Source organism: Lytechinus variegatus, chromosome 13, assembly GCF_018143015.1.
Source record: "Lytechinus variegatus isolate NC3 chromosome 13, Lvar_3.0, whole genome shotgun sequence".
Taxonomy (NCBI): Eukaryota; Metazoa; Echinodermata; class Echinoidea; order Temnopleuroida; family Toxopneustidae; genus Lytechinus; species Lytechinus variegatus.
The window spans coordinates 3,041,084-3,185,262 of record NC_054752.1 but is presented as its reverse complement, the minus strand read 5'-3'; the positions used below and the strand labels follow the sequence as shown (position 1 = coordinate 3,185,262).

General features: G+C 37.4%; 4 protein-coding genes across 5 annotated transcripts; all 4 read left to right on the top strand.

The window, feature by feature from the left end:
• Positions 1–40,418: 40,418 nt before the first annotated feature.
• On the top strand, positions 40,419–56,943 carry LOC121426505 (sulfotransferase 1C2-like). The gene is made up of 8 exons (XM_041622837.1): positions 40,419–40,555; positions 45,054–45,230; positions 46,566–46,693; positions 47,357–47,473; positions 49,907–50,033; positions 51,634–51,728; positions 54,856–55,054; positions 56,696–56,943. Exons 2-8 carry the CDS (start codon positions 45,065–45,067, stop codon positions 56,800–56,802), a joined length of 939 nt encoding a protein of 312 aa, XP_041478771.1. The 5' UTR covers positions 40,419–40,555; positions 45,054–45,064; the 3' UTR covers positions 56,803–56,943.
• An 18,799-nt stretch (positions 56,944–75,742) lies between these two features.
• On the top strand, positions 75,743–93,253 carry LOC121426459 (sulfotransferase 1C2-like). Of its 2 annotated transcripts, none has more exons than XM_041622770.1 (8): positions 75,743–75,888; positions 83,448–83,624; positions 85,338–85,465; positions 86,557–86,673; positions 87,931–88,057; positions 90,088–90,182; positions 91,502–91,700; positions 92,416–93,253. In XM_041622770.1, the coding sequence occupies exons 2-8, from the start codon at positions 83,459–83,461 to the stop codon at positions 92,520–92,522; spliced, it is 939 nt and encodes a 312-aa protein (XP_041478704.1). In that variant the 5' UTR covers positions 75,743–75,888; positions 83,448–83,458; the 3' UTR covers positions 92,523–93,253. The 2 variants fall into 2 exon arrangements, with proteins under 2 accessions (XP_041478704.1, XP_041478705.1); XM_041622771.1 differs by lacking the exon at positions 75,743–75,888 and adding an exon at positions 82,173–82,207.
• Positions 93,254–101,498: 8,245 nt separating this feature from the next.
• Positions 101,499–119,725, top strand: LOC121426712 (sulfotransferase 1C2-like). Its single transcript, XM_041623087.1, has 7 exons — positions 101,499–101,691; positions 106,751–106,878; positions 108,149–108,265; positions 109,521–109,647; positions 113,832–113,926; positions 114,859–115,057; positions 118,739–119,725. Exons 1-7 carry the CDS (start codon positions 101,526–101,528, stop codon positions 118,843–118,845), a joined length of 939 nt encoding a protein of 312 aa, XP_041479021.1. The 5' UTR covers positions 101,499–101,525; the 3' UTR covers positions 118,846–119,725.
• A 7,477-nt stretch (positions 119,726–127,202) lies between these two features.
• LOC121426958 (sulfotransferase 1C2-like) lies at positions 127,203–142,121 on the top strand. Its single transcript, XM_041623375.1, has 7 exons — positions 127,203–127,368; positions 129,078–129,205; positions 130,476–130,592; positions 131,844–131,970; positions 133,602–133,696; positions 140,239–140,437; positions 141,148–142,121. Exons 1-7 carry the CDS (start codon positions 127,203–127,205, stop codon positions 141,252–141,254), a joined length of 939 nt encoding a protein of 312 aa, XP_041479309.1. The 3' UTR covers positions 141,255–142,121.
• The last annotated feature ends 2,058 nt before the right edge of the window (positions 142,122–144,179 follow it).

The window sequence follows — 144,179 nt, the reverse complement described above, 5'->3', positions numbered from 1 at the left end:
CAAGATGTTAAGTGATACTTGGTTACTCTTATTTCCACGTTTTATGAACTAGACCAATACACTTACAGAGATAGGATGGTAGTTCAACAAATACCCCCAATGTGGCCAAAATTCATTGACCTCACATGACCTTTGACCTTGATCATGTGACCTGAAACTTGCACAGGATATTCAGTGATACTTTATTACTCTTATGTCCAAGTTTCAAAAGTCAGATCAATAAACTTGCAAAGTTATGATGGTAATTCAACAGATACCCCATTATGGCCAAAGATCATTGACCTTTGACCTTGGTCATGTGACCTAAAATGCACACAGGATGTTCAGTGATACTTGATTACTCTTATGTCCAAGTTTTATGAACTAGACCAACATACTTTAAAAGTTATGATGGTAATTCAACAACAAAAAATCCCAATTCGGCCAAAGTTCATTGACTCTAAATGACCTTTGACCTTGACCATGTGACCTGAAACTTGCCCAGGATGTTCAGTGATACATGATTACTATTATGTCCAAGTTTCATGAATCAGATGAAAAAACCTTTTTAAGTTTTGATTGTAATTCATCAGATACCCCGAAATCGGCCAAAGTTCATTGACCCTAAATGACCTTTGACCTTGGTCATGTGACGTAAAACTCATGCAGGATATTTGGTGATACTTGATTAACCTTATGTCCAGGTTTAATGAACTAGGTCTATATATATATATATTTTTTAAGTTATGATATTTCAAAATCTTAACCTCAGGTTAAGATTTTGATGTTGATTCCCCCAACATGGTCTAGGTTCATTGACCCTAAATGACTTTTGACCTTGGTCATGTGACGTGAAACTTTAAAAGGATGTTAAGTAATACTTGATTAACCTTATGGCCAAGTTTCATGAACTAGGTTCTTATACTTTCTAAGTTATGATGTCATTTCAAAAACTTAACCTTAGGTTAAGATTTGATGTTGACGCCGCCGCCGCCGTCGCCGTCGGAAAAGCAGCGCCTATAGTCTCACTCTGCTATGCAGGTGAGACAAAAAGAAGTAATAAAAATAATACTAAATAAAATTGTTACCCTACTTCTCATACAGTGGGTGGCAAAAATAGCCAATCATGACTTATTACCAAATAAAAACATGGAATGGAATGGTTATCCCCTCTTGTTAGAATGTTTTTCTTTTATATAATATATCATAGATCGTCAATCAACAACTTTATCGTTTTCGGGAAGTAATCCCCCTATTGTTTACTGATATCGTATTTCTTAGTTTTTTTCATATGTATTTTAATGTTTTGTTATTTAGGTGTTTTCATAGAAAAAAGGAAGGAATATACAAGAAATTATTTTTTTAGAGGACAAGTCCACCCCAACAAAAACTTGATATGAATAAAAAGAGAAAAATTCAACAAGCATAACACTGAAAATTTCATCAAAATCGGATGTAAAATAAGAAAGTTATGGCATTTTAATGTTTCGCTTCATTTCACAAAACAGTTATATGCACATCTCGGTCGGTATGCAAATAAGGAACTGATGACATCACTCACTCACTATTTCTTTTGTATTTTCTTAAATGAAATATGAAATATTTTTATTTTCTCGTCATTGTCATGTGAAATGAAGTTTCATTCCTCCCTGCAACACGTGGAAATTTATCATTTTAACATTTTGTGCTTTAGGCAAGGAGGTCCTAATCGTCAAATTCGTAAAAATTGAAATAATGTATAATTCAAACAATGAAAACCAAAAGAAAGAGTAAGTGAGTGACATCATCGACTCTCTAATTTGGATGTAGCTGGCTCGTTCATATAACTATTTTGTTAAAAATAAACAAAACTTTGAAATGTCATAACATTCTTATTTTACATCCGATTTTGATGAAATCTTCAGCATTGTGCTTGTCTGATTTTTCTCTATTGATTCAAATCAACATTTTTCTGAACAGGTCTTTGTTTTGTTGTTGTTGTTGTGTTTTTAATGACTTTTATAACTGGGTCTGACAGAAAGACTACGCTACAGTTCCATGTTTTTCAACATAAATAGGATCGTGGGTCTTTGTTTTTTTATAATTGTTATAATTTTTGAAATAAATGGGTCTGGAAAAAAGACTTTGGACTTATATTATACTTTTTTAATTAACCGGGTCTGGAAAAAAGATTTCGCATTTTTGTGCCAAAAAACACATTACTATAAAGTTTCAGCTTTTAGTAACCGGGTCTGGAGCAAAGACTATGCTTGATTTTCAATTTACCATTAGCGTCTGGAGAAAAGACTAAGCTCGATTCTCATTTTTATTTCACTGGAATATCATTAATGTATCTCATTTGGGACTAAAATTATAATTTTTGAAATAACCGGGTCTGGAAAAAAGACTTTGGATTTATATCATGATTTTTGAAACAATCGGGTCTGGAATAAAGACTTTGGACTTATATAATCATTTTTGAAACAATCGGGTTGGAATAAAGACTTTTGGCTCATATGATTTTTTTTTAAACAACCGGGTCTGGAATAAAGACTTTTGATTTATATTATAATTTTTGAAACAACAAGGTTTGTAAAAAGACTTTGGATTTATATTATAATTTTTGAAACAACCGGGTTTGGAGAAAAGACTTTGGACTTATATAATCATTTTTGAAACAATCGGGTCTAGAATAAAGACTTTTGGATCATTTGATTATTTTTTAAACAACCGGGTCTGGAATAAAGACTTTGGGCTCATATTATTATTTTTGAAACAACCGGGTCTGGAATAAAGACTTTGGATTTATATTATAATTTTTTAAACAACCGGGTCTGGAATAAAGACTTTTGGCTCATATTATTATTTTTGAAACAACGGGGTCTGGAATAAAGACTTTGGATTTATATTATAATTTTGAAACAACCGGGTCTGGAATAAAGACTTTGGGCTCATATTATTATTTTTGAAACAACCGGGTCTGGAATAAAGACTTTGGATTTATATTATGATTTTTGAAAAAACCGGGTTTGGAATAAAGACTTTGGACTTATATTATTATTTTCTAAACAACCGGGTCTGGAATAAAGACTATTGATTTATATTATAATTTTTGAAACAACAGGGTCTGGAAAAAGACTTTGGATTTATATTATAATTTTTTTAACAACCGGGTCTGGAATAAAGACTTTGGGCTCATAGTATTATTTTTGAAACAACTGAGTCTGGAATAAAGACTTTGGGCTCATATTATTATTTTTGAAACAACCGGGTCTGGAATAAAGACTTTGGATTTATATTATAATTTTTTAAACAACCGGGTCTGGAATAAAGACTTTTGACTTATATTATTATTTTCTAAACAACCGGGTCTGGAATAAAGACTTTTGATTTATATTACAATTTTTGAAACAACAGGGTCTGGAAAAAGACTTTGGATTTATATTATAATTTTTGTAACAACCGGGTCTGGAATAAAGACTTTGGGCTTATATTGTTATTTTTTAAACAACCGGGTCTGGAATAAAGACTTTGGGCTCATATTATTATTTTCGAAACAACCGGGTCTGGAATAAAGACTTTGGGCTCATATTATTAATTTTGAAACAACTGGGTCTGGAATAAAGACTTTGGGCTCATATTATTTTCGAAACAACCGGGTCTGGAATAAAGACTTTGGATTCATATTATAATTTTGAAACAACCGGGTCTGGAATAAAGACTTTGGGCTCATATTATTTTTGAAACAACCGGGTCTGGAATAAAGACTTTGGATTTATATTATAATTTTGAAAAAACCGGGTTTGGAATAAAGACTTTGGACTTATATTATAATTTGTTAATTAACCGGGTCAGGAAATGAGACTTTGCACGTTTGTGCTAAATGAACGCATTACTTTACGATTTTAGCTTACAACGGATTTGCCAAAAATCCCTTCAAATTTATTACATTTGTGGGTAAAGTCATTATTACATTTGTGGGCGATCAAAAATTATTACATTTGTGGGTAAAGTGCATTATTACATTTGTGGGTGAAATTATTACATTTGTGGGTAAAGTGTTATTACAATTGTGGGCGTTATTACATTTGTGGGTAAAGTGTTATTACATTTGTGGGCGTTATTACATTTGTGGGCGATTATTACATTTGTGGGTGTAACAAGGTCCCGAAGAACTTTCTTAACATCCTCGTTGGGCTTCTCTTCAATCCCGCTGTATATCAGATTTTCTCTTGCCACGTAGGTACTAAGCCTGTCTATCTCATCCTGAAGCATTTTTTCCCTTGACTTAACATCCTCTTCAATTACTTCCATCTTTGCCTTCATATCCTGAGCTTCATGACTCTGAAATTCAATGCTCTCCTTGAGAGAAATAGAACAGGCAAAATTAGAGGACCGCCCTCTTGAGTTCAGTGGGATTAAGTTGAAGGTAGGAAAGTTTGATGAATCAACTGACAGTTTTGATTCTTACATAACAAAATTTGAATTGTTAATGGATAGTCAGAACATACCAAAAAAAGTTAGGTGCTTGCATTTAATTTCAAATCTGACTGGAAAATCACTGGATGTAGTGAATAGAATGAATAGCACTGATCGCACTGATTATGATAGGCTAGGGTAAAGCGTGAGCTAATGGAATACTTCCATCTTACTGAAGATGGTTATAGGAAGAAATTCAGGTCTGTAAGACCAAATAGGGATGAGCGCCCAAAACAGTTAGCTGTTAGGATGAAAGGATACTTTGATAAGTGGTTGGATTTGTCTGGTGTTAGTGATTACGATTCCCTGGTCGATTTGGTTGTTAGGGAGCAATTTTTGGATTGTTGTCCCAGAGAGATAGTTGGATTCTTGAAGGAGAGGAATTGTGGGAAGTTGCATGAGATGGTAGAATATGACGAGATATATGTGCATGCGCATGGATTGCATACTTTCATTGGTCATAGAAATGATAGGTTCAATCCTAAGAATCAGAACCAAAGACAGAATCAAAATCCGAAACAGAAATTAAGTCAGATCCATAACACTAAATCAGTATTAGGTCCACAGGCAGATAGGAAGCCTAAGTATGCTAGTTCAACAAAAAATAGCATAAAACCTAGCTATGGTAATAGCGGTACAAAGAATGGGTGTTATATGTGTGGTAGTCCGAGTCATTTGAAATGGAATCGTTCAATGAAGCCCATAGTTCATTCAACTCAGGCTATGACTGTGGAGGACACTCCCCTGGATAGTGTTAGGTCAAAAAATTCGAGTTTACGTTCGAATAAAAATGAGGATTTTATGTCAATAGGAACTTTGCGTTCGGACGATAGGGCAAGTAGTCTGTCGAAATCCACTGGATTTGTTGAAAGTTCAGCTGGGTGTGTTCTCATAGGCAATCCAATGATTACAGTTCTGTCAGAAAGTGCGAGTGTTGAAACGCTTGGTATGGCATACGATGAGGTTGGTGCAATGATTGATGATATGCCAGTTGTATCGGGTAGGTTGTTACCCATGAACAAGCCTGTTTCTGTGCTGAAGGATTCTGGGAGTAGTACGAGTGTTGTGAGGACGGTCTGGTGTCAGACGATCAGTTCACGGGAGTGATTTAGTTAGTTAGGCTGATAGATGGTACTCTGAGGCGTTTTCCTAGGGCAAATATCATGCTGGATAGTCCATTTTTTATTGGAAAAATAAATGCCTTGTGTATGCCCAATTGTTTGTGTGACGTCATTATTGGTAATGATGTGAAGCGGGCACGTGAGCCCAAGGATCCTGACCTGCAATGGGTGCCTAGTATAGTTCAAAAGGCGAATAGTTCCGATGTTGATGATCGGGTATCCGAAGTTGATATGCAAAGTTCGGAAGTTGTGTCGAGTTCGGAAGATAATGTTCGGGTTTCCGAAGTGAGTGAGTCCGTTCCGAAAGTTGAGGCTTTGGATGATGCGTCTTCATGTGTGGATGAAGCGATGGCTGTTGAAACTAGAGCACAAAAGAAAAGTCAATCTAAACCTAAACAAGATTTGAGAGTGAAAGACTCGGGAGTAAAATTGAAGTCGGAGGACTTTTTGCGAGAGCAAAAGGTTGATTTGTCACTTAAGCCGTTGTGGAACAAGGTGAATGATAACGAGTCAAAATCGAGATTCTTGTTCATGTCAGAGAAGAATTGTCTTTATCGACAAGAAAGGGATATGAGAAATCCAAGTGTTGGTGTTGGTCCCAAGTTAGTGGTAGTTCCAAAGTCACACAGGTCTGAGATAATGCGAATTGCCCATGATTCATTGTTTGGTGGACATCTCGGCATTAACAATACTCTGTCGAAAGTCAAATCCCAGTTTTATTGGCCAAGCATGTATGAGGATGTTGCCAACTTCTGCCGATCATGTGACGTGTGTCAGAAGACTATTAGTAAGGGGAGAGTCCCCAAAACGACTCTCGGTAAGTTGCCGATAGTTGGCGTCCCATTTCAGCGTATTGCGATAGATTTAATGGGTCCATTCATTCCATCTGCAAGAGGACATACTCACATCTTAACGATAGTTGACTATGCGACTAGATATGTAGAAGCTATACCATTGAAATCAATATCGACTGTAGATGTAGCTGAGGCATTAGTCACTGTGTATAGTAGGGTAGGTGTTCCTTGTGAAGTGATGTCAGACTTAGGTACACAATTTGTATCTGATTTGATGATGAAGGTGTCACAATTGTTATCAGTCAAACAAATAACAAGCTCTAGATACCATCCGATGTGTAATGGCCTTGTAGAAAGGTACAATGGAGTAATTAAGACAGCTTTGAGGCGTCTTTGTTCTGAGGAGCCACGTCAGTGGGACAGGTACTTACCTGCTTTGTTGTTTGCTCTGCGAGAATCGCCCAGTTCGAGCCTGGAGTTTTCTCCATTTGAATTACTCTATGGTAGACATGTGAGAGGTCCAATGGATATTTTGAGAGAATTATGGACGAATAAGAATATTGACGCAGAGTTAGGTAACGAGTATGAATACGTAATTGACTTGAGGAAGCGGTTAGTCGAGTCTTGGCAATTGGCGCAAGACACTTTGAAATCCTCCGCAAAGAGATACAAAGGTTATTATGATCGAAATGCGAAGAAAAGGAAGTTGAATGTTGGTGATGAGGTCTTGATACTTTTACCCACTGTTCATAACAAGTTACTAGTGGAATGGCAAGGACCATTTAAGGTTGTTGGTACCAAGTTTGACTATGATTGTTGTCGACGTCAATGGTGTGAAGAAGACATATCATATCAATCTTCTCAGGCGATATGTTCGGAGGGAAGAAGAGGTGGCTGCTAGCTGTTTTGATGTTGGTACTTTCAATGATAAGGATGAAGAGGAGGGAGAGATGATAGATGAGTGTATTGGAGATGCGCCTGATATGCCATGCTCATTACAAAAGGAGTTTGTGAGTCATGTTCATGTTAATGAAAGACTAGATAAGGATTGTAGGGATGAGGTTCGAGGTTTGTTGTGTGAATACCAGGATGTATTCACGGACGTTCCTAAGAAAACTTCAGTCGCTGAATGTAAAATTAATTTGACAAGTAATGAACCTGTTCGTTCTCCCCCTTATAGGGTACCCCAGGCTGTGGAGGGTGAAATAAGGAAGGAGGTTGAGTCGATGTTGACGTTAGGGGTTATTGAGCCGTCGGATTCGCCTTATGCGCATCCGATTGTGATGGTGAGGAAACCGGATGGTTCAAATCGGTTTTGCATAGATTTCCGGCGTCTTAATAAGATAACCGTGTTCGATCCCGAACCGATGCCTAATCAGCAAGGTCTATTCGCTTCTCTTGCGAAGAGAAAATATTTCAGTAAAATTGATCTTACTAAGGGGTATTGGCAGATTCCCATGAAAGAGTCGGATAAGGCTAAAACTGCATTTCTCACCCCCATAGGTCAATATCAGTTTAAATACATGCCTTTCGGGTTAGTCACTGCTGGAGCTCAGTTCACTAGAATGATGAGGATAGTTCTGAAAGACATTCCCAATGTAGTTAACTACATAGATGACATATGAGTGTACACAGAGACCTGGGAAGAGCATGTCCAGATAGTAGAGAACGTCTTGTGTAGGCTAAGAGAAGCCAATCTGGCTGCACGTCCCTCTAAGTGTTTTATAGGGTTTAGTTCGATAGACTTCCTAGGACACGAGTTAGGAGATGGGGCGATTCATACTAGTAGTAGGCTTACACAGAAAGTGATTGAAACCCCAAGACCAGAAACTAAGAAACAAGTCCGTTCGTTTCTTGGTCTGACCGGATACTATAGGGATTATATTGCCGGGTATGCCGATTTAGCATTGCCTCTTACTAACCAAACACGTAAGGGTAGCCCAGGGAAGGTTAAGTGGGGTATGGAAGAGGAAGAAGCTTTCCATAAGCTTGAGGATTGTCTAACTAAACCTCCTGTATTGAAAATCCCGGACTTTGACAAGATGTTTATCTTAAAGGTAGACGCGTCAGACACAGGGTTAGGGGCGGTGCTCATGCATGAAAGTGACGGAAAAGAATTCCCCATTGCTTATGGTAGTAAGAAATTATTGCCAAGGGAAACAAGGTACTCCACGATAGAAAAAGAGTGCTTGGCTATTGTGTCGGCCATTCGTAAATTCGAATATTTCTTGTATGGTAGGGAATTCGAAGTTCATACAGATCACAAACCTTTGCTCTACATCCAAAGTAATAAAATGGCAAATAAACGCATAATGAGATGGAGCTTATTACTCCAAGAGCACAGGTTTCGGCTGGTCTCTGTTAAGGGAAAGGAAAACCAAGCAGCTGATCTTATGAGCAGACTTGTGTAAACAAAGTCATTGATTATGGCTTATGTTTGATATTAATTCTAGAAATATGGTCCAGAATTTACTTAATCATATATACTTACATAAATATATTTACTTACACTGTATGTTTGCAGATATTCATGATCTTTTTATCATTTATTCCAGGTATCCTTGGATCTTCGAAGCTAATCACAATCGCAACTCGATTACACTTCGCGATTAGAAATTAGAATAGGGATTTACGTTAGTAGGGCTTACCTGTAAATTTAGTTAGAATAGGGAAAACTTATAGGTCATTTAGTTTAGGAAATAAGATTGTAAATTTTTTTTGGTACTTTATATGAAATCTGTATGCAATGAAGACAAAACGGAAAGAATCGTCTTGTTCGTGAGAAGTCTCAGATTTATCGGTATTTCATAAAAGGCACTGTCATCATACAAAATATGTGTTAGAAAATGCTATATTTGTACAAGCGCTATTTAAGGCGTTTGATGAATATTACAATTTAGTAACTGTTTAGGATGTAAAACATGTTACTATTAAAAAAAAAACATTTCAAGCAAGAACATAACGTTGAATTTAAATATAATATACATGAAACGGTTAAAGCTTCGTTATTATTAAAGTTTCTCCTTAAACATTTTTTTTGGGTGGAATTTATGTATACAAAAAAAAATACGATCTTTAAAAAAAAAGAAAATGAATGGCATGTAATTTTAATTTACTTGAATGTAAAGGCTGATTTTGAGAAGAATACTGATTTTACATACATGAAGCAATGTTCAAGGATTATGAAGTACTTTCATTTATTGAAATATAGAATACTATTAAAACTATGTAAGTGGTAACAAACACTGCACTTTGTTTTGAAAGAAAATGTATTCAGAAAGATTACTGAACTTAAGTTATTTGACAAAACAAGGAAGGATTGTAAATTTTAATGTGCTTTACAGAAACTTAAATTGAAAAAAAAAATGATATTTTGAAACTGAAAAGTGAACTTGATCTTTTACAAAACCAAAGAAAAGCTTAGATGATTTGATATGAAATGGTTTTGTATAATGCATTTGGCATATATGTTATATAGGTATAGAAATCGATATTACTTTTGTTTCTGGAAAGGGCGTTATAATAGTTTGGTCAATACTTTGATAAATAAATTTCTTTAATAGATATAATTAAGGTTTCCTTAATTTCATCTTAAGATGGGGGATATTGTCAGGAAAGAAATTTAATACAATTGTAATGTTTCAATTGATGTTTAAATACGTTTTGAATGTTTCAAAGGCAAGCGTTGGAAACGTTTGATACCCCCCTATAGTACAAAATCAGGTGGATGCCATATTTTGTTCAAGTGTTAAAAATATTTCGTACTGCAAAGCATCTTCATACAGGTGTCGTAAATAGTTAATACTGTGCTTTAGCATGGATGAATATAGGTATACAAATGCACAGGAAGTCCCTTGTTATTAAAAATGTGTTGCTTTATGTACTCATCTGTCATTGAAATTCTTTGAATTACTTAATAGAAATTTCACAGTTAGTCCTAGTAACGGTAGGGTATATTAGGAGGTTAATTTTAGTAATTCGAGGAGAACCACCTAAGCCAGAATAGACTACAGATGTTCGTGTAGGCAGTTTTAAGTTATAACTGAGGGACTAGAGATAACGACCCCAGCTGCCGCCGGTTCTCCACCGACATGATTGGTCAAAATTCATGTCATCATTGGGGGCTCGATCTCGTCCACTAATTCGTTGAAGCCACATCTCTCTTATCTGGGGGCTACTCATCGAGGGGTAACACAGTCTGCGGAGGCCGAGTGGAAGAGACATCGCAACCTGCGGAGGCCAGGAACTGGACCGACCACCAGGGCCGAGTGGGGCATGTCAGACCAGATAGGATGATGGGGGCTCACATTAACGATTACCGTTTAAGTTAAGTTATATTTTGTTATCCATTATCCATATCCATGTATATTTTCATGTAAATCATTGTAAAAGAAATCAAAGGAGACCACAGAATGATTTAAGAGCTTTGATTAAAATTTTCATGACTGTAGTCCTCAGTTTTTACGTATTCCTTATTTGGTGTCAAGCAGCAGTAGTTAAATAATAAAAAAAAGTCACTTCCCACGTGACACTTGTACACCTCAGACAATTTAAAAATATGATTGGCGAAGAAAAGTGAGAAATAAGGTTGAAAACAATGGATTATCCTATTGGGCTTTGTACAGACCAATATGGCGCCAAAAAGGACCTCCCACAAAATGAAGGGGGGGGGGGGGTCTGAAAATTTGAACCCCATCGTTTTTGGTCTAAGGGGACCCTATTGAAGCCAAAACAACAAAAAAATCAATTTTTGGCACGCTAGTCCTACGGGTGCTGTGTCAGTGACATACCACACTATTGGTTCATTATTTCATCCTTCACGAATGAAGTATTCTGTCCATTGCACGAATGAAAAATCGTTTATCAATTGGTTTTTATGACACCTAAAAAATGATTTTGTTTTCCATATGAAATTCAGGAATTTTGATGGAAAACATACTCACGCAGTGCGAGCTCGGTCTGTTGATTGTTACGTCATTACAACATGCGCACTGCTGGTGCATGAGCTGCAGTCTCAGTGCAAGAGTGCAATATAAATTGGTTCCTGTTTCGTTTGTCTTTATCTAGTAGATGCTAAATCAGCAATGTTCACAGCTGTGGAAAGAACAGAACGGTAGAAGTAGGTTCAGAATCCTCTATCTCCCCCAAGCCTTTGGCACGACGAGAAGCAATGAAAAATGAGTCAGTGGCAAAGATGAAAATCCTGTCCAAAGAGCAATGTTCATTTCAAAAAGCTCCTCCAAAAAGTTGAAGAAAAACAAAATGTAACGTCCAAACAACCGGAAACACGAACACCAGCAGGAACAAAAACGCATAAAACAGGAACTCCAAGAACACAAAAAGGATGTCATAGCATTTTAGACATCTCGTAGTCCGAGTGCCATGCAGGTCTACCGACGGAGAGATCGCTTGGGCGACGGAGCTGGCGTGGCAGCTGTAGGAGTGATGGAGTAGGGGGAGGCGGTCGAGCAGCCACTGAAGGGGAAGCTTCGCGAGAAACCGCAGCTGGGGCAGCACGGCCGGCAGGGGATGACAAGACATCAACAGGGTCTGGTCGCAAGGAGCCATCAGGTTGATCCGTTACCAGTGATGGGCCCAGGCTGCTGTCCAGGGGACGGAATGGGTGCAACCGGACACGGTGATAGTGATTGTAGTCCGCTAGACATATCAGTAGGTGGCAAGATCAACGGGGCAGATGGGGTGTTCGGGTAACTGCGGGTACGAAGGTCTTCTTCCACCGTCCTCCGCGGCAAGGGTGCAAGAGTGTAATGCCATAGAAACTTGCGATTCCGTAGGGTGATCCGGCCGGATCCATCAACACGGACTAGGTATTGGTCGTGCTGCCATACTTCAATTACCACGCCGGTCTTGTCCCATTTCAGAGGATGCGGCCCTGTTTGGTTTTTGTGGTTGCCAACAACAAGTGGAAGAAGCCGCTTGGTGTGTTCCTTCTAGCATTCTGCTCCCTTCACGGTTGCAAAGGGCCTCCTCCCTTGCCTGTAGGGTCTCACACCAGGCATTGTGTGGCTTGTATTTGCCAGGGGCAATAGGAATAAAGTCCTGGATTGGGTGGCCAAAGACACACTCAGCCGGGGAGAGCTTCGTGTCCCTGTCCGGGGTGTTACGATACTAAAGTATTGCCCATTGAAAGTGATCTGTATCAAGGGAACCAGTAGTGCCCGTGTTGCTCTTGATGTGGCGCTTGATGGTCTTCACAGCAACCTCAGCTCGACAGTTGCTGTGGGGAAATGCAAAAGAGGCAAGACGATGATGGATGCCCCAATCCGAAAGGAAACGACGCAAAGCTACCGCTGTGAACTCAAGGCCACCTCGTCAGGGATGCCAAAGGTGGCGAAGACACAATGGAGACATGTGATGAGTCCATTTGCCCTCTGTGCAGACCCTCGACGATTGGCCAGTTCGAGTACCTGTCCACTGTAACCAAATAGTTGCATCCTTTGTAATGAAAATAGTCTGCACCGACACACTGAAGGGGGAAGGCCGACGAGATCAGGGGGAGCCGGCGCGGCACTGGGATTGGATGGGGCTATCCGGTTACACTGAGTGCATCCTGTACGTAGGTCCTCTGATCGCGGGGTTGATGCCAGGCCAAAAGACAGAAGCTTCAGCACGAGCAGTCATCGAGTCATAATCTCTTGGTGAGCAGCATGCAGGTGGGTCAAGATTTCATCACGGAGGGAAGGAGGAATGAGTACACGATCATTGAAGAGGATAACCCCATCAACCGAAGAAAGTCCATCGCGAAACTGGGTGGGGGAAATGCATGGCGATGCTCAGGCAAACCAGACTCGATGAGTTCAAGGAGGGTCTGCATGTTGTCATCTCTTGCTGTCGGCACACACCATGGACATGGAACATTCTGAACTTGTACCGCAGTGTCTTCTCCTTTAGATTCTGCAGGCGGGGATTAGGGATCCCTTCCAAGGCCCTGTCACCGAAAATCTTGAGTAGTGGCTTGTGGTCCATGGCAATGATGAGATCCTCGTATCCCAAGACAAAGTATCATGCCTTGTCAAGGGCGTCCACTACTGCTAGTGCCTCGCCTCCCACTGGGGCGTAGCGGGATTCAGCAGCATGAGTAAACCGACTCCCTACAAGTGTTACCTTCCAACCTGTGACACAGCAGAAGGGGATAGTACCATCGCAGGTGTAGTGTTTCTGCAGAAGCCAAAAGCCAATGCCATCCTTAGACCAGTCCGTTGCCAGGCAGGTCGGCTTGCTGGGGTCGAATATCCTCACGCCATCTTCGATCTCGCCACCAATAACAGCCTTGGAATCGTCAAAGGCACGCTGGAGGGCAGTAGTCCACATGAATGGCGTACTTGGCTTCAGGAGCTGACGAAATGGTAACATCTTCTCTGCCATGCTGAAGGCATGTGATACTAGGTTGACAAGCCCAAACCTTGACCGCACATCAATGATATTAGACGGTGCTGGGAAATCAAGGATCGCCTGCAGGTATTTCTGGCATGGCCGCACACTCTCGGTGGTGATTTCAAATTCTGCGAATTCGACAACATCTGCGCCAAGTGTGAATTTGGTAGGGTTGAGGGCGATTCCTTTCCTATCACAGATGTCTAGCCACCCTACTGCTTGGAAAAAGCTGTCAGCTAACGTGTCCCTGATTTGGTATACATTATCCATGTGGTGAAACCTATCACAGTGCCTGCATCTGTGTCCATAGGCATCACATTGTGTCTTACGGACGCGAGCAGGGGCACCCCGTCCATGTCTCTTCTTGCCACAGTAGTAACACAAGTCTTGGCCTTCCTTGAGGTGCATTTGCTTGGTTTTCCGATGTGAGCTGCTAGCGGAGTTCACGACGTGAGAGTTCAGGAGGGATGAAGCAAAAAAGCTTGCCGGCCTCATTTGCCTCGATGAACTGTAAGATGTGCTCTAAGTCCATGGTCTGGTTCTTGTCCCTCGAGAGGTCGAGCTGAATCTCGGGGTCAGCGATTCCTCTGGTCGGGGCATCCCGCAGTATCTCATCAGTGTTGTTCATAGAGTCCATAGAGCAACCAGGACACTTAATGATGAACTTGCAGATCCCTACTTGACCACGTAAGCGCGCCCCGAAGTTGCGGACTGTCTCATCCCAGTCCTGACGCATGTTATGTACCGCCACTCGAGCCACCATGATGTTTTCCTCACGCACAGCGAGCCTCTTGATGGCCACCAGCACCTCTGCTTCAGACTTGGTGGTGAGGCTGACGCCAGAGGATCTTGTAAGGTCCTTGCAAAGAGGCTCATTGTAGCATTCGAGGAGTTGCACGATCTTGTCTTTGCCAGAAATCTTTGTAGCCTCCACATAATCGGACCATCGGGAGGTGAAGTAAGCCCAGTCCTCGCTAGTACCAGGGCAGCAATAATACAGTGCGTATCAAAAAAAAGTTTAAACTTTGAAAAAGCCCTGCAAATTAAAAAATATACAACATGTGGGTATTTTTTTCACATATAATCTTGGGTTTGGTCTCATCTATCCAATGAAAGTAAAAGTTTTGACAGAATGTTACACTTGAGTGAGCACTGTCCATTTTTGTAAAGCTCGCACAAATCTGTTTGCGCAGAAATGCTCGTTTTCATGTTCTGTCAAGGGGAAAGGGCGAAATCAAACAAACCCTGCGAAACATTTCTCATACATTTCCCTTGCAGTTTTAGTCAATTGAAATAAAATGGATACATTCAAGCATTTTGCAACAATTTTGCCACCCAAATTAAAATTTCAGCACTTAGAAATCACAACTTTTACCCTTTTTTGTGCCAGCTGGATCTGGGGTCAAAACTGAATCTGAACAAAAGTTTATATGTGACATCTCCAGCATTTTTTCACTGAGTTTTTATTATTTAAAGTGGGTTTACATTTAATTTTTCATTTAATACTTGTTTCTCCACACATATCCCAAGCTTGACAAAGATTAACAAAATGAAAGTCAAGCCTAAGCCATTTCATGTAAAGCACAGCTCATTGTACAGCAAAAATCGTCAAGATGGTCTCAGTGTGTGGGGGAGTGGGGTGGGGCGCAATGCACTCTTCGAAGTGTTTTGGGTAAGGAAAGAAGTTAAAAAAGGTAAAATATATCTTCAAATCAATTTTACTAGCTGAATTCCACGTGTTCGTCATGATTAAGGTTTACTTTCATTCGCATAACTTTTTCAAAGTTCTGCGCATATCAATTTTTCACTAACTTTTCAAAAGTAAGTGGTGCTTACTCAAGCGGAAATATTTTTCAACAGTTATATCGTCATTTGCTAAAATGGATCTGTACCAAAGTTAAAATGTGGAAAAATCTTCAGGTTATTACAAATATATGATTTTACAGGATTTTTTCCAAGTGTAAACTTTTTTTTTGATACGCAGTGTAGAGGCATCCAGATGCGGCGTTGCGTAGTTGCAGCCTGGAAATGGGCAGGATACGGTAGGCATGGTGGTAGCTAGGCAGGTTTGAAATGACACAAAAGCTGTGAACATAAATGGGTTCCTGTACCCTTTGTCTTTATCCAGTAGATGCTGAATCAGCAATGTTCACAGCTGTGGAAAGAGCAAAACAGTAGAAGTCGGTTTTAGAATCCTCTATCAAAAATTGCACGATGAATGGATCCAAAATTGCACGGTTAATGACGTCTTGCAAAATGGGCTGAATGAACGATATCTAACAACCAATCAAATCACAAGGATTTACCAAGGTGTCATATAATTCACAATGATAACCAAACCAATGATACTTGAAAGATATGAACAAATACGACATCATTTCATTCCCTCGAAAATAGGCTTATTGTGCTTTTAACTGGCCTGTCCTGGCCGGCATCGCATGTGAACTGAAGTGGTGATTGCATTCATTTGTATGGCATATGTATTTTTGTCTCTTTGGGACTACTAACATGACCAATTCAACATCGTAAAAAAAACTATTTGCACAACAAATTACGTCAAAACTACATGGTGCTAAAAACTGATGAAACTTACAGCTGCATAATATTTTGTGGTTATTTTACTTGCTGGTTATTAATCGAATATTGTATCCGGTGGTATAACTGAATTCAACTGGACGGGTATGTAAGATTTATTTATTTATTTAAAACGGTTTAATTCAACATGGGTGTCTATAGCGGCTGAAAAGCCGAATTGTATTACACTTTACAATCATTTACATAAAAGTATAATCAATATCAAACAAAAGACAACTCAATTTGCACAAATTCTACATCAGAAATACACTTATATCACGATATAAATTAAATAATAAATTGGTACTGATAGTACATGCATTTGTTGTAAAATGTAAAAAAATTCTAACACATTAATTAAAAATTCACATCTGAATGGCAAGACTCGTTTTTTCTTTCCCGTATTAACCTGATTAAAAATGTTATAATGAAATAATGAGTTCATCATCTTAAGTTAAAAAAGATCTTATGGTAAAAAAGAAACATAAAAAATCGCAAGTATGATCAAAAGCTATAGATCTCCTTCAATATTTAAGCCCGCAATTCTATACATATTATATCATTTGAAGTAATTTATCTTTTATCTGGAAAATCGAAATTAACAGACTTGCAACAAAAGCATTTGATCACAACTTCTTACACTTAAGATGATGTCGTAGATTCCTGGCGGTAAGTTGAGCAAAAAAAAATCGATTTCCGAGGTTCGCTAATTTGAGCACCAGTATTCTATTACAATATCAAGCAGTCAAATGTGAATTTATGAAAGTTTCTTCTTTGCATTCCGTGGATTAATAACCTACCACTTCTGTTTCATTTATCACTCTAATTTCCCGACTCCTATAATGTGTTGAAACAAGGCCATTTAAATGTGATTAGTACGTTTGAGCACCTTTTTAATTTTCTGTTCGTTGAAAATTATACATTTATTTTCAGCAGAATCTTGCACGAAATCTTTTTAAAATGTTTCATTTGGTTTTCATGATTTTGTTCAACAAATCATCGATAATCTGTGCAAGTAAGTGAGCAAAAAATAAAAAAGAGAAAAGAAAGAAAAAATAAACAAGCAGCATGCATATTATTAGTTTACATTGGAAAATGTACATTATATAAAAAACAGGTAATTAATGCAGTTAATTTAGCTCTTATACGTATTCATCATTCCCTGTATAAAGGCGAGAATGTAATGGCAGAGGGATAAAAGTCTGTTATTTTACATAAATATTAATAAGGATTAACAAAGTACCATCCTCAGAAAGCATATTAAGATATTCTTCAGTTACAATAAGAAATAGTGATAGAATAACTTACAAACTTAAATCTCCACTGTTCTGAGCCCTTTTAACGGTTGGTACACATCTTTAGTAAAGAGTTATAACATCCTTTGCTTCGTGATTTGTTAGAAAGGGCAACAACACACTGATTTTATTTCAAATATACACAACAAAAGATTGAGCGATTGAGTCATGCATGAGTAATTAATGATTGAATTAAACATGACAATTTTTGAAAATCACAAGAGTCGTTTCTCAGATTGTGCAAATACAAAGTTGGGCAAAAGTTGTTTTAGGTGAATTTTATGGTGTTATGCTGTTTTACTATCCATCATTTAGCCACTCCACACACAATTTTGATATCGTATGTTCATGGTTGAGTGACCACAATGTATTGCAGCTAGGGCGCGGAAGCGGGGGGGGGGGCTTCAGCCCCCACTTTTTTCCAAAAGCGTGTACAAAAATGTAAAAAAATGACCATACGATTATGATTTTTTTGGCATGGTCAGCCCCAACCCCCTTCCCACTTTTGGCTCAGCCCCCCCCCTACTTTGATAACCGTTCCGCGGCCCCTGTATTGTGACGTATCCTCATAGGGGTTTATGATAGTATCCTCTACAACTTGATAGATCATGTTAAAATTTGAAAATGTTGGTGGCTCCCCCGATTATATGCCCCTCCCCCATATTAAAATTCTGGATCCACCACTGATTTATCCATAATTTAAACTGATCATGAGAAATTGTTAGGAAAAGAATACATATACGCAGGATAAAGAGTATTCATTCCTGAGGTTTGGAATGTGCTCGCTCAACCATGCAAATGTTTAAAGTTCGGAAAATGTGTGGTGATAGAAATGATGGATGATAAAAACAACAGCAATTAAAGTCACATTTTAAACCGAATTTGCCCCCAATATTCACTTTATTACCCTTTAAAATGAGTCTGTGACATTGAAAATACCAATTTTCCCACTTTGATTCGTGCTCACTCATCCATGAATACACAAATCGATTTCATTTTTGCACAGAATTCTGCCCATAGGTTGATAAACATAATTGCCAAATGACATTGCGAAAGACAGCCTTGACAAAAAATTCCACCATATTTAATAAGGGGTTACTTATTCTTAAACATATGCACCCATAGTGTACACAAGTCTATGAGAGAGGAAGTCAAAATTTTAACAAATATGAAATGAGGGTTTGTTTCATGGGCGGTTTTTGTTACTTCTACCAACAGTTATTTCATGAAACTTCGCATATGGCTTCAGAGTAACACTATCTAAAAGGCGCGCACACCAAAATAACAATTTGATACGGCACAGAGTGGGGCCAAGGCCTTGAACTTCTTATTTGCATAATTTTCGAATATTGTGTGCTTACTGATGCATTAAACATCGGGATTTTCATAAAAATCAAATCAAATGAACTAAGCAAGGGAGGTTTGTGACAGATATCCATACTTACAAATTTCATTTTTTCCAATAACGTAAAAAAGAGCTAATCACATTCCACATGTTCATTCAAGCGTGGATGTTTATTTAAACGCCTTTGAATCATTGAAGCATGTTAATTGGTCATGAACATAACGAAAAAGTTGAGAAAAAATCATTTTCAGTTACCAAAATGAAACAATACTTGCCTATGATATTTGAAAATCGTATTTTTTGTTTTCAATAAATGTTCATTGAAACGTGAAACGATGAATATTGTTGAAGATACTCTTCCCAAAAATAACTGTCATCATATTCTATCATTTTTATTGATAGGAATGTGTCAAAAATCCAATTATAGGAAATATGAACTTGTGTTTATTCAACCGTGAAATTAAGCCAAAAAAGTTGTATAAAGTACCTTTTACAAGCCCTCTGACTATTTTTCATGATGAGAATGTGGGATTAGTTCCAATAAAATGGAATCAAAGTCATGATATTTGGCTTGTGACTTTTGAAAAGTGACATTTTTGCCTTCTGACGGTGCTCACTGAAGCATGACGTAAAATACGTCAATGACATTTCCTCAGAGGGTAGCTTATAAAATTTTCTACAGGCTCATGTAAAAATATATTAACAACTCGCAATGGTTCGGAAATTAATGATGTTTGTTTAAGGGGAACTTACTTTTTTGTTGTGTATATATTACAGATTCTACAGAGTTCACAGCGATTCATTCTTCCAGCACGAGTAGCCCAAGATGTGTTGTGAGAGATCGCGATCTAGATATCTGCATCAACCACTTCTCACTGTACTGGATTGTTGCTAAATTAAAACAGTCCTTTATCGGCAAACATGTTATCTGTACACCGTGTGTTCCTGTGCCAGCACCAAGAAATGAAGAGCACGTTTTGTTGGTTAACGTTAGGGATCAACACCTTGCTGAATGGAGGGTGGGTAGAATTAAAGGAGAAATATATTGATTATGAATATGGCCTAATTATATATCAGTGGAAAGGTCATGATGTGGGGATTATCATTGATTTTTGGTCATTAAAAAATTACGAAAGTAATACATAAGGTGGAAATCGCCAATTAAAAAGCGCTAGAATGCCTCTCCGAAATACGCCTCCCATCGGTCTCTGAATTTAGTCCATGATAGGCCCCATAGAAACTTGACCAAACCTTGTTTTTTTTTTTTTTATATATATACAGTATTTTTTATGGTTTCTTGTCAATTCAAGGGTGCTGATTACGAATCTGGATGATGCCACTCGTGTAACCTTGAGCATTTTCCGCAAATTGGCAAAATCCAATATGGCCGCCAAAATATGCAAATTACCTATGAAAATCCTAAAATTGTCCACACATTAACTATGAAATGCATGAAATTGTGTGGCAGGAATAAAACACTCCCTGATTTTTTTTTTGACAAAATATTTATTTTCCTGATATTCAAAATGGCCGCCATAGGCCCTTGTATATTCTATTATGTACAATATGAATAGGGAAAATAATTTTCACAAAAAATGAGCACTTACCTGCAAAAATCGCGATGAATGAATGAAGAAACATGCAAATTATTATTGCTAACGAGATTTTATTATGTCATATTTGGGAACATTTCTGTATTTTGATATCTAAAATAGCCGCCACTAGCCCAAACAGTATTGCGTACAATGGCAATGGGGGCCAAAAAATCATCACAAAAAGATTAAACGAGTGGAATACTGACTAAAAACATTATTGTTAACGAAATATATTATTAATATGCCATGTATGTGATGAATGTTTCATTTTGATATTCAAAATGGCTGCCAAAGGCCCTAAAAGTATAATGCACAATGAGAAAAAGGAGCAAAGAATCACAAGAGAGACCACTATAATGCATATATATGTGATAAATTAATGGGATACTGTCTAAAAACATATTTTCTAACGAAATATATCATTCAGGTTTCAAGTTTGTATTAAATACTGTATTTTGACTTTCAAAATGGCCGCCATAGACATTAACAGTATTATGTACAATGCAAAGTGGGAAACCAATATTCACAGGAGTGAGCACCACAATTGCACAATTAAACTATCAATTAAGTAAGTTTCATCGGTCTCCATGATTAATAATGTACATCATCGTGTTCTTCTTATTTTCCCCTTTAATTTGATGTATGATTCTTATGATTTTCAGTATATTTCTACTTTAAGTACTTCTATCATTTGCAGTTTCATTACTCGTTTGTTTGCTTGTATTTATTTCCATATAAAACAAATTATATACATAATCCAATTACAAGAAGAAAAAATGAAAATCGTCAAATAAAATATGGAGGATTGCCCATTTCAGCGGTATTAACATAATGCCGCTGTTCTTCCATGGGGTCCTATAAACGTTAACATGGTAAATACGTATTGTAAAAAAAACATATACACTGTAAATACACAATACTTAATCAAATACATTACAAGAAAAAAATGCAAAACTAAAGAGTCATTTTCAGAAAAATGAACCAATTGATGGGGGAAAAAATCGTAAAAATGAAGTCTACAGAATGGGTTGAAAGATGCATATTGTGAAGGTACCATGTATTAGAAAGTGGCAACAGAAAAGGGGCAAGTCGCTGTTGCGTCAATTTGAAGTACTGACCGGATTAAGTCGAGCACTGTATATCATCGTTACGGTGGTTAATCGTTAGCATGGCCAACTTATGTTACTCGATTAAATCACTTTTGAAATTATTGAAATTGAAATGCACACAATTTAGTCTTAGCGTGGTATCAACAATTTCATTTTCTGAATAAAAAATGTTTGCAAGATGGAAAAACTATTCAATATTGTTTTCAGAAGCAGGACTTTACCAAATAACATATAATAAAAAGTACCATAAAAATCATTGCACATCTTTCGTTCAGTTTAATGTTCATAATTTGAATGAGGCAACCATAAAATAAGTTTCATCCATAACGTGAGATCCTAAGCAATGCATGACCAATGTTGGGAATCCAAAGATTGTCTACCGTTAAATCCTCTCGATAGCATTTAACCTTGTCAATCTTCGTTACGGAAGTTAAAATCAAGTTACAAATTGCAATACTTATTTTGTTAGCTTGGAAACATCCATATCAAGGTATTTGTACTTTTTTTTATTTATTAAGGATTAATGTGGAACGCATTGCTTAATCCCCCCCCCCAAAAAAAAATGTTAAAAACAGAACAGGAAGCGGACAACTGTCATTTTTGTTGTCGTTCTTGTTCAAAGTTGAAATGAGAAAACCGAATAACCAGGCCACATAATTGCAGTTGATCTTATAGGTTTCTGGCAGTAAACAAAATATAACAATCGCAGTCCCGTAACCAGGATGAGTTCTCTGGGTTACGAGGAATCCCGCCGCTTGCCAATAGCAAAAAAAGATAGAAAGAAAGAAAAGAAGAAGAGAATTAAAAAAGGACATGAGGAAATGAATAATAATAAAGTGAGGTGAACGAAACCAGGGGCGGATCCAGCTTTCGCCAATAGGGGGGGGGGGGCCGAAAAATATTTTCAACATTTTTCTCGCTTGGCCGCTGTAATTTTTTTTATTGGTTTTTCACGGGGTAGTCCTAACTAAAGACTGAACTTTTAAGTATATGTTAGTTTTAACACGATAAGGCATGTCATGTGGTCTTAATATATAATGTGAGCGCGAAGCGCGAGCTAAATTCTTTGATATTTTATGTCCTTAGAACTGAAGATTCTGAGCAGATTTTATAATCATGAACAAAAATAAGTATCCAACTAAACAATGCGAGCGCGAAGCGCGAGCCAAAAATTCATTATAGAAACGTGAAAATGGACTCAATTAGGACTGTTTTTAGTGATTAATAAAGAGGATACAAGTATCACCAATTAATTAGTGAGAGTGCGAAGCGCGAGCTAAAGAAACTGATATTCCGACCTGAAAACTGGACAGTACAAGCGCGTTTTTATTTAAATAAAGAACAAGCTGTGCGTCTCAATCAATTAAATGCGAGCGCGAAGCATGAGCTTATTTTTTTATATACTGACATGATAAAGGAGCATTTTGACAAATTTTGGAAAGAATTTGCAAAGAAGATAGATATCTCACAAATCAAATAATGCGAGCGCGCAGAGCGAGCTGAAAATTTTGATATAACAGTTTGTAGATCAAACAAAATAATGAAAGCTTGATGTGCCAGCTAAAATATTGTTTGCAAATTGATTTTAGAAATGGATATGAAGTATCATTTAATCCTCTTGAATTGGATTCATTACACAGGCAATGCGAGCGCGAAGCGCGAGGGAATTTTTTTATCTAAAGTCTATTTTCCAATTCTTCCCCTCACCTTTTTCTTGTTTCCTTTCGGGGTCGGGCCGGCCGTTAAGAGGCTGTAAATTACACATCATGGGTATAATACCTCCTTTTTACTTTTCTTTCTGTTTTTCGTAGTTTCTATCAAGATAAAGAGTACACTGTTCCTGCAGGATATCAAATAATAGGGGGGGGGGGGCGGCTCGGCCCCCTCTTGGATCCGCGCCTGGAAACAAGAGGCTAAAAATTCACAAATACATAAATTATTAATTAAATCTATATGATCTTTTTTGCGATTTGTTTTCATTATTTTGTTTCATTGAGATACGCAATTACGCATCCTGTTCGTGATTTTTAAAAAAATACGAATAGCCAAAATGTTTGATTATCGAAATACGTACATGAATAATAAATTCCAACCAACCGTGAGTGTTTGAAATACCCCTTTCCATGTTTTCATTTCAGTAGGCCTATATCAATTATTTCAGCGCTTTTTCATGCGCATTAAAGGGGTCATCCAGGCTGAAAAATCTGATCTGAACAGATAATAGTCAGACGAACACAATACTGCAAATATCAAAATCGAACAAGGAATAACGGCGTTATGCCATATAAAAGATATGCATTATTTTAGTGAAACAATTTGGTCTATGCATATCTTCATGAATATTAAGAGTTGATTGATGGTGTCCATACATATAATCCCTACTTGTTCTTTTGCATTCTCTTGCATGAAATTATTTTTCATTCAATTTATATCCTCTTTTTTTGAAAGTGTGCTTAAAATGTCTGGTTTTCATATTGGAATGACTTGTTTTCAGCTCACGCTTCGCACTCGCTGCTTATCATTTCCTTAGCAAGACACCAATCCTTTTTATGATTACAGAAAGTTAATAGAATGTCCCATTTTGGGTTCTAAACCTAAATAAGCGCGCGTTTTACCCTTGCAATAATTGTTTATTGGATGTATATCTTGTTCGCAAATTAAAACGTCCAAAAAAATATTGTTCTCAGATCAAAATATAACATATTTACAGTCGCATCAATTAAGATACCCATCCTTGTAATTAGTACAAACAGTGTTTAGAATGTCAAGGTTTCAGTCAGAATACGAAAAACAATCAACTAGCACTTTGTACTTGCATTAATACTTTATTCAGATAACATCCTGATCATTTCTACAAAAAAAAATTCTTAGAACGTCAAGTTTTGAGATTAGACTATTCACAAGTTTTAGCTCACGCTTTGCGCTCACATTTTTTATTGGTGAAATAACCCTCATGACTTATTGCAAATAGTTTTCCTTCCTCTTTCCTTGTCCATGAAAGCTTAATTGTTTCTCCTTCCCTTTTTCTCCACCGTTTCTACCGACTTCAGCATTAAACAAAGCCATGTCACCTGTTTTGGAACTAGAATCGTACTATCAATCTCAGCAAAGTACAGCAGAGAAGTTTATTAACTTCCGTAACAGTATTGTTACGGAAGTTAATGCACTTTCTATAGCAAAGAAATTTAGAAATTTTAAGTTCTAAAGAAGATTTCAATATTCAAAATTTGTAGTATGAATTATTTAAAATTCCAAAAGCATTATATCGTATATAATTCTCGGGAAATTGTTTTCTCTGGCAATTTTACCTCTTTACTAAGTGATGTTGAAAATAAGATGTGCAATAATAATTTTACAAGGATGAATAGATATTATTTCTATGGGTACGTAGGTGGAGGGTACCTTATATAATTTATATCTGTATGATCCGGAGTGATGCAGTATAGCACAAATTTGTAGCATATTCAAGAAAAAATGTTACGGAAGTTAATGCGTTACGGAAGTTAATGTCTTTGTGCTTTGTGGTCCAACGTGGACCTTATTTAGCATCCCTACCTTTGAAAACTGAATTTATTATGAAAGGTGTCTGTTATCCTATATAATACTGAATCCTTAACAGAACTGCCGAAGTGCATATTTTCTTAAGGTGCGTTATGGATGGTAAACCTGTTTAGTCATACATTTCATTTTTTAAGAATAGTCCTTTATTATACAGGAATCACATATGATACTTCCCTATCAATTATTTATTAATGAATATCACTCTACTTGCAGACACATTATCATGTAATATCATTCAGTTTAAAAGGGAGAAAAAACTTGTGGCAGTATTCGTTACGGAGGTTAAAATGAATTGAGGACAAAGTTAAAAGTGAAATTAATCACAAAGTGATCATCAAATACTAGGATAAGCCCAGTTTGTCAGACGTATACACCATGCTGCCCTCACCAGACATTGATGTAGGTAAGAAATACAGAGTACATATAAAAGAGAATGATAATAAAATAAAAAAAACTGACCCGAGACAGTGTATATTCCAACAAAAAGTTAAAAAAAAGGCCTGTGTAATGAATTTAGAGCTTTACTAGTCACTGGTCGCATATGGTTTGAGGAACTAGTCTATTATTGTCATTTTGTTGATAGTATTTTTGTAGAAAATGTTCAGGGTTGTGAAGCTAGCGGGCATAAGATAGTCGAGACACGTTTTTTGTGAATTGTAACATTTTTTGAAAATGACCCTAAAACTAAATTACGGTTAAAATGTCCCCCTCCCTTTAACCCGCCCTATATAACTATTGATTATCTACTCGTAGATATATTTATTTTTTGGCTGTTGTACGATGTTATTGTCCTACTTCATAAAAATTCGAATAAATTCATATATACCATTTTAGTTTAGGTAACTCATATCAATCAAGGAAGGGGGGGGGATCCGATAGGACATTTTATAAAAAAATGGGAAATATGGCATAACTTTTTTGCTATGATATTTTTTCGTTATTTTTATGAGCGAAAAAGACTGAAAGATGCTGGATCACCAACAGTTTTTTAGGGGGTGCGCAGCATCCATGCAGCCCCCCTTGAAAAAAATAGGTTGGTACGACATAATGTAGAGATTTGACCCAAATGAATTTCATTTGGGAGCGACCCCCCCCCCTTTTTGGCTTGTCAATTTTTTTCATACCAAATTCTCCTCGAGTCCATTTGGATGGGAGTAAAGATATATTGACTTGCCCCAAAAAAGTGGTTTCCGTGCCCTTCTTAACTCGGCTGCATACATTTTTGCTCCTAACATATTTGCACTTCTTACAAAATTGCAAATACATGTAAAGGGCTAGAAAAACTATAATGAGAAAATGTAATGATTAGAAACAACCACACCCAGTACACAACTTACACACCTTTACTTGCACTGAAAATACACCCACATGCACACACTTTTTTTCTTGCTTTTTTAGCCTATTTTATTCAGATACTATTACATTTTTTCATAAATACAAGGGTAATAAATTAAATACATGCATACAAATTAAAGTGAAGTACACGTATACAGCAATATAACAAATGAAATAATATACATTTTGATATAAATTTTTCGAACAAATATCATAACCCATAATACCAATAACAAAACGTCGTAATTTCACATGTGTTTACTGTATAATAATACTGTATTGTATGATGATAAATCAAAAGAAAGGACCTTTTTTTAAGTGAAGAGGTTATCCCATAATAAAAAAAGTATATATACGTGTATATTCATTCCTCCAACTTTTGTAAGACAATTAAAAAAATAATAATTTGAATAAAGATTTTATATATAAAGCACACACGAAAACAAAACACAACAAACAAAACCTTTTCCACACCCCAAACAAAATATTCTTTCTTTTTGATCTACTCTAACATATCTTTTGTTATTAACCATGGAGGTAGGAATACCCCCCATCCCTGGCAGAAAACACTCACATTCACACGCCGACATACCATTGAACACTCGCATTCACACGCGGACATACCATTACACACTCACAGCACCATCAGACACATCACACCTGTTTGCATTCACTGCCTGATTCACCTTCAGTTCTTCCATTTCTTTACATGCAAACTCAATTTGCCCGATTTTATAGCTAAGCATTTTTCTTCCTCCCTACGTTCCGCAATATATTTTTGTATTTTATGGCAGGAAGGAACCTGACCATTAGTTCTGGATTTGAAAATGGCCCAAAATGGCATATTTGATGAAAAAGATTATAGAGTTTACACAAATATGTCTATTCCTACTTCCAGATAGTCCCAAATGTATATCTCTCCATTCTAAATCTCTTTATTCAGACATACAGACATATTTAATAAAAAATTCCCATAAAGGTTTTACCTTGGAACAATCTAGAAAATATGAATGTATGATTCGATTTCTCTGCCACAAAAAGAGCATAAACTGTCTTTAACATACCCAAATCTCAGTAATTGTTCTTTGGTATAAATCGCCCCGTGTAAAAGTAAGAACTGGAATTCTCTTTGTTTCCTAATCGAAGTTATGCTCCTGGTTTGGGCAAGCCTATTACACATTTCAACATCTGTAAAATTCAAATTGTTTTTATCTTTGAAAGTTAAATTATACGTTCCCGTAAATTTTCAACAAAACAATTATTAATCGTTTTTTATTTAATCAGCTAAAGAGTAGTTTCCAGCTTATACTGATATTCAAATTAACATTGAAGTTCTCATCGTCAATCTTTATAAATTTAATAGAGCTATAGGCATTTTTCCAAGTAGTTGGAATAGCATGTACTATATCAATAATGTGGAGCAGTTCATCTGCGGTTACCCCAAGATTTTGAAAATAAGCGACAGGTCTCACAACCCCGTTATCAAAATATGATCTACAGTCATGACAGTGTGTATTCCCTTATTATAAAGATCAATATAAATAAACACCTATTCTTATTATCAAATATAATCGGGTTTACTTCCTCTTTTGTATGTCTATATTTTCTCATATCTTGCCAAGCCTTCAGCATTTGAGAATAAAATTATGGCGTTGTTGTGTTAATTTGCAAATATCAAAATCGCATAGAAATAACAGTCTCCCTCCGAGTGATCTATATAAAAGAGCAATCAAAATATAATTTTCACCCAGCATTGCGTTCCCCGTATAGACGTTTCAACCACATTAGACGTTGGGCCTTTATGAATTATGAACAACTTAAAATTCATCATTTTTAACCCACCCAGGGAGTAGAGTAATCCTGATACATATTGTTTCTCTTTATACACACTTACACACACCAAACGCACACACACGAGCGTGCAATTTTGGTACAATACATATATGAGGGTTTTCTTATTAGGCATCACAGAGAAAAACATACAGATACTTGAAGAGACCAACTGTTTTTCAGGGAAAAATTTAGTGATTAAAAGTGTCAACTCTTCAGAATATTTAAATTTTATTATTATTGTGATTGGCAAATCATACATCGAACTAGGACGATTGTCGGTACCTAGTGCATGTATATAATATGAAGCCCCGTCTCTGATTTTGTTAATATCATTTTATAATTGCATCCAATGTAGTTGTCATTAGTTCATCTGGGGTTTTTTCTGTCAGTGTTTATAATATTTAGTTAAAGGTCACGTCCACCCCAGATATTGTTGATTTGAATAAATAAAGAAAAATCACACTAGCAAAACGCAGAAAATTTCATCAAAATCGGATGTAAAATAAGAAAGTTATGACGATTTGAAATTTTGCATATTTAAAAAAAAGTGATATGCACAACTCAAATGTGACAGTCGATGAAGTCCCTCACTCACTATTTATTTTATTTTTTATTGTTTGAATAATAAACAATATTTCATTTTTTACACTGACAATAAGGACCAACTTGACTGAATCATATAGTATTAAACAATGCCCATTCCATATGTTCAGTGAGGAATTAATCGTTGTTTCATTTGACAATGAGGAGAAAAATAGAATATTCCCTAGTTCATGTACAGTGTAATACAAAAGAAATGGTGAGTGGATGACGTCATCAGTCTCCTCATTTGCATACCCACCAGGATGTGCATATAACTGTTTAGTGAAAATAAGCAAAGCTTTAAAATGTCATTTAAACTTCCTCATTTCACACCCGATTTTGATGGAAATTTAAATGTTATGTTCGTTTGATTTTTCTATCTTTATTCAAATCAACTTTTCGTTGGGATGGACTTGTCCTTAAACAAGGGAATGTCGCTACGTGTTGGTAACATTTACTTGAAAAGCTTCGTTGAATAGACAAAATATCATCGCAATCATGTTACCGCCACTTTGTCTCTACACTCATATTGTTGAATTGTACTCTCCTACAATTGCTCTTTAAAAGGTCCACGATGGATACAAAGTCCCGACACCAGGCGTGCAGTTCTTCGTGAAGTGGCATTCAGGGGAATTAAAGATATCCTGCAAAGCAAAGAACATCATAAACGAAACCGAGGTAACGTACTTTTAAAAAGAAAATATGCCTCTAAAATATACACATTTTGGTAATACACATTTCTCTTTCCTTTCCTTCTCCTTATAAAAAAAACAACATAGGTAACAAAAATTGTTTCTTTTCAACCAAAGAAGGGACTAACGATGCTATGAAAAATATTAATACACAAACCATTTCTTTTTACCCTTAAGCTGTTGTAGCTATGTTTGTAATGTATATTATATTTAGCTGTGCCAAGTGCGCGCGTAGTAAAATGTTCATTCAAGCGTACTGAGTACATCTGTAATCATAGTAATATACGTTGCACAGGGGACATGAAATATAATGCATGTTTATGGAGATAATATTCAGCATGATCTCAAAGTCCAAACTGACGGTAAGAATACAGTAAACGTGGTAGATAAAATGTAATTGAATATTTTTGTACATTGTACACATATCAATTTACCTTGTTACTCATTTGACGGATTTTTTTATCGAATACATTTTGGGACTGGTCTCTAACATTGCTGGAGCTCCTGTAAACTGGGCTTGTCCCATAAATTATTGGTGAACGGATCAGCAAGTAGGAGGGAGGGCAATTATAGACCCCCATTGGGAGGTGGAAGTCATGTATCGTTTTTTATATGGGCAGATTCAAGTAAATGTTTATTACTATGCTATTGTGTAATTTTTAGGATATTAGGTTAATTCGTGTATTTGTTTCTATTTATAGCATGTTCTTATTCAAGAGAGGTGTTGCTGAGCCAGCGCCATTATCGTCTTTGAACGTGTGTGGTGGTACCCTCGCAAATCCACACTGTTAGTATTGTTATATTTTGAATTGATTTAAAAATTGACGTTTTGAATGGGAAGCAAATTGTCATAGTGTGTCATGTTTGGCACAATATCTGAGAGATGTGTTATGACCTGTGACAGGGATTTTCCCTCTAATATTATGATTTCTATTATTACAGTTCCAGACTATCAAAGAAAGTGATTTTCGCAACCTTACTGAGCACCACAAAACATTTGTGGTGGACACGAGAAGTGTTACCATGAATAAAGTCATTCTAGAATTCACCTTTCAACAGAGTACAACACAGAATCTCCACGTTGAAATGCGGTTGGGAGGTAATGCAATTTATTCGAATCGCAAGTTCATTGTGAACAAAAATCTATGGCAAATTTCCCTCTGGTTATACAAGGATGGGAGGTTGGATTATCACCATGGTTTAGGAGTTATTAAAAAAATATTCTAGTAATCCATATTGTTTTTTTCCAATGCACATAATTTAGGGGGAAGAGAATTCGGGGTAGAAGTGGTGGGGGGTGTCTCCCCCCTCGTTTATAGTCATGTATTTAAATCCTAAGCAAAAAAAATATGCCATTTCCTTAATATCCCTAAAATATAAACTAAAATATCCTATATTCAAATTGTTAAAGTTTTTATTTTGAGAAATGCAATTTTAATATCTGTTCTAATGTTCGGAAAGGGCTAAAAATAGATTCTGGATACTTTGCAACCAAATTTTTGAATAGATGCTAATAAGATAGTCATGATAAACAAAACGTTGGGATTTTATTACGACCAATTACATAACAAATTTTATGCTAATGCATTTAATAAAGTTGGGGAAATTCACGGAAGCAGAAAATGCCTAATTACACCAAAAATGTAAAAGATTATCCATTTAATGAATAAAAACAGTGTTGCTAATTCATCGGAATAAAATGATGATTTTTGTAGTTAATATTCAATCAGAAATGATTATGTTTGTCTGGGACCGAACTATCACGTTACCATCCGAAAGACGTGACCAGTACTCGAACCTCGAACCCCTCTATCAGTTTGTTACTTTCCTACATGACGTCGCTTGGACAATAGGCACACTGCACAGCGCCCAGTTACTTGCGAAGTCATACTTTGTAAAAGTTGTTGATTATGTGTCATTCTTTTAATCAGAAACAGTTACTGTGATATCAGAGGGAGGAGCGAGTTCACCATTACTGATACCGATAGAATCCCCATCGACTGGCATTCCTCCTGCAGAAACCACGGGTTCTGATCCTTCTCCTGAAACAAGGTGATTAGTAATTAAGAAAGATTAATGCCTAACGAGTATTAAAATATAAACACAAGAAAGGCCTAACGAAGGAGAATATTGTGATATATTGTTTTCATTCAAGCATGTACAGAAAATAATTGAGACGTTGCGGGGCACACTCAAATTACAAGTGAGGTAACATATGTAATTTTAACTCAAATTTGAATATCACCATCTTTCATCTTTCAGGCTCTTTTTATATCAAAGAACGAAATCTTATACAACCCCCCAAACTCAGTATCGCATGAGGAAAGTAAATATCAAAATATTTAACTCCAAATATATCTTCACTCCATTTCATTTTTAGCTAATGATAATAATAATATTAATAATAGCCACATTTCATAAAGCGCTTTTCCCAGAATGGCCCAAAGCGCGTTGCAGCATATTATTACCCCGGTCATTGGATTCAATTTCAATCAAGCACGAAAAGTGCACAATTTCCACTCCCTTGGGAGCATTCCTTGCATTCGTCGCAGCCACATTATGGCGCTGGCATAATCAAACATACAATATCTTTCGCATCCTACCGGATACCCATTAAGCACCTGGGTCGAGAGTGGTAAAGTGTGGATTAATGCCTTGCCAAAGGACGGTAGGCCGCGGTGAAATTCGAACATTAGACCCTCTGTTTACAAGGCGGGAGTCAGAACCACTACACCACGGCTCTTTCTCATAATACGAATGGATATGTCCTATAACAGTGATGATATGGAGAATATGAAATCAAAATAAACGTCCTTTGCAGGATAATTATTTTTTTTATGTATATGCAAATCTATTTATGTTAATTTTCTTCATTATGTAAACACTTTTCCAAAACATGCAATGGGCTGACAATTTCAGTATTTAATCTTTGACTATAACTTTCTGACATACATTATACAAGCACTGACGAGAGTGACAGCTAGATATCTAACGTTTGAATATTTCAATTCTAATTTTAATTCGACGGCTCGGTAAGATTAGGTGATACTCGATTATATTTTACATTATTGATCTTTTAGGCTTTAGCAGCTCTTTAACCTACCTCCTTTTAAACGATGTTTTAAGTCATCTAATGCTTTGTATTATTGTATAAAATAGTTGGACCTTGGTAGAGGAATAAAATTCATTTAGGTGATCTTCATTCATTTCTTTCACGACACATTTAATTTAAAAGATGAAAGTTGTTGATATAATCATCGTTGAAGATCATTAGCATACCATCTGCATAAAATTATTGAAGTTTATTTCAAACACTTCCTGTAGAGTGCCAATGAGGAGAGGGGAGAATGATTTCGATGATATTCTGAGGGAAATTGCCAAGCAGGTCAACAAAAGGCAGGACGTCGACGCTCTGGGAGTTAAACTAGGATTTCATCCGTCAGAAATAGAATCATACTTTGATAATAACAGGAATGCATCACACATGGGCACGCTACAAATGCTTCGTGATTGGAGGAAAAGAACAAAGAAGTCAAAAGAACATGAACTGTTGAGGCAAGCTCTTGTTGGCATCAAGTACATTCGTTTGGCTGACGAGCTCCTGGGTGTTGACAAGCTAACGTGTTCCTTACCAAAATGAAAATAATAACAAAAAATGGAGTTCTTTGGCCTAAATGTATCGATTTATTGAAACCATCAGGAAATAGTACCAAATTTAGAAGCCGAACATTATGAGTCATCATTCCACAAAAAAATCAAACTGTAGATTCAGCCTGGAATTTCTGCTGGATTCCTTCATATGTTATGGCCTGCATGTGGACCAGCACAAACCAGAGACCAGGGGCCCGTAACATGAAGCTTAGCAATGATTGTAGAACATTTGTCTACGATTGATTCCATTGGCTACAACGTACAATCAATCGTAGGAATCAATCGTACGATTAATTGCTTACATTTGTGTTACTGGACCCTGGTGATCTTTGAAGACTTGTGTGGTAGTGAAGAGATGGCACAAGAGGCTTTCGCCTTGCGGATTGATTAGTCTTGAAAATGACAGTTTGGATGGTGGAATGAAAAAATTTTTATGTCGAGTGAAAATGGAAGAAATCAGGCACTGAAGAAATAAAAATAGATGGTTAAAGAATTTATATAACCGATGATACAACATTATGAATATATTCTGTTGCATTCGTTTAACGTTAAGAACACATATATAATAATTTCACTGCATTACTGTTTTTAATTTCAAATATTTAACGCAATCTATGTGAAATTCCATTATTGCATTTTATATTCAGACAATTGTGTATGTATGCATGCTTATGCTGCAAATACATGTATACGAAATGAAGATTTCCGTATTCATCGCAACTGAACACTTTATTGTATTCAATATCATGTACGTTGAGTAATATGTCGCCATTGAAAATGTAATTAACAAAATTATGATATTCAGATCAACTTTATATCGCGCAATTATCGATGATGCAGAAATATGTTCTGTCATAAATGTTTCAGGTTTACAGCACGTAGTAACTCCACTTCTAACGTTGTCATATACGCATGTTCTGGCAGAAATGGTTTCCGGTTTAGAGCACATAATAACCAAACTTCTAATATTTCCCGAGTTGCATTTTTATACGCGAGGTGTGTTGTGTTTGATTAGGTTAGAAATCTGAATAATGATAATAATACATGTAAAAATATTCCGCATTTATGTATCGGAACGACGCGTCATTCCGTCGCGACGTAACAGATGACGTCTCTAAGCGTTTTACAGATTATCCCGGTAATCGGATCCTTGCATGCCCGCATACAATGGGTGACTTCAAGTTCAGTGTTGACCTTTTTGTGTTGGTATAAGATCAATTTTTACACGATTATAGCACCAAAGTGTTCAAGTTCTGCCATGTTGTAGAAGTTTAATTGTGAAGTCAGGTGATAAAATATTACATTCGATAAAGATTGTTTCTATAGGCTCGACAAACATATAGTTTTGTTGCTGTCTACATACGAAACTCAGCGTGAACTCGTGCATTTTATGGTGGGGGTTATCTACGCTGAGTACGAGGTTCAAATATTGATATCCAAATATTTACTCATATTCTTATTTCGCAAGGTTACTTGGTTTTCATTTATTGTTTCAATGTACAGAAGTGAACAGATTTAACAACTTTTTTTTTCTTTCTCCATTGTATATTTACATATTGATATATCATGTAAATCATATCGTATAAGATGATATCTCACGGTATGTTGGGAGCGAGGTTTCGATGGAGGTGCCGTGGCCGAGTGGTCTAATCTCTAATGCGTCCGACTAGACATATAAAATCCGGGATTCGATCCTTGGTCACGGCACCTATGCCATTTAAAAAGGCATTAAATCGACAGAGCCCTTTTATCTTACGTTCAAATTAATGGAAATGCTATGTATTCTGAATAAGTTTGTGTGCATTTTTTAAAATACTGACATCCCTTCATCAGCTTTCTTCAACTTTTATACGGCGATTTATACTAATAGCATGAATATATTTTTTGTGTAACTAATAGTTCACCAGATGAAGTGTCATTGTGAATATAGGCTGCGTTTATGCGACCTCGACCCAGAATCATGATTTGAATCACCATTTGAATCATGATTCAAAACAGCAGCATGAATCACGATCCGACAGAATCAGCGTTTATACGACCATCTTTCTAACGCTGTTTCTCCCTGCCGATCCAGTGCGCATCACAGTGCGCAGTTTGACCCAGGAAGTATAGGTCAACATTTTCGCACGTGTTTCTAACTTCACGTCGGCTGCTAGATTTTTGCTGCCGCCGGAGCTAACGCGCGATCGTTTGTGCAAGTGCAACGCTTACTCGGCTTCCGAAAAATAAATCTTTTACTTCCAGAATTCCGTGTATTGTACCTCGTATTGTTTTTGATCGGGAACCAGAAGGGGTCATCATCCTCCCTCCAACCTCCCGAACGATTTTTCTTGTCTATGATGGTCCTGTACTGGGCACGAATTCTGTTAATTTTGTCTCGACAGGCGGTGCCACATCTCCGTTGAAATCCCTCCCTCGCAAGCGCCGCTGAAAGGGATCGTCTTATTTCTGTGAATCCCGGTAAGGGATGCTTGTGCTTCAGGCTGAGCCCAAAGCACAAGCAGAGCCCTGAGTTCATCGTCAGTCCAATTTGTGCCTTTGGAACTTGAAGAAATGATGGATGAAAACAATGAAATATACAAATGACGCTACAGTACAACCCGGGGGTACAATACACAGAATGATAATTCCTAAATGCTGGCAATACTGCTACACGAAAGTTTACCTGCACGAAACACAGCGGGCGCCTTTGAGTCGAACCCGGAAGAAGCAAGACACAATGACGTCATAGAATCATGATTCAAATCACGATATCGTTCATACGACCTTCTACAGAAACGTCTTTCCAAACGCCCCTTTTTTCGTGTTTCATGTTTGTGATTCTAATCATGATTATATTCAATTTCGACTAAACGCAATCGTGATTCTGCAGAATCGTGATTTGAATCATGATTCTAATCATGATTCTAGGGTAAAAAAGTGTCGAATAAACGCACCCATAGTCTTTGTAATTAATGCTTCAGTTTCGTTCAGACGTGGGTTCGTATAAACTCGAAGTAGATTTTTCTTATGCATGGATTAACATTCCAAAGATATTTATCGTTTTGAACTCCGACCATCCTCTAGCTGATAAAGGGCCTTTTCACGCGTAAATCTTAAATCATCATTAAAATGATGATTGCTATTTTAATCATGACTGTAATTAGCGTTCGTGATTCTAATCATGTTCTAGTTTGGTTTCTCACGTACTAAATATTCGTCATTAGCCTTATTTTTCAGTGGAATCATCATTCAAATTACGATTTTTTACAGTGTGAAAGGGCGGGAAGACATATCCCTTTTCAGGAGTATCTTAGGGCCTTTTCACACGTGAATCTTGAATCATCATTGTAATGATGATTGCTATTTTAATCGTGACTGTGATTAGCGTTCGTGATTCTAATCATGCTCTTGTTTGGTTTCACACGTGCTAAATATTCATCATTAGCCTTGTTTTTCACTGGAATTATTATTTAAATTACGATTTTTTTTTACAGTGTGAAAGGGCGGTTTGTCATGTTGGTTGATGGAAGGTCGGGGTAACTCTGTCAAGATGGGCACTTCTCCGACCGTTCCCCGACTGAGATTCCTCTGACTAAAACAAAAAAGAAATATCTTTGAATTTTTGATCCTCGCAATCATAAATTATACTCCAATTAGGAATCAAGACCTGAACAAGGCTAATGTTTCATAGTGGAGGATGTTATACATAATTCAGTTTTTATCATGATTCCGTTGAAATAAGATATTACTTGACACAGATAAGAACGATTGCAATTTGAACAAAATTGTATGAAGTTGATATTTAGGATATGTCTTGAGTTGTCGAAATTGACCATTAAGGAAATTTTCAGAATATTGCAGGTATAATTGACTTAGATCATATTATGCGAGATCAATATGCCTCAATTGAGAATGAATAAATACCATAAGTGGAGGTGCCGTGGCCGAGTGGTCTAAGGAAAAAGTGAAAAGTCCGGGATTCCATCCCCAGCCGCGGCACGTATGCCTGTGAGCACGGCATTTGATATACAATGCTCTTTTATCCAGCTTTCCAATAAATGGAAATGCTATATGTATTATTGGTAAACATAGGTGTGCACTTGTTTTTTTTATAATAAATACCATAATAGAGACAGATTTTTTTTTTAATTTTTCTTTAATGGATGGGTAGGATTGGATGATTTTTCTTTCTTGTCATGCATTCAATTAAGTTTTGTGTTTACTTTTGTATATTTGTTTTATATGCATGTATTTATGTTTTAAAGGACCCCATGGAAGAACAGTGGTATTTTATTAATACCGCTGAAATGGGCCATCCTCCATCTGTATGTTATGTTAAACTTAGCATGTATATATTTCATATTTTTATATGGAAATAAATACAAACAAACAACCAAATATATATCCGAACACTGTAGTTTACCATGTGTCCCATATTAACTCTTTCTCTCTTTTTTTCATTGGTTCTTTCAATATAAAGAATCATGGGACCCTAGCATATACATATATGGTATAAAGGCTCATGTATTGATTACTAATGTTTCATAAGGATTGAAAAAGGCACTATCATACTAGCTTTCTGGAATTTCAGTATTTCCCACAATTCTTTTGAGAAAATGTCTTCATATATTACATTTACAGTGTATAATAGTGTATTGATATTGCTTCGAAAAATATCCGACATTTTATAGAATTCCGTGCTTATTTTCATGGCCCTGTTGGAAGCGGGGGTGCTTGAGGTGATGAAGCACCCCCAAAGTTTTCCTGTGCTGCGTGTGTTATTTTTCCATAGGCAGCATGCCTTGGAAATCTGGTAGGTATAATGATAAATGACAGAAATGTAATGAACACCCCCCCAATTTCAAAATGTTAAGACACAGTGCTTGAAACAGTGCTTAGAGTCACCCCTTTTCAGTTTGGGATATCAAATATTTTCTGCTTGCGCTTCGCGATCGCATTATTGATTTTCATAATTAAAAATATGTATTTAGAATGCCCAGATTCTAAATCTAAGCACGCACACGCTTGCTTACTGAGATACGCAGCTTGTTTTTTTTTTTTTATTCAAAGTGGTACTTTGGGCTGAAAATATTTATATCTAAATAAATAGAGTAAAATTCACAAAGCAAAATGCTAATTATTTTTTTTAAATCTGATAACAAATAGTGAAGATATTTCATATTAAATTTAGCATTTTTTAAATGAAAACAGTGATATGCACGTCGTCATGAATATTCAATAGGTGGGTTAATGATGTCACATCCACACTCTCCTTTTTATTATGTTATTACATGGAATTAAGATTCCCTTTTCCTGTTTCCTTTTTTCTTCATTCTAGTGTGAATGATTATGTCCCCCTTGTAATGAAATAAGTTGCAGCAATGAATATCTAATGCACGAAATCAGTTGTCAATATAATTGTGTTGGTTCTTGAAGGGAAAACTTCAATAAACCTAATTTCATATAATAAAGTGCAAGAACAAGAGGGGAATATGACATCATCAGTTTACTCATTGAATATTCATGAAAACATGCCTAGAACTGTTTAGCCGGAATAATGCAATAACTGATATTCCTTGTCCGATTTTGATCAAATCTTCATTGTTACGTTCGACTAATTTTTCTTTATCTGTTGAACCATATTATGCCCATCCTGGATTACCCCTTCAAAACAGGATTATATCATAGACTTTCAAATCAGTATATAAGAAAAAATTCTGCTCGCGCTTCACGCTCACATTATTAATGAAGGAAGATATCCTATTACCCATCATTTTCCTGATGTACAAAACATGAATAAAAATGTCCCGCTCGCATCAATAGTATAGTTAGTACCTCTCCTGTTCATAATTAGAAAAGTGCTACGAGAGCCTTATTTTTAGGTCTGAAATCTCAGTTTTGTTTTCACTCACGCTTCGCGCTCGCATCAATTGATTAGACCAATCCTGTTCATGATTAGAAAAGTGCTTAGAATGTCCCGCTCTTAGGTCTGAAATTTCAATTTTGTTTCCGCTCGCGCTTTGCGTTCCCATCAATTGTTATATACCTATACTGTATTATGTGCGTGTGCTCTTGCATGTTTGTTTGTGTTTGTGTGTATAGAACAATAGAAAACTTAATTGTGTCCCCCATCTTTGAGGAGAGATTTCAGCACCTCCACTGAAAAAAAATCATTCCCAGTGCCCTGATTATTTTGCTCATTTCTCAGCACTTTTACCCATTTTCTTTCAGAGCTTTTTGGCAAAATCAATGCAACCTCAACACTTTGGTGGTAATTTCATTGAATTTTGTTCGACTCATTTTGAGATCGTTACCACAACTGGGATATTTAGGCGCTATTTATCTTTTTAATCCCGAATTTTACGTTTACTTACGTTAAACAATGAGATAAAATTAATGCCCTAGCCTACAATAGCCATAGCCTAGCATTTTGTCTCGTCATTGATGGCAATTTTCTAAGTGTTTAAAAAATGGATCTGGAGAGAGATCTAAGCCTATATGGCCTAGAAGGATACCGACAATTTGAGGGTGTTGATCGTTCATGGCATGTAAACAATTCGAACGACCACAATTCTGTAAACATGGTAAAGAGAAGTCCAAGCGCATGCGGACTCTTACTCCGGTGACGCAAGTCATGAATATTCATATTGGGGTCCGAAATTCTTGGGGAAAAATAATTTCGCGGAGGGGGGGGGGGGTCTTGTCCTACACACTAAATCGTAAGTTCACTGAAAGGTAATAATTTTGCCCTTTGAATTATATAGCCACTACAATGTGTACCACGTACTGTTCAAATATTTACATGCTTACCTGCAAACATTGGTGAATATCATTTACAAGTAATGATGTTGAATACAGGTCTAGCCTTGGAACAGAATTTTTCCCTTAATAATTGCACGAACATCTTATTTTCTGCCAATTAATTCGAATGATTCATCTATATTGATATATCTGATGTAATTTGTAAAAAAAATCAAGATCATTTTATTGACTCATTTCCTACAAAACAAACCCCAGCCAAATCTATAACCCTTCTGTGCCTGTTTTGATAAAACCTCAATTTTACTTTGCGATAGAGAATGAATACTAAATGACCCTTGAATAAGACTAGGGAAGTTTCAATGTGTAGTAAATGATCTGATTATTCGACTGCATGTCTATAGGTATGTTAGGAGGTATTGCACATTTGACATCTTCTTCATAATATCCAGAGGTCAGCTGATTTTGATTCTTTTGTTCAACGGAAGAATTCAGGTAAATTATTTTAGTTTTCACGTCAGTGATATTTACGGTACACTATTGCACTGTCCTATTCTTCCCTCTTCGTATATGCGATGATTCTCCTCTTCTTTCACATAACCATCCTATTACGTTAGCGGGGAAAACATATCTTCTATCTTCATTCTCTTCTTTCTGCTTTCTTTTCACTTCTCTCTCCGGTGTGTTGGCTCAGTTGGTAGAGCGTCCGTCTCGCAATCGGGAGGTCGGGGGTTCAAACCCTGGCCGCGTCAGACCAAAAGACGTGTAAAGATGGGAGTTCCTACTACCCTGTTCAAACTGTTTGGCGTTCAACAACTAAAGGGATATAGTCTCGTCGATCTCGGCGCTGCACAGCGGCTGCTGGGCCCACGATCAATTGGGCAAATCTTCGGAGTATTTTATTTCATATCTATTTCGAACAATAAAATACGGATGGATTTTTATCATCAGAGGCAGAGATTTCCTAATTGTTTCAGTATTCGTGTTAAAAAGAAAAAGCGACTTTATAACTTATTTTATACGGCCAGTTCCCTCTATCCACTATCTGCTCTGTCCACGTTCGAATCGTTATCATTATTATACATAATCAGCATGGGTGTCGATCTGTATTCTTGGTTGGGGGATGATTGACACAAATGTTCTTGTGGATGGGGATCTTTCAACATAACCCAACTAAAATCACAAGTTAGGACATTTGGGAGTGGTTGATATGCGTGGTGTTCTTGGAAATTCCTTCATTGTTGCAGTGTACTGTACTAATATAATTTTTTGAAAATTCAATTTGTGTTACAAGTAAGCCTATTCTAATTTCATACAAAAGAAAAAATGACAAAAATTTTCTGAACCATGTACAAAGTGATCTGTTTATTGAGCATGATGTATACAACTTCTTTCTTAAATCTAACCCGACTGGCAATATCTTTTTTCTTCTTAATGCATATGCAGATTCGGACAAATTAAGACTAGCACAAATTACAAACTGTGTGGCTTCTCCGTTCGCCATCGGGCTTACCGTCATTCCTTAGACGACTTTAACCCTGGATTTTAACATGTTTTAAATGCTTTATAAGTGCATGAAACAAAAAAAAACATAAAAACAATCAAAACTCAACTGTCATGTTATGATCTTTCTCCAACATTTTCTTATGTTTCATATGTGTTAAAATGAAATTGCGCACCGCATGAGTGTGCTCATATAGAATGCAAAACTGTCATCCCTTTCCAAACTCAAAAGAGATTTCTTTTTGCCAAAATAAGAAAAAAACAATCAAGTTTAGTTTTTCAAGTCCATAACCATAACAAAATAGCATGAAATAAAAACATCCGATGTTCATATCCGAAGATACGCTTCAGAGAGAAATTAAATCTTTCTGAAACCATTAATTGACTTCACTTATTAAAAACTTGTAAAAATATGATCATATTACATTGAGCTCACTGAACCTCAATATTTTCATGAGAGGTATCTGATGGGGTCACATGACAAAATGTTTAATATTAATTACATCCAACCGCATACAACAAAAGCGCCATACATATGAGCTACTGATCACCAAACGACCATTATGACTTTTTAAAAGTGAAATTTTTGCATTTGATATGAGCTCACTCTTTCATGACTATAGGCACCTCATTTCCACATAGATAGGTAATGAGGACATCAATGCTCTCTTGCAAAATATTGTTGACCAAAACTTATCGTTCAAGTCAAGGTATTTGGATATACAAGTAGGGGTGACTTTCGTTTTGGGCACATCTTACTTTTGGTATATTTTCTTGTTCAAAGGTTTACTGAATGCCGAACCTAATATATAACAATACTACCATGACAATAATCAGGATAATTTGCTCAGGAGCTTTTATATGTTTTATGACCAGCGCGTTTTGTTAGATATGCGCAAAGAGAAATTCTTGGTAGCTTGTTAATTTCGCGCATTGGAATTTGGTTACAATAACTTTTCATGACAGCGATGCCTGGCGATTAACTTATTTTTACATAACAAAAATGAAGTGATATTCAAAAGGGTTGTAGATTAAATGGGACAAACAACACGCACTTGCTTGTGGGGAGGGGTAAATCTGAGAAAAATTATTTGTACTTTTTCAAAATCTACCCCTCTAGGATTTACGTCCATGGGGTTTTCCCCGTTTATCTTGCCACCCTTTTACTCCAATTTTTTTCCACCCTTTTGAATTAATTGATTTATTAAAAGTAGTTTATTCATCACTGGTGGGGTGGAACACCCTATCAACAAAAAAAAATTTCGTCGGGATCCTTTTATGTCATGTGTTTAAGAATATCATATAAACATTTCATTCTTTTTCATCTTGAACCTTCACCCATCTGTTTAAAAGTCCTGGAAAAGAATGTTTTTATTTAATAACAATATCACAAATTGCGAGGGAAACAAACTGATTGATGGCATACTATAATCATCATGATCAAACTGTTCATATTTTCATCATCATTATAAATTTTCTACCCTAAATTATTGGGGATCGACACCCATGATTAATCAGACATTGTTTTTCTCATCGTTTGGATGATTAAAAAATATTTCATATAAAACAATGAATATTACGCCTTTTTCGTACATCTGCAGGGGAAAGAATGACTTGCAGTTATCAAGATTATTGAAATCCTATTCACCGTGTTCACAATGCAAATATTGAACATTGATGTACTTTGAAACGTTCGATGGAAAAAGAAAGTAAGGAAATATCAAATATAAACTGCTTAGGTTAAACAACAAACTACGTACGTACATGTACAATGATTTATTAAGGATTGATTGGTTTACGTTTTCACCACTAAATTTAGATGCTAGAGTAATCGGATTGATACGCCCATGCAAAATGAGGTCACGAAATATCGTGCATATCCCAGAAGTGTACCAAATAATAACTTGAAACTTTTTTGAAAGACAGAGTAATTTATCTATAGTGAATGGATACATCATTTACGAACGTAACTGCTTAAAATGAGCTCGAATAGTTAGGCGTGCGAAGGTTAAGACAATAAAATACATAATTTCAGTTGTATCTGCTAATGAATGATACTAATACAAACGACAAAGCAAATCTCTAATAAAAAAAAATTACCGTTTAGACAACGACAATAATAAGGACATACCAGCGTATTGAAGTCGGCCTACAAATCAAACATCAAGGAACCAACACAGTAAAAAAAAATAGCACGTTGTTTAAGCCTGACGCTCTAACAACAGGTTGTTTAAACTGTTTGTAATTGTTTAAACTTTTTAAAGAACTTTTTTTTAAATTTAAGCAATTGTTTAAAAAGTTTAAACAGTAGTTGGTAGAGTGACGGGCTTAAACAACTAAACGTGCTTAAAAATTTAAACAACGTTCTTACAGCGAATCTTGTCCAGGTATGCTGGTTTTCCTAGTACGGTTTCCCTCATATGCCGTGAGGGAAACCGTAAACAGGAACATATGCCGTGAGAATAAAAACGAGAAAAGGATATGTAGAGGTAGACAACGCCCATTATATCAACATTCTACCCCCCTCCCCCAAATATCAACGTTTATTAAAACATAAGGTTACATGGTATAGCCAAAATCAAAACAAGAAAGACCTAAAAATATTTTCGTACATCCACGCTCATTTTAATATTAAGCAAGATGTTGAGATTGAGCGACCTTAGCTCTGTGGAATACTGTACCTTCTAAATCACCGTCCACTCGTTGTACCCCGTTATGAAAGATTAAGAGTCCACCCAGATGTCACGATAATCTTATAGTGACAACTGTACATCCCGTTGGAGAAATGATCCGATGACAAGATCTTGGTTCTCGTCATGTCTACTCTCTTTCGAGGAGATGATCAGATGACAAGATGTGTACATGACGAGGTTCAAAGATCTAGACATCTTAAGATGTAGACATGAAACGCTCTAGGATCTCGTCATATCATCTCTTCTATAATGATGTTGAGATGACTAGATAATAATGATAATAATAGCTGTATGTATAAAGCGCTTTTTGCCTGAGGATACAAAGCGCTGCTATTATTACCCCGGCTTTAGCTCGACCTACCATCACCGATGCTCAGTGCATGCAAGGAATTAATCCTGCCAGGTACTCATTCACCTCACCTGGGTTGAGTGCAGCACATTATGGATAAATTTCCTGCTGAAGGAAACTACGCAATGGCTGGGATTTGTACCCACGACCCTCTGTTTCAAAGTCCGGAGACTAATCCACCGGACGGGTCCACAACACTCCATATATACATTACGGATCGAATATATAGTCATCTCATCCTCTTTATCATGATGACATGATTGTATCCGAAATCCCATCTGATCATTTCCTTTGAATGATGTAGATCGAAGACCTCGTTTCTGATTATCTCTTCCACATAATATTGGCATTGCGAGATCCAAGATCTTGTAATCTGATCTGGGTATCATCTGATTTTTAAGCTCCCACAAACCACTTCAACCGTTTGTTATATGCACATAAATTACAGGCAGCATCAGTATGAGTTCAGGATTCTCATCTAAAGTTCCCGATTGCGTGGTCCAGACATGCTACGAGTATGAAGGCGTGATCATGCCCAACGCCATGCGCAAGGATGTGATAGAACGCATCAGGAAGTTTGAGTGTCGACCTGATGATCTCTTCATAGTAACCTATCCAAAGTCAGGTATGTTGTTGTCGACAAGTTCAGGGTGGTGCCTGCGTGCGCAGCACCCTATAAAATTTCCCAGATCAAGAAACAATTAGGGAAAAGAGGGGAAAAGGAAGAATAAAGGGGAAATACATTATTTTAGCAATATGCCGATTAATAAATCAAAGTTTTTGTTTTAAAAAAAAATTGGTCAATTTTGGCGTTAAAATGGTAGTAAACCCCACCAGAGAATGCACTCATTCATGCTGAGTGTTGAATGTCCTGAGCCCAGAGAAACAAAGTTCATTCAGTGTAATATTTTAGCACGTAGTTTCTGAAGGTTTCCATGGCGAAGAAGAAAAGTTTAGTAGGTTTCACGGTACACCATGTATCTTTCTTGGGCAAATGTTAGTCCTTAAAAGGACCAACCAATCTCGACGTTTCGACAAATCACCTGACTTCACAATTTAAAATCTTAAAGATGGCAGAGCCATAACACTTTTAAATATGTTCATTTTCTGTTGGGGTTCACAAACCTCTTGGCACCACAAAAAGGAAAGAGGATAGACAATGATAAGCTGAGCTTGAATCAAAATTGATTAAAATACATTTTATGATTTATCTTTTAAATCCACAATTATGTATCAATTTCAGTCTGTGCAATATCTTTTACCAGTCTTTTACCTTTACTCTTACTTTGCCTCATTATTTCAATGTTATCAATGCTTTTTCCTTAAGACTTTTTTTTATTAATGTGTTAAATTTTAGGATTGATATTTTTTGATAAATATCATATGCAATTTTCATTAATGAATCAATTTGATTTTTAGAATTAATAACGAAATTTATTTTCCTCACAATGTTTGTATCTATATAATGGTATCATGATATAATTATTATCTGTATACTGTCTTTTAACTTGAAATGTAATATGTTAGACAATTATTGTATTTGGAAGCATGCTAAAATTTCTGCTATCTGACTGCCATTTATGCAATTGAACTTGTCAAATAAATACCATTATTGAATCGAATTGAATAGCTATCTTCCTTTTTCAAAACGTTGGTGAGGCAGAAATATGTCTCTGCCAGGGATCGAACGGGGGCTCCCAGCTAATATACTATATATATCTAAAGTTAACATGTGGGCGTTGTTCACGCATAAAATCAGAATTCAAAAGAAATTTGATTATTAATATGAGATCTCTAGATAGTATTAACAAGACATAGAAGGAAAAATGTATTATGAAATCAACATGATCAAAGGCGTGTGAAAGGTAGAACTAGTATTAAATTTTATTGACTTGTTTTTGATGATCTTTTTTTAATGAGACCAAAAGCTCGCATATATTTGTATGTCTCCGGTTATCAGGGACAACCTGGACGGAGCAACTGTGTATGCTAATTAGACATGACGGTGATGCCAGCCAGTTAGGGGGTGTCCATCTCGTGTTGAAGGTTCCATTCCTTGAGATGTTACAGGACCGTGATAACATTTCCGTAAGTACATGTAGTGTATCAAAACATAAATATGATCATATCAAGTGTGTAACTTTGTGAATTGTGAATTTATTTTCAGATGAAACTTAAGGGTGCGTAATTAATTTCACGTTATGTAAAGTTGGAATCTGAATCTGATATTCATGGGTTATTTTCCCATTACAATAATCTGTTTTGTCAGATTACAATTAGCATTATTGAATATGTAACCTTTTCATGCTTGGGCTATGAACAAAAGATTTTCCGTAACGTTTTAATAATAATGATGATGATGCTAATAATAATAATTATAATAATGATAATAATAATTGTAATAGTAATATCAATGTCAATAATGATAATGATAACAACAATAATAATTATAATGATGATGATAATAAAACCTGGGTTTATAAAGCGCCTTTTGCTTGAAGATACAAAGCGTTGCCATCATTACCCCGTATTTTGTTCGAGCTACCATCCAGCGCTTAGTGCATGCAAGGAATTAATCCTGCCGGGTACCCATTCATCCCACCATGGTCGAGTTCGGCACAGTGTGGATAAATTTCTTGCTGAAGGAAAACACACCATGGCTTTAGATAATAAAGACAATGAGTATGAAGTCATTGTTGTAAGTATTCTGAAAAGTTTTCGTTCTTAACAACACAATTTATGACATTTCAGACGTCACCAGCATTTGTTGATTTAGCCGAGAAGATGCCGTCTCCAAGGATGCTCAAATCTCACTGTCATCCACCTTTCTTACCCCTGGATATCCGAACCGATGATCCGAAAGCAAAGGTAATTCTTGTAGCCCCTCAATTTGCTTGGGTCGCTCCGGCAAAAACCGACTCCTGATTGATCCATTCTATCACATTATCCCCAAGGACAAGCCATCGCCGTCGGTTCTACTGATACGACTCGGTTTATTTCCAGTTCGTCCAATGACAATTCGTCCATTTGCCAACTCGTCTACTATCATTTAGTGTTCATTCAGTTCGTCCAATGTCCACCAATGCGTTAACTCACTATTTCATCTAATAAGCAGTTGGTCTAATAGCCATTTAATTCATTTACCAATTGGTCTAATTAGACTAAGTGTTAATTGAGCAAATTGAATATAAATGAATGGGATATAAGACCAACTGGTTATGAGACGAAATGGTTAAAGATGAAATGGTGATTAGACGATGTGATGATTGGACAAAATGCTTGTTAGACGAAATGTTAATTGACGGAATGGCATAAGACTATTAATGAAAGTAGACCATGTGGTGAGTTAACCCAGGGAGGTCCCGCCGGCCTGCTTTGCGGGCCTTAATCCAGACTCGTCCGTGTAACATATTTATAGGCAGACATGGCAGAGGGTACTCTCCAAATGGGGTAGAATGGAGTGGCAATAGCACCCCAAATAAAAGGGGAAAATGAATTATGCACTTACCTCAATTATATGGATGAAGGTCTATCTACTGTATACATAATCCTGACATCGAGGCACAAACTGGACTAGTTCTCCTTCTTTAAAAATTGAAAACAAAATGGCTGATCGCTACCGCGCGACGAACGCGACATGGAGGTCTAACTTTTCCTTTTTTGAGGGTCCAGTTGGTGCCTCGATGTCAGGATTCTGTGTCACGATACACTTTCATCCATATGATCGACGTAAGTACATAATTAATTTTCCCCCTTTGAGTTGGAGTGCCATTGCGACCCCATTCTATCCCATTTGGAGAGTACCCATGTCTGCCTAGTATTACACGGACGAGTCCCGCGGGCTCCGGCCCCCGAAACGGGCCGGAGCTCCCCGGGTTAGCATGGTTAGTGGTGAGTGGGCGAGTTGGCAGTAGGAAAATTCGCAATTACCATGACTCTATCATGGGCATGGTTAACCCTTGTGTGTTCATACGGCATTTAAATTATCCTCCAAACTCGGTGTATTTTGATGTGTGGGGTGAGGGAGTAAGGCGACCCATTTCCACATGATTGGGATGACGTTGGGATTAAATCATATTTCAGGTGGAATTTTCTTTGAAGAAAAAAAAAGAAATATTCACGCCAAATGTATACATGTATTACATTTTTATTATATTTTCAAACATCGTTTCATAGAATGTAAATGTCAAATCTATGATTTATATTACATTTTGTATCGTGATGTGTCACCACTGAACAAAAAAGTGTAATATGAAATGTTTGTGTGAAGAAGTGACTAGCAAAATATGAAATGTTTTTGCCGATTTTTCATTTTTAATTGTCTAAAAAGGGAAGATTTTTTGGGGAAAATGACACCTGAATATTATAAGTGGAGGAGCCGTGGTGTAGTGGTTCTGACTCTCGCCTTGTAAACAGAGGGTCGTGTGTTCGAATCCCACCGCGGTCTGGCGTCCTTTGGCAAGGCGTTAATCCACACTTTGCCACTCTCGACCCAGGTGCTAAATGGGTACCCGGTAGGATGTGAAAGTCATTGTAGCTTGTCCAGTATTGTGTGCGCCTCACAGGCGACTGACTGGAATACTCCCCAGGGAGTGGAGGATGTGCACACATTGTGTGCGGGAATGACTGATTGAATCCGATGACTGGGGTAATAATATATCTGTAAAGCGCTTAGAAACGTCGTTCCGATGGATTAAGCGCTATATAAAAGCGGATTATTATTAATATTTTACAGCTCCTGATGGCAAAGCAATGTGATGAAGGGGCGTAACATACTCATTTGTTTGATATCCATTTCGTCATGATAGCGCAAATATTTCATAAGATACAGTAAATGTTATTATGTTTCGCAAGTGTCAACTTTTCTTTGGATTCCTGGGTGTATGTAAACTACTGGCCTGAACTGTATATATTCACATTTTGACACAATTCCGATTACTTCCAAAAGACGCAAAATATTGAAAAACAGATCAGTGGATCTTTTTTTGTAAATCTGTGATGGCATTTATATGCACCAACACGTGCCTTTCAAAATATATTCAAGAAAATCAATATTGCGACGTTTATTTCCGTCTGCCTCTTGCCGCATCCCAAACTGAGCCCCCTCCCCCGAGCTCTCTCAAAATGATGCAATTGAATGGTTAGCAATCATCGCTATGAAATAATTCTAAAAGATTTCTTATACAATCCAGCCATTATCATAAAAAATATCTCCAAAGGTTTTAGGTTTGTAAGTGATGCATTAATTTCCTCATAAGAATAATAAAAAAGGCGAATCCTGACTACTTTCCTAAATTTCAGGTTATTTACGTGGCCAGAAACCCGATGGATACGGCTGTCTCCTACTACCATTTCTGCCATTATACGCCGGTTCTTCCAAAATATGAATCTTGGGATGTTTTCTTTGAGGAGTTCTTAGCTAATAGGGGTAAGTTTTTTTTTAAAGCGGGGATGTCGCTCTTGGGTGTTCTAACAGGCGTCTTAACCCGCCGACGTCGACGTAAATTGCCAATTCGTCCACTCTCCACATGGTCTACTTACATTTAGTATTATGCCATTCTGTCCATCAGTATTTCGTTTAAAGGCTACCGCACATCTTACGATAGGTCTGCGACTCAACTTTGGAATAAAACGTAATAGAATTTGATGCTAGTATTGAGACTTGGAATATCTTACTGTGCAATGTTCGAAATTATCGTACGAATGCCTATGTTCAAATCTGCGACTATTATATCATCCTTCTTAGAAGAAAAACAAATTTGATATCTAGTCGTAATGACGTCATAGCAGTCGTACGATTGGCTACGATTCGAAACTAATTTGACATTTACTCAAATATAAAGACCTGCAGTTTTTCAAAATAGTTATATTAGTATTCTTACAATTAATTTCAACCTCAAATATAATGATATTATGTTCCATTTACATTTTTAGAAAATGAGAAAAATGCGATTTGTTCCAAAATCGGATCGCGAACAGTCGTAAGGTGTGCGGTGGCCTTAACAACCATTCGGTCCAATAACCAGTTGGTCCAATCATCACATCGTCTAATCACCATTTTGTCTATGATCGTTTCGTCTCATAACCAGTTGGTCTAATATCCATTTCATTTTCATTTCTTTTGCACAATTAACACTTCGTCCAATTAGACCAAATGGTATATGGACTAAATTGCTACTGTACCAACTGCATGGTTGTAATACGAATAACCATGGTTATTATACGAAATGGTGAGTAGACAAATTGGTAATTAGACAACATGGATAGTGGACGAACTAATGGTAGACCGAATGATAGTCGACGAGTTGGCATTTAGACGAATTGGCATAAGACGAGTTGGAAGTAAACCTGAAGTATAGTAAGCCGTAACTCTGTATCGCGCCATATAAAGCATGCCGCACCATTCCTGCGGCAAAAACCATGCTCTGACTTTTGACGTGGTTCCTTATTCCCATTAAATTTGTTTTCTTACCGAATGCTTGACACCACGAACTACTAGTGGGGGTGATTACATAATACTTTTGGTCCTTCGAATCTTGTCTTGTTGGGAGGGCGAGAGGACTTTGAAGTACATTCGACATCTGATTCCGACCCTCTCCAAGCCACCCATGGGAATTGCTATAACATCTCTTAATTTTTTTATATTAAGAATCATATAAATAATATAAAGATATACGATTAAAGACGGCTTGCCACGTGCAATCTTTTTGATCAACACTGATCTGACGAATGCATGCACGCAACGCTGCACTTCTTCGTCATACCAAAATCTGTGTGAAACACCCCCAAATGTTAGAGGCCTCCAAGCTTCGAATTTATGAAGACCGTCGTATTCACAAATGGAAAATATTCTTAATCAGTTTTATAATGATTACGAACTTTTCCATTTATGATTATTACAAAAGGGGCAGGTTGTAGGAAAAATCATCTTGGGGGGGGGGGGACAAAAGTGTAAACAAGATTTTTTTTTTAATCGTTACGAGCTGGAGAAAATTCGTGAAATCTGTGTTCTTCTTTTCTCATTCAAGCTCCTCAGGGATCTTGGTTTGAAAACGTGTTACCATGGTGGAAGAAAAGAAATCATCCTAATGTTCTCTTTCTCAAGTACGAAGATATGAAGAAGGTAGGAATTATCTGTAACTAATTCGAGAAAAGGTAATTTTTAAATTTGAATTGATTTGCTACGGCCACCGTAGATTCTAAATTTACACGGCGAGTAGCAATTGTACGGTCGCCGCAGAATTTCAACGGTCAATGATTGTAGCAGTCTCATAAATTAATTTGATTTGATTTATTGTTTTCTTCTGCATCCATAACATTCGTATAAAACATTTTTCATGACATAATAAACATAATATGTTAGCATTTTTGGCATGAATCATAAATAAAGAGTACTAAAAAGATATGATATTCACAATTTGCAGGAGAAGGATTGTCATCATAAGCAGATTGTTTGAAAAAAATGACAATCGCCACAAGGTCGCCACACGGCGATTTTTTTAAATTTATGGACACAGAAAATCTGCGGCTGACCTTGGCCTTGGAATTGTGACGTACGGTCGCCGCAGGTTTTTTTTAATACTACGGCAGACGCTAGGTGGCCGCCAGGCGCCCTCACGGTGGCAACAGGGGGACTAGTATACAGTGAGTATGCAATGTGTGGCTTGGCGCGCTCATCATGATTCCCAAGCAGGGAACACCAAAGGGGAAGAAGGAAGCAGGGAAGGAGAACACCATTCGACTCCAGAGCAGCCACATGGCCACCGTACGTTAGATGTACGGTCGCCGTAGACCGTTCTACGCCATGGCCACTGATAGTCAAATTTAATGGCGAGCGTAGAAATTTAAATCATACAATAACGCCGCCCTATAATTCTACGGCCACCCCTACGGTCTGTGATGCTGCGGTCACTTCTGCCCTAGGCGGCTGTACGGCGAGTCGAAAACAGTTTGAAGTTTTATTTAAACCACTTATATGTCGCTGGTACCTCATTATGCTAAAACGACTGTCTTCGGGAAAATTAGGGGAAATATGACTGACCATTTAAAATAGGAATCCGCCGTTAGTCGTCCCTGCGGCAGCCGCAGTGGGCCGGGGCGAAACAAAAGTGCGCCAAAAGTCATTTTGGGCAATTTCAGATTTTTGATTTTTGTCATGCCCAGCTGAAAGACAATACTTTGAAGAATATTTCAGCAAAATATTTCATTCCGGAATTTGCATAAAGGTTGTTAATTTCCTACCTCAAATCGTAAAATGTGACATTTTGCGAAATGTCGCGTATATGACATCCTAGTTGAAAAACAGGCCATTTCACAGGAGGTTTTTCATGTAGGAATCTGAAATGGCTCCCACATAATCCTGATATATTCTTTTTTTCGTGTGAAAGGGTTCAAAGTAGATAAAAGACACATTTTAAGAGGTTTATAGGATGATTTTTCCTCGAAATAGGCTGAAAAATCCATGTTTTTTGCATTTACAATAGAATAGTTTAGATTTCCGTGGATTTCCGTCTAAATTCTATAAACATCATTTTTCCCGATGTCTAAGCTTTAAGTCGATACCAAATTTAGCTGCCCATATTTGCCCGTTTTTATATTAGAGCCGATTTAACTTGACACAACACCCCAAAAACCTGTTCAAAAACGGTCATTTTTATACCACGCAGTCATCTTTTGCGCACCGCATGGGGGTACATTGCCGTTCGCTTTTGCACGGCGAGGACGATTCCCCTTCCATTCCATGAAAATGACATGAATTCCGGGCTTAATTTAAACAAAATAAATGTTGATAAAGCAAATAAGGGCTTTACCCACAACTCTTCCAGGGAAAAAACTTACTTGTAGAATAATTTCATCCCAAAACTCTCGTCATAGTGATACATTCGTGGTGTTATATACTCTGCGTTTTACACTAGTCAACACAGCTTGATAAAGCACGGTTAATATTTTTCAGATTTTAAAGTTTTTTTTTATAAATGTAAATAATAATCATTTTGATGCAGAAAGAATTATTTTCGGCATCTCTTAAACACTTTTTAGGCATAAACTAACATTCACTCTGGCCAACTTTAAAGTAGCACATAACACAAAGTTTATATACACAATGTAATTTGTTTTTTCACAGATATTTCAAGTAACCAATCAAAATTTGGTATCAAGGTGACGTCATATCGGCTTTAAATTGTGTTCAGTCGATTCTACGCCCAAAACTACCCATAATCAACATGTTAAAGTAAAAATCTAACACGGAATATAATTTTGGCGCACTTTCAACTCATTCTGGCCCACTGTGCGGCGTAGCAATGGTTTTGGTTGTACCAAGGAGGTATAAATGAGATGGAGTAACAGCAAACAAACTTCCTTTGAACAAGCTTCGAAGCCGCCAGCAGAAAGTATGTCAGGCATGCACTTTGCTCAACATCTCTTGCAATTTTGTAGACAAATGATCCCCGCGTGACTCCGCAGCTATAGGTCATATATAAAGGGAAATAAGCTATTGTGATGATAATTACTTATTCGCCGCATCTGGTCTGGTTATATATGTAGTACATAATTCGGAGGCATGCGAAAATAAACTATGCAATATCTCGTGAAATATAACTAAAATTTCCTCGACTGGGTATGTGCGGGCACTCATCTGGCATATACACGAAAAGCAATATTCCATCGACCACGTTTGAAATTTTCTTTTGTTGTAATCGATCGGAAAAGTGTTAAAATCTGGTTTCAGTAAAGGTAAAATTCTTACTTTTTCCACTAATTAAAGGTAAATTGATATAATCTTGGCAAATATCTCAGCGTAAAAGTGGCTGGTTATTGATGTCTTGTCATGCGTACAAATTTCTATTTGTTTATTAATATAAAATATGGAAAATTGATCCAAACGGATATTCGTAAAATTTCACTTCAGATTTCTTCACTGAAACTGGCGGCTTCGAAGGCGGACATCAAAAAGGTCTTAACTACCGTTCTTTCTTTTGTACTTCTTTTGAAATGAACAGCTGCTTGAATAAATTTGTTGCCTGTTGGAACTCCAGTGATAGAATCTTCTTTGTTGCACTTTACCGGTAATTAAGTGCCTGCGCTGGAAATGAAAATCGGATGAGCACCCATTGGAATACCTCAAGGGTCTGTTATTGGACCCGTGAGGTTAGTGGCGTAGCGTGAGTCACGGCATTTTTAATGACTTTATTAATTGATTAACTAACGTAAGATCACATATTTAAACCATTATTTCAAACAAATCTTAGGATCTTACAGGAGCCGTACGACAGATAGCCGAATTCATGGGGAAGACCCTCTCTGACGACGTCATAGATAAAATCGCAGAAGCTTCGACATTTAAAGCAATGAAGAACAACCCTTCATCAAACCCAGATACGCTGCTAATGGCGTTTTTAGAGAAGGCTGGTATCGAGAAACCAAAAGACAAATCATTTATGAGGAAAGGTAAGAGCTACTTGCGCGGCAAGAGGGTATTTTGGTGGGGTGAGGCATGACGACGTAACGGTGACAGCGTTCTTTCAGTTGAATGATAGGAGTATGGTTAAAACGCACAGATTTACAGTGCGTATCAAAAAAAGTTTACACTTTGAAAAAGCCCTGTGAATTAAAAAAATATACAGCAAGTGGGTATTTTTTTCACAGATAAGCTTGGGTTTTGGGTCTTATCTATCCAATGAAATTAAAAGTTTTGACAAAATGTTCCACTTGAGTGAGCACTGTCCATTTTTGTAAAGCTCGCAGAAATTCGTTTGCGCAAAAATGCTTGTTTTCACGATGTGTGAAGGGGAAAGGGCGAAATCCAATTTCCATTTCCATTTCCCTTACACCTTTAGTTAATTGGAATAAAACGGATACATTCAAGCATTTTGTAACAATTTTGCCACCAAAATTGAAATTTCAACACATAGTAAACACAACCTTTACCCTTTATGTGCCAGCTGAATCTGAGAGCATAACTGAATATGAACCAAAAATTATATCTGACATCTCCAGCAGTGTTTATCATTTAAAGTGGGTCTACATTTCATTTTTTTAATACTCGTTTCTCCACACTATTACCAAGCTTGACAATGATTAACAAATGACAATTAAGTTAAAGCCATTTCATGTAAATCAAAGCTCAGTGTAAAGCAAATATCGTCACGTTGGCCTAGGTGTGTTGGGGAAGTTGGGTGGGGCGCAATGCAATCTACAAAGTGTATTTTGGCAAGGAAACAAGTGAAAAAAGTGTAAAAGATATCTTCAAATCAATTTTACGAGGTTACTAGCTAAATTGCACGTGTTCTTCATGATTAAGGTCTACTTTTATTCGCGTAACTATTTCAAAGTTCTGTGCAAATCATTTTTCGCTAACTTTTCAAAAGTAAGCGGTGCTCACTCAAGCGGAAATATTTTCCGATAGTTATATCTTCATTTGCTTAAATGGATCTGTACCAACGTTAAATTGTGGAAATATCTTCAGGATATTGCAAAGGTATAATTTTACAGGATGTTTATTAAGTGTAAACTTTTTTTTGATACGCACTGTACATCTATCAAAACTTCACACCAACAACTCAATCTAACACATATCTGCAACTTAAAATCTAATCTTTAACTATCAATAACTTTGTAAAAGTATTATATATTCTAAATAATGTCTTTACAATGCCTAATGGCCTCTTATTATAATTTTATAATTACTAATTACATTATCATTATTGTTATCATAGTAATTATTATCTAAATTATTTTTTATTTTGTTGTCGCTTACTCACTTTATTTTGGTAATTTGTAGATTACTTATTTTAAGCTGATTTTCCGTTTGTCTCTTATAGGTTATGTAAATTATAATTGAAAATAGGTTTAGGGACTTGCCTGCTATACAAGCTCTGCTTTTCTTGGCAAGTCCCTCAGTTCAGTTAATTTATCTTCAATATTTTTTATGAAATGTCGTTGAACTGAATGTATTATTTTTAACAAGTAACTGTACTGTTACACTGATTATATTATCTTTATAAAAAAAGAACGAGAATACAATTAGAATAACCCATCTTCTGTGTTAGCTTAACCTTTTTTGTCTTTCCCCTTTTATTTATTCACCAGGTGTTGTAGGTGACTGGAAAAATCATTTTACTGATGACCAAAATAAACGATTTGACGAGCTATATGAGAAGGAAATGGCGGGATCTGGACTTGAATTCGAATTTTAGGATTGCTTTTAAGAAAAAAAATTCAGTTCCATGTTCAACTTGAATGATAGAGCATATTGAATATGCATTACGTATTTTCCATAACAGTACTTAATATGTTTTTCCCTTCGAATTCCACACATTAAGTAAATATACATGTATGTATGTATATATACATACATATATATATATATATATATATATATATATATGTGTGTGTGTGTGTGTGTGTGTGTGTGTGTGCGTAAAGCTTTACATGTACAACAGTGGTTAAGGCACCGGCGTTCAAAGCTGGGGGCCCGGGTTCGATTCCCGGCAGAGACATTTTTTCGGCATCACCAATTTTTCCAAAGGGTAGATAGCTCTGGGGAACCTTGATTTAAGCTACGCCTAACTTTGTTCTCTTCATCCATTTCTTTACAATATATATATATATATATATATATATATATATATATATATATATAATGTGATGACATGTTTACATTTACCAAACGCCAACGCTTTTGAGGTGTGAATATGAATGAGATGAAGCCAACTCAAAAGATGACGCAGGACACCATTATTAGCTTTAGCTTTTGTCTTTTTATTAAGACTTCATCAGAAGCGTCTGTAATTACAGACTACTAGTATTGTGGTAGTAAGGTAGGACCGTATCTTATCTCGTTCTTCAAGAAAGTCAAAGAACGAGAGTTCTTTACTAACGAGATTAGATACGGTCCTACTTTACTACAACAATACTAGTAGTCTGTAATTACAGACGCTTCTGATGAAGTCTTAATATAAAGACGAAAGCTAAAGCTAATAATGGTGTCCGGCGTCATCTTTTGAGTTGGCCTCATCTTATTATACACACACACACACACCCTCACACACATATATACATATATATATTAATAAATCAAAGAGTTCTGCGTCGGCGTCATAATGTAGAAAGAAAACAAAACTTAATAATAAGATAACATAATATATATATATATATATATATGTATGAACATATTGTGACGGAACCGCTGGGCGGCGGCGTGGGTTCGGTCCGCCGGCAGCTCGCTCTTGTCAGGATGCCTGCCGCCGGCGGGTGCGTCGCCACGTCGATTTCCAAACTTTTAGTCGTGGATCCGTTTGGCAGAGATATACTGCCGCAGTTGACACTTGCACACGCCTCGATCCTGTCAGTACCACAACCAGGCAACCTCCAGACGGCTACACTCTTTGTTGTCAGCTCCAACAGCTCACCCGACCATATGCATCTGATTCCTGTAGTTAATTTCCTACGACCATATGCATCTGATTCCTGTAGTTAAGCTCCTACGACCATATGCATCTGATTCCTGTAATTAAGCTCTCTCGACCATAGGTATAGACTATGGTAATTTCCTCTGTCGTCTGCTTACGACCAGCTACTACGTCTGTTCAGTACAGCAACCACGTCTGCTCCGTACTGCAACCACGTCTGAATTTCCGTACTGCAACCACGTCTGTTCAGTACACGACCACGTCTGATACCGTACTGCAACAACGTCTGTTCAGCACTGCAACCACGTCTGTTCAGTACCACGACCACGTCTGAGTCCGTACTGCAACCACCGACATCTGTTCAGTACTGCAACCACGTCTGTTCAGTACCACGACCACGTCTGAGTCCGTACTGCAACCACTGACATCTGTTCAGTACTGCAACCACGTCTGTTCAGTACCACGACCACGTCTGAGTCCGTACTGCAACCACTGACATCTGTTCAGTACTGCAACCAAGCACGTCTGATTCCGTACTGCAACCACGTCTGTTCAGTACCGCAACCACGTCTGTTACCGTACTGCAACCAGCGACCTCTGTTCAGTACCGGAACGACGTCTGGTTCTTCGACCATATGTATGGGTCCTTCTGCAGTCAGGCTCCCACGACCACACCCATTGGCTCTGCTCTACTTGTAGTTTTCCCGTTGTCTGCTCCGGACCTCCGACCGTCTGCTTCCAGACCAGCAACCATCCGCTTCAGACCAACCCGTCTGCTCCGGACCACCAGCCGTCTGCTCCAGACTCCGAACCGTCCGCTTCCAGACCAACCAGACTACCAAAAGAGCAAGCCCTGGTATAGTCTCTTGCTGGCGTGCAAAAGACCCAACATACAAGGAAATCTAACCACAGTCGTCGCCTAGGATTCTAGGTTTCCCCGTGGAAAGACATGCGAACGATCATATAAATCATTTCGATCGCATCCACCAACTTTATTTATTGGATAGCGAATCCAAATCGATCTGCATACTTTACGTGCAATGCACCCCGTGGGCGCCGTATTTCAACAGATCATCGGCAAAGCCTCACGAGTACACCAACTTACTGTACTTATGCATTAATTATACAATATCTGTTATAGTTAACCTCTGTTACAATCTTAGAACAGCTATAACTTTGCTCTCCGAAACCGGATATGCATGAATGACATATCAAATTAAAGCATTTATTTAGATCAAGCTAGTGATAACCATAATAATCAGTTAAGCATCTCCAGGAAATTGTTATTCCACAAAAACGGTTCAAAACATGCATAACTTTCAATGTCTTATCTACGTCCTTATTAGTGTAGAAACATGCATGTAATATCGCCAGCTACGACAAAATCTTTATAAATCAACCAAAAATAATTTCCTAACACGAAATAAAACCCATTTCGTGACACAACTCCCTTATTTTTCAAAGCTCGGCCCCCGAGCGTCATTTAACAACATCAGACACTGTAGCACGAAAAGATAACTCTTAAACAATGCGGCATGAAAAATAATGTCCAAAGTACACGGTGACATGCCTTCTTATAGTGTCCTTGTATTAACAAAACAACATAATAAAGAACACGATAGGGATACTGTTCAAGACGACTCTTTTTTTTCTTGAGTTCCTCCGTCATTCTAACAGTTCTCCTTCCTTAGTGATGTAACACTCCGTGGTACGAACAAAGCTAGGTGACATCTGGTGGAATCTGGAATGTGTCAGTTGACTTGTTCAGGGTCACCTTGTCTTCTGATCCGCCGGTTCTCATTGCCTGGATTCTCTGGCGGGGGTTGTCAGTCTGCGTCTCAGCATTCCTACTGGTGCATTCTATCCAGTCACTGGTAGACGAAATCTCCGACACCAGTTTCCTAAAAGCGTATCTCTCATCATAGTCCAGGTCCTCTGGTTCAGGGGTAGAATTCCGACCATGCCATGGAGATACTTCTGGTCGGTCAGGTTGAGGAGACTTTGGACAATCTGGAACGGATGATTTAGGTATGTCCTTCTCTGGTGTCCTGGACTTCCGTCTTGGTGATCGGGAACGGGAATGACGAACCGAACTAGAACATTCTGACCGACGTGGTGAGCGAAAGTCAGAGCGATGTTGTGACCTCATCAGAGATCGGCTCAGTCGCGGTTCCTTATCTTCCCGGTCCGGTGGCACAGGGTCTATTCGAAGAAGACGGCATGTAGAATCTTCCTTCAGTTCTAAGGCATCCCAATATTCCAGTAGATGTCTAGAAGCCATGGAACACGTGCATGCTTCGTCTTGATTAGGCCTGTTGCTAAGTTTCTTGGCCGTGTAGACAGGACGTATGTCCTTGTCTTCTTCTTGCCAGTCAGCTTTTTCCTGTGAGCTCCGGTCAGTGATGGTTTCATCCAGTTGTACCTGTTCCTGAATGTCATCAATTCTAGGCAGCAGGTAGGCATCCTTAATGGTCTCAGCATTGAGTTGACGGTAGTCAACACACAATCTTTGGCTGCCATCTTTCTTTTTGACCAGTTCGATGTTGGATGCCCATGGGCTGGTCACTGGCTCAATCAGGCCTTGAGCTAGTAGATTCTTTACTTGCTCGTCTATTTCTTTCCTCTGCGTCAGGGGATGTCTCCTCTGGGCTTGACGTATTGGTTTCGCAGTACCAGTATCTATGCCATGTTGGACAAAACTGGTCTGTCCAAGATCCGAAGGTCCTGTAGAGAAAACATCTGCATTCTCAACCAGCAGTTCTTTTATCAAATCATGGCATTGGGCTGGCACTTCGTCAGTACTGCGAACAAAGAGGTCCTTCAAATGTTCTGGTATTTCTTTGTTGGTATTTGTCTCAGTTGGCTCGGCAAGGTTGCACATTTCCATGCTCACTTCTTCCAGCCCTGACAATGAAGCAATGGCAGTGCCTGCCTTTATGATCCTTTGTTCCTTGGTTGGGTTGAAAACCCGAACAGGTAGTACATCTTCGTCTGCCTTCACAACAGATCTGGCGACGATGAGTCCTTTCTTGATTAATTCTGTTGGATTTGCAGGTGGTTCTACTAATCCATCACCTAGTGACACTTTTCTGCCTGTAACTCTACCTGCTAATACCATCTCGTGTCCTGGAGGAATTGAATAATCTTCTCCCGCTACTATCCTCCTGCAGAATGATTCTCCATTACTATCTAGGCATGGAATTATGCCATAGTTGGTCCTCAATTCCATCTTTTGGCAGTCTAACACAGCATTGATTTTGACTAGGAAATCTAGCCCTAGAATGCCCTCATTCTTTAGACTAGCCACTGTAGCCATTGTAGTGACGACTATATCTCCAATCTGCACTTCCAACATTGACTTTCCTCTGATTCTCAATTGAGATCCATCTGCTTGTAGTACAACACTTGTTACTGGTAGTAATTCTGGTCTTCTGATTTTCTCTATCTGGTCAAACACTTTCTCTCCAATGAGAGTGTTGGTAGCTCCAGTGTCGACCAGTAATTTTAATTCTTGTCCATTTACTTTGCCTTGAAGGTAAAGCCCTTTTCTCTTGGTATCTAGAGTCGCTCCGACTCTGGTTTGTTCCTCTTTCTTTTGTCCTCTTTTATTTTGCTCATCTAGAGTCACTTCGACTCTTGTTTGTTCCTCTTTTTCTTGTTCCTTTGTTCCTCTTTTCTCTTGTCCATCTAGAGTCGCTTCAACTCTAATTTGTTCATCTGTTTCTTGTTCTCTTGTTCCTTTCTTGTCTTGTCCATCTAGAGTCGCTTCGACTCTGATTTGTTCATCTGTTTCTTGTTCTCTTATTCCTTTCTTGTCTTGTCCATCTAGAGTCGTTCCGACTCTGATTTGTTCCTCTTTTCCTTTTATTTCGTTCATCATTTCCCTTTCGGGTACTTGAAAAGCTGCTGTTCTTCCTTTTATTTTCTTTGGATATGGGCAGTTGTTCCTCCAATGCCCCAATCCATTGCAGTTGAAACATCTTTGTTCCTCTTGTTCATCAATCATTGATTTATTTGGTTCCTCTCTTTTTCTTTGTGGCTCAAAGCCATCTTTTCTTGATTCCTGATATTTGGTCCTGATTTTTGTTTCCTTTTTCTTGTCTCTTTCATCCAAGGCGTCTATGACAGCCTTTACTATCTTGTCGATAGTTGGATTTCTTGGTTGCTTTTCCTCCACTGCTGCAACCTCACACTCCTGCTCTTCCAGAGCTCGGCTGTACCTTGTGGCCCGCTTTACTTCATTCCTCTGACCCTCCATTCTCAGAAAGGCCTCTGTGTTTAAAGCAGCTTCCACAGCATCATCCAATGTGCGAGGTTGAGCATGGAACAATCCCTCTCTTATTTCTGGTGTTACTATGGCATCTAGGAAATGCCCTCGGGCAAGCCGATCTTGCCCCTTTTCATCAAATTCGGGATACGCCAATCCACACAGTTCCCGTATTCTTTGTCCTAACTCCTGGAGGCTTTCCTTTGGTTGGCGACGACGTTGCCTCAACTCCGCCAGGTATACCTCAGCTTTGCCTCCTAGGCCAAACCTGTTTCTGAGCCTGTATACCAACTCGTCGTATGTCAACACCACTCCAGGTTGTTGAGTCAACAACTTCACAGCAGGGCCCCTCAGACTTGCAGCAAGAAACTGAACTGCTTCCCTTTTTGTCCATCCGTTTACTCCAGCACAGGCCTCAAAGTGATGCAAATAATCTTCGACAGGTGTACGTCCATCAAATCTGTCCGGTACCAGATGTGGTCGTCTGCCAATCATAGCATCAAAATTTGCCATCCCCGCATCCTGAATATGTGGGGAAAACTGTGGGGGTGTAAATTGAACACCGGGTCTTGCAGTAGATGATCGTCTCATCTGCTCTCTGGGCGTTGAGCTGAATCCAGCCTGCTGTGCCCCTTCCATCTGTGAGTCATTCCTTGGTCCTCTATCCGCTTGTCCACTCACAGTTGGGGGAATTTCCTGTCCACTTGATTCTGCACCGGGTGCTTGTCTTATGGACAATCTTAACTGCTCCATCATTTGGTCAATCTCTGTCATGCTCCTCTCTAAGTGCGCCATCATCTCTCCAGGCGTCGGTCGATACTGCATGTTTCCTTGTTGTGCCATTGTCACTGGATCCCACTTCTGACACCACTTGTGACGGAACCGCTGGGCGGCGGCGTGGGTTCGGTCCGCCGGCAGCTCGCTCTTGTCAGGATGCCTGCCGCCGGCGGGTGCGTCGCCACGTCGATTTCCAAACTTTTAGTCGTGGATCCGTTTGGCAGAGATATACTGCCGCAGTTGACACTTGCACACGCCTCGATCCTGTCAGTACCACCACCAGGCAACCTCCAGACGGCTACACTCTTTGTTATCAGCTCCAAAAGCTCACCCGACCATATGCATCTGATTCCTGTAGTTAAGCTCCTACGACCATATGCATCTGATTCCTGTAATTAAGCTCTCTCGACCATAGGTATGGGTTTCTCTGTAGTTAAACTCCTACGACCATACCCATGGACTAATTTCATCCGTCGTCTGCTTACGACCAGCTACTACGTCTGTTCAGTACAGCAACCACGTCTGCTCCGTACTGCAACCACGTCTGAATTTCCGTACTGCAACCACGTCTGTTCAGTACCACGACCACGTCTGAGTCCGTACTGCAACCACCGACATCTGTTCAGTACTGCAACCACGTCTGTTCAGTACCACGACCACGTCTGAGTCCGTACTGCAACCACCGACATCTGTTCAGTACTGCAACCACGTCTGTTCAGTACTGCAACCACGTCTGTTCAGTACCACGACCACGTCTGAGTCCGTACTGCAACCACTGACATCTGTTCAGTACTGCAACCACGTCTGTTCAGTACCACGACCACGTCTGAGTCCGTACTGCAACCACTGACATCTGTTCAGTACTGCAACCAAGCACGTCTGATTCCGTACTGCAACCACGTCTGTTCAGTACCGCAACCTCGTCTGTTACCGTACTGCAACCAGGAACCTCTGTTCAGTACCGGAACCTACGTCTGGTTCTTCGACCATATGTATGGGTCCTTCTGCAGTCAGGCTCTCACGACCATACCCCTTGGCTCTGCTCTACTTGTAGTTTTCCCCGTTGTCTGCTCCGGACCTCCGACCGTCTGCTTCCAGACCAGCAACCATCCGCTTCAGACCAACCCGTCTGCTCCGGACCACCAGCCGTCTGCTCCAGACTCCGAACCGTCCGCCTCCAGACCAACCAGACTACCAAAAGAGCAAGCCCTGGTATAGTCTCTTGCTGGCGTGCAAAAGACCCAACATACAAGGAAATCTAACCACAGTCGTCGCCTAGAATTCTAGGTTTCCCCGTGGAAAGACATGCGAACGATCATATAAATCATTTCGATCGCATCCACCAACTTTATTTATTGGATAGCGAATCCAAATCGATCTGCATACTTTACGTGCAATGCACCCCGTGGGCGCCGTATTTCAACAGATCATCGGCAAAGCCTCACGAGTACACCAACTTACTGTACTTATGAATTAATTATACAATATCTGTTATAGTTAACCTCTGTTACAATCTTAAAACAGCTATAACTTTGGTCTCCAAAACCGGATATGCATGAATGACATATCAAATTAAAGCTTTCATTTAGATCAAGCTAGTGATAACCATAATAATCAGTTAAGCATCTCCAGAAAATTGTTATTCCACAAAAACGGTTCAAAACATGCATAACTTTCAATGTCTTATCTACGTCGTTATTACTGTAGAAACATGCATGTAATATCGCCAGCTACGACAAAATCATTATAAATCAACCAAAAATAATTTCCTAACACGAAATAAAACCCATTTCGTGACACAACTCCCTTATTTTTCAAAGCTCGGCCCCCGAGCGTCATTTAACAACATCAGACACTGTAGCACGAAAAGATAAGTCTGGAACAATGCGGCATGAAAAATAATGTCCAAAGTACACGGTGACATGCCTTCTTATAGTGTCCTTGTATTAACAAAACAACATAATAAAGAACACGATAGGGATACTGTTCAAGACGACTTTTTTTTTCTTGAGTTCCTCCGTCATTCTAACAGTTCTCCTTCCTTAGTGATGTTACGCTCCGTGGTACGAACAAAGCTAGGTGACATCTGGCGGAATCTGGAATGCGTCGGTTGACTTGTTCAGGGTCACCTTCTCTTCTGATCCGCCGGTTCTCATCTCTTGTAAGAATGCCTGAATTCTCTGGCGGGGGTTGTCAGTCTGCGTCTCAGCATTCCTACCGGTGCATTCTATCCAGTCACTGGTAGACGGCATCTCCGACACCACTTTCCTAGAAGCGTATCTCTCATCATAGTCCAGGTCCTCTGGTCCAGGGGTAGAATTCCGACCATGCCGTGGGGATACTTCTGGTCGGTCAGGTTGAACAGACTTTGGACAATCTGGAATGGATGATTTAGGTATGTCCTTTTGTGGTGTCCTGGACCTCCGTCTTGGTGATCGGGAACGGGAGTGTCGAGCCGAACTACCACGTTCTGACCGACGGGGTGAGCGAGAGTCAGTGCGACATAGTGACCTATTAAGAGATCGACTCAGTCGCGGTTCCTTATCTTCCCGGTCCGGTGGCACAGGGTCTATTCGAACAAGACGGCATGTAGAATCTTCCTTCAGTTCTAAGGCATCCCAATGTTCTAGTAGATGTCTAGAAGCCATGGAACATGTGCATGCTTCATCTTGATTAGGCCTGTTGCCAAGTGTCTTGGCCGTGTAGATAGGACGTATGTCCTTGTCTTCTTCTTGCCAGTCAGCTTTCTCCCGTGAGCTCCGGTCAGTGATGGTTTCAACCATTTGAACAACCTGTTCCTGAAGGTCGTCCATTCTAGGCAGCTGGTAGGCATCTTTAATCGTCTCTGCATTGAGTTGACGGTAGTCAAAACACAATCTTTGTCTGCCATCTTTCTTTTTGACCGGTACAATGTTGGATGCCCATGGGCTAGTCACTGGCTCAATCAGGCCTTGAGCAAGTTGATTCTTTACTTGCTCGTTTATCTCTTTCCTCTGTGTCAGGGGATGTCTCCTCTTGGCTTGACGTATTGGTTTCGCAGTACCAGTATCTATGCCATGTTGGACAAAACTGGTCTGTCCAAGATCCGAAGGTCCTGTAGAGAAAACATCTGCATTCTCAACCAGCAGTTCTTTTATCAAATCATGGCATTGGGCTGGCACTTCGTCAGTACTGCGAACAAAGAGGTCCTTCAAATGTTCTGGTATGTCTTTGTTGGTATTGGTCTCAGTTGGCTCGGCAAGGTTACACATTTCCATGCTTACTTCTTCCAGCCCTGACAATGAAGCAATGGCAGTGCCTGCCTTTATGATCCTTTGTTCCTTGGTTGGGTTGAAAACCCGAACAGGTAGTAAATCTTCGTCTGCCTTCACAACAGATCTGGCGACGATGAGTCCTTTCTTGATTAGTTCTGTTGGATTTACAGGTGGTTCTACTAATCCATCACCTAATGACACTTCTCTGCCTGTAACTTTACCTGCTAATACCATCTCGTGTCCTGGAGGAATTGAATAATCTTCTCCCGCCACTATCCTCCTGCAGAATGATTCTCCGTTACTATCTAGGCATGGAATTATGCCATAGTTGGTCCTCAATTCCATCTTTTGGCAGTCTAAAACAGCATTGATTTTGACTAGGAAATCTAGCCCTAAAATGCCCTCATTCTTTAGTCTAGCCACTGTAGCCATTGTAGTGACGACTATATCTCCAATCTGCACTTCCAACATTGACTTTCCTCTGATTCTCAATTGAGATCCATCTGCTTGTAGTACAACACTTGTCACTGGTAGTAATTCTGGTCTTCTGATTTCCTCTATCTGGTCAAACACTTTCTCTCCAATGAGAGTGTTGGTAGCTCCAGTGTCGACCAGTAATTTCAATTCTTGTCCATTAACTTTGCCATGAAGGTAAAGCCCTTTTCTCTTGGTATCTAGAGTCGCTCCGACTCTGGTTTGTTCCTCTTTCTTTTGTCCTCTTTTATTTTGTTCATCTAGAGTCACTCCGACTCTTATTTGCTCCTCTTTTTCTTGTCCTTTTGTTCCTCTTTTCTCTTGTCCATCTAGAGTCGCTTCGACTCTGATTTGTTCATCTGTTTCTTGTTCTCTTGTTCCTTTCTTGTCTTGTCCATCTAGAGTCGTTCTGACTCTGATTTGTTCCTCTTTTCCTTTTATTTCGTTCATCATTTCCCTTTCGGGTACTTGAAAAGCTGCTGTTCTTCCTTTTATTTTCTTTGGATATGGGCAGTTGTTCCTCCAATGCCCCAATCCATTGCAATTGAAACATCTTTGTTCCTCTTGTTCATCAATCCTTGATTTATTTGGTTCCTCTCTTTTTCTTTGTGGCTCAAAGCCATCTTTTCTTGATTCCTGATATTTGGTCCTGATTTTTGTTTCCTTTTTCTTGTCTCTTTCATCCAAGGCGTCTATGACAGCCTTTACTATCTTGTCGATAGTTGGATTTCTTGGTTGCTTTTCCTCCACTGCTGCAACCTCACACTCCTGCTCTTCCAGAGCTCGGCTGTACCTTGTGGCCCGCTTTACTTCATTCCTCTGACCCTCCATTCTCAGAAAGGCCTCTGTGTTTAAAGCAGCTTCCACAGCATCATCCAATGTGCGAGGTTGAGCATGGAACAATCCCTCTCTTATTTCTGGTGTTACTATGGCATCTAGGAAATGCCCTCGGGCAAGCCGATCTTGCCCCTTTTCATCAAATTCGGGATACGCCAATCCACACAGTTCCCGTATTCTTTGTCCTAACTCCTGGAGGCTTTCCTTTGGTTGGCGACGACGTTGCCTCAACTCCGCCAGGTATACCTCAGCTTTGCCTCCTAGGCCAAACCTGTTTCTGAGCCTGTATACCAACTCGTCGTATGTCAACACCACTCCAGGTTGTTGAGTCAACAACTTCACAGCAGGGCCCCTCAGACTTGCAGCAAGAAACTGAACTGCTTCCCTTTTTGTCCATCCGTTTACTCCAGCACAGGCCTCAAAGTGATGCAAATAATCTTCGACAGGTGTACGTCCATCAAATCTGTCCGGTACCAGATGTGGTCGTCTGCCAATCATAGCATCAAAATTTGCCATCCCCGCATCCTGAATATGTGGGGAAAACTGTGGGGGTGTAAATTGAACACCGGGTCTTGCAGTAGATGATCGTCTCATCTGCTCTCTGGGCGTTGAGCTGAATCCAGCCTGCTGTGCCCCTTCCATCTGTGAGTCATTCCTTGGTCCTCTATCCGCTTGTCCACTCACAGTTGGGGGAATTTCCTGTCCACTTGATTCTGCACCGGGTGCTTGTCTTATGGACAATCTTAACTGCTCCATCATTTGGTCAATCTCTGTCATGCTCCTCTCTAAGTGCGCCATCATCTCTCCAGGCGTCGGTCGATACTGCATGTTTCCTTGTTGTGCCATTGTCACTGGATCCCACTTCTGACACCACTTGTGACGGAACCGCTGGGCGGCGGCGTGGGTTCGGTCCGCCGGCAGCTCGCTCTTGTCAGGATGCCTGCCGCCGGCGGGTGCGTCGCCACGTCGATTTCCAAACTTTTAGTCGTGGATCCGTTTGGCAGAGATATACTGCCGCAGTTGACACTTGCACACGCCTCGATCCTGTCAGTACCACCACCAGGCAACCTCCAGACGGCTACACTCTTTGTTATCAGCTCCAAAAGCTCACCCGACCATATGCATCTGATTCCTGTAGTTAAGCTCCTACGACCATATGCATCTGATTCCTGTAATTAAGCTCTCTCGACCATAGGTATGGGTTTCTCTGTAGTTAAACTCCTACGACCATACCCATGGACTAATTTCATCCGTCGTCTGCTTACGACCAGCTACTACGTCTGTTCAGTACAGCAACCACGTCTGCTCCGTACTGCAACCACGTCTGAATTTCCGTACTGCAACCACGTCTGTTCAGTACCACGACCACGTCTGAGTCCGTACTGCAACCACCGACATCTGTTCAGTACTGCAACCACGTCTGTTCAGTACCACGACCACGTCTGAGTCCGTACTGCAACCACCGACATCTGTTCAGTACTGCAACCACGTCTGTTCAGTACTGCAACCACGTCTGTTCAGTACCACGACCACGTCTGAGTCCGTACTGCAACCACTGACATCTGTTCAGTACTGCAACCACGTCTGTTCAGTACCACGACCACGTCTGAGTCCGTACTGCAACCACTGACATCTGTTCAGTACTGCAACCAAGCACGTCTGATTCCGTACTGCAACCACGTCTGTTCAGTACCGCAACCTCGTCTGTTACCGTACTGCAACCAGGAACCTCTGTTCAGTACCGGAACCTACGTCTGGTTCTTCGACCATATGTATGGGTCCTTCTGCAGTCAGGCTCTCACGACCATACCCCTTGGCTCTGCTCTACTTGTAGTTTTCCCCGTTGTCTGCTCCGGACCTCCGACCGTCTGCTTCCAGACCAGCAACCATCCGCTTCAGACCAACCCGTCTGCTCCGGACCACCAGCCGTCTGCTCCAGACTCCGAACCGTCCGCCTCCAGACCAACCAGACTACCAAAAGAGCAAGCCCTGGTATAGTCTCTTGCTGGCGTGCAAAAGACCCAACATACAAGGAAATCTAACCACAGTCGTCGCCTAGAATTCTAGGTTTCCCCGTGGAAAGACATGCGAACGATCATATAAATCATTTCGTTCGCATCCACCAACTTTATTTATTGGATAGCGAATCCAAATCGATCTGCATACTTTACGTGCAATGCACCCCGTGGGCGCCGTATTTCAACAGATCATCGGCAAAGCCTCACGAGTACACCAACTTACTGTACTTATGAATTAATTATACAATATCTGTTATAGTTAACCTCTGTTACAATCTTAAAACAGCTATAACTTTGGTCTCCAAAACCGGATATGCATGAATGACATATCAAATTAAAGCTTTCATTTAGATCAAGCTAGTAATAACCATAATAATGAGTTAAGCATCTCCAGAAAATTGTTATTCCACAAAAACGGTTCAAAACATGCATAACTTTCAATGTCTTATCTACGTCGTTATTACTGTAGAAACATGCATGTAATATCGCCAGCTACGACAAAATCATTATAAATCAACCAAAAATAATTTCCTAACACGAAATAAAACCCATTTCGTGACAATATATAGATATATATATATATGTATAACCATATTTATATATACCGGTATATATTGGTTTTGTGAATTTGATTTCTAATATAACAGCTGTAGGTCAGCATAAGATTTCTTTCATTTTTGTTTACATTGTCGTCCCGCAAAAACCATAAATATTTGCATTCTTTCAAATGACAAATGTACTCTGTGAATATAAATATCGGATTAAAAAAAGTAGTTTGACAGTGTGTTATTTCAGTCGTGCAGAAAGATCTTGTATTTTTATATTTTTAAAATATTTTTTTAATGTTAAGATTCATGACCTTCTGTGTATTAATTTCTTAATGAGACGTTCAAGAGTTAGGTACACCAAAATGCTCCTATCTGTCAATAGATCAATATAACTAAGCTTACGGCTTTGCGCTCGCATTATTCATTCAATGAGATAGCCACTAAACATGTTACAATGTCAACTTAGCAGGTAAGTAATGTGTTGGTCGTGGGTTCGAATCCCAGCCATGGTGTGTTTTGCTTCAGCTAGAAATTTATCCACATTGTGCTGCACTCGACCCAGGTGAGGTAAATGGGTACCAGGCAGGAGTAATTCGTCGCATGCAATGAGTGCCTGTGATGGTAGCTCGAGCTAAAGCCAGGGTAATAATAGCAGGGCTTTGTATCCTCAGGCAAAAAGCGCTTTATAAATCCAGCTATTATTATTATTATTAAATATATTAAGACATTTTAGTTCACGCTTGACGCTTTATTTCTTTTACGAGATATGTCACAGGACAATCTTACATGTTTACTGTTACAAAATATGCCTACAACGTGCATCCTTCTTGGGTCAAAAGCTCAAATCTAGTGAGATTCGTATCATGTTCATGAATTTGGCATTATTCCTTCCGACGAACCTGCGTCGAAATATGGGAAAGTCAATACCTACAACAAACTACAAGAAAAAAGCTGGTTATGTGGTCTAGAAAAAGCTCAGGGATCAATGCATTTACAAAGAATCCCTGAACTTGTGTACGAGCGATTTATGTTCATTGTTGAATACTCAATACGAACAACTCAAATACTAAAAGAAATACTGAAAATACATGAATTAAAGGAAATTCAGGTAGTCAAATCGATCGGGAATATGATCTCCCGCTTGTAATCAAACAGGTTCGGAGTCAAGCTGTTTCCAAGAGAGCTGTAAGATGTTTTCTCATTTGATTACTAAGCTTCACACATTACATTGTAAAAAGTGAAGTGATAATTTAGCACTTACACTGCTTGTATAATGACTGCACTATACACGAGTGCTGATTTTTTAGTTCAAATTTAAACTACAAAATCAGCACTCGTGTATAATGCAGTCACTATACAACCACTGTAAGTGCTAAATTACCACTTCATTTAACAGTGTATATATCATACAATGGAATTGCTTTTTGCCTTTTTACTTTGAAATTACTTGTATATATAGAATTAATAGAATTATATTTTCATGATTTATGCCATTCTAAATTTTGTGCACATGGGTTACGGATGTGTGTGAGTGCACCTGTGTGTAAGGTATAGAGAGAGAGTGTGGGTGTGCGTGGTATGTGTGCCAGTGAGGTGTGTGTGTGTGTGTGTGTGCGGATGAAGGGTGCGTTTATCTGCTTTCGGTGGATGAACGTGGGTGGTGTATGTAATTTATGTCGGATGTGTGTATGATATGTTTGCCTGTGTTTAAGTGATTGAGTGTGTGGATGACGTATTTTAGGGTGGGTGTGGGTAAAGGCGTGTGTGAGGGAATTGGGACGTGATTCAAAAAATGACGTTTCTGCTTCATAATAACTTTACAAGTTTAGCGTGCGATTTTTCACAGATGAAAAGTGCAGATGAGGGGTCCATTAATGACAATTTTTAAAAATTATTTCAATTACCCGAAAACGGCCTCGAACTCAAAACTTTTTCTCTGTCGGTTAAAATCAAAACCTTCGGACAATAGGCATTCGTTGATAAAATCTTTTTATGCTTCCTTACACCTCCTCAATAGACTGAAATCATTATTGCACTTTGTAAGAGGAACCTATATCCAACAATTTATTATCTATTTCTACCGTTCATATAATATTTTTATCGAAATATAGGTTTATGATGATTTCATTTTTTTAATAATGGTAATCTAGTAATGAACACCACATTTTGCCTAACTCTATGGCTCAAGTCCACTCACAACACCCGTGTCAAACAGTGCCCTATAAATAGCACTTTCTGTGAAGTCATTCTACCCACGTTAGTAAAAGGGATGCTCCACGCTGAAAATAATTTGATTTAAACACATTAAGAAAAATAAAATGCTGAAATTTGATCAAAATCGGACAAAGACTAACAAAGCTATGGCATTTTAAAAATTTGCATTATTCCGGTGAAACACTTCTAGGCATGTATTCATAAATATTCAATGAGGAATCTGATGTCATACCCCCACTTGTTCTTTTGTATTTGTTATATGAAGTTATGATTATTCAAAGTTTTTCCTTAAAAAACCAGACATATTTGAATAACAACTGATTAAGTGCATTATATATTCATTGCTGCAACTTATTTCATTACAAGGGAGACATATCATTCAGACCTTTTAGTTAATAATGTTAAACATTATTATTTCATGTAATAACATAAGAAAAAGAAAAGTGGGTATGTGACATCATCATCCCACCTAATGAATATTCATGATGATGTGTGTTTTTACAATATATTGCTAAGCCTTAAGACTCAATAGCTTCGCTATTATAATTTTTATTTAATTTTCAGCATTTTGCTCTGTGAATGTTGCTATATTTATTTAGATATAAACATTTTCAGCCCGGACCATCCCTTTAAAACTGAGCTAGCGCGAACAAATCAGTGTTTCTGTGCGGCCAGTACCATGGGTACAGATATAGAATGATAGCCAGTTCAATCATGTACCACGTACTGCTTAAATATTTACACAATAATTCACAAGCACCAGTGAATATGATTTACAAGTAATAATGTTGAAATGTGCGTTCGCATTATGAATACAGGTCTAGTCTTTGAACAGAACGTTTTCCCTTTGTGATTTCACTATGCACACAACAAAACATTTTAGTTTCTGTCAATTCTAATGATGAAAAATGCTTCTTGTCCCCTATTTTAGGTTCATCGCCCCATATACGGACCTGTTTAGATCTATCACCCTGCATGGTAAATTAAGAAATCACACTTAAAAAAAATGTAGTAGGACCGTTCGATGAAGATAGCTATATGAAAATCAAGTAACATATTTTGATATACCTCATAATACTTTGTAAAAGAAACACATTATTTCCCTCCAAAGTAACTTTGACATGAATTGCTTTTTTGCATGTTTATACAAACCCAATTTTTGCTTGTATAATGACTGCACTATACACGAGTGCTGATTTTTTAGTTCAAATTTAAACTACAAAATCAGCACTCGTGTATAATGCAGTCACTATACAACCACTGTAAGTGCTAAATTACCACTTCATTTAACAGTGTATATATCATACAATGGAATTGCTTTTTGCCTTTTTACTTTGAAATTACTTGTATATATAGAATTAATAGAATTATATTTTCATGATTTATGCCATTCTAAATTTTGTGCACATGGGTTACGGATGTGTGTGAGTGCACCTGTGTGTAAGGTATAGAGAGAGAGTGTGGGTGTGCGTGGTATGTGTGCCAGTGAGGTGTGTGTGTGTGTGTGTGTGCGGATGAAGGGTGCGTTTATCTGCTTTCGGTGGATGAACGTGGGTGGTGTATGTAATTTATGTCGGATGTGTGTATGATATGTTTGCCTGTGTTTAAGTGATTGAGTGTGTGGATGACGTATTTTAGGGTGGGTGTGGGTAAAGGCGTGTGTGAGGGAATTGGGACGTGATTCAAAAAATGACGTTTCTGCTTCATAATAACTTTACAAGTTTAGCGTGCGATTTTTCACAGATGAAAAGTGCAGATGAGGGGTCCATTAATGACAATTTTTAAAAATTATTTCAATTACCCGAAAACGGCCTCGAACTCAAAACTTTTTCTCTGTCGGTTAAAATCAAAACCTTCGGACAATAGGCATTCGTTGATAAAATCTTTTTATGCTTCCTTACACCTCCTCAATAGACTGAAATCATTATTGCACTTTGTAAGAGGAACCTATATCCAACAATTTATTATCTATTTCTACCGTTCATATAATATTTTTATCGAAATATAGGTTTATGATGATTTCATTTTTTTAATAATGGTAATCTAGTAATGAACACCACATTTTGCCTAACTCTATGGCTCAAGTCCACTCACAACACCCGTGTCAAACAGTGCCCTATAAATAGCACTTTCTGTGAAGTCATTCTACCCACGTTAGTAAAAGGGATGCTCCACGCTGAAAATAATTTGATTTAAACACATTAAGAAAAATAAAATGCTGAAATTTGATCAAAATCGGACAAAGACTAACAAAGCTATGGCATTTTAAAAATTTGCATTATTCCGGTGAAACACTTCTAGGCATGTATTCATAAATATTCAATGAGGAATCTGATGTCATACCCCCACTTGTTCTTTTGTATTTGTTATATGAAGTTATGATTATTCAAAGTTTTTCCTTAAAAAACCAGACATATTTGAATAACAACTGATTAAGTGCATTATATATTCATTGCTGCAACTTATTTCATTACAAGGGAGACATATCATTCAGACCTTTTAGTTAATAATGTTAAACATTATTATTTCATGTAATAACATAAGAAAAAGAAAAGTGGGTATGTGACATCATCATCCCACCTAATGAATATTCATGATGATGTGTGTTTTTACAATATATTGCTAAGCCTTAAGACTCAATAGCTTCGCTATTATAATTTTTATTTAATTTTCAGCATTTTGCTCTGTGAATGTTGCTATATTTATTTAGATATAAACATTTTCAGCCCGGACCATCCCTTTAAAACTGAGCTAGCGCGAACAAATCAGTGTTTCTGTGCGGCCAGTACCATGGGTACAGATATAGAATGATAGCCAGTTCAATCATGTACCACGTACTGCTTAAATATTTACACAATAATTCACAAGCACCAGTGAATATGATTTACAAGTAATAATGTTGAAATGTGCGTTCGCATTATGAATACAGGTCTAGTCTTTGAACAGAACGTTTTCCCTTTGTGATTTCACTATGCACACAACAAAACATTTTAGTTTCTGTCAATTCTAATGATGAAAAATGCTTCTTGTCCCCTATTTTAGGTTCATCGCCCCATATACGGACCTGTTTAGATCTATCACCCTGCATGGTAAATTAAGAAATCACACTTAAAAAAAATGTAGTAGGACCGTTCGATGAAGATAGCTATATGAAAATCAAGTAACATATTTTGATATACCTCATAATACTTTGTAAAAGAAACACATTATTTCCCTCCAAAGTAACTTTGACATGAATTGCTTTTTTGCATGTTTATACAAACCCAATTTTAATTTGTGATAGAATGAAAAGTAAATGAGCCTTGAGGAAGACTATTAAGTTTCAATTTCTAGTATCTAGCTTTTGCTCCTGAAAAACGATTTGATTATTCGACCGTATGCCCTTGCGAGATAGTTCATACACATTTTATATTCGTCACACAAGAAGTATATCACCTTCAGGCCGACTAATTTTAATTCTTACGATCAAGGAAAGGAGTCAGGTCAGTATTTTTTTTGATTTGCAGTACACCATTGTCGCATTCTCATCTGTTCGTCGTCTACACTGTTAAAAAACCCTGATTTTACAGAAAAAAAAGAAAGAAGATTTTGCAGAAAGCAATAACAGAATCATTCTGTAAATTCATAAAACAGGAATGTTTTATGCAATTTAACAGAACAGGTCTGTTTAAAGAGGGGAAAATGATATTTTATTAAAGGAAATTTGTAAGGTTCCATACACCAAATACCAATTTCCTGTAAGATTACGCAATCTGGTAAGATTACAGGTGTTCTCGAGCCTCTGCTGCAGGAACTTCTTTTATTGTAGCCTGGATCAGACGTAGGCTGTTATAGTCTAGGAGCCAGGGGGCTTTATTCAGAATTTTTGGTGGGGAAGGTTTGACAAGCTTATCCGGGGTAAAATTGTGCGCTGATTCCAAATATGTCACTCTTATTGACCGTACTCACGCCATTTTGGTCATTTTGGCCAAATTTTGACCAAAAATGGCCATTTTGACCACTCTTTGGAAAATGGTCCCTTAACAGACTGCTTTTGTAGCCACATGCAATTAAAAGGGTCTATCTTAAGTAAAAATGCACACAAATTTCAGATAAAGTGCTTTCATTTGCCAAATCACAATAGCAGTGGTCATTTTGGCCATAATTTGGCCAAAAATGACAATTTTCATGATTTTTTGGCCGAAATGTGTTACAAATATTGATCAGAGCTACGACTGGATGTTTTTAGAAATCCGCATTTATTTTCAAAATGTGCGCTGGATCATAACCATCAACCTCATGTAATTTATTCCGTCAGTTTTGACCTATGGAGTCATTTTGGGTACTTTAGACATAACTGACCATTCGCGCAGTTTGCATTATTAACTGTTCAAATAGGCAGGAAATTGAGGTCTTCAGCATGTTTTTTCTTCTTCCTTATAAAATGAGAGTGCATTTAAATGTCCTTCATGTGTAAAATTTTATGCTGATTCCAAATATATAAGTCATAATAACCCTATTTAATAGCTTGTGGTAATTTTGACCACTTATGGCCCTCAAAATGGCCAATGACATCAGTTCATTTTACCCCCAAATACTTCGAACGTTACCAGAACCATAACAAGGTGTGCTGCGACACCTATCATTGGTGTGTTAATCCTTTAAATTGAACATCTCACAAAGTATTTTGACCTTATGTAGTTTATTATATCAGTTTTGACCTATGAGGGTCATTTGGGGTACTTTATACATAACTGACCCTTCACGAAGTTTTGCATACTAAAGTGCACATATACATGTACATGTAGGCAGGAATTTGAGGTCTCATAGCGTGTTTTATCTTCTTCCCAATATAAAATGCAAATGCATTCAAAAATCTATCTTGTGTAGAATTTTATGCAGATTCCAAATATATCAGTCTTAATGACCCTATTCAATAGCTTATGGTTATTTTGGCCACTTATGGCCCTTAAAATGACCAATGACATCAGATCATTTTACCCCAAAATACTTCGAACGTTACCAGAACCATTACAAGGTGTGCTGCGACACCTAACATTGGTGTGTTAATCCTTTAAATTGAACATCTCAAAATTATTTTGACCTCATTCCATCAGTTTTGACCTATGAGGGTCATTTTTGGTACTTTAGACATAACTGACCATTCGCACATAGGCAGGAATTTGAGGTCTTCAGTGTGTTTTATCTTCTTCCCTTATAAAATGGGAATACATTTAAATGTCCATCTTGTATAGAATATTGTGCTGATTCTAAATATATCAGTCTTAATGACCCTATTGAACACCCAATGGTCATTTTGGCCACTTATGGCCATAAAAATGACCAATAACATCAGTTCAATTTATCCAAAATACCTCAATGTTACCAGAATTGTTTCCAGGATGTGCTGTGACATCTAACATTGGTGTATTAATCCTTTAAAATGAACATTTCAAAAGTATTTTGACCTCATGTTATTTATATCATTAGTTTTGACTTTTGACCATTTTGGGTAACTGACCATTCGTGCAATTTTGCATAATAACTGCAAATCGGCAGGAATTTGAGGTCTTCAGTGTGCTTTATCTTCCTCCTTTATAAAATGGGAATGATTCATATGTCGTTCTAGTGTAGAATTTCATGCTGATTCCCAATATGTCAGTCTTAATGACCCCATTTAACAGATTATGGTAATTTTGGCCACTTTTTGGCCCCCAAATGACCAATACCATCTGTTCAATAATTCAATTTATCCAAAAATACTTTGAATGTTACAATCTTTACAAGGGTGTGCTGTGACACCTAACACTGGTGTATTAATCATTTAAATTGAGTGTCCCAAAAATATTTTTGACAACCTTGGTCATTTTGGCCAGATTGTCCCATGCCCAATGTGTATACTAAATTAGCCTATAGTGAACATAGTGAGGAGACAATTCAGGATTGTGTTAATATTAGCATCAATTATTGTTAAATTGGAAAAGTTTGAAAGCTTTTGGGTGAAAATCAATGCAATGATTCCATATAAATCAGTGTTATTGGCCGATCGAACTATTGGACTTTGTGGTAATTTTGATCACCTTTCCTCAATAATTTCTCGTGACCACACATTATTTGATTTAAAAAGGGCTCAAATGTTGCTTAATATTATTTTCAGCTTGAGCTACTACACCAATAATCAAGAGTTTAATGAATGTGATAAAAACCTTTACATCAAGTACACATAAGGTTGTTTGACCATGCACTTTGGTCATTTTCATGATTTTAGGCACATTAACCATTTTGTAATTCATGGAAACAAATTCAAGAATGATGTTAGATAGGACATATTACAAAAACTTTCTGCACCAGATTAATACAATGATTTAGAATATATCAGTCTTAATGACTACTTAGTGGTTATTTTGGTCCCTACAATTAGCAATGACAATTACATGTATTAAAAGTATTCCAATGTTCTTGCTCTATATTTTTGTAAGATTTGTTGTATCAATCATAATCAGTGACAAATTATTTAATTCAATATGATATTACTAATAGTACATAATCAAAATGTGACCATTTTGGCTACTTTGACCGTTTATCCAATGTGTGGATTTTGAAATAAACATGACTTAGCAGCAATTGTAGGTCTATGAACATGATGAAATGCGTTCAATCCCTTTTCATGGGAAATATTAAAGGCTCACCTTGAGTAAAAAATGTGCAAATATCATGTGACTGTCTACTGTGGCCCCTTTGATCACTCTATGTTCCTAAATAGCCAGAATTATTTTCCTTCTTTAAAGTCAAATTGTACTGAGAATCATTACAAAGCAAAATAGGTCACAGTTAAGTTCACAAAGAGTTTTGACTATCATTCGTTTTTACAATCTTTGTTTTTTCTTGTACAGTGATTCACAAAGCTCACATTGGCATGATTGGTGAGCAGCAAATTTACCCTTAATTCTTTTGAAGACGTACTGGGTAATAAAATACATTCTCTATATGAAATTATTCTCTGTGCCGAATTTTGGTCACTCTTTAACAATTTAGGGCAAGTTTTCCACTTTCAACTTTACCAATCATGCCAATGTGAGGTTTGTGAAACATTATACAAAATGGCAAAGGTAATAAAAATGCATCATGGTTAAATCTATTCGTGAAATCCACTTTGACCATAGCTTTGTAATGACGCACCTTTGAGTTCAGGATTAGTGCCTTCCTCTAGAATGTAGTTATCTGCATAAATTAAATAAAAAAGGAGGGAATGATGTTATGGCTACTCAATGACCATACAATGACCAAATGGTGAGGTATTTGGCACAATTTTTTTTACTCAAGGTGAGCTTTTAATATTTCCAATCGAAAGGATTGAATGCATTTCCACCATTGCTCCTGTCATGTTTATTTACAAAAGTCATACATGCGATAGAAAGTCAAACTGGTTAAATTGGTTTCAAAATTTTGATAATGTGCTATTAGTCATATCATATTAAAATCAATAATTGATATAATACATCTTATTAACAATAGAGAGCGACAACAACATTTTAATCCTCCAAAAGCGACCAAAATGACCACTAGCTCATAAATGATCATTAAGACTAATATATTTGGAATCATTAATCTAGAAAAGTGTCTTAAAATAACATGTAAATGATGCTAAAATGTCTCATTCCTGAATTTGCTGCCCCATATATGTGAGGTTTCCATAAACATTTACTGTGTGGTCAAGGTGGCTAAAATCATGTAAATGACCACAGTGCCATGGTCAAACAACCTTATGTATGCACGATGTAAAGGATTTTATCACAATTATCAGCACTCTTCACCGATTATTGGTAGCTCATGCTGATAATGATACTGACCAGCATTTGAGCCCTTTTTGACTCATCAAAGCATGCGAGGTCTCTCTCTCTCTTAGCTGATCTCTCCACTAATTGGAGATTCCTAGGGTCCATGGTCACTGGTCAATATTGAGGGAAACATGGTCAAAATGACCACAGGGTCCAATAGTTATGGTCTGTGTGGAATAGTTTCATTGATTTCCACCAAGAAGCTTTCAAACTTCCCCATTTAACAGTAATTGATGCTAATATTAATTCTATCAAAAATTTCTCCTCACCATGTTCGATATCACCTGAATTAACATACACAATGAGCAGGGCTGGCCGGGGGGTCAAGGTGGCCAAAATGACCAAGGTAGTCAACTTTGGGGATGCTCAATTTTAAGGATTCATTCACCAGTGTTGGGTATTACAGCACACCCTTGTTAAGATTCTGGTAACATTCGAAGTATTTCTGGATAAATTGAACTTATGTTATTGGCCATTTTAAGGACCATAAGTGACCAAAATAACCTACAGCTGTTAGATAGGGTCATTAAGACTGATATATTTGGAATCAGCATCACATTTTACATAACATGAACTTTTGAATGCATTTCCATGTTATATGGGAAGAAGATAAAACACGCTGAAGACCTCAAATTCTTGTCTATGTGCAGTTTATTATATGCAAAACTGCGTGAATGGTCAGTTGTGGCTAAAGTACGCCAAGTGACCCTCATAGGTCAAAACTGATGGAATAAATTGCATGAGGTCAAAATACTTTTGAGATGTTCAATTTCAAGGATTAATACACCAATGTTATGTGTCACAGTATGCCTTTGTAACGATTCTGGTAACATTCAAAGTATTTTTGGATAAATTGAACTGATGTCATTGGTCATTTTAAGGGTCATAAGTGGCCAAAATGACCTTAAACTGTTAAATAGGGTCATTTAGACTGATACATTTGGAATCAGCATAAAATTCTACACAAGGACATTTAAATGCATTCTCATTTTATAAGGGAAGAAGATAAAACATGTTGAAGACCTCAATTTCCTGCCTATTTGAACAGTTAATAATGCAAACTGCGCGAATGGTCAGTTATGTCTAAAGTACCCAAAATGACTCCATAGGTCAAAACTGACGGAATAAATTACATGAGGTTGATGGTTATGATCCAGCGCACATTTTGAAAATAAATGCGGATTTCTAAAAACATCCAGTCGTAGCTCTGATCAATATTTGTAACACATTTCGGCCAAAAAATCATGAAAATTGTCATTTTTGGCCAAATTATGGCCAAAATGACCACTGCTATTGTGATTTGGCAAATGAAAGCACTTTATCTGAAATTTGTGTGCATTTTTACTTAAGATAGACCCTTTTAATTGCATGTGGCTACAAAAGCAGTCTGTTAAGGGACCATTTTCCAAAGAGTGGTCAAAATTGTCATTTTTGGTCAAAATTTGGCCAAAATGACCAAAATGGCGTGAGTACGGTCAATAAGAGTGACATTTTTGGAATCAGCGCACAATTTTACCCCGGATAAGCTTGTCAAACCTTCCCCACCAAAAATTCTGAATAAAGCCCCCTGGCTCCTAGACTATTATAGTCGGAGTAAAGTTCTATGATGATCATGATGATTGGAGTAAAGATGTTAAAATATCAAAGATATTTCTCTTATTACGACCAACTTAGATTGTTTTGGTCGGAGAAGGGTCAGAGGAAACCAAATCGAAGAAAAGGTCGGAGTAGTGTCCGTCTGGACAGAATTACTCCAACCTTCCTCCAACCAAGATACTCTTGGAAACTAGAAGTTGGTCGGAGTATAGTCGGAGTAATTCTGTGAAGACGGGCACAACTTCCTCCTACCAAAAATAGCCTTTACCTTGGCAATGGTACGAGAAATATCTTTGGAATCGTAATCCATGCATAATAGAATTTTTCTCCGACTATATCTCAATCTCAAGTCTTCAGCATGGAGTATCTTTTAATTGAGGGTATTTAGGTAAGGAAGGGTAAGGGTGTGTGTGTGTGTGTGTGTGCTTCTTTAAATAGATGGTTTAGGGTTCGATGTGTTGATGAAAGTGGGGTGGGTGCCATGTGGTTCGTTAGGTGCGGATGTGGGTGTGTCTGGGTGGTGTGTGTCTGTGAATGAGTGATTACTTGAGTATGTGTGTGTGTGTGAATGGATGGGGGTGTGAGCGTGAGTGAGAATGTGGGTGTGGATATTTGGACAAGATAAACGAGGAGATCAGTGCATTGTGTAATATCAAACATTACTGAGGGAAGGATGACTTGCAGTTACCTAGATTTTTTTCAACTATTATATTCACCATGTTCACAATGCAAATATCGAATACGGACTTTGAGACCTTTGGGTAGACCAAAATAAGAGACGATACAATACAATACAATACTATTAGCTTGTATTTACACTAAATTTCTACAGAGTAATGCAAGCAATGAACTTGACGGACAAATAAGATATAAAGTTCGAGGTTAAACAGCGAACTTCATACATGCAATGTCTTATTTAGAATCATGTCAATGGGTTTAGGTTTAAACCATTGAATTTACATCGCCCATGCGAAACGTGGTAAAGAATATCTCGTACTTATCCCAAATATATACCCAGTGATAACTTTAAATTATTTGAAAAAAAGAGCTATCCATCCAGAGTGAAAGAGTACATTTGTCTAGATCAGTTTGGTTTATATTGATGAAATAAAGAAAAAAAACAAAACCAGATGCCATGAGAATAAAGAATAATGTACTAATATACTTTCATGAAAAAAAAGAGAAATTCGCCGTTTATATGATGTACACAAAAATGAAAAGACATACATAATTGTTTTTGCGACCTCGGCGCTCATTTATTAAGCACTACGTCACGCTTAACAATAACTCTTTGTAAAACTATCTCAAAATCGCCACAATTATTGTTTAAGCTGAGTCCATCTATATATCCAAAGGATATAGAAATAGTGAGAACCAAGATCTTGTCTGATCAGCTATTCTAAAGGATGCTGAAATGATGAGGTCCGAGATCTCGTCGGCTAATCAGCTATTCTAAAGGATGTTAACACGACTAGATCTGAGATTCAGTCATCTAATCATCTCTCCTGAAGGACTCGACATGGCTAGACCCAACATCTTGTTTCCTGATTATTTTGCTGTTATATGATATTGGTTGTTGCGGCACCTTTAAGCTTCCATAACCCCTTATGACGTTACATGCTTTGCAGGCAGCATCAGTATGAGTTCAGGATTTTCAACTAAAGTTCCCGATTGCGTGGTCAAGGATTGCTACGAGTATGAAGGCGTCATTATGGCCAACATCATGCGCAAGGATGTGATAGATCGTGTCAGGGTGTTTGAGTGTCGACCCGATGATCTCTTCATAGTAACCTATCCCAAGTCAGGTATGTTGTTTTTAACGAGTTGGTGAAAGGGGGGGGGGGGGGGTGCTGAACAATCAAGAAAGAAGTAGTAAGAATAGCGAAGGGTAAAGGGGGAACACGATGTTTTATTAGGAATAATATGTCAAAATCTATCTCAAAATCACATTTTCGTTTTAAAAATGTCGATTTTTTTTCTCGTTCACTTCATTCGATTTTTCATTTTAAAAAAGTTCCCATACGCTATGCTGTGTTCCCTCTTTATAGGTTAGTACCGCCAATGAGTATCGTCAGACCACTTCATACGATCTGTCTAAGATCCGTTAAAGATCGGAATACGCTACGACTGGAACGATAAAAGCTTGTAACCAAAGTTGATATGGTTACGGAGAGGGGTTCCTTATCCTGAATATCATAGTCATACTTCTCACATGATTCATAATAAATGCTATGATATTCGATCGTAAATTATGGGGGGCGGGATGGGGGGGGGGGGGTTGATAACCAAGGCCATTTTCCAAGTGAAATTGTGGGAATATTTCCCCCCATCCCGGGATGACACCCATGCACATGTTTCTGCTGTAGCTTAGAAGGCATCTCACCTGCTTTGGCATGCTCTGGTAAACTATGTGAATTACAGGATCGTGCAGAGCAGCTCCTTACAGAGTATTTTCCGGATAAAGCTCCCATATCATGCTTAAAGATGATAACATCTACACAACTTTTAAACAACTTCATTTGTCTTTAGAAAAAGAAGTTGTCTTTAGAAAAATAAGCAAAGATATAAGGTCACTTGCATGTATATCAATTGTATTTTCAAATTTTATTTGAGTAAAAAGGGGGTACTATTAAGTGGTTCGGACTTTTCGCACCAACAAATTTAAAAACGCTGACATTAGATATGCGGTTCGTGTGCAAAATTCTTGCTGCTACTATGGCAACAGCGGGTTTTTTTTCCTTTGGCTCCTCCTACACAAACGGCAAGCCATTATGGCCCATAGGCTTTATGATTTACTTCCCCAAAATAGGGGACAAGATTTCAACTTATACCGAGGTGTTGTTGATTACTATATTATATTTATTTTCAAAACCTGAATCCATTAAAGCCCTATATTTTGATGAAAATCTTTTTATAAATCCTGTTTTGGGGGGCATAGGCTCCCTGGACGAAGTGTAAGCAATGTAAGAATCTATCTAGAGGCGTGCTGTTTGACTGTTGCTTCTACAGAGGCCCTCTCGAGATCAACGACCACGGCCATGTGGCTCTTGATGGTTGTAAAAAAGTCGTCCCAAATCGGACCTGTCGCTGTTACCATAGTACCATCTACAATTTTGCACTCGAACCGCAGATCTATTGTCCGCGTTGTGGTTGCGAAAAGTTGAAATTTCTCATGTCACACAATTTGCGTTGCAGGACAGTTTTTGTTTGTCCATTCGGGTTGTTGTGCGGAAAGTGTCTAGTGTCACAAGCTTCGGAAACACAGCACCAATGATTGCAAAAGTAACAACCAAATATGTTGTAATAAAATCAAAAGGTATTGAACTAACCGGAGTAGGATCATTGGCGTGGACCTCTGCATAACTAATCAACACTTTTTTTATCAAATCACCTTTTCTGCGTATCCACTGGATACCGCAGTTCTCCAGGACTGGAGGTAATCAACAGAAGATGAAGAATAAGACTTCATTTTTTTTTCTATGTTCAGTTTTATTTTAATTTCTTTGCCAACTGTTAAGGTACAACGTGGGTAGAGCATCTGTGTATGTTGATTAAACATGACGGAGATGCCAGTCAGCAAGAAGGCGCCCATCTTATGACGAAGGTCCCATTTCTTGAGTTTTTGCAAGACATTCTTAACATTGCCGTAAGTAGAGATCGAATGTATTTTTTTTTTAATAATATTTTTTTTGATCTGACGTCATATAATCTCACAGCGCCCTCCCTCAGAGGATAGAGGAAAAAGTGTAAATTGATAGTTGTCAGCTGCAATCCACAATCACAGCAATGCTTGCATTCAGCCTCCATGATGGCAATGTGATGACGTCATGAATAAAGTATATTTTATATCAAAGCTCATAACGATGAAAGATGACTAAATTCATAATTTAAATACATTACAGGATAAAATAAAGGAGCGTGTCATGTACAACAAGTTAAGATGGGAAACCTGATATGATATTCATGGCTAAATTCAATTTGACTAATGCGGCGATGAGCTATATACGACACACAACTGGGAGTTTCTGCAGGATAATAATGTTTATGAGGGACAAATGTATAATGAAAATGTCTGAATTAGATTGTTACTATATTAGGTTTCTGATGATTATCTTTCAAAAATAATTTTGATATAAACCATGCCTTTCAAGCATGAAAAATTATAATAATTTTTTACAATATGATGCAATCTCTGTATCATTGCTTTCTTGTATAATTTCTTTGTACAGAAATGTGTTAAAGGTGATCTTCTGCAGGAATCAATACAATATCACCTAGAGAGGAAACTAAATGTAGATTAACTATCATGGTCAAACTGTCACAAAATTAATTTGAAGAAAAAAGCTCATTTCGCTTTTTGTATTTTATAAATTGTTGGGAATGTCGTGGATTCAAACGCCAACCATGACAGGTTTCCCTTCAGCAAGAAATAGCTAACATCGACTCAGGTGAGGAGTATTCACTAAGGGTATCCGGTAAGATTGAAACCTTGAGTAGACTGAGCGTTGCCGATGAAGGGGTAGCTCGAGCTACAGTAGGGGAAATTATAATTGACCTAAGTATTCCTTGGCAAAAAGCACTGTATAAATCCAACTATTATTTCTTGGCTAATATTGAATATACAACCGTTATGCCACGTGTAAGTAGAACAAATATTTCCGTGAACGTTTTGGAATTAAAGATCGATATTGAGTATAACGTCATTGTAATGAATATCCATTTATTGCAACATTTCAGACATCACCAGCATTTGTTGATTTGGCCGAGAAGATGCCATCTCCAAGGATGCTCAAATCTCACTGTCACTCGCCATTCCTACCCCCGGGTATTCGAACTGATGATCCGAAAGCAAAGGTAAAGATAAATTAAATACACAACAAATATAGGGCGGGCCTCCGCAAGGTACTGCCCATTTTAAACTCGAATACTTTGAAAGCTTGATCACCAAGGGGTATGTTTTCTTTCATTTGACGCTTAGAGTATCCGATGAACTAACATTTTGGAACCGGAACACAACATAGATAACCGAGAATAATTAGAGGTCGTCACGTAGGCCTTTAGGTGCTGACCGAGTGGTGATTTTTTTCTTTGGTAGAACAATTCACAACGAACAACAAATTACTTCACGCAGCTTCCCATTTCTTTGAAGTATACTCCTTTTCTGGCTGTATATATATATATATATATATATGTAGTGTGATAGAAATGGATGAAGAGAACAATGGTAGGCGTAGCTTAAATCTAGGTTCCCCAGAGCTATCTACCCTTTGGAAAAATTGGTGATGCCGAAAAAATGTGTGTTCCGGGAATAGAACCCGCGGGCCCCCAGCTTTGAACGCCGGTGCCTTAACCACTAGACCACAGAGACGGGTTAGTGGCTAGGGCGACCCCGATTAGACTGACCGTCAAATACATGTATACAGATTTTCGACACAATACCAATTATAATTTCCTTTTTCAGGTGAAGGTTGGTTTTGAACAATGACAAGCCGCCATGCCTCAGCTGGATCAAAGCTATTACGTGTACTCTATCAAAGCAATAGCGGGGTCGCCCTAGCCACTAACCCATCTTTGTGGTCTAGTGGCTAAGGCACCGGCGCTCAAAGCTGGGGGCCCGGGTTCGATTCCCGACAGAGACAGTTTTCGGCATCACCAATTTTACCAAAGAGGATATAGCTCTGGGGAACCTTGATTTAAGCTACGCCTACCATTGTTCTCTTCATCTATTTTTTCACACAATATTTAAATAAGAGTTGCCAGAGCTGCTGTACATATAAATATAAAGTCCAACAATCACCAGTATCTCAATATGTAAACATGAACCCACCCCCGCCCCAAAGCTAAAAAACAAATACACAAACAAACAGAAAAAAGTACATTCTACAGGCCTATTTACCATAATCACAAGACGTTAAATAAATGAAAACATGAGGAAATAAATAAGGCGGTTGAAAAATTAACATGGATTTAGGTTTTTTAAATGTTATATCCTCATCTGCAAAATCCAGAAAACAAAAACAAAATGAAACAAAGCATCAAAGACAATCAAAAAGTCACGATGTCACTCTTAAGTCACTCTATACTAAGGTGATTGAGATGCTTCAATTTCAGGTGATTTACATTGCCAGAAACCCGAAGGATACGGCTGTCTCCTATTACCACTTCTGTCGTTATATTCCGGGACTTCCGAAGTATGAATCGTGGGATGTTTTCTTTGAGGAGTTTCTTGCCAATAGGGGTAAGTATTTCTAAAATGGGATGTGACACCCATCAATTTTGGGAGAGCCGTGGTGCAGTGGTTCTGACTCTCGCCTTGAAAATAGAGAGTCGTGTTTTCGAATCCCACCGCGGTCTGCAGTGCGTATCAAAAAAAAGTTCACACTTAGAAAAAATCCTGTAAAATTATAAATTTGTAACATCCTGAAGATTTTTCCACATTTTAACATTGGTATTGATCAATTTAAGCAAGTGACGAAATAACTGTCGAAAAATATTTCCGCTTGAGTGAGCACCACTTACTTTTGAAAAGTTAGTGAAAAATTATTTGCGCTGAACTTTGAAATAGTTATGCGAATAAAAGTAGACCTTAATCATGAATAACACGTGGAATTTAACTAGTAAAATTGATTTAAAGATATCTTGTACCTTTTAAAACTTGCTTCCTTGCCCAAAACATTTCGAAAAGTGCATTGCGCCCCACCCCACTCCCCCACACACCGAGGCCATCGTGACGATATTTGGTTTACACTGAGCTGTGATTACATGAAATGGCTTAGGCTTGATTTTCATTTTGTAAATCATTGTCAAGCTTGGGAAAAGTATGGAGAAACAAGTATTCAATAAAAAATGAAATGAAAACCCACTTTATATGATAAAAACTTAGTGAAAAATGCTGGAGATGTCTGATATAAACTTTTGTTCAGATTCAGTTATGTCCTCAGATCCAGCTGGCACAAAAGGGGTAGTAAGATGTGCTTACTAAGTGTTGAAAATTCAATTTGGATGGTAAAATTGTTACAAACTGCTTGAATGTATCCGTTTTATTTCAATTGACTAAAAGTGCAAGGGAAATGTATGAAAAATGTTTCGCAGGGTAAGTTTGATTTCGCCCTATACCCTTGACACAGTGTGAAAACGAGCATTTCTGCGCAAACAGATTTCTGCGAGCTTTACAAAAATAGACAGTGCTCACTCAAGTGTGACATTCTGTCAAAACTTTTACTTTCATTGGATAGATGAGACCCAAACCCAAGAATATATGTGAAAAAATTACCCACACGTTGTATATTTTTTTAATTCCCATGGCTTTTTCAAAGTGTAATTTTTTTTTGATACGCACTGTATAGTGTCCTTTGGCAAGGCGTTAATCCACACTGCAACTTTCTACTCAGGTTCTAATTATATGGTACCTGGTAGGATGCGAAAGCCTATGTAGTATGCCTAGCAATTGAGTCTTGGAACTCTTGTAGAATGCTCCCCAGGGAGTGAAGAAGGGCATACATTGTATGCAGGTAAGCCAGGATCCGATGACCAGGGTAATAATATGCTTTAAAGCGGTTTGAGCTATGGGAAGAGTGCTATATAAAAAGCTATTATTATTATTATCAACATTAACAAATTTAATACAGCAGCAAGGTGCACTGTTGAGTTTACCGAAAACACTTCAAAAATACCCCAAAGATCAAGAGCGCACAAGTTCCACAATTATTCTCTTGCGTGTTACACTGTTAAAACAACCCTGATTTTACAGAAAAATGAAAGAATATTTTGCAAAAAGCAATAACAGAATCATTCTGTAAATTCATAAAACAGGATTTTTTCTGCAATTTAACCGAACAGGTATGTTTAAAAAGGGGAAAAGAGTGTTTTATTACAGAGAATTTGTAAGGTTCCATACACCAAATACGAATTTCCTGTAAGATTACGCAATCTGTTAAGATTACAGGTGTTCTCGAGACTCTCGAGCTGCAGGAACTTCTTTTATTTTAAGGATAAATTTTCTAACAGTGTAGTATGGCGAATATATCGTTTAATCATGTCATGTGTCAATGCATTTTTTTAATTATCATTAATCGTCCCACCTGGTGGGTGTTTCATAAAGTTGTTCGTAAGTTACGAATGACATTACCCAGGATTGGTGGTCCTTTTTTGTGCTATGTGATATCCCTATGTAATTTATTTATGACCTAAGAACATGTTCCAGTCGTGCGTAAAGATGTAAAAAAAATGAGTTAGTTTATTCAAACTGGTTCTCATTTCTCCCAACAGCTCCCCAAGGATCCTGGTTTGAAAACGTATTACCATGGTGGAGGAAGAGAAATCATCCTAATGTTCTCTTTCTCAAGTACGAAGATATGAAGAAGGTATAGGCTTTATCTGTTTTTAAAAAACACACGGCATTTGATAATAGTTCTAGTTGGATCAGAAAATATGTATTTTTTTATTCTTATCGTCCAATTCTGGCGACACTTTCTAGGTACGCCACTGGTAATGTGTTTTTTCTTTAATAGACCTTATGCGCTGACGTCAATGCACTGCCATCTTAGAGGCTGAAGCGATTGACTTGCATCTGTTGGCAGGTTAGTGATAAGCTGCTCTTGCGCGTATTCAAATATCCACTGAAGGAGGGCGCTTTGAGATTAAAGGTCTATTTTTTCTACTATAAAATGAATGTGTTCTCGTTAGGACAAAAGAATAGTCAGATATGAGTTTTATTTACATCTAGGTGGAGGAGCAGTGGTGTAGTTGTTCTGACTCTCGCCTTATTACAACCCAAGGTGTTAATCCACACTTTGCCACTCTCGACCCAGGTGTTAAATGGGTACCCGTTACGACGTGAAAGTCATTGTAACTTGTAAAGTACTGTGTGTCTCACCGGCGACTGACTGGAATACTCACCAGGGAGTGGAGGATGTGTATACATTGTGTGCGGGAATGACTGATTGAATCCGATGACCGGGATAATATTTGTAAAGTGCTAAGAAAGGTCCTTTCGATGTATTAAGCGCTTTATAAAAGCGGATTATTGTTATTATTATTATTGTGATTATTGTAATAATTATTATTATTAGATGATCTTCGTTTACCCATCATTCATGTCATTCAGTGAATATTTAGAGTGCTATCCATAAGTGCATCATTCACACAATACTCTAAGAGCCCGTAAAACAAAGCTTAGCAATGGAGCGTTGTGGCCCAGTGGATTAGTCTCCGGACTCTGAAACAGAGGGTCGTGGGTTCGAATCCCAACCATGGCGTAATTTCCTTCACCCAGAAATTGATCCACAATGTGCTGCACTCAACCCAGGTGAGGCAAATGGGTACCTGGCAGGAATTTATTCCTTGAAACGCAGCGCGCGTAACAGCTGCACTGCTAAAGCTAGGGTAATTATGCTGCATATACTGTAGAGCGCTTAGAGACTTCTGACGAAGTCAAGTATTAAGCGCTATATAATCAAGTATAATTATTATTAGCAATCATTGTAGACCACTTCTTTAACGATTCAGTGATTTCATTGACTACCATGTACAATCAATCGTAAAAATCAAGAAAACGATCAATCGCTAACCATTATGTTATACGGGAATCAGACCGAAAAAAGTCATACGTTATTATATGACTGCAGCATTCACTAATAACTGCATGACGTCAGAGAAGAATATCATTTCAAACGAATTTCAGGATCTTACAGGATCCGTACGACAGATAGCCGAATTCATGGGGAAGTCCCTCTCTGATGACGTCATCGCTAAAATCGCAGAAGCTTCGACGTTCAAAGCAATGAAGAACAACCCTTCATCAAACCCAGATACTCTGATAATGAAGGGTATAGAGCAGGCTGGGATGGAGAAACCAAAAGACAAATCATTTATGAGAAAAGGTAAGAGCTTCCAGCGCGGCAAGAGGGTATTTTGGTGGGGTGGAACATGACGACGTACAACGGTGACAGCGTTAGGGGTACTGTATTGCTAAAACGCACAGCTCTATATTTGTTAATACTCCACACCAGCAAGTCAAGCTAACATATTACTGTAACTAAAAATATTTAAATCTTATTTTTAACTATTAACAAATTTGAAAAATATATATTCTAAATAATGTCACTTCAATGCCTAATGACCTGTGCACCTGCCATGTTCCTCTTTCCATTTTCGGTTATATTTGCTCCTCTCACATCTCCCTCCCTCTTTCATTTACCTTCTTTTCCCCCTTATATTATAAGTTTATGATTACTATTTGAAAATTGTTATTTTTTATGTTTTTTGTCGCTTATTCGCTTTATTTTGGTATTTATAGCAAGAATACTTATTTTAAGCTCGTTTCCCTTTCGTCTCTTGTATATATGTTATGTTAATTAGATTAGCATTGAAACTAAGTTTATACAAGCTCTGCTTTTCTTGGCATGTCCCTCCGTTCAATATCTTCAATATTATTTTGTCATGAAATGTCATTGAACTGTATGTATTCTTTTGAACATGTACTTGTACTGTTATATTATCTTTCTAGAAGAGAACGAGAAAACAATCAGAATAACTCATCTTCTGCATGTGTTAGCTTAACCTTTTTTTCTTTTGCTCCTTTTATTTATTCATCAGGTGTGGTAGGAGATTGGAAGAATTATTTCACTGATGACCAAAATAAACGATTTGATGAACTGTACAAGAAGGAAATGGCGGGATCTGGACTTGAATTTGAATTTTAAGATTGCTATTAGAAAAATAAATTCAATCGGTTCCATATTCTTGAATGACAGAATATATCGAGGTATTATCGAGATTTTTATTGAATAAAATAGCTGCATGTTGATAGTCATTATGTATTTTCTATAACAGTACTTATTAGTTCCCCCTTCAAATTACACACATACTAAGAAAGGAATATAGAGAACAATGGTAGGCATAGCTCGATTATTTCTTTCACAACATATTTAAATAAAAATAGTTCCGAAAGCTTATGTACATGTATAATGTCTCACATGTTATGATAATATCATGTGTATATTATACATAATTATATATACCGGTATATATCGGTTTTGTGAATTTGATTTCTAATATAACAGCTGTAGGTCAGCATAAACTTATTTTTTTTATTTTTTTTTCATTTTGCCGTCCCGCAAAAACCATGAATATTTGCATTCTTTCAAATGACAAAATACTCTGTGAACTGTGAATACTATTTATCGAGATATTAATGCATGAAGACAGTAATAACGGATTAAACAAGTAGTTTGACAGTGCGTAATTTGAGTCGTGCAGAAAGATCTTGTATTTTTATATTGGTAAAATATTGTTTTAAAATGTTAAGATTCATGGCCATCTGTGTCTTAATTGCTTAATGAGACATGTTCAAGAGTTATGTAGACAATTTCAAAATGCTCCGCTACCATTGTCAATAGATCAATATAATTTGGCTTACGGCTTTGCGCTCGCATTAATCCCGACCTTTCGTTTGAGGACGCGGACGCTTATTTACAACGGTCGTTGACTTTGGAAGGGACTTTTTGGGCCCGTCATCATGGTCGTAAAACTCAGTCCTGCAATGCAAATTGTGTGACATGAGATTTTTTTTCGTTTCGCATCTGCGACGGAAACATTCAATATGCGTTTCGTGTGCAAAATTCTGGTTGCTACTATGGTAACAGCGATTTATCCGATTGAGGACGACTTTCCAAAGCCACATTTGACTCCTCCTAGAGCTCGAGAGGCCGCCCGGGGGGCCCACTTCCATTGATTAGTGGATACCAGTAGCGACCACCCGTAAAAGGGGACAGAGTGGGCAGGTACGTTACGTATATAGGCCTATGTAACGTTATAAGGGTGTCAAAACGATGTTTAAAATGCTGAAATAAGAGATATATATTCAATACTTGTAGGGTTTCACAAGCCAAATACTTGTTAAGAGATGCATTTTCATAATCTGGAAAAGAATTGCTTCCCTTGTTTAGCATGTTTAGGGTACTTTTCGAAACCCCATGGTCGTGCCTGGTATCTACTCATCAATGGAAGTGGTCCCCCCGGAATTTAAATCTAATCCCCATTTCTGGGGAATGTAAAACATAATGCCCCTCACATCGTGTGCGAGAGGCATATCGTTTGTGTACAAGCAGTAAACAAAAGAAACAAAGAAACAAAAGAAACAAAAGGAAACGAGTTCAAAGGTATCGCATATGATGTGTACATATCAACGCATGCGAAATGTTCGGCTGGAGAGGTTGATCTTATCCATGAAATCAATTGCCAGTGATCCACCAATAAACCACATTAAATGTAATATCGATTTGATGGACTGTAATGATCTATATTTAAGCCTTCATTCAGTAAGTTTTTCCTCACTCAATATGTTCTCGATTTGTTTGAAAAACCACTTTCTTCTCCATGTCATAAATCTATTTTAGGTCCTGCATTTTGAATATCTCCAGCCATCAGTCGTAATATACATGCATGTATGCGGTACGGGTGTCGCGGAAAGGGATTTTGCACACGAAAAGCAGATTTGTAGGGCCTGTAACCCCCCTGTTACACAAAGCTTAGCATTGATCGTAGAGCAATTTTCTACGTTTGATTCTATTGACTGTAATGCACAATCAATCTTAAAAATCAAGTGTATGATTAAGCGTTAACTTTTGTGTTAGGGGACCCTAATACTAGCGTCCGTGATGATTGCGAAAGGTCCCAATTCATTCAATGAGATAAACATGTTAAAATATCAACTTAGCAGGTAAATAATGTGTTGGTCGTGGGTTCGAATCCCAGCCATGGCGTGTTTTCCTTCAGCAAGAAATTTATCTACACTGTGCTGCACTCGGTGAGGTGAATGGGTACCAGGCAGGAGTAATTCCTCGCATGCACTGAGCGCCGGTGATGGTAGCTCGAGCTAAAGCCGGGGTAATAATAGCAGGGCTTTGTATCCTCAGGCAATAAGCGCTTTGTAAATCCAGCTATTATTATTATTATTAAATATATCAAGATATTATTAGCTCACGCTTCACGCTTGCTTTATTTCTTTTACGAGATATGCCACAGGACAATCTAACATGTTTACTATTACAAAATATGCCTAAAACGTGCATCTTTCTTGGGTCAAAAGCTCAAATCTAGTGAGATTCGTATCATGTTCATGAATTTGACATTATTCCTTCCGACGAACCTGCGTCGATATATTGGAAAGTCAATACCAACAAACTACAATAAAAAGCTGGTTATGTCGTCTAAAAAAAGCTATGGGATCAATGCATTTACAAAGAATCCCTGAACTTGATCAATTTATGTTCATTGTTGAATATTCAATACGAACAACTCATACACTAAAAGAAACACTGAAAATACATGAATTTTAAAGGAAATTCAGGTATTCAAATCGATCTGGAATATGATCTCCCGCTTGTTATCAAACAGGCTCGGAGCCAAGCTGTTTCCCAGAGAGCTGTAAGACGTTTTCTCATTTCATTACTAAGCTTCACATAGTATATATCATACAATGCCCATGCGTGATGCTTTTTTTTACTTCAAAATTACCTTTTCTAATTTAAATTACCTTTTCTAATGTTTGCGTGTGTTCAAGCGAGTGAGTGTGTGAAGGGTGTATTTTAGAGTGGGTGTGGGTTAAGGTGTGCGTGATAGACAGTAGACGTAGTGATTCCAAACATGACGTTTCTGCTTCATAGTAACTTTAAAAGTTTGGCGTGCGAGTTTTCAAGAGATGAAAAGTGAAATGAGGGGTCTATTTTTTCAATGAATTATTTGAATTACCCGAAAAAGGCCTGAAACACATAAACTTTTCTCTGTCGGATATAATCGAAACCTTCATACGATAGGCATTTGATGATAAAATCTTTTTATGCTTCCTTACTCCTCAACAGACTGAAATCATTCTTGCACTCTGTACGAGGAACCTATATCCAACATTATCTGTTTTTACCATTCATATAACACTTTTATCGAAATATTGGTCTTTGACGATTTATTATTTTGTTTAAATAATGGGAATCTGGTAATGAACACCACAAGTCCACTAATAAATAAAACCCGTGTCAAACAGTGCCTTATAAACAACACTTTCTGTGAGTCATTATACCCACCATAGTAAAAGGGATACTCCAGGCTGAAAATAATTTGATTTGAACACATTAAGAAAAACAAAATGCTGAAAATTTGATCAAAATCGGACAAAGAATAAAAATGCTATGGCATTTTAAAGATTTGCATTATTTTGGTAAAAAAGTTCTAGGCATGTCTTCATAAATATTCAATGAGCAAACTGATGTCATACCCCACTTGTTCTTTTGTATTTTGTTATATGAAATTATGATTATTCAAGTTTTTCCTTCAAAAACAAAACATATTTGAATAACAACTGATTAAGTGCATTATATATTCATTGCTGCAACTTATTTCATTACAAGGGAGACATATCATTCAGACCTTTTAGTTAAAAATGTTGAAAATTATGATTTCATGTAATAACATAAGAAAAAGGAAAGTGGGAATGTGAGAGGGGGGTCCGTGAGGCGGTCTACGTCAACGCAGAGAACCCATCTCTCAACAAAAGAGGAGGATTACGACATAACCTCTCTCGGATTTACAATCCTGTAATCCGAAAAATTCCTCGACGTCTCCAAGACAATATCGGCAACGACGATTTCCCGCCAGTTCAGAAGAGCTGAAGAAGCGTCCTGGATCGGACGTGAAACTGTCCTCTGCTTCAACAAGTAAGTCTAGATGAATAGATTTATTTTTTCCATCGAAAGTGGGAATGTGACATCATCATCCCACCTAATGAATATTCATGATGATTTGTTTTTGTCTCACCTGCGAAGCAAAGTGAGACTATAGGCGCCGCTTTTCCGACGGCGGCGGTGGCGGCGGCGTCAGCATCAAATCTTAATCTGAGATTAAGTTTTTGAAATGTCATAACTTAGAAAGTATATGGATCTAGTTAATAAAACTTGGCCATAAGGTTAATCAAGTATTACTGAACATCCTATCAGAGTTTCATGTCACATGACCAAGGTCAAAGGTCATTTAGGGTCAATGAACTTAGACCATGTTGGAGGAATCAACATCGAAATCTTAACCTGAGGTTAAGTTTTTGAAATGTCATCATAACTTAAAAATATATGAACCTAGTTCATGAAACTTGGACATAAGGTTAATCAAGTATCACTGAACATCCTGCATGAGTTTCATGTCACATGACCAAGGTCAAAGGTCATTTAAGGTCAATGAACTTTGGCCGAATTGGGGATATCTGTTGAATTCCCATCATAACTTTGAAAGTTTATGGATCTGATTCATGAAACTTGGACATAATAGTAATCAAGCATCACTGAAAATTTTGTGCAAGTTTCAGGTCTCATGATTAAGGTCAAAGGTCATTTAGGGTCAATGAACTTTGGCAGAATCGGGGGTATCTGTTAAATTACCATCATAACTTTGAAAGTTTATTGGTCTAGTTCATTAAACTTGGACATTAGAGTAATCAAGTATCACTAAACATCCTGTGCGCGTTTCAGGTCACATGACCAAGGTCAAAGGTCAATGAACTTTGGCCGAATTGGGTGTTTCTGTTGAATTACCATCATAACTTTGAAATTTTATGGATCTGATTCATGACACTTGTACATAAGAGTAATCAAGTATCACTGAACATCCTGTTCGAGTTTCAGGTCACATGATCAAGGTCAAAGGTCATGTAAGGTCAATGAACTTTGGCCATGTTGGGGTTTTTTGTTGAATAACCATCATATCTCTGTAAGTTTATTGGTCTAGTTCATAAAAAGTGGACATAAGAGTAACCATGTATCACTGAACATCTTGTGCGAGTTAGAGTAGTATTCAAAGTCAGCACTGCTGCTATATTGAACCGCGTGATGCAGGTGAGACGGCCAGAGGCATTCCACTTGTTTTACATTATATTGCTCAAGCTAAAAACTCAATGGCTTCGCTATTATCAAATTTTGATTAAATTTTCAGCATTTTGCTTTGTGAATGTTACTCTATTTATTTAGATTTATTTAGCCCGGACCATCCCTTTAAAGCTGAACTGGCGCAAGCAAATCAGTGTTTCTGTGCGGCCGGTACCATGGGTACAGATATAGAATAAATGTAAGTATGTGACCTTCAAACTATTTGATAGCCACTCCAATCATGTACCACGTACTGTTTAAATATTTACCCAATAATTTGCAATTACCAGTGAATATGATTTACAAGTATAATGTTGAAATGTGCGTTCGCATTATGAATACAGGTCTAGTCTTTGAACAGAACGTTTTCCCTTTGTGATTTCACGGTGCACAAAACAAAACATTTTAGTTTCTGTCAATTCTAATGATGAAAAATGCTTCTTGCCCCCCTTTTTAGGTTCATCGTCCTATGGACCTATTTAGATCTATCGACCTATACAGTATGCACATCACATTCATTAAAAAAATATAGTAGGACAGTACGATGAAGAAAGCTATATGAAAATCAAGTTACATATTTTGATATACATCATAGTACTTTGTAAATTGTGGTCAGTCTTATTTCCGTCCAAAGAAACCTTTGACATAGATTGTCCTTTTTTGCATGTTTATACAAACCCAATTTCAGTTTGCGATAGATTGAGAAGTAAATTAGCCTTGAGCAAGACTATTAGGTTTCAATCTCTAGTACCTAGCTTTTGCTCCTGAAAAACGATTTGATTATTCGACCGTATGTCCTTGCGAGATAGTTCATACACATTTTATATTCGTCACACAATAAGTATATCACCTTCAGGCCAACCCATTTTAATTCTTACGAAAAGGAAAGGAGTCAGGTCAGTTTTTTTTTAGTAATACCATATTAGTATTTTGATTTGCAGTACACCATTGTTGCATTCTTATCTGTTTGTCTATAACTTAAAAAAACCCCTGATTTTACAGAAAAAAAAGAAAGAAGATTTTGCAGAAAGCAATAACAGAATCATCTTGTAAATTCATAAAACAAGAATTTTGTTTATGCACTTTAACAGGACAGGTCTGTTCAAAAAGGGGAAAAGGGTGTTTTCTTAAAGGAAATTTGTAAAGTTCCATACACCAAATACCAATTTCCTGTAAGATGACGCAATATGTTAAGATTACTGGTGTTCTCGAGCCTCTGCTGCAGGAACTTCTTTTATTTTAAGGATAAATTTTCTAACAGTGTAGCCTGGATCAGACGTAGGATGTTATAGTCGGTGTAAAGTTCTATCATGGAGTAAAGATGTTAAAATATCAAAGATATTTCTCATATCACGACCAACTTACTTAGGTTGTTTAGTCGGAGAAGGGTTGGAGGAAACCAAATCGAAGAAAAGGTCGGAGTAGTGTCCGTCTGGACAGAATTACTCCGACCTTCTTCCAACCAAGATACTCTTGGAAACCAGTAGTTGGTATAGGAGGAAACCAAATCGAAGAAAAGGTCGGAGTAGTGTCCGTCTGGACGGAGTTACTCCGACCTTCCTCCAACCAAGATACTCTTGGAAACCAGTAGTTGGTAGGAGGAAACCAAATCGAAGAAAAGGTCGGAGTAGTGTCCGTCTGGACAGAGTTACTTCGACCTTCCTCCAACCAACTAAGATACTCTTGGAAACCAGTAGTTGGAGGAAAGTCGGAGTAACTCTGTGAAGACGGGTACAACTTCCTCCTACCAAAAACAGCCTTTACCTTGGCAATGATGCGAGAAATATCTTTGGAATCTTAATCCATGCATAATAGAATTTTTCTCCGACTATACTGACGGTATTTAGGTTAGGAAGGGTTAGGGGGTGTGTGTGTGTGTGGATGTGTATGTTTGTGCTTCTTTAAATAGATGGTTAAGGGATCGATGTGTTGATGAAAGTGGGGTAGGTGCCACGTTGCTCGTGAGGTGCGGGTGTGGGTGTGTGTGGTGTGTGTCTTTGAATGACTGTGTACTTGAGTATGTGTAGCGATGTATATGTGTGTGTGAATGGATGGGGGTGTGAGTGTGTGTGAGAATGTGGGTGTGGGTATTTGGACAAGATAAATGAGGAGATCAGTGCATTGTGTGATATCAAACATTACTGAGGGAAAGATGACTTGCAGTTACCAAGATTTTTTTGAATATCATATTCACACCACATTCACAATGCAAATATCGAATCCTGACGGACTTTGAAACCTTTGGGCAGACTAAAATAAGGGAAAAAACCAATACTTGATAACCCATTAGCTTGTATTTACATTTCTACTTCTACAAAATAATGTAAGCAATGAACTTGAAGGACAAATAAATATAAATTTCGAGGTTAAACAGTGAAACCTGGTAAGTAAAAACTCGTACATATAATAAAGGTATTGATTAGTCAGCGTAACATTCCTGACAGCCAATGGCTGAATTGTAAATGTTTGTACATAAGATTTACATACAAATTTAACAGAACATTATACAAAATATACAAAAATAATATATCTGAAATATGATTAAATCAATGTACGCAATAAAGGGCGGACTCCGTCCAACCTTGCAGAGATAACTACAAAAAGGGAAACGTTACTTATCCCAAATATATACCCAGTGATAACTTTAAATTTTAAAACAGACCTATCCATCCAGAGAGAAAGAGTGAACTTATCTAGATCAGTTTGGTTTTATATTGATGAAATAAAGAGAAAACCAGATGCCATGAGAATAAAGAATAGTGTACTAATATACTTTCATGAAAAAAAAGAGAAAATCGCCGTTTATATGATGTACACAAAAATGAAAAGACATACATAATTATTTTTGCGACCTTGGCGCACATTTATTAAGCACTACGTCACTTAACTCTTTGTAGAACTTGCTCAAAATCGCCACAATTGTTTAAGCCGAGTCCATCCTGGGGAGTGTTTCATCAACATTTTTGTCCGACAAGTTGTTAGACCTGACAACTTTCCTTGATGTTGATTGGCTGAGAAGCACTGTTACTATGGCAACTGTCGGATAAAATGGGACTTGTCGGATAAAACGTCTGACAAGTCCTTTCATGAAACGCTCCCCAGATGTCCAGATAATCCTCGTGATCCTGTCCACACCCTGGAGAAGTGATGATCAGATGACACGATCTTCGATCTTATCGTGTCCATATCCCATAGAAGGAGCGATCAGATGACACAATCATGGAGCTACAATAGCTCCATGACACAATCTTAGATCTAATTGTGTACAAATCACGTAGAAGAGATAATGATGACAAGATCTTCGATGCCATCGTGTCGAAAAATCGGATGACACGATCTTGGTTCACGTCATGTCTCCATCATCCTTTCGAGGAGATGATCAGATTACAAGATGTATACACGATGATCTCTAGAATCTTGGCAATCTCCTATGGCTGTAGTCGTGAAACCCCTGAATACAGAGCCACCTGTTCATCTCTGATATATGATGTTGACATGATCTGTGATCCTGTCATCTGATCACTTCTTCCAAAGGATATAGAAATAGTGAGAACCAAGATCTTGTCTGATCAGCTATTCTAAAGGATGCTGAAATGATGAGGTCCGAGATCTCGTCGGCTAATCAGCTATTCTAGAGGATGTTAACACGACTAAATCATCTATCCTGAAGGACTCGACATGGCTAGACCCAACATCTTGTTTCCTGATTATTTTGCTGTTATGTGATATTGGTTGTTGCTGCACTTTTAAGCTTCCATAACCCCTTATGACGTTACATGCTTTGCAGGCAGCATCAGTATGAGTTCAGGATTTTCAACTAAAGTTCCCGATTGCGTGGTCAAGGATTGCTACGAGTATGAAGGCGTCATAATGCCCAACATCATGCGCAAGGATGTGATAGATCGTGTCAGGAAGTTTGAGTGTCGACCCGATGATCTCTTCATAGTAACCTATCCAAAGTCAGGTATGTTGTTGTTAAGGAGTTGGTGAAGGGGGGGGGGAGTGCTGAACAATCAAGAAAGAAGTAGTAAGACATGTAAGAATAGCGAAGGGTAAAGGGGGAACACGATGTTTTATTAGGAATAATATGTCAAAATCTATCTGAAAATCACATTTTCGTTTTAAAAATTTCGATTTTTTTTCTCGTTCACTTCATTCGATTTTTCATTTTAAAAAAGTTCCCATACGCTATGCTGTGTTCCCTCTTTATAGGTTAGTACCGCCAATGAGTATCGTCAGACCACTTCATACGATCTGTCTAAGATCCGTTAAAGATCGGAATACGCTACGACTGGAACGATAAAAGCTTGTAACCAACATGACCAAAGTTGATATGGTTACGGAGAGGGGTTCCTTATCCTAAATATCATAGTCATACTTCTCACATGATTCATAATAGATGCTATGATATTCGATCGTAAATTATGGGTGGGGGGTGATAACCAAGGCCATTTTCCAAGTGAAATTGTGGGAATATTTCCCCCCATCCCGGGATGACACCCATGCACATGTTTCTGAGGTAGCTTAGAAGGCATCTCACCTGCTTTGGCATGCTCTGGTAAACTTTGTGAATTACAGGATCGTGCAGAGCAGCTCCTTACAGAGTATTTTCCGGATAAAGCTCCCATATCATGCTTAAAGATGATAACATCTAAACAACTTTTAAACAACTTCATTTGTCTTTAGAAAAAGAAGTTGTCTTTAGAAAAATAAGCAAAGATATAAGGTCACTTACATGTATATCAATTGTATTTTCAAATTTTATTTGAGTAAAAAGGGGGTACTAAGTGGTTCGGACTTTTCTCACCGACAAATTTAAAAACGCTGACATTAGATATGCGGTTCGTGTGCAAAATTCTTGCTGCTACTATGGCAACAGCGGGGTTTTTTTTCTTTGGCTCCTACACAAACGGCAAGCCATTATGGCCCATAGGCTTTATGCTTTACTTCTCCCAAAATAGGGGACAAGATTTCAACTTATACCAAGGTGTTGTTGATTACTATATTATATTTATTTTCAAAACCTGGATCCATTATAGCCCTATATTTTGATGAAAATCTTTTTTATAAATCCTGTTTTGGGGGGCATAGGCTCCCTGGACGAAGTGTAAGCAATGTAAGAATCTATCTAGAGGCGTGCTGTTTGACTGTTGCTTCTACAGAGGCCCTCTCGAGATCAACGACCACGGCCATGTGGCTCTTGATGGTTGTAAAAAAGTCGTCCCAAATCGGACCTGTCGCTGTTACCCGCATACATTCGTAATTCCGAAGCTTCGTAATTCCGAAGGTTCGGTTATTCCGAAGGTTCGTATTTCCGAAGGTTCGTAATTCCGAAGGTTCGTAATTCCGGAGGTTCGTCAATCCGAAAACGAAATAAGGTTCGTAATTCCGAAGGTTCGTTAATCCGAAAACAAAATAAGGTTCGTAATTCCGAAGGTTCGTCAATCCGAAAACGAAATAAGGTTCGTAATTCCGAAGGTTCGTTAATCCGAAAACGAAATAAGGTTCGTAATTCCGAAGGTTCGTTAATCCGAAAACGAAATAAGGTTCGTTAATCCGAAAACGAAATAAGGTTCGTTAATCCGAAAACGAAATAAGGTTCGTTAATCCGAAAATTAAATAAGGTTCGTATTTCCGAAAATGAAAATAATTCATTTTGGTAACAAAAACGATGTTGTCATTACAAGATTACACGATATTATGCAATGATAGTAATAACGATCGATGATACATGCGTGTGTTGGGGCCAAAGCATGTATTTCATTAAGAATGGCGCCCTGATCAAGCATAGGCTAATTTCGATTTTATCTGAGCAATTGCTGCCTATAAGCAAATGGTTTAATTAAAGATGCAGGGATCAAGTGTGTTGGAAGCGTGCGAGCAACCTCTAGATAATAGGATTTGTATTGGAGGGGATGTCATTTTTAATAACAGCTTCTGCTGGTAATAAAAATAAAAATAATACTAATAATGATCCTTGTGAGATGTTGAAAGCGCGAATCGCAAGTTAAACTATGTAACAAGACGTGAAGTGAGCATTCGGAGCATTTTTTGTAATCGTGAGAAAGATTCTTTCTAAAGAATTAATGCGAGGGCGAGCTGTAATTTGTTTATATACTGACCTGGGGCCCGTTGCATGAAACTTTTGGCGGAAATCAGACTAACCTTAGTTTTCAGTTTTTACCAGAGTTTTCTCAGGTAAAAAGTTTTATGCAACAGGCTTCAGAAAGTAATCTTTTAAGGACTGCATTTAGTGACTCATGAATAGAATATATATCTCACGAACTAAATAATGAGAGCGCGAACCGCAAGCTTAAAATTTGTGATATTCCAACCTGAAAACTGGACATTTCATACTTCTTTTTTGTAACCAGGAATAGAATGAGTTCCTCAATAAACAATACTTGATGCGAGCGAGAAACGTGAGCCAAATTTTTCCGATTTTCCAACCTGAAAACTGGACATTCTAAGCATTCTTGTAAAAAAATAATAGCTGGGAGAATAGTTTTCAGAACTGAAGTGGCTTCCCTGGGTAAATGATATCTATATCAATATTATCATTCTAGGCCCACATGAAATTTCCAAAAGTTTGAGAACGTGATTCGCTCGCAACATCTCACAAGGATGCCCTTTTAACAGTATTGACCAAAAAGGTGAATTTTACATCTTCAGATTTGACTTTTTCCCCCAAACCGCTTGCTCTCTACGCTCGCAGAAATGAAACGTAAATATATAACTTTAGTGATCACTTAAACAATTGTGCTCAATTTAGTTACTACAAAACACACAACCTCTTTACACAGATGATAATCTAATGGTGAAAATATCCGTTTGCACCAAATTGCCCCTATTGGCCCCTTTTTTTTACTTTGCCCCCCCCCAAAAAAAAAAAAAATCGTTCCGCCGCCATTGGCTAAAACACGCATCGTCTTCATGGCTAACTGCAAAAAGTTTTTAAAATGTCCCCTTTAGATCAGGTCAGAGCTTATATATTTAAAAATTCTCTTCGCGCTTCTTGCTAGCAGTTATTATCTAATTTTAGTTACATAGGCATCTCGCTTTGAAGATCACAAACATATTGCCCATCATGTTAACAAAAATATATAGCTCGCGCTCGCATTATTTAAAAAAGGTTTATCATGTTATTACATATTTACTTTATTTTATAAGGATAAAGCTAATTATTGACTGTTAGGACTACCCTTTCAAAGAAACAAACAAAAATCAACTTTAAACTGCCGATCAAGGAAAATATGGTTTAAAAAAAATTGCCCCCCCCCCCTCTATTTGACGAAAGTTGGATCCACCGGGAGGGAGGCAGGGGGCATCAAAAATGGAATAAAAAACAGGGGAATTAATATTTTCCAAAATGGGAAAGTTCCTTTTTCAAAAATAAATATGCCGTTTTTCATGTTTTTTCGAAATAAAATACTCTTTTTAAAGTATACAAGTTAAGTTAAGTTTTCAGGCTGGAATATTGAAAAATTTCAGCTTGCGCTTCGCACTCTCATTCGATTGGTGAAATATTCATCCTAAAGAGGTCACTAAATGCTTTCTTTAACATGTTTCTTTTCTGGTCAGTATGTTTAAGCTCGCGTTTTGCGCTCGTGTTAATTCTTTAGTTAGATGCACATCTTTTTTAATGACAGCAGAAATCTGCTCGGATTTTTAAAAACTAATTTTCATTTTTTATTGAAATAAGCTAAAGTTTAGCTTGTGATTCACGCTCGCAACACCTCGCAATAATGCCATTTTAATAATTGACCACAAAAAACGTTATACAATTTCACCTTTGAATTTGTTTTACCAAGCCGCTCGCTCATTATACTCTCTCCCGAAAAATAAAGTCTAAATATACATTTTGCCATAATAAGAAGTCACTTCAAAAAAGTTTTTCTCTTCTTAATCACTATCAAACACACAATGACTTCAAGCAGATGATAATCTTAAGGTGAAAATATCACCAAAGTGCCCATTTCGTTCGTTCGGCCGCCCTTGCCTTCCCATCCTCATATGATAATTGAACGGCAACAGTGTCCCCCGCCCCCCTTCCCTTGCCTCTGCCTCTGCTTTCCCGGTTTTCATTTTTCGGATTAACGAACCTTATTTTGTTTTCGGATTAACGAACCTTATTTTGTTTTCGGATTAACGAACCTTATTTTATTTTCGGATTAACGAACCTTATTTCGTTTTCGGATTAACGAACCTTCGGAAAAACGAACCTTATTTCGTTTTCGGATTAACGAACCTTCGGAAAAACGAACCTTATTTCGTTTTCGGATCAACGAACCTTCGGAATAACGAACCTTTTTTCGTTTTCGGATTAACGAACCTTCGGAACAACGAACCTTATTTCGTTTTCGGATTAACGAACCTTCGGAACAACGAACCTTATTTCGTTTTCGGATTATCGAACCTTCGGAATAACGAATCGTCGGAATTACGCCTCAAATGTTCGGATTAACGAACCCTTTTTCGTTTTCGGATTAACGAACATCGAGGTATAGGCAATTTACGTGTTTCGGAATTACGAACCTTCGGAATAAAGAACCTTCGGAATTACGAAGCTTCGGAATTACGAAGTGTAACCGCTGTTACCATAGTACCATCTACAATTTTGCACTCGAACCGCAGATCTATTGTCCGCGTTGTGGTTGCGAAAAGTTGAAATTTTCTCATGTCACACAATTTGCGTTGCAGGACAGTTTTTGTTTGTCCATTCGGGTTGTTGTGCGGAAAGTGTCTAGTGTCAGAAGCTGCGGAAACACAGCACCAATGATTGCAAATGTAACAACCAAATGTGTTGTAATAAAATCAAAAGGTATTGAACTAACCGGAGTAGGATCATTGGCGTGGACCTCTGCATAACTAATCAACACTTTTTTTTATCAAATCACCTTTTCTGCGTATCCACTGGGTACCGCAGTTCTCCAGGACTGGAGGTAATCAACAGAAGATGAAGAATAAGACTTCATTTTTTTTCTATGTTCAGTTTTATTTTAATTTCTTTGCCAACTGTTAAGGTACAACGTGGGTAGAGAATCTGTGTATGTTGATTAAACATGACGGAGATGCCAGTCACCAAGAAGGCGCCCATCTTATGATGAAGGTCCCATTTCTTGAGTTTGTGCAAGACATGCTCAACATTGCCGTAAGTAGAGATCGAATGTATTTTTTTTTAATAATATTTTTTTGATCTGACGTCATATAATCTCACAGCGCCCTTCCTCATAGGATAGAGGAAAAAGTGTAAATTGATAGTTGTCAGCTGCAATCCACAATCACAGCAATGCTTGCATTCAGCCTCCATGATGGCAATGTGATGACGTCATGAATAAAGTATATATCATATATCAAAGCTCATAACGATGAAAGATGACTAAATTCATAATTTGAATACATTACAGGATAAAATAAAGGAGCGTGTCATGTACAACATGTTAAGATGGGAAACCTGATATGATATTCATGGCTAAATTCACTCTAAAAAATGAAGTGCTAATTCAGCTCTTAAAGAGCGTGTATAGTGACTGCACTTCGGAGTGCTGTTTTGTCTAGTTCAAATTTGAACGAGGAAAATCAGCACTCCGAAGTGCAGTCACTATATACGCTCTTTAAGAGCTGAATTAGCACTTCATTTTTTAGAGTGTTCAATTTGACTAATGCGGCGATGAGCTATATACGACACACAACTGGGAATTTCAGCAGGACAATAATGCTTATGAGGGACAAATGTATAAGGAAAATGTCTGAATTAGATTGTTACTATATTAGGTTTCTGATGATTATATTTCGAAAATAATTTTGATATAAACCATGCCTTTCAAGCATGAAAAATTATAATATTTTTTTGCAATATGATACAATCTCTGTATCATTGATTTCTTGTATAATTTATTTGTACAGAAATGTGTTAAAGGTGACTTTCTGCAGGAATCAATACAATATCACCTAGAGAGGAAATTAAATGTAGATTAACTATCATGGTCAAACTGTCACAAAATTAATTTGAAGAAAAATGCTCATTTCGCTTTTTGCATTTTATAAATTGTTGGGAATGTCGTGGATTCAAACGCCAACCATTACAGGTTTCCCTTCAGCAAGAAATAGCTAACATCGACTCAGGTGAGGAGTATTCACTAAGGGTATCCGGTAGGATTGAAATCTTGAGTAGACTGAGCGTTGCCGATGAAGGGGTAGCTCGAGCTACAGTAGAGGAAATTATAATTGACCTAAGTATTCCTTGGCAAAAAGCACTGTATAAATCCAACTATTATTTCTTGGCTAATATTGAATATACAACCGTTATTCCTGGGCCCACGTGTAAGTAGAACAAATATTTCCGTGAACGTTTTGGAATTTAAGATCGATATTGAGTATGACGTCATTGTAATGAATATCCATTTATTGCAACATTTCAGACATCACCAGCATTTGTTGATTTGGCCGAGAAGATGCCATCTCCAAGGATGCTCAAATCTCACTGTCACTCGCCATTCCTACCTCCGGGTATCCGAACTGATGATCCGAAAGCAAAGGTAAAGATAAATTAAATACACAACAAATATAGGGCGGGCCTCCGCAAGGTACTGCCCATTTTAAACTCGAATACTTTGAAAGCTTGATCACCAAGGGGTATGTTTTCTTTCATTTGACGCTTAGAGTATCCGATGAACTAACATTTTGGAACCGGAACACAACATAGATAACCGAGAATAATTAGAGGTCGTCACGTAGGCCTTTAGGTGCTGACCGAGTGGTGTTTTTTTTCTTTGGTAGAACAATTCTCAACGAACAACAAATTACTTCACGCAGCTTCCCATTTCTTTGAAGTATACTCCTTTTCTGGCTGTATATATATATATATATATGTAGTGTGAAAGAAATGGATGAAGAGAACAATGGTAGGCGTAGCTTAAATCTAGGTTCCCCAGAGCTATCTACCCTTTGGAAAAATTGGTGATGCCGAAAAAATGTGTGTTCCGGGAATAGAACCCGCGGGCCCCCAGCTTTGAACGCCGGTGCCTTAACCACTAGACCACAGAGACGGGTTAGTGGCTAGGGCGACCCCGATTAGACTGACCGTCAAATACATGTATACAGATTTTTGACACAATACCAATTATAATTTCCTTTTTTAGGTGAAGGTTGGTTTTGAACAATGACAAGCCGCCATGCCTCAGCTGGATCAAAGCTATTACGTGTACTCTATCAAAGCAATAGCGGGGTCGCCCTAGCCACTAACCCATCTTTGTGGTCTAGTGGTTAAGGCACCGGCGTTCAAAGCTGGGGGCCCGGGTTCGATTCCCGACAGAGACAGTTTTCGGCATCACCAATTTTACCAAAGGGGAGATAGCTCTGGGGAACCTTGATTTAAGCTACGCCTACCATTGTTCTCTTCATCTATTTTTTTCACACAATATTTAAATAAGAGTTGCCAAAGCTGCTGTACATATAAATATAAAGTCCAACAATCACCAGTATCTCAATATGTAAACATGAACCCACCCCCGCCCCAAAGCTAAAAAACAAATACACAAACAAACAGAAAAAAAGTACATTCTACAGGCCTATTTACCATAATCACAAGACGTTAAATAAATGAAAACATGAGGAAATAAATAAGGCGGTTGAAAAATTAACATGGATTTAGGTTTTTGAAATGTTATATCCTCATCTGCAAAATCCAGAAAACAAAAACAAAATGAAACAAAGCATCAAAGACAATCAAAAAGTCACGATGTCACTCTTAAGTCACTCTATACTAAGGTGATTGAGATGCTTCAATTTCAGGTGATTTACATTGCCAGAAACCCGAAGGATACGGCTGTCTCCTATTACCACTTCTGTCGTTTTATTCCGGGACTTCCGACGTATGAATCGTGGGATGTTTTCTTTGAGGAGTTTCTTGCCAATAGGGGTAAGTATTTCTAAAATGGGATGTGACACCCATCAATTTTGGGAGAGCCGTGGTGGAGTGGTTCTGACTCTCGCCTTGAAAATAGAGAGTCGTGTTTTCGAATCCCACCGCGGTCTGCAGTGCGTATCAAAAAAAGTTCAGACTTTGAAAAAAATCCTGTAAAATTATAAATTTGTTACATCCTGAAGATTTTTCCACATTTTAACATTGGTATAGATCAATTTAAGCAAGTGACGAAATAACTGTCGAAAAATATTTCCGCTTGAGTGAGCACCACTTACTTTTGAAAAGTTAGTGAAAAATTATTTGCGCTGAACTTTGAAATAGTTATGCGAATAAAAGTAGACCTTAATCATGAATAACACGTGGAATTTAACTAGTACAATTGATTTAAAGATATCTTGTACCTTTTAAAACTTGTTTCCTTGCCCAAAACATTTCGAAAAGTGCATTGCGCCCCACCCCACTCCCCCACACACCGAGGCCATCGTGACGATATTTGGTTTACACTGAGCTGTGATTACATGAAATGGCTTAGGCTTGATTTTCATTTTGTAAATCATTGTCAAGCTTGGGAAAAGTATGGAGAAACAAGTATTCAATAAAAAGTGAAATGAAAACCCACTTTATATGATAAAAACTTAGTGAAAAATGCTGGAGATGTCTGATACATGTGGTCAATTCCAGCGTAACGGACATGACATTCAGACAAATTTTTGTAATTCAAAGGTTTATACAGTAGAATTAGCAGTCTTTTGATAATTGTTACTAAGCTTATCAGACACATTTAAGTATCAGTTACATACACATAAAATTTCAAATCGTTTCGTTGAACCGTTGCGGAGAAATTGCACTCTTTGTGAGCGTAACGGACATGACACGAAATGGACGAAGCATTTTTACCTCCAATTGCTTATCAAAATTCCTGTGAATTCTTAGATTGCATGCACCTGACATTGGTGTTAATTTAACCTTAAGATCATGCTCTATCCATAAAATGGTGTTTAACAACATTTATGCAGTGCATTCTGTATTCCTAGCTCAAAATGTAGCGTAACGGACATGACACACGAAGCGTAACGGACATGACAGTTTCGTCCACTTTTTGTAAGTGAATATAATTATTTTATTACAAGATATGGTACAAGTCTAATTGTTTACATGTTAAGGCTAGAGGTTAGAGACACATATCATAACTGGTAATCTGTAATATCTCCTATTATTTTGCAATTTGAGAGGGGGTCTTTTTGTACAATATTTATAAAACCAAAGAATATTTAGAAAAATTTATTTTACACCGGTTAACAACAGTTAATGAGTATTTTCCAGTTACTACCATCCATCGCACCTAATTAAAGGAGAAAAAATTGATAGAAAAGATTATTTTTTATTCATGCCTCAATATTTAATAATATACTAGCGTAACGGACATGACACCCTTATGAAGGGAACTTCATCAGCACTTCTTAGATTGAAAATGAAAGAAATATGAATAATGAATGTAATTATGTAACAGCAAAGTACCTTTGCTAACACTCTAAAGAAAAATATGTAGATATTATTGGCATGTATCATTAATTTAATAGCTATAGCCTAAGTGATAATTTTATATTGAATACAATGTTTATCATACCACTAAGGCACACTGAGGAGACCAAATCTCATTTTTTGTGAGAAGAAAAAAAAATGTACCAGACCTGTATATATCCAAGATGAACATATTATGGAATGTATTGTATGATAAAGAACATGTACTAGTATTAATGTCAGCTTTAAGATTACAAAAAATGGTATTAAAAAGTATTTTAATAAAAATTCAATAGCAGTACCTGGAAACCGGTCTTTCATTATGGATGAGTTGAAAGGCAATCGGAATGTTTGTAAATAGCTTCTGAGATTTTTTTTTCATTCAAAATAACTATCATCCTGAGTATAATCATCCTTTCATCAAATCTTGGATGCTCTAAATCTTACGATCTTGCTTGCTGACAAATGTGGCTGTATTTAATTTCGTTGTATTGTCCGCGCTGCTTGTGTACAATTGAAGATACATCATTCAAATCGTGATTATGGCTGACCAAAATACTATGATGACATAATTTATTGATCGCGCCACATTCTTTCCACAGCCCCTTTGCTTGTGATACTGCAAAGAAGTGCCACTGTAGATTCATATAGAGCTACATCATGTAACACAGATATCCGAATACAAACTTGCTTTTAAATGTGAGCCAGTGCCATCACTGAAGAAGTACATGTAGAGGTTGGTGAAAGTCAGATACTTTGAAGTAATGATCATGAATTCACAAGTTGGAGTTTTATCATGCTCCAAACTGTCAGTGCAAAAACCCAAGATATTAATCAAATGTTTGTTCAAACACAAATGATGCAGATTGTGATCTGAGTATGTTGCCAGAGGCCCAGAACTAGCTTCATCTTATCCTACATGTAATATTATGTGGCATACCATTAATTATCAGAAAAATCTACCAGAACAAGAGCTGAGCTTTCATCATTCACCAACTTCTAAAAATAGCTTGAATGACATGCATATTCTAGGAAATATTACATTCAGCTATCCTAAAATAATTGAGACTGACCTCAGTCTGTGACACTGAGCCTAATATTTTGTTTTTGTGAATGCTGCCTTTTGCCATATATAAGGCGTCATGTCCGTTACGCGAATTGTCATGTCCGTTACGCCATTTTTATGAAAATGAGAAGTTGTAAGGGAAAATGATTGGTACACATGGTAGGGGGTTTAATTCTAAAATAGAATCTGAATCTGCAGTACCTTTAGACAAATTTCCTGTAAGCTGTGAAAACTTTAAGTGAAAAACGTAACGGACATGACACTGATAATGGTAAAGAAATCACACAAATCTGAAGGCAGATTTCTCTAAAATTGATGAATGGCATGACATTTAACGATTATTTTCTGTTGATTTAAACATTAATCAACTATTCAAAAGTAAAAAGAGACCTCTGGGGCCTTGTTTGCTTTTAGTAGAGACAGAAAAGACGAATTGTTTAAAAATAGCCACATTTTTCACATTTTGCAATTTACTATTCTATTTTTTTGATGATGGAAAAAACTACAACATTTTATCAATATTGTGATTTTTCTATTGGAAATTGAGACTTTATAGATTACTTTTTAAGAAAATTTGACTGCTTAAGTGAAATCTGAAACTTCATTTTTTCTCTAAAGTGAACATTTTCCATGGAATTGCCCATGTATAATCTTTTGTTCAGATTCAGTTATGTCCTCAGATCCAGCTGGCACAAAAGGGGTAGTAAGATGTGCTTACTAAGTATTGAAAATTCAATTTGGATGGTAAAATTGTTACAAACTGCTTGAATGTATCCGTTTTATTTCAATTGACTAAAAGTGCAAGGGAAATGTATGAAAAATGTTTCGCAGGGTAAGTTTGATTTCGCCCTATACCCTTGACACAGTCTGAAAACGAGCATTTCTGCGCAAACAGATTTCTGCGAGCTTTACAAAAATGGACAGTGCTCACTCAAGTGTGACATTCTTTCAAAACTTTTACTTTCATTGGATAGATGAGACCCAAACCCAAGAATATATGTGAAAAAAATACCCACACGTTGTATATTTTTTAATTCCCATGGCTTTTTCAAAGTGTAAACTTTTTTTGATACGCACTGTATAGTGTCCTTTGGCAAGGCGTTAATCCACACTTTGCAACTTTCTACCTAGGTTATAATTAATTGGTACCTGGTAGGATGCGAAAGCCTATGTAGTATGCCTAGCAATTGAGTCTTGGAACTCTTGTAGAATGCTCCCCAGGGAGTGAAGAAGGTGCATATATTGTATGCGGGCAAGCCATGATCCGATGGCCGGGGTAATAATATGCTATTCAAAAATACCCCTAAAGATCAAGAGCGCACAAGTTCCACAATTATTCTCTTGCGTGTTATAACGTTTAATCATGTCATGTGTCTATGCATTTTTTTTATTATCATTAATCGTCCCACCTGGTGGGTGTTTCATAAAGTTGTTCGTAAGTTACGAATGACATTACCCAGGATTGGTGGTCCTTTTTTGTGCTATGTGATATCCCTATGTAATTTATTTATGACCTAAGAACATGTTCCAGTCGTGCGTAAAGATGTAAAAAAATTAGTTTATTCAAACTGGTTCTCATTTCTCCCAACAGCTCCCCGAGGATCCTGGTTTGAAAACGTATTACCATGGTGGAGGAAGAGAAATCATCCTAATGTTCTCTTTCTCAAGTACGAAGATATGAAGAAGGTGGGCTTTATCTGTTTTAAAAAACACACGACATTTGATAATAGTTTTAGTTGGATCAGAAAATATGTATTTTTTTATTCTCATCGTCCAATTCTGGCGACACTTCTAGGTACGCCACTGGTAATGTGTTTTTCTTTAATAGACCTTATGCGCTGACGTCAATGCACTGCCATCTTAGAGGCTGAAGCGATTGACTTGCATCTGTTGGCAGGTTAGTGATATGCTGCTCTTGCGCGTATTCACTGAAGGAGGGCGCTTTGAGATTATGTCATGTGCATAAGGTCTATTTTTTCTACTATTACATGAATGTGTTCTCGTTAGGACAAAAGAATAGTCAGATATGAGTATTATTTACATCTAGGTGGAGGCGACGTGATGTAATGGTTCTAACTCTCGCCTTGCATACAGAGGGTCGTGTGTTCGAATCCCATCGCGGCCTGGCGTCCTGTGACAAGGCGTTTACTTACACTTTGCCTCTCGACCTAGGTACTATAATGGGTACCCGGTAGGATGTGCAAGTCATTGCTATCCAGTACTGTGTGCGCGTCACCGGCGACTGACTGGAATACTCACCAGGGAGAGAAGGATGTGCACACATTGTGTGCGGGAATGACTGATTGAATCCGATGACCGGGGTAATAATATCTGTAAAGTGCTAAGACACGTCGTTCCGATGTATGAAGCGCTTTATAAGAGCGGATTATTATTACATGATCTTCGTTTACCCATCATTCATGTCATTTAGTGAACATTTAGAGTGCTATCCATAAGTGCATCATTCACACAATACTCTAAGAGCCCGTAAAACAAAGCTTAACAATCATCGTAGACCACTTCTTTAACGATTCAGTGATTTCATTGACTACCATGTACAATCAATCGTAAAAATCAAGAAAACGATCAATCGCTAACCATTATCAAACGAATTTCAGGATCTTACTGGAGCCGTACGACAGATAGCCGAATTCATGGGGAAGTCCCTCTCTGATGACGTCATCGCTAAAATCGCAGAAGCTTCGACGTTCAAAGCAATGAAGAACAACCCTTCATCAAACCCAGATACTCTGATAATGGCGGGTTTAGAGCAGGCTGGGATGGAGAAACCAAAAGACAAATCATTTATGAGAAAAGGTAAGAGCTACCAGCGCGGCAAGAGGGTATTTTGGTGGGGTGGAACATGACGACGTAACGGTGACAGCGTTAGGGGTACTGTATTGCTAAAACGCACAGCTCTATATTTGTCAATACTCCACATCAGCAAGTCAAGCTAACATATTACTGTAACTAAAAATATTTAAATCTAATCTTTTTTTAACTATTGACAAATTTGAAAAATATATATTCTAAATAATGTCACTTCAATGCCTAATGACCTTTGCATCTGCCATGTTCCTCTTTCCATTTTCGGTTATATTTGCTCCTCTCACATCTCCCTCCCTCTTTCATTTGCCTTCTTTCCCCCCTCTTATTATAAGTTTATGATTACTATTTTAAAATTGTTATTTTTTATTTTTTTGTCGCTTATTCGCTTTATTTTGGTACTTATAGTAAGAATAAGTCTTCAGCATTCACTGACTTTGTTCTTGAAAATGACTTTGACATCATAGCTATATGTGAAACTTGGTTGAGAGATGGTGACAACGCTGTTATTAGTAGAATCACTCCAGATGGTTACAGCTTTGAGCATCGATCAAGAGGAGAGAAGCCAGGGGGAGGAGTTGGTCTGTTGTTTAAATCTTCCTTGTCCATAACTGTTCAGCAGGTTACACCATACAGATCCTTTGAATGTCTTCATGTATTGGTTTCAAGTGACTCCCGTTCAGTTAGACTTATTGTAATTTATCGTCCAGAAGTTTCTGACGACCAAGGACGCCACCTACCTTTTAGCATATTCCTCGAAGAGTTTAGTACGCTGTTAGATGCATACCTTCTTTGTCCGTCTGAAATCTTGATTACAGGAGATTTCAATAGTTTGGTTGATGATAGAACTGACAGAAACGCAAGCAAGTTTCTAGATCTGTTATTTATGTTTGGGATGAAGCAACGTGTTCAGGAATCGACTCATCGCTATCACGCTATGGACATACCTTAGATCTTCTTATATCTCGAGAATCAGAAAATGTCCTCTCAGATGTCGCCATTCTTCCGGGACTATCGGATTACTTTGCAATTCAGTGCAACTTGCTTTTAAGGAAACCTAAACCTGTTCGTCAATCAATCGTCACACGAAACTTAAAACTGATGGATCGTGCAAAGTTTCAAACCGGTGTCCATGCAGCGTTATCGTCCATCGATTTTGAACACAACGACGTTTCTTCATGTGTCAACCATTATGAGAACTCTCTAAATAGTTTACTTGATCAGCTTGCTCCAAAGAAGACTCAAACAATCGTTATCAAGCCTCGGGCACCCTGGATGACTGATGACATTCGTAGTGCAAGGCGTCTTCGACGTCGACGTGAGCGGCGTTGGAGATCTTCTAGAAATCCTGCTGACCGACTTCTATATGTGGAGCAGAAGCAACATGTGTCTCAAATGATGGACCAAGCAAAGAAACGGTATTATTCTTCTTCCATTGCAGATTGTTCAGGAAACCAGAGACGTTTGTTTAAAATTGTTAACAAATTATTAGACAGGAAGAAGGATCCAATATATCCTAACACAGATAATGATCATGATCTAGCGAATCGTTTTTGTAATTATTTTGTAGGTAAAATAAGAGGTATTCAAGAAGAATTAGCCACTCTTAGTTTTAACACAAGTACTGATGCCTTTTCAAATATTGTTCCTATCACTGCCACTGGTATGTCTGAATTTGCTCCTGCCACAATTATTGAAATTAGGAAAATTATCATGAATTCCCCTGTATCTTCATGTGGTTTAGATCCTATACCCACTTGTCTAATTAAAGAATTTGTCAGTGACTTTGCTCCTTACATCACTGACATAGTTAATATGTCCTTGAAGTGTGGATCATTTCCTGAATGTTTGTAGCATGCCATTATCAAACCCCTACTGAAAAAACACTCACTTGACAGAAAAGATTTGAAGAATTATAGACCAGTAGCAAATCTGAAATACCTTGGCAAACTGATCGAAAGAGTTGTTTCAAATCGACTACAAACTTACATGAAGAATGAAAATTTGCATAATCCTTTCCAGTCAGCATACAGGGAGATGCATAGTGTGGAAAGTGCTTTGTTACGGGTAACCAATGATATACTTACTGGTATGGATAATGGAAACGTTACAGGTTTGGTATTGCTAGATCTCAGCAGTGCCTTTGATACTGTTAATCATCGCATTTTGTCTTATAGATTGAAAGAAATAGGTCTAAGTGGTATAGTTTTAAGGTGGTTTGAGTCTTACCTTTGTCATAGATCACAAGAAGTTTGTATACATGATGCTCACTCTGCCTCAGTAAGTATAGATTTTTCGGTCCCGCAGGGATCTGTTCTCGGTCCGCAACTTTTTTATATTTACACACTACCCATTCAATATATCGTACAGAGACATAGTGTCAGTTATCATATGTATGCGGATGACCTACAACTTTATTTCACTTGCAGACCAGTTCAAACGGAAATAGATGAAAATGTACAAAAACTGGAAAACTGTATAGCTGATATAAGGAACTGGATGATTGAGAGTCACTTAAAACTAAATGATGCAAAGACAGAATTCATTTTATTTGGTAACAGAATACAGCTTAGTAAAGTTCATATATCTCATGTCCAAGTTGGCTCTGCCCGTGTAACTTCTGTACATCAGGCTAAGAATCTTGGAGTACTATTTGATTCTGCCATGTCATTTCAGTCTCACGTTTCGAATTGTGTGAAACTAGCTAATTGTAATCTTCGAAATATCCGTACAATTAGACAATATCTTTCACCTCAATCCACCCAACAGTTAGTACATGCTTTCGTTACCTCACATCTTGACAATTGCAATTCTTTACTCTTTCGTTTACCCGCCAACCAAGTTAACAGACTGCAAAAAGTCCAAAATACTGCTGCTCGCCTTGTGACCAAATCAAGAAGATCCTCACGTATCACTCCTATCCTAAAATCCCTCCACTGGCTACCTGTTCAACAGCGTGTAATCTACAAAATTCTCCTCTTAACCTATCGTGCACAAAATAATCTAGCTCCTGATTACATTTCATCGCTTCTGTTAACCCATTCCTCAGGTCGTTCTGGTTTGCGTTCTTCAAATAATGTAAGGCTCAAAGAAATACGTACTAAACGAAGTTGGGGGGATAGAGCATTTTCATCTGCTGCACCTTTTTTGTGGAACAGGTTACCGCTGTCTATTCAGACAGCTAATACTCTTTCTACATTTAAGGCAGCACTTAAAACTCACCTGATGCTTAATGCATACTGCTAAATCATACCAGCAGTTTACAGTCTAGTTCTTTATTCTTATGTATAGTTTGTTAATTTTTCTTTTGTTATTTGTTATTTGTATGCGCCTTGAGCATCTCTTTGAGATGGATATGTTGCGCTTTATAAATATTGTTATTATTACTTATTTTAAGCTCGTTTTCCTTTCGTCTCTTGTATATAAGTTATGTTAATTAGATTAGCATTGAAACTAATTTTATACAAGCTCTGCTTTTCTTGGCAAGTCCCTCCGTTCAATATCTTCAATATTATTTTGTCATGAAATGTCATTGAACTGTATGTATTCTTTTGAACATGTACTTGTACTGTTATATTATCTTTCTAGAAGAGAACGAGAAAACAATCAGAATAACTCATCTTCTGTGTTAGCTTAACCTTTTTTCTTTTGCTCCTTTTATTTATTCATCAGGTGTGGTAGGAGATTGGAAGAATTATTTCACTGATGACCAAAATAAACGATTTGATGAACTGTACAAGAAGGAAATGGCGGGATCTGGACTTGAATTCGAATTTTAAGATTGCTATTAGGAAAACAAATTCAATCCGTTCCATATTCTTGAATGACAGAACATATTCGAGGTATTATCGAGATTTTTTATTGAATAAAATAGCTGCATGTTGATAGTCATTATGTATTTTCTATAACAGTACTTATTAGTTCCCCCTTCAAATTACACACATTATACTAAGAAAGGAATATTAATAGAGAACAATGGTAGGCATAGCTCGATTATTTCTTTCACAACATATTTAAATAAAAATAGTTCCGAAAGCTTATGTACATGTATAATGTCTCACATGTTATGATAATATCATGTGTATATTATACATAATTATAATTATATATACCGGTATATATCGGTTTTGTGAATTTGATTTCTAATATAACAGCTGTAGGTCAGCATAAGATTTCTTTCATTTTTTTTTTCATTTTGCCGTCCCGCAAAAACCATGAATATTTGCATTCTTTCAAATGACAAAATACTCTGTGAACTGTGAATACTATTTATCGAGATATTAATGCATGAAGACAGTAATACCGGATTAAACAAGTCGTTTGACAGTGCGTAATTTGAGTCGTGCAGAAAGATCTTGTATTTTTGTATTGGTAAAATATTGTTTTAAAATGTTAAGATTCATGGCCTTCTGTGCATTAATTGCTTAATGAGACATGTTCAAAAGTTATGTAGACAATTTCAAAATGCCCCGCTACCATTGTCAATAGATCAATATAATTTGGCTTACGGCTTTGCGCTCGCATTATTCATTCAATAAGATAAACATGTTAAAATATCAACTTAGCAGGTAAATAATGTGTTGGTCGTGGGTTCGAATCCCAGCCATGGCGTGTTTTCCTTCAGCAAGAAATTTATCTACACTGTGCTGCACTCGGTGAGGTGAATGGGTACCAGGCAGGAGTAATTCCTCGCATGCACTGAGCGCCGGTGATGGTAGCTCGAGCTAAAGCCGGGTAATAATAGCAGGGCTTTGTATCCTCAGGCAATAAGCGCTTTGTAAATCCAGCTATTATTATTATTATTATTAAATATATCAAGATATTATTAGCTCACGCTTCACGCTTGCTTTATTTCTTTTACGAGATATGCCACAGGACAATCTTACATGTTTACTATTACAAAATATGCCTAAAACGTGCATCCTTCTTGGGTCAAAAGCTCAAATCTAGTGAGATTCGTATCATGTTCATGAATTTGACATTATTCCTTCCGACGAACCTGCGTCGATATATTGGAAAGTCAATACCAACAAACTACAATAAAAAGCTGGTTATGTCGTCTAAAAAAAGCTATGGGATCAATGCATTTACAAAGAATCCCTGAACTTGTGTACGATCAATTTATGTTCATTGTTGAATATTCAATACGAACAACTCACATACTAAAGGAAATACTGAAAATACATGAATTTTAAAGGAAATTCAGGTATTCAAATCGATCGGGAATATGATCTCCCGCTTGTAATCAAACAGGTTCGGAGCCAAACTGTTTCCAAGAGAGCTGTAAGACATTTTCTCATTTGATTACTATGCTTCACACATTAAGACATGTTAGATATTATAATCATACAATGCAATCTCGTGTTTTTTTTATTTTAGAATTATTTTTGTACTTGTATATAATATATTTAGAATTCTATTTTTCGTGATTTATGTCATTCTAAATTTTATGTACATGGGTTATGGATGTGTGTGTGTGCGCGCGTGTGTGTAAAGGCGACCGCACACCTTACGATTGGTGTGCGACCCGATTGTAGAATAAAATATATTAGAATTTGATGCTAGTATTGAGACTTGGAATATCTCACTGTGTAATGTTCTAAATCATCGTACGAATACATCTGTTCAAATCTGTGACTATGCTATTATCCTAAAAGCGAATTTAATATCTAGTCGTAATGACGTCATAGCAGTCGTACGATTGGTTACGATTTGAAACTAATTTGGCCTTTACTCCAAAATATAGGCTTGCAATCTTTCAAAATGCTTATATTAGTATTCTTTCAATTGATTTTAACCTCAAATAAAATGATATGTTCCATTCACATTTTCAGAAAATGAGCAAAATGCTATTTGTTCCAAAATCGGATCGCGAACAGTCATAAGGTGTGCGGTGGCCTTAAGGTATAGATAGAGAGAGAGTGTGTGGGTGTGCGCGGGATGCGTGCCAGTGATGTGTGTATGTTTGTGTGTGCGTGTGTGGACGCGGATGAAGGGTGCGTTTATTTGCTTTCGGTGGATGAACGTGGGGGTGGTGTACGTAATTTGCGTTGGAAGTGTGTATGATATGTTTGCGTGTGTTCAAGCGAGTGAGTGTGTGAAGGGTGTATTTTAGAGTGGGTGTGGGTAAAGGTGTGCGTGATAGACAGTAGACGTAGTGATTCCAAACATGACGTTTCTGCTTCATAGTAACTTTAAAAGTTTAGCATGCGATTTTTCAACAGATGAAAAGTGAGATGAGGGGTCTATTTTTTTTATGAATTATTTGGATTACCCGAAAAAAGGCCTGGAACTCAAAACCTTTTCTCTGTCGGATATAATCGAAACCTTCATACGATAGGCATTTGATGATAAAATCTTTTTATGCTTCCTTACTCCTCAACAGACTGAAATCATTCTTGCACTCTGTACGAGGAACCTATATCCAACAATTAATTATTTTTACCGTTCATATAACACTTCTATCGAAATATAGGTCTTTGACGATTTATTTTTTGGTTTAAATATTGGGTTTCATGGTAATCACCCCAAGTCCATTCATAAATAAAACCCGTGTCAAACAGTGCCTTATAAACAACACTTTCTGTGAGTCATTATACCCACCATAGTAAAAGGGATACTCCAGGCTGAAAATAATTTGATTTGAACAAATTAAGAAAAACAAAACGCTGAAAATTTGATCAAAATCGGACAAAGAATAAAAAAGCTATGGCATTTTAATAATTTGCATTATTCCGGCAGGACAGTTCTAGGCATGTCTTCATGAATATTCAATTAGCAAACTGATGTCATATCCCCACTTTTTCTTTTGTATTTTGTTATATGAAATTATGATTATTCAAAGTTTTTCCTTCAAAAACAAAACATATTTGAATAACAACTGATTAAGTGCATTATATATTCATTGCTGCAACTTATTTCATTACAAGGGAGACATATCATTCAGACCTTTTAGTTAAAAATGTTGAAAATTATGATTTCATGTAATAACATAAGAAAAAGGAAAGTGGGAATGTGAGAGGGGGGTCCGTGAGGCGGTCTATGTCAACGCAGAGAACCCATCTCTCAACAAAAGAGGAGGATTACGACATAACCTCTCTCGGATTTACAATCCTGTAATCCGAAAAATTCCTCGACGTCTCCAAGACAATATCGGCAACGACGATTTCCCGCCAGTTCAGAAGAGCTGAAGAAGCGTCCTGGATCGGACGTGAAACAAGTAAGTCTAGATGAATAGATTTATTTTTTCCATCGAAAGTGGGAATGTGACATCATCATCCCACCTAATGAATATTCATGATGATTTGTTTTTGTCTCACTTGCGAAGCAAAGTGAGACTATAGGCGCCGCTTTTCCGACGGCGGCGGTGGCGGCGGCGTCAGCATCAAATCTTAATCTGAGATTAAGTTTTTGAAATGATGTCATAACTTAGAAAGTATATGGATCTAGTTAATAAAACTTGGCCATAAGGTTAATCAAGTATTACTGAACATCCTAATAGAGTTTCATGTCACATGACCAAGGTCAAAGGTCATTTAGGGTCAATGAACTTAGACCATGTTGGAGGAATCAACATCGAAATCTTAACCTGAGGTTAAGTTTTTGAAATGTCATCATAACTTAAAAATATATGAACCTAGTTCATGAAACTTGGACATAAGGTTAATCAAGTATCACTGAACATCCTGCATGAGTTTCATGTCACATGACCAAGGTCAAAGGTCATTTAAGGTCAATGAACTTTGGCCGAATTGGGGATATCTGTTGAATTCCCATCATAACTTTGAAAGTTTATGGATCTGATTCATGAAACTTGGACATAATAGTAATCAAGCATCACTGAAAATTTTGTGCAAGTTTCAGGTCTCATGATTGAGGTCAAAGGTCATTTAGGGTCAATGAACTTTGGCAGAATCGGGGTATCTGTTAAATTACCATCATAACTTTGAAAGTTTATTGGTCTAGTTCATTAAACTTGGACATTAGAGTAATCAAGTATCACTAAACATCCTGTGCGCGTTTCAGGTCACATGACCAAGGTCAAAGGTCAATGAACTTTGGCCGAATTGGGTGTTTCTGTTGAATTACCATCATAACTTTGAAATTTTATGGATCTGATTCATGACACTTGTACATAAGAGTAATCAAGTATCACTGAACATCCTGTTCGAGTTTCAGGTCACATGATCAAGGTCAAAGGTCATGTAAGGTCAATGAACTTTGGCCATGTTGGGGTTTTTTGTTGAATAACCATCATATCTCTGTAAGTTTATTGGTCTAGTTCATAAAAAGTGGACATAAGAGTAACCATGTATCACTGAACATCTTGTGCGAGTTAGAGTAGTATTCAAAGTCAGCACTGCTGCTATATTGAACCGCGTGATGCAGGTGAGACGGCCAGAGGCATTCCACTTGTTTTACATTATATTGCTCAAGCTAAAAACTCAATGGCTTCGCTATTATCAAATTTTGATTAAATTTTCAGCATTTTGCTTTGTGAATGTTACTCTATTTATTTAGATTTATTTAGCCCGGACCATCCCTTTAAAGCTGAACTGGCGCAAGCAAATCAGTGTTTCTGTGCGGCCGGTACCATGGGTACAGATATAGAATAAATGTAAGTATGTGACCTTCAAACTATTTGATAGCCACTCCAATCATGTACCACGTACTGTTTAAATATTTACCCAATAATTTGCAAGCACCAGTGAATATGATTTACAAGTATAATGTTGAAATGTGCGTTCGCATTATGAATACAGGTCTAGTCTTTGAACAGAACGTTTTCCCTTTGTGATTTCACGGTGCACAAAACAAAACATTTTAGTTTCTGTCAATTCTAATGATGAAAAATGCTTCTTGCCCCCCTTTTTAGGTTCATCGTCCTATGGACCTATTTAGATCTATCGACCTATACAGTATGCACATCACATTCATTAAAAAAATATAGTAGGACAGTACGATGAAGAAAGCTATATGAAAATCAAGTTACATATTTTGATATACATCATAGTACTTTGTAAATTGTGGTCAGTCTTATTTCCGTCCAAAGAAACCTTTGACATAGATTGTCCTTTTTTGCATGTTTATACAAACCCAATTTCAGTTTGCGATAGATTGAGAAGTAAATTAGCCTTGAGCAAGACTATTAGGTTTCAATCTCTAGTACCTAGCTTTTGCTCCTGAAAAACGATTTGATTATTCGACCGTATGTCCTTGCGAGATAGTTCATACACATTTTATATTCGTCACACAATAAGTATATCACCTTCAGGCCAACCCATTTTAATTCTTACGAAAAGGAAAGGAGTCAGGTCAGTTTTTTTTTTAGTAATACCATATTAGTATTTTGATTTGCAGTACACCATTGTTGCATTCTTATCTGTTTGTCTATAACTTAAAAAAACCCCTGATTTTACAGAAAAAAAAGAAAGAAGATTTTGCAGAAAGCAATAACAGAATCATCTTGTAAATTCATAAAACAAGAATTTTGTTTATGCACTTTAACAGGACAGGTCTGTTCAAAAAGGGGAAAAGGGTGTTTTCTTAAAGGAAATTTGTAAAGTTCCATACACCAAATACCAATTTCCTGTAAGATGACGCAATATGTTAAGATTACTGGTGTTCTCGAGCCTCTGCTGCAGGAACTTCTTTTATTTTAAGGATAAATTTTCTAACAGTGTAGCCTGGATCAGACGTAGGATGTTATAGTCGGTGTAAAGTTCTATCATGGAGTAAAGATGTTAAAATATCAAAGATATTTCTCATATCACGACCAACTTACTTAGGTTGTTTAGTCGGAGAAGGGTTGGAGGAAACCAAATCGAAGAAAAGGTCGGAGTAGTGTCCGTCTGGACAGAATTACTCCGACCTTCTTCCAACCAAGATACTCTTGGAAACCAGTAGTTGGTATAGGAGGAAACCAAATCGAAGAAAAGGTCGGAGTAGTGTCCGTCTGGACGGAGTTACTCCGACCTTCCTCCAACCAAGATACTCTTGGAAACCAGTAGTTGGTAGTAGGAAACCAAATCGAAGAAAAGGTCGGAGTAGTGTCCGTCTGGACAGAGTTACTTCGACCTTCCTCCAACCAACTAAGATACTCTTGGAAACCAGTAGTTGGAGGAAAGTCGGAGTAACTCTGTGAAGACGGGTACAACTTCCTCCTACCAAAAACAGCCTTTACCTTGGCAATGATGCGAGAAATATCTTTGGAATCTTAATCCATGCATAATAGAATTTTTCTCCGACTATACTGACGGTATTTAGGTTAGGAAGGGTTAGGGGGTGTGTGTGTGTGTGGATGTGTATGTTTGTGCTTCTTTAAATAGATGGTTAAGGGATCGATGTGTTGATGAAAGTGGGGTAGGTGCCACGTTGCTCGTGAGGTGCGGGTGTGGGTGTGTGTGGTGTGTGTCTTTGAATGACTGTGTACTTGAGTATGTGTAGCGATGTATATGTGTGTGTGAATGGATGGGGGTGTGAGTGTGTGTGAGAATGTGGGTGTGGGTATTTGGACAAGATAAATGAGGAGATCAGTGCATTGTGTGATATCAAACATTACTGAGGGAAAGATGACTTGCAGTTACCAAGATTTTTTTGAATATCATATTCACACCACATTCACAATGCAAATATCGAATCCTGACGGACTTTGAAACCTTTGGGCAGACTAAAATAAGGGAAAAAACCAATACTTGATAACCCATTAGCTTGTATTTACATTTCTACTTCTACAAAATAATGTAAGCAATGAACTTGAAGGACAAATAAATATAAATAAAATGTTTGTACATAAGATTTACATACAAATTTAACAGAACATTATACAAAATATACAAAAATAATATATCTGAAATATGATTAAATCAATGTACGCAATAAAGGGCGGACTCCGTCCAACCTTGCAGAGATAACTACAAAAAGGGAAACGTTACTTATCCCAAATATATACCCAGTGATAACTTTAAATTTTAAAACAGACCTATCCATCCAGAGAGAAAGAGTGAACTTATCTAGATCAGTTTGGTTTTATATTGATGAAATAAAGAGAAAACCAGATGCCATGAGAATAAAGAATAGTGTACTAATATACTTTCATGAAAAAAAGAGAAAATCGCCGTTTATATGATGTACACAAAAATGAAAAGACATACATAATTATTTTTGCGACCTTGGCGCACATTTATTAAGCACTACGTCACTTAACTCTTTGTAGAACTTGCTCAAAATCGCCACAATTGTTTAAGCCGAGTCCATCCTGGGGAGTGTTTCATCAAAACTTTTGTCCGACAAGTTGTTAGACCTGACAACTTTCCTTGATGTTGATTGGCTGAGAAGCACTGTTACTATGGCAACTGTCGGATAAAATGGGACTTGTCGGATAAAACGTCTGACAAGTCCTTTCATGAAACGCTCCCCAAATGTCCAGATAATCCTCGTGATCCTGTCCACACCCTGGAGAAGTGATGATCAGATGACACGATCTTCGATCTTATCGTGTCCATATCCCATAGAAGGAGCGATCAGATGACACAATCATGGAGCTACAATAGCTCCATGACACAATCTTAGATCTAATTGTGTACACATCACGTAGAAGAGATAATGATGACAAGATCTTCGATGCCATCGTGTCGAAAAATCGGATGACACGATCTTAGTTCACGTCACGTCTCCATCATCCTTTCGAGGAGATGATCAGATTACAAGATGTATACACGATGATCTCTAGAATCTTGGCAATCTCCTACGGCTGGAGGCATGAAACCCCTGAATACAGAGCCATCTGTTCATCTCTGATATAGGATGTTGACATGATCTGTGATCCTGTCATCTGATCACTTCTTCCAAAGGATATAGAAATAGTGAGAACCAAGATCTTGTCTGATCAGCTATTCTAAAGGATGCTGAAATGATGAGGTCCGAGATCTCGTCGGCTAATCAGCTATTCTAGAGGATGTTAACACGACTAGATCTGAGATTCAGTCATCTAATCATCTATCCTGAAGGACTCGACATGGCTAGACCCAACATCTTGTTTCCTGATTATTTTGCTGTTATGTGATATTGGTTGTTGCTGCACTTTTAAGCTTCCATAACCCCTTATGACGTTACATGCTTTGCAGGCAGCATCAGTATGAGTTCAGGATTTTCAACTAAAGTTCCCGATTGCGTGGTCAATGATTGCTACGAGTATGAAGGCGTCATAATGCCCAACATCATGCGCAAGGATGTGATAGATCGTGTCAGGGAGTTTGAGTGTCGACCCGATGATCTCTTCATAGTAACCTATCCCAAGTCAGGTATGTTGTTTTTAACGAGTTGGTGAAGGGGGGGGGAGTGCTGAACAATCAAGAAAGAAGTAGTAAGACATGTAAGAATAGCGAAGGGTAAAGGGGGAACACGATGTTTTATTAGGAATAATATGTCAAAATCTATCTGAAAATCACATTTTCGTTTTAAAAATTTCGATTTTTTTTCTCGTTCACTTCATTCGATTTTTCATTTTAAAAAAGTTCCCATACGCTATGCTGTGTTCCCTCTTTATAGGTTAGTACCGCCAATGAGTATCGTCAGACCACTTCATACGATCTGTCTAAGATCCGTTAAAGATCGGAATACGCTACGACTGGAACGATAAAAGCTTGTAACCAACATGACCAAAGTTGATATGGTTACGGAGAGGGGTTCCTTATCCTAAATATCATAGTCATACTTCTCACATGATTCATAATAGATGCTATGATATTCGATCGTAAATTATGGGGGGGGGGGGGGTGATAACCAAGGCCATTTTCCAAGTGAAATTGTGGGAATATTTCCCCCCATCCCGGGATGACACCCATGCACATGTTTCTGAGGTAGCTTAGAAGGCATCTCACCTGCTTTGGCATGCTCTGGTAAACTTTGTGAATTACAGGATCGTGCAGAGCAGCTCCTTACAGAGTATTTTCCGGATAAAGCTCCCATATCATGCTTAAAGATGATAACATCTAAACAACTTTTAAACAACTTCATTTGTCTTTAGAAAAAGAAGTTGTCTTTAGAAAAATAAGCAAAGATATAAGGTCACTTACATGTATATCAATTGTATTTTCAAATTTTATTTGAGTAAAAAGGGGGTACTAAGTGGTTCGGACTTTTCTCACCGACAAATTTAAAAACGCTGACATTAGATATGCGGTTCGTGTGCAAAATTCTTGCTGCTACTATGGCAACAGCGGGGTTTTTTTTCTTTGGCTCCTACACAAACGGCAAGCCATTATGGCCCATAGGCTTTATGCTTTACTTCTCCCAAAATAGGGGACAAGATTTCAACTTATACCAAGGTGTTGTTGATTACTATATTATATTTATTTTCAAAACCTGAATCCATTATAGCCCTATATTTTGATGAAAATCTTTTTTATAAATCCTGTTTTGGGGGGCATAGGCTCCCTGGACGAAGTGTAAGCAATGTAAGAATCTATCTAGAGGCGTGCTGTTTGACTGTTGCTTCTACAGAGGCCCTCTCGAGATCAACGACCACGGCCATGTGGCTCTTGATGGTTGTAAAAAAGTCGTCCCAAATCGGACCTGTCGCTGTTACCATAGTACCATCTACAATTTTGCACTCGAACCGCAGATCTATTGTCCGCGTTGTGGTTGCGAAAAGTTTAAATTTTCTCATGTCACACAATTTGCGTTGCAGGACAGTTTTTGTTTGTCCATTCGGGTTGTTGTGCGGAAAGTGTCTAGTGTCAGAAGCTGCGGAAACACAGCACCAATGATTGCAAATGTAACAACCAAATGTGTTGTAATAAAATCAAAAGGTATTGAACTAACCGGAGTAGGATCATTGGCGTGGACCTCTGCATAACTAATCAACCCTTTTTTTATCAAATCACCTTTTCTGCGTATCCACTGGGTACCGCAGTTCTCCAGGACTGGAGGTAATCAACAGAAGATGAAGAATAAGACTTCATTTTTTTCTATGTTCAGTTTTATTTTAATATCTTTGCCAACTGTTAAGGTACAACGTGGGTAGAGCATATGTGTATGTTGATTAAACATGACGGAGATGCCAGTCACCAAGAAGGCGCCCATCTTATGATGAAGGTCCCATTTCTTGAGTTTGTGCAAGACATGCTCAACATTGCCGTAAGTAGAGATCGAATGTATTTTTTTTTTGATAATATTTTTTGATCTGACGTCATATAATCTCACAGCGCCCTCCCTCAGAGGATAGAGGAAAAAGTGTAAATTGATAGTTGTCAGCTGCAATCCACAATCACAGCAATGCTTGCATTCAGCCTCCATGATGGCAATGTGATGATGTCATGAATAAAGTATATATCATATATCAAAGCTCATAACGATGAAAGATGACTAAATTCATAATTTGAATACATTACAGGATAAAATAAAGGAGCGTGTCATGTACAACATGTTAAGATGGGAAACCTGATATGATATTCATGGCTAAATTCACTCTAAAAAATGAAGTGCTAATTCAGCTCTTAAAGAGCGTGTATAGTGACTGCACTTCGGAGTGCTGTTTTGTCTAGTTCAAATTTGAACGAGGAAAATCAGCACTCCGAAGTGCAGTCACTATATACGCTCTTTAAGAGCTGAATTAGCACTTCATTTTTTAGAGTGTTCAATTTGACTAATGCGGCGATGAGCTATATACGACACACAACTGGGAATTTCAGCAGGACAATAATGCTTATGAGTGACAAATGTATAAGGAAAATGTCTGAATTAGATTGTTACTATATTAGGTTTCTGATGATTATATTTCGAAAATAATTTTGATATAAACCATGCCTTTCAAGCATGAAAAATTATAATATTTTTTTGCAATATGATACAATCTCTGTATCATTGATTTCTTGTATAATTTATTTGTACAGAAATGTGTTAAAGGTGACTTTCTGCAGGAATCAATACAATATCACCTAGAGAGGAAATTAAATGTAGATTAACTATCATGGTCAAACTGTCACAAAATTAATTTGAAGAAAAATGCTCATTTCGCTTTTTGCATTTTATAAATTGTTGGGAATGTCGTGGATTCAAACGCCAACCATTACAGGTTTCCCTTCAGCAAGAAATAGCTAACATCGACTCAGGTGAGGAGTATTCACTAAGGGTATCCGGTAGGATTGAAATCTTGAGTAGACTGAGCGTTGCCGATGAAGGGGTAGCTCGAGCTACAGTAGAGGAAATTATAATTGACCTAAGTATTCCTTGGCAAAAAGCACTGTATAAATCCAACTATTATTTCTTGGCTAATATTGAATATACAACCGTTATTCCTGGGCCCACGTGTAAGTAGAACAAATATTTCCGTGAACGTTTTGGAATTAAAGATCGATATTGAGTATGACGTCATTGTAATGAATATCCATTTATTGCAACATTTCAGACATCACCAGCATTTGTTGATTTGGCCGAGAAGATGCCATCTCCAAGGATGCTCAAATCTCACTGTCACTCGCCATTCCTACCTCCGGGTATCCGAACTGATGATCCGAAAGCAAAGGTAAAGATAAATTAAATACACAACAAATATAGGGCGGGCCTCCGCAAGGTACTGCCCATTTTAAACTCGAATACTTTGAAAGCTTGATCACCAAGGGGTATGTTTTCTTTCATTTGACGCTTAGAGTATCCGATGAACTAACATTTTGGAACCGGAACACAACATAGATAACCGAGAATAATTAGAGGTCGTCACGTAGGCCTTTAGGTGCTGACCGAGTGGTGTTTTTTTCTTTGGTAGAACAATTCTCAACGAACAACAAATTACTTCACGCAGCTTCCCATTTCTTTGAAGTATACTCCTTTTCTGGCTGAATATATATATATATATATGTAGTGTGAAAGAAATGGATGAAGAGAACAATGGTAGGCGTAGCTTAAATCTAGGTTCCCCAGAGCTATCTACCCTTTGGGAAAATTGGTGATGCCGAAAAAATGTGTGTGCCGGGAATAGAACCCGCGGGCCCCCAGCTTTGAACGCCGGTGCCTTAACCACTAGACCACAGAGACGGGTTAGTGGCTAGGGCGACCCCGATTAGACTGACCGTCAAATACATGTATACAGATTTTCGACACAATACTAATTATAATTTCCTTTTTCAGGTGAAGGTTGGTTTTGAACAATGACAAGCCGCCATGCCTCAGCTGGATCAAAGCTATTACGTGTACTCTATCAAAGCAATAGCGGGGTCGCCCTAGCCACTAAACCATCTTTGTGGTCTAGTGGTTAAGGCACCGGCGTTCAAAGCTGGGGGCCCGGGTTCGATTCCCGACAGAGACAGTTTTCGGCATCACCAATTTTACCAAAGGGGAGATAGCTCTGGGGAACCTTGATTTAAGCTACGCCTACCATTGTTCTCATCTATTTTTTTCACACAATATTTAAATAAGAGTTGCCAAAGCTGCTGTACATATAAATATAAAGTCCAACAATCACCAGTATCTCAATATGTAAACATGAACCCACCCCCGCCCCAAAGCTAAAAAACAAATACACAAACAAACAGAAAAAAAGTACATTCTACAGGCCTATTTACCATAATCACAAGACGTTAAATAAATGAAAACATGAGGAAATAAATAAGGCGGTTGAAAAATTAACATGGATTTAGGTTTTTGAAATGTTATATCCTCATCTGCAAAATCCAGAAAACAAAAACAAAATGAAACAAAGAATCAAAGACAATCAAAAAGCCACGATGTCACTCTTAAGTTACTCTATACTAAGGTGATTGAGATGCTTCAATTTCAGGTGATTTACATTGCCAGAAACCCGAAGGATACGGCTGTCTCCTATTACCACTTCTGTCGTTTTATTCCGGGACTTCCGACGTATGAATCGTGGGATGTTTTCTTTGAGGAGTTTCTTGCCAATAGGGGTAAGTATTTCTAAAATGGGATGTGACACCCATCAATTTTGGGAGAGCCGTGGTGCAGTGGTTCTGACTCTCGCCTTGAAAATAGAGAGTCGTGTTTTCGAATCCCACCGCGGTCTGCAGTGTGTATCAAAAAAAGTTCACACTTTGAAAAAAATCCTGTAAAATTATATATTTGTAACATACTAAAGATTTTTCCACATTCTAACATTGGTATAGATCAATTTAAGCAAGTGACGATATAACTGTCGAAAAATATTTCCGCTTGAGTGAGCACCACTTACTTTTGAAAAGTTAGTGAAAAATTATTTGCGCTGAACTTTGAAATAGTTATGCGAATAAAAGTAGACCTTAATCATGAATAACACGTGGAATTTAACTAGTACAATTGATTTAAAGATATCTTGTACCTTTTAAAACTTGTTTCCTTGCCCAAAACATTTCGAAAAGTGCATTGCGCCCCACCCCACTCCCCCACACACCGAGGCCATCGTGACGATATTTGGTTTACACTGAGCTGTGATTACATGAAATGGCTTAGGCTTGATTTTCATTTTGTAAATCATTGTCAAGCTTGGGAAAAGTATGGAGAAACAAGTATTCAATAAAAAGTGAAATGAAAACCCACTTTATATGATAAAAACTTAGTGAAAAATGCTGGAGATGTCTGATACATGTATAAACTTTTGTTCAGATTCAGTTATGTCCTCAGATCCAGCTGGCACAAAAGGGGTAGTAAGATGTGCTTACTAAGTATTGAAAATTCAATTTGGATGGTAAAATTGTTACAAACTGCTTGAATGTATCCGTTTTATTTCAATTGACTAAAAGTGCAAGGGAAATGTATGAAAAATGTTTCGCAGGGTAAGTTTGATTTCGCCCTATACCCTTGACACAGTCTGAAAACGAGCATTTCTGCGCAAACAGATTTCTGCGAGCTTTACAAAAATGGACAGTGCTCACTCAAGTGTGACATTCTTTCAAAACTTTTACTTTCATTGGATAGATGAGACCCAAACCCAAGAATATATGTGAAAAAAATACCCACACGTTGTATATTTTTTAATTCCCATGGCTTTTTCAAAGTGTAAACTTTTTTTGATACGCACTGTATAGTGTCCTTTGGCAAGGCGTTAATCCACACTTTGCAACTTTCTACCTAGGTTATAATTAATTGGTACCTGGTAGGATGCGAAAGCCTATGTAGTATGCCTAGCAATTGAGTCTTGGAACTCTTGTAGAATGCTCCCCAGGGAGTGAAGAAGGTGCATATATTGTATGCGGGCAAGCCATGATCCGATGGCCGGGGTAATAATATGCTATTCAAAAATACCCCTAAAGATCAAGAGCGCACAAGTTCCACAATTATTCTCTTGCGTGTTAGTATGGCGAATATAACGTTTAATCATGTCATGTGTCTATGCATTTTTTTATTATCATTAATCGTCCCACCTGGTGGGTGTTTCATAAATTTGTTCGTAAGTTACGAATGACATTACCCAGGATTGGTGGTCCTTTTTTGTGCTATGTGATATCCCTATGTAATTTATTTATGACCTAAGAACATGTTCCAGTCGTGCGTAAAGATGTAAAAAAATTAGTTTATTCAAACTGGTTCTCATTTCTCCCAACAGCTCCCCGAGGATCCTGGTTTGAAAACGTATTACCATGGTGGAGGAAGAGAAATCATCCTAATGTTCTCTTTCTCAAGTACGAAGATATGAAGAAGGTAGGCTTTATCTGTTTTAAAAAACACACGACATTTGATAATAGTTTTAGTTGGATAGGAAAATATGTATTTTTTTTATTCTCATCGTCCAATTCTGGCGACACTTCTAGGTACGCCACTGGTAATGTGTTTTTCTTTAATAGACCTTATGCGCTGACGTCAATGCACTGCCATCTTAGAGGCTGAAGCGATTGACTTGCATCTGTTGGCAGGTTAGTGATATGCTGCTCTTGCGCGTATTCAAATATCCACTGAAGGAGGGCGCTTTGAGATAATGTCATGTGCATAAGGTCTATTTTTTCTACTATAAAATGAATGTGTTCTCGTTAGGACAAGAGAATAGTCAGATATGAGTATTATTTACATCTAGGTGGAGGAGCCGTGTTGTAGTTGTTCTGACTCTCGCCTTATAACAACCCAAGGTGTTAATCCACACTTTGCCACTCTCGACCCAGGTGTTAAATGGGTACCCAGTACGATGTGAAAGTCATTGTAGCTTGTAAAGTACTGTGTGTGCCTCACCGGCGACTGACTGAAATACTCACCAGGGAGTGGAGGATGTGTATACATTGTGTGCGGGAATGACTGATTGAATCCGATGACCGGGGTAGTAATATCTGTAAAGCGCTTTGACACGTCGTTCCGATGTATGAAGCGCTTTATAAGAGCGGATTATTATTAGATGATCTTCGTTTACCCATCATTCATGTCATTCAGTGAACATTTAGAGTGCTATCCATAAGTGCATCATTCACACAAGACTCTAAGAGCACGTAACACAAAGCTTAGGAATCATCGTAGACCATTTTTTAAACGATTCCGTGATTTCATTGACTACTATGTACGATCAATCGTAAACATCAAGAAAACAATTCAATTCAATTCAATTTTATTTATTTCACTTCCATCAAACAAAAACAAATTGTATACCATATATATAAACATAAGTATTTGTATCCATTGCAAAGAAACAAAAATAATAATACATATGTTGTGAATAAAACTTACACGATTTGGGCAACACATTGGAGGTTTTAAATAAGTATACTATTTTTCAATAGAAATTAAATTAAGATGGAAATGGAGGGACCCACTAAAAAGCAATGCTTGTACAATGTGGGCCCCTCAAAAATAGATAACAAAACCAATAACAGAGTACAAATACAGACATATGTAATCAAATGAGAAAAAAAAATAAATGAGAGAGAAATAATACTCACAAAATAAATACGAAGTTATCAAGTAATATAGTTTGTATAGGACAAAACAACCCGTCCTAAAATATATCCACCCTTCCCCACCCCCACCCCCCCCCCCCGAAAAAGAAAAGAGAGAATGCCCTGAGAAGATGGATGGGTGCTGCTAAACGTAGGTAGAACACATGCCATCGTGGACTCAAGCAAACTGGATTCAATGATGTGTATATATAAAAGGAGAAAAAAATATATAAAATGACCTGGAAAGAATAAAATGCGCGAAAAATGTGATTGAAGCCGTAAATAAATAAGCTGTAGGAAGGCGGATAAGCGGACAGGAGAGAAAAAGAAAATAGATGAGAGGATAGACACAAATAATGTATGAGGTTCAAAACCGAGCACAACTGAGAAGGACTTGTGTCAGATTTTTTTTTTCAATAAAAAAAAAGATGATTTATGTTTTAATTATAGTCTTTATAGTAAAAATGATGACTTGACAGAGGTGATGAATTAAATTTAATTTGAGGATACATTATAAGATTTTAATAGAGATAATTTGAATTTAGTCTTAAAAGAGTTCAAAGATTTTGCAGTTCTTATATCATTATGAAGTGAGTTCCATAACTTCGGTCCCTCATATATAAATGTGTTCTGAGCCAGCAAAGTTCTTAGAAGTGGTAAATGGAATTCACCCAATCGCCTTGTTGGATAGTTATGAATGGATTGATTTTTTGGAAACATTGAATGAAATACATTTGGGAGGTTGTTGTTGTTATAATTGTACATAAACTGACCGAGATTAAACAAATATAAGTCTTTAATTTTCAATATTTTATGTTAAAAAAATAATGGGTCAGTATGAGACAAATATGCTGTGTGACATATGACACGAAGAGACTTCTTTTGTAATAGGAGTAATTTGTCTAAGAGTGTTTGATGTGTGTTGCCCCACGCTAAAATTCCATAATTTAAATAAGGCAATATAAGGGATGAATATAATGTAAGCAGGGACGATAATGGTAAACAAAATTTAAGCTTGTTAATTATACCAATGTTGCGTGAAATAGTTTTACATATGTTATCTATGTGGAATTTCCATGAGAGCTTATTATCGACTGTTATTCCAGGAAACTTAATATGGGATACATTTTCCAAGGGAGTTCCATCCAAAATAATATCAACAGGAAGTGTATTAATAGAGTTGCTAAACAACATATATTTTGTTTTTTGTAAATTTATTGACAATTTATTTGCTCTTATCCATTGGGTGACATTTTTTAGTTCAGAGTTGATTGTATTAGCAAGGTGAAGAGGATTTTTATGTCAAAAAATAAGTTGGAGTCGTCCGCAAAGAGAATGAAAGAAAGAGCATCTGATGATCTACAAAAATCATGAATATAAACTATAAAAAAATCGGGCCTAAAAGACTACCCTGTGGAACTCGTCAATTATTTTTTTTCATTTAAAAATTGCATCCGTTTAAAAAGACATTTTGCTTCCTATTTAAGAGGTAGCTCCTGAACCACTCCAAGGCCTTCCCACGCACTCCATAATGATGTAATTTGTTTAGTAAAATATCATGATTAATGGTGTCGAAGGCCTTGGAGAAGTCCAGGAACAAACCAATTAAATGAGAAGATTTATCGATTGAATGTGCCGCTTTTTCAATGAAACTCAATAATGCATGTGTAGTGCTATGCTTTTCCCTAAATCCAAATTGGGAATTTGAAAGTATATTATTTGATTTGAGAAAATCTATAGTTCTTTTATAAATAATCTTTTCTAGTATTTTCGACAATGTAGATAACAAAGAAATTGGGCGGTAATTATTAACATCTAATTTGTCACCCTTTTTAAACAAAGGAATGACTTTTGCTATTTTCATGCTCTCGGGAACAATGCCGTTAAGAAGTGACAGATTGAATATATGAGTTAGGGGATCCGCAATTGACGATATTACCCCCTTAAGAAGAAAGTTATTGATGTCATCATGTCCTGTACTTTTTTTTAGAACTGAAATCAGAAACAATGTTAATTATCTCCTGATTATAAGTTGGAGCGAGAAACATTGAACTAGAATTTGGTGGGCCTAAAAATTCAGAAAAGTGTTTTGTTGCGGGAGGAATATTACTTGCAAGATTTTCCCCAATTGAAGAAAAGTGATTATTCAGGATATGACAAATTTGGCGAGAATCTTCAAAAATTACATCGCCAGATCTAATTTTTGTAATATTACATATATTCATTGCTTGTTTTAAAACTTTCCATGTATTTTGCATATCACGCTTGTAAAGTTGTAACTAATTAGTAAAATATCTTTTCTTTTCTAAACGTATAATCTTTGTCAGTGTATTTTTATAACAAGTATATTTAAGTTTGGATTGCTCAGACCGTTTCATTTTGTATTTATAATATAAGTTATTTTTTCTATTTATCGAACGCAAGAGCGATTTAGAAATCCATGGAAGCTTCGATGATTTTTTTGTAGTTAGATGGCATATCTCTAAGTTTCGGAATATAAGTGTCAAAGTGTAGATTAAAAATGTTCATAAAATTTTCAAAGGACAAGTTAACGTCATTACTATCAAAAACACAAGACCAATCAGCATCGTCAAAACTAGCACCCAGACGAGCTATATTTTCGTGTGTTATTCTTCGTTTTAGTGGACGGTTATTGTTATTGAATCTGTCTTTTAAAGAGAAATTAGTCGAGACAGGGAAGTGATCTGTGATATCAGAGAGTAATATGAAGGAATCGGGTGGGGGAAGAACATTACAGAAAATATTATCAATAAGAGAAGCGGATTCATTGACTATGCATGTGGGTTTAGATATTAAAGGTAAGTAAGAAGCGGATAGAAATATTTCCAAAAAATCTTGTGTAACATTATTTTGTTTTAATAAATCAATATTAAAATCGCCCATTATAAAGCAATTTTTACTATCAAAAATTGGATTTTTAACCAAGTCAGAGAGATGATCTAGAAATGATTTGATGTTCGAACTCGGAGGCGTGTATATCACCTATGATAATATTTTTGCTGTTAGGGATAGTAATTTCAATAAAAAGAGATTCAATTGTATCAGTCATGCTGTTAAGCTCGTCTCGAACTACATAATCATATGATTGTGAAACATATAACGCAACGCCCCCACCCACCCTATTTTGTCTGTTGTTAACTATCCATCGAGAGCTAATGGAAGGCTTGAATCATGAGAAAGCCATGTTTCGGTTAAACCTACTACTGAGAATGTTTGCATGGTGGGATTATTTAAAAGTAACCGTAATTCATCAAAGTGTTTGTTGATGCTCCTAATATTAAGGTGTATAAGAGAAAAAGATGAGTTATCATAATCCTTAACAACATTATTAAATTGGTTATGGGTGATGTATTCAGAATATGGACTTTGAAATTGGTTATCAGTGTCAAAATCATAATTCAACTCTTGTGACGAAGAATTAAATTTGTCTGTAACATGGTTTTCAAAGGAAGTAATATGAGGACTTATGTCTGATTCACTTTCTACTAAGGATGGCCTAAACAAGTCAAGAAAGTCATCATCGTTAACTGAATTGAATGGTGTGTCTACCGAATTTGCCATATTAAAGAAAAATCAGAAAACACATTTTTTTAGTTGACATTAAAATGTCTATAACAGGAAGAGTGAAATCTGAAATACAAGTCCTGGTCAGGAACAGATATACAATAGTCACGTGCATGAATGAGAAGAGGTACTGAAGCAAAAACGAAAAGAAAGGGAACTTACAACATACAAAGCACGATACACAAAGGCAGTTCAGGGAACCTATGAGCATGATGATATAAGAGGCAAAGGAAGTCTGCTTATTGTGTATTGAAGGGTGAACAAGCCGCAGTTTTGAGCATGTGCATTGTCCGTTGCTTGAGCCCACGAAGGGACCTGTAGAGGGCAGTAGAGAGCAAAATAAAGGTAAATGAAAATGACGTATCATGTAAGGGAGGTTCAAGTGAGAACCCGATTTCACAAAACGAAAATGTATACTTTTTTTGAAATTACACCCTATTTTAAGTATGGAGCAGAAATGAATTAATATAAATCATACGCATTCAATAGCAAAGTGTTTAATCATATCTTAAGAAAACGGAAAAATAAGAACTCTGACTTTTGATAACAAAGTTAAGGTCAGATGTAAATGGATAAAGTGGAAAAAAGTTTTGCATTTAAATAATCAAAATGTATCTCCTTGAAATTAAGGTAACATTTGTGTATATTTTGGTTCTAGCATTACTTATACAGAGTAATCAGTATGGAATCATGTGTGAAAAGGCTTACCCACACTGATAAGATGCTGTTTTGATGGTTACCGTGTGTATACATAATCGGGTGTGAGCGGAGGCCGTAATACTTCCAACTGGATGAGCGATTTGAATAATCGTTGAAGACTTCATTGAGAAGGAATTAGCAGATTTGATAGAACAATAAACTATAGGTCACGACCCAACAGGGTCGGCTAGTTCTCAATATCCAAATTATTTGGAAAGCGAGAACCAAACGACCATGATGGGTCATGACCCAGAGTGAATGTATGAAGTACTGGTAATAACAAGGTTGCAGTGATGCGAGAGATCGTATGGAGGCTACCCTCTATTATTTTTATGGATGGATTAAAGTCTTCTGCGCATTGGGCTCGAAATCAATTCCTCATGATAGGAGCGTTTAGAAAGAATAGCTTCAAAAGGAAGGATCTTAAAATAACCAGTGAATGTGTGAAATGTAATGGTGTTAATCTCTTGGACCCGTCCCTAATATATTGTAAAAAAATAATCCTGAACGAATTCCAGATTGGTATGAGCCTGAGGGCAAAATATGTGGGAAGGAGAGAAGAGTTAATACAAATAATGTGAATACAACAATGATACTAATTAACTGCATGAAGACCCTGGTTCACAATGGCCATGGTGTGAACGCACTGATCTATTTAGCGTTAATTGAAATATTTGGGAGGGAGAGAGTCGATCCCTCCTTTATCATGTAGACAAATGACTTATCTAACCAAATGGTGCCAGTTTGAGGCGTGAATCGAAGCAAATTCTTCAAAGGAATATCGGGACAGTGTATTTGCATAAACAGAAAGGAAAAGATCGAGATTTTAGGTTAATCACGAGAAAATATTTGTATCGTAACTAATCGGTGCAAGGTGGTACCATTATTGACACAATAATACACTTCTGATCAATCGCTAACCATTATGTTATACGGGAATCAGACCGAAAAAAAGTTAAATGTTATTTCAAATATGTCACTGCACCATTCACTAATAACTGCATGACGTCAGATAAGAATATCATTTCAAACGAATTTCAGGATCTTACTGGAGCCGTACGACAGATAGCCGAATTCATGGGGAAGTCCCTCTCTGATGACGTCATCGCTAAAATCGCAGAAGCTTCGACGTTCAAAGCAATGAAGAACAACCCTTCATCAAACCCAGATACTCTGATAATGAAGGGTTTAGAGCAGGCTGGGATGGAGAAACCAAAGGACAAATCATTTATGAGAAAAGGTAAGAGCTACCAGCGCGGCAAGAGGGTATTTTGGTGGGGTGGAACATGACGACGTAACGGTGACAGCGTTAGGGGTACTGTATTGCTAAAACGCACAGCTCTATATTTGTCAATACTCCACACCAGGAAGTCAAGCTAACATATTACTGTAACTAAAAATATTTAAATCTAATCTTTAACTATTAACAAATTTGAAAAATATATATTCTAAATAATGTCACTTCAATGCCTAATGACCTTTGCATCTGCCATGTTCATCTTTCCATTTTCGGTTATATTTGCTCCTCTCACATCTCCCTCCCTCTTTCATTTGCCTTCTTTTCCCCCACTTATTATAAGTTTATGATTACTATTTTGAAATTGTTATTTTTTATGTTTTTTTGTCGCTTATTCGCTTTATTTTGGTATTTATAGTAAGAATACTTATTTTAAGCTCGTTTTCCTTTCGTCTCTTGTATATAGGTTATGTTAATTAGATTAGCATTGAAACTAAGTTTATACAAGCTCTGCTTTTCTTGGCAAGTCCCTCCGTTCAATATCTTCAATCTTATTTTGTCATGAAATGTCATTGAACTGTATGTATTCTTTTGAACATGTACTTGTACTGTAATATTATCTTTCTAGAAGAGAACGAGAAAACAATCAGAATAACTCATCTTCTGTGTTAGCTTAACCTTTTTTTCTTTTGCTCCTTTTATTTATTCATCAGGTGTGGTAGGAGATTGGAAGAATTATTTCACTGATGACCAAAATAAACGATTTGATGAACTGTACAAGAAGGAAATGGCGGGATCTGGACTTGAATTTGAATTTTAAGATTGCTATTAGGAAAACAAATTCAATCCGTTCTATATTCTTGAATGACAGAACATATCGAGGTATTATCGAGATTTTTTATTGAATAAAATAGCTGCATGTTGATAGTCATTATGTATATTCCATAACAGTACTTATTAGTTCCCCCTTCAAATTATACACGTTATACTAAGAAAGGAATATAGAGAACGATGGTAGACATAGCTCGATTATTTCTTTCACAACATATTTAAATAAAAATAGTTCCGAAAGCTTATGTACATGTATAATGTCTCACATGTTATGATAATATCATGTGTATATTATACATAATTATATATACCGGTATATATCGGTTTTGTGAATTTGATTTCTAATATAACAGCTGTAGGTCAGCATAAGATTTCTCTCATTTTTTTTTCATTTTGCCTCCCGCAAAAACCATGAATATTTGCATTCTTTCAAATGACAAAATACTCTGTGAACTGTGAATACTATTTATTGAGATATTAATGCATGAAGACAGTAATACCGGATTAAACAAGTCGTTTGACAGTGCGTAATTTGAGTCGTGCAGAAAGATCTTGTATTTTTGTATTGGTAAAATATTGTTTTAAAATGTTAAGATTCATGGCCTTCTGTGCATTAATTGCTTAATGAGACATGTTCAAAAGTTATGTAGACAATTTCAAAATGCCCCGCTACCATTGTCAATAGATCAATATAATTTGGCTTACGGCTTTGCGCTCGCATTATTCATTCAATAAGATAAACATGTTAAAATATCAACTTAGCAGGTAAATAATGTGTTGGTCGTGGGTTCGAATCCCAGCCATGGCGTGTTTTCCTTCAGCAAGAAATTTATCTACACTGTGCTGCACTCGGTGAGGTGAATGGGTACCAGGCAGGAGTAATTCCTCGCATGCACTGAGCGCCGGTGATGGTAGCTCGAGCTAAAGCCGGGGTAATAATAGCAGGGCTTTGTATCCTCAGGCAATAAGCGCTTTGTAAATCCAGCTATTATTATTATTATTAAATATATCAAGATATTATTAGCTCACGCTTCACGCTTGCTTTATTTCTTTTACGAGATATGCCACAGGACAATCTTACATGTTTACTATTACAAAATATGCCTAAAACGTGCATCCTTCTTGGGTCAAAAGCTCAAATCTAGTGAGATTCGTATCATGTTCATGAATTTGACATTATTCCTTCCGACGAACCTGCGTCGATATATTGGAAAGTCAATACCAACAAACTACAATAAAAAGCTGGTTATGTCATCTAAAAAAAGCTATGGGATCAATGCATTTACAAAGAATCCCTGAACTTGTGTACGATCAATTTATGTTCATTGTTGAATATTCAATACGAACAACTCACATACTAAAGGAAATACTGAAAATACATGAATTTTAAAGGAAATTCAGGTATTCAAATCGATCGGGAATATGATCTCCCGCTTGTAATCAAACAGGTTCGGAGCCAAACTGTTTCCAAGAGAGCTGTAAGACATTTTCTCATTTGATTACTATGCTTCACACATTAAGACATGTTAGATATTATAATCATACAATGCAATCTCGTGTTTTTTTATTTTAGAATTATTTTTGTACTTGTATATAATATATTTAGAATTCTATTTTTCGTGATTTATGTCATTCTAAATTTTATGTACATGGGTTATGGATGTGTGTGTGTGCGCGCGTGTGTGTAAAGGCGACCGCACACCTTACGATTGGTCTGCGACCCGATTGTAGAATAAAATATATTAGAATTTGATGCTAGTATTGAGACTTGGAATATCTCACTGTGTAATGTTCTAAATCATCGTACGAATACATCTGTTCAAATCTGTGACTATTCTATTATCCTAAAAGCGAATTTAATATCTAGTCGTAATGACGTCATAGCAGTCGTACGATTGGTTACGATTTGAAACTAATTTGGCCTTTACTCCAAAATATAGGCTTGCAATCTTTCAAAATGCTTATATTAGTATTCTTTCAATTGATTTTAACCTCAAATAAAATTATATGTTCCATTCACAATTTCAGAAAATGAGCAAAATGCTATTTGTTCCAAAATCGGATCGCGAACAGTCATAAGGTGTGCGGTGGCCTTAAGGTATAGATAGAGAGAGAGTGTGTGGGTGTGCGCGGGATGCGTGCCAGTGATGTGTGTATGTTTGTGTGTGCGTGTGTGGACGCGGATGAAGGGTGCGTTTATTTGCTTTCGGTGGATGAACGTGGGGGTGGTGTACGTAATTTGCGTTGGAAGTGTGTATGATATGTTTGCGTGTGTTCAAGCGAATGAGTGTGTGAAGGATGTATTTTAGAGTGGGTGTGGGTAAAGGTGTGCGTGATAGACAGTAGACGTAGTGATTCCAAACATGACGTTTCTGCTTCATAGTAACTTTAAAAGTTTAGCATGCGATTTTTCAACAGATGAAAAGTGAGATGAGGGGTCTATTTTTTTTATGAATTATTTGGATTACCCGAAAAAAGGCCTGGAACTCAAAACCTTTTCTCTGTCGGATATAATCGAAACCTTCATACGATAGGCATTTGATGATAAAATCTTTTTATGCTTCCTTACTCCTCAACAGACTGAAATCATTCTTGCACTCTGTACGAGGAACCTATATCCAACAATTAATTATCTGTTTTTACCGTTCATATAACACTTTTATCGAAATATTGGTCTTTGACGATTTATTATTTTGTTTAAATAATGGGAATCTGGTAATGAACACCACAAGTCCACTAATAAATAAAACCCGTGTCAAACAGTGCCTTATAAACAACACTTTCTGTGAGTCATTATACCCACCATAGTAAAAGGGATACTCCAGGCTGAAAATAATTTGATTTGAACACATTAAGAAAAACAAAACGCTGAAAATTTGATCAAAATCGGACAAAGAATAAAAAAGCTATGGCA

Coding starts and splice junctions, on each gene's coding strand:
- LOC121426712 (XM_041623087.1), top strand. CDS start 101,526: ATGAGTTCAGGATTTTCAACTAAAGTTCCCGATTGCGTGGTCAAGGAT. Junction 108,266..109,520: donor CTGATGATCCGAAAGCAAAG/GTAAAGATAAAT, acceptor CTTCAATTTCAG/GTGATTTACATTGCCAGAAA. Junction 109,648..113,831: donor GGAGTTTCTTGCCAATAGGG/GTAAGTATTTCT, acceptor TTCTCCCAACAG/CTCCCCGAGGATCCTGGTTT.
- LOC121426459 (XM_041622770.1), top strand. CDS start 83,459: ATGAGTTCAGGATTTTCAACTAAAGTTCCCGATTGCGTGGTCAAGGAT. Junction 88,058..90,087: donor GGAGTTTCTTGCCAATAGGG/GTAAGTATTTCT, acceptor TTCTCCCAACAG/CTCCCCAAGGATCCTGGTTT. Junction 90,183..91,501: donor AGTACGAAGATATGAAGAAG/GTATAGGCTTTA, acceptor AACGAATTTCAG/GATCTTACAGGATCCGTACG.
- LOC121426505 (XM_041622837.1), top strand. CDS start 45,065: ATGAGTTCAGGATTCTCATCTAAAGTTCCCGATTGCGTGGTCCAGACA. Junction 47,474..49,906: donor CCGATGATCCGAAAGCAAAG/GTAATTCTTGTA, acceptor CCTAAATTTCAG/GTTATTTACGTGGCCAGAAA. Junction 51,729..54,855: donor AGTACGAAGATATGAAGAAG/GTAGGAATTATC, acceptor AACAAATCTTAG/GATCTTACAGGAGCCGTACG.
- LOC121426958 (XM_041623375.1), top strand. CDS start 127,203: ATGAGTTCAGGATTTTCAACTAAAGTTCCCGATTGCGTGGTCAATGAT. Junction 130,593..131,843: donor CTGATGATCCGAAAGCAAAG/GTAAAGATAAAT, acceptor CTTCAATTTCAG/GTGATTTACATTGCCAGAAA. Junction 131,971..133,601: donor GGAGTTTCTTGCCAATAGGG/GTAAGTATTTCT, acceptor TTCTCCCAACAG/CTCCCCGAGGATCCTGGTTT.